At 38.0% G+C, this 140376-nt stretch overlaps 12 protein-coding genes across 18 annotated transcripts; 5 read left to right on the top strand and 7 right to left on the bottom strand.

Moving 5' to 3' along the window:
- Positions 1-3292: 3292 nt before the first annotated feature.
- LOC130745225 (vacuolar protein sorting-associated protein 36) lies at positions 3293-8882 on the top strand. Its single transcript, XM_057597389.1, has 8 exons — positions 3293-4039; positions 4896-5099; positions 6046-6139; positions 6239-6296; positions 6381-6450; positions 7983-8118; positions 8198-8282; positions 8464-8882. The coding sequence occupies exons 1-8, from the start codon at positions 3401-3403 to the stop codon at positions 8519-8521; spliced, it is 1344 nt and encodes a 447-aa protein (XP_057453372.1). The 5' UTR covers positions 3293-3400; the 3' UTR covers positions 8522-8882.
- A 92-nt stretch (positions 8883-8974) lies between these two features.
- LOC130745226 (NADH--cytochrome b5 reductase 1-like) lies at positions 8975-13671 on the bottom strand. The gene is made up of 9 exons (XM_057597390.1): positions 13449-13671; positions 12104-12245; positions 11885-11975; positions 11701-11778; positions 11345-11425; positions 11039-11128; positions 10134-10199; positions 9459-9545; positions 8975-9347 (listed from the first exon to the last, which is right to left on the bottom strand). The coding sequence occupies exons 1-9, from the start codon at positions 13609-13611 to the stop codon at positions 9255-9257; spliced, it is 891 nt and encodes a 296-aa protein (XP_057453373.1). The 5' UTR covers positions 13612-13671; the 3' UTR covers positions 8975-9254.
- A 25032-nt stretch (positions 13672-38703) lies between these two features.
- LOC130745224 (phospholipid-transporting ATPase 1-like) lies at positions 38704-44470 on the top strand. The gene is made up of 7 exons (XM_057597388.1): positions 38704-40626; positions 40743-41049; positions 41335-42043; positions 42132-42255; positions 42417-42636; positions 43015-43473; positions 43984-44470. The coding sequence occupies exons 1-7, from the start codon at positions 39114-39116 to the stop codon at positions 44186-44188; spliced, it is 3537 nt and encodes a 1178-aa protein (XP_057453371.1). The 5' UTR covers positions 38704-39113; the 3' UTR covers positions 44189-44470.
- Positions 44471-46186: 1716 nt separating this feature from the next.
- LOC130745222 (cyclic dof factor 2-like) lies at positions 46187-49013 on the top strand. Of its 3 annotated transcripts, XM_057597381.1 has the most exons (3): positions 46187-46351; positions 46428-46477; positions 47423-49013. In XM_057597381.1, exons 2-3 carry the CDS (start codon positions 46475-46477, stop codon positions 48635-48637), a joined length of 1218 nt encoding a protein of 405 aa, XP_057453364.1. In that variant the 5' UTR covers positions 46187-46351; positions 46428-46474; the 3' UTR covers positions 48638-49013. The 3 variants fall into 3 exon arrangements, with proteins under 3 accessions (XP_057453364.1, XP_057453363.1, XP_057453365.1); XM_057597380.1 differs by having other exon boundaries at positions 46187-46477; XM_057597382.1 differs by lacking the exons at positions 46187-46351; positions 46428-46477 and adding an exon at positions 46496-46690.
- Positions 49014-49984: 971 nt separating this feature from the next.
- Positions 49985-54987, bottom strand: LOC130745221 (probable inactive leucine-rich repeat receptor-like protein kinase At3g03770). The gene is made up of 7 exons (XM_057597379.1): positions 53256-54987; positions 52794-52924; positions 51931-52171; positions 51588-51790; positions 51443-51489; positions 50567-50678; positions 49985-50409 (listed from the first exon to the last, which is right to left on the bottom strand). The coding sequence occupies exons 1-7, from the start codon at positions 54784-54786 to the stop codon at positions 50113-50115; spliced, it is 2562 nt and encodes an 853-aa protein (XP_057453362.1). The 5' UTR covers positions 54787-54987; the 3' UTR covers positions 49985-50112.
- Positions 54988-57252: 2265 nt separating this feature from the next.
- LOC130745223 (chlorophyll(ide) b reductase NOL, chloroplastic) lies at positions 57253-65648 on the bottom strand. 4 transcript variants are annotated; one of them, XM_057597384.1, is made up of 14 exons: positions 65307-65648; positions 64572-64852; positions 63398-63466; positions 62625-62707; positions 61377-61463; positions 61107-61174; positions 60982-61030; positions 60818-60903; positions 60168-60225; positions 59787-59837; positions 58408-58458; positions 58290-58331; positions 57615-57725; positions 57253-57516 (listed from the first exon to the last, which is right to left on the bottom strand). In XM_057597384.1, the coding sequence occupies exons 2-14, from the start codon at positions 64810-64812 to the stop codon at positions 57469-57471; spliced, it is 1044 nt and encodes a 347-aa protein (XP_057453367.1). In that variant the 5' UTR covers positions 64813-64852; positions 65307-65648; the 3' UTR covers positions 57253-57468. The 4 variants fall into 4 exon arrangements, with proteins under 4 accessions (XP_057453367.1, XP_057453368.1, XP_057453369.1 ...); XM_057597385.1 differs by lacking the exon at positions 65307-65648 and having other exon boundaries at positions 57253-57316; positions 57435-57516; positions 64572-65099; XM_057597386.1 differs by lacking the exon at positions 65307-65648 and having other exon boundaries at positions 62646-62707; positions 64572-65091.
- Positions 65649-70791: 5143 nt separating this feature from the next.
- LOC130745220 (DExH-box ATP-dependent RNA helicase DExH3) lies at positions 70792-85854 on the bottom strand. Its single transcript, XM_057597378.1, has 19 exons — positions 85474-85854; positions 84655-84809; positions 84440-84527; positions 84110-84346; positions 83507-83602; positions 82501-82689; positions 82164-82323; positions 81936-82066; positions 80341-80511; positions 78686-78958; positions 77406-77600; positions 76909-77112; positions 75582-75651; positions 75320-75468; positions 73552-73860; positions 73386-73445; positions 72316-72468; positions 72104-72214; positions 70792-71700 (listed from the first exon to the last, which is right to left on the bottom strand). The coding sequence occupies exons 1-19, from the start codon at positions 85705-85707 to the stop codon at positions 71230-71232; spliced, it is 3456 nt and encodes a 1151-aa protein (XP_057453361.1). The 5' UTR covers positions 85708-85854; the 3' UTR covers positions 70792-71229.
- An 896-nt stretch (positions 85855-86750) lies between these two features.
- On the top strand, positions 86751-88338 carry LOC130749798 (uncharacterized). The gene is made up of 2 exons (XM_057603165.1): positions 86751-87686; positions 87771-88338. Exons 1-2 carry the CDS (start codon positions 86837-86839, stop codon positions 87812-87814), a joined length of 894 nt encoding a protein of 297 aa, XP_057459148.1. The 5' UTR covers positions 86751-86836; the 3' UTR covers positions 87815-88338.
- Positions 88339-89737: 1399 nt separating this feature from the next.
- LOC130744493 (uncharacterized) lies at positions 89738-90325 on the top strand. The gene is made up of 2 exons (XM_057596674.1): positions 89738-89910; positions 89999-90325. Exons 1-2 carry the CDS (start codon positions 89839-89841, stop codon positions 90323-90325), a joined length of 399 nt encoding a protein of 132 aa, XP_057452657.1. The 5' UTR covers positions 89738-89838.
- Positions 90326-90388: 63 nt separating this feature from the next.
- LOC130744492 (uncharacterized) lies at positions 90389-91432 on the bottom strand. Its single transcript, XM_057596673.1, has 3 exons — positions 90906-91432; positions 90702-90811; positions 90389-90443 (listed from the first exon to the last, which is right to left on the bottom strand). The coding sequence occupies exons 1-3, from the start codon at positions 91335-91337 to the stop codon at positions 90389-90391; spliced, it is 597 nt and encodes a 198-aa protein (XP_057452656.1). The 5' UTR covers positions 91338-91432.
- Positions 91433-106938: 15506 nt separating this feature from the next.
- On the bottom strand, positions 106939-117368 carry LOC130745219 (SART-1 family protein DOT2). Of its 2 annotated transcripts, XM_057597376.1 has the most exons (12): positions 116335-117366; positions 114946-115069; positions 114790-114841; positions 114052-114168; positions 113861-113957; positions 113684-113750; positions 113530-113589; positions 112557-113169; positions 111808-112184; positions 110395-110615; positions 108371-108455; positions 106939-107291 (listed from the first exon to the last, which is right to left on the bottom strand). In XM_057597376.1, exons 1-12 carry the CDS (start codon positions 117099-117101, stop codon positions 107217-107219), a joined length of 2655 nt encoding a protein of 884 aa, XP_057453359.1. In that variant the 5' UTR covers positions 117102-117366; the 3' UTR covers positions 106939-107216. The 2 variants fall into 2 exon arrangements, with proteins under 2 accessions (XP_057453359.1, XP_057453360.1); XM_057597377.1 differs by lacking the exons at positions 106939-107291; positions 108371-108455 and adding an exon at positions 108466-108798 and having other exon boundaries at positions 116335-117368.
- A 2606-nt stretch (positions 117369-119974) lies between these two features.
- On the bottom strand, positions 119975-121811 carry LOC130744491 (uncharacterized). Its single transcript, XM_057596672.1, has 4 exons — positions 121531-121811; positions 121405-121432; positions 120286-121305; positions 119975-120202 (listed from the first exon to the last, which is right to left on the bottom strand). The coding sequence occupies exons 1-4, from the start codon at positions 121809-121811 to the stop codon at positions 119975-119977; spliced, it is 1557 nt and encodes a 518-aa protein (XP_057452655.1).
- Positions 121812-140376: the final 18565 nt, after the last annotated feature.

Here is a 140376-nt window from a genome sequence, read left to right as displayed (position 1 = left end):
TAAACCAAGTATATGGAATTGGAAACAATAGGGCATAGCATCATGCAGAAAAATTTCAGCAAGCATCACATATGCAATACTCATGAAGAAACCTCCAAGATCAAAACTTTCTTTCAACCAATCATGGCAAAGGTTCCCTAACAACCTACCCAGTCCTAAGACCTGCCCTTACCTTGATTCCTTGATCTGAAAAGAATGGAAGAGTGAAGCTTGGATAATCTGTTCCTTGTTGTCCAAGTCCCTCTTCTACTCGAACCCTAGCATTTAGACAGCAGGAACAGTGTGCATTAAAACTGGTCTCCAGAATTCATTTCTCAGCCGAAATTGACATACTATACATTCCTGGAAAGCTATTTTGAAAATATACAACTTTCTAGTTTATCACTTTTTCATCTGAGACCCAGAATTAGGTGATATTAGGCTCTGAAGCTCGCTGTCCAGTACAGAAAACTGGCAGTGATACTTTTACCTTCAAATTAATTTCTAACCATTTGAGTCCAAGGTTTCTAGGCCATGTTCCGGCAAACATACAGCACATATTCCTCCTCTAAATTCCAGTAGCAACATCTCATCATAATCATTAAGAATTTAATCAATCTTAGGCATATGAATCATCATGAATCAGATCTAAGCAAAAATCATAGCAAGGATGACATCTATAATAGTGATTTGCAAAGAGGCATGGCATCCATCATCTCATCATCTTAAACAGTAGGCATCACGAGCATATGGCAGATAATCAAGCCCTAAACCCCTCATGCATTCTCATACATCATTCATCATCATAAAGATTCAACCCTTAATCATGCTTTCATGAAATTTTCATCAAGAAACCTAGACTCTACCCTTACCTTGTCTGATTGGAATGAGAGAGATGATGAAAAGGATGAATGAAAAGCTCTCTCCTTGCTGCTCCTCACAGTCCTTGCTTTCTCTCCTTCTTCCTCTCTTGATCTTCTCTTGGTTTCTCTCCTTCTTCTTCCTCCTTCTTCTTCTCAAATCCGACCTCTCTCTCTCTTTTTCTCACTTCTTTCTTGTCTCTTTTGCAAAGAAAATGCAGATTGATGAGGAGGTGTGATAGTAGGCTACTAATTCAGCTTATGGTCTATGGTAAGAGAATAAAATCTGCCCCCCCCCCCTTAACCCTAATAAGTTTGCGGCCCAACCCCTCCCTCAAGCATTCACACAAAACTTGAAATTCAAATGGAGACAAAGCCTTCAATGCTCATTATTAGCTCTTAATCCTCTCCATGAAATCTGATTTCTATTAATCAAGAGAGCATAACCCCCATTAGCCCCTTGATTCTTGCATTACTAGTCAACCAAATGTCTCCCTTCCTACATTCCTCATCAAACTCGGCCAAGGCACAAAGATTGGCCTCCAAACAACTCGGTGCCCTTCAATTTAAGGTCATAGCCCTTCAAAACTAATTATCTTCTATCAATCAAATATTATTATTTCAACAATAATAATATTATACACTTCAATATACCAAGAACATTCACAAATCACTAACAAGTCACACCTAATTATTTATTTGAAATAAATAATTTCATACATCAAAGTAGGGTCTTACAATACCACCCTCCTTAAAATAGTTTCGCCCTCGAAACTTAAGAGTTTACAAACAAATCGGGATGTGACTCCCGCATCTTATTCTCTAGTTCCCATGTAGCATCGCCTGTCGCTTGATTCCAAACGACCTTCACCAAAGACACCTCCTTGTTCCTTAAACGCTTCGTGCTCCTGTCGACGATCTTGATGGGTGGCATCACCATCGTTAGATCATCCTTTAGCTGAATGTCGTCAGGTTCAAGAACATGAGAATCATCAGCCATGTACTTCCGCAACTGTGACACATGAAGTACATCATGGATATTGGGTAGGAAAGGCGGCAACGCAATCCTATATGCCACTGGCCCAACTCGTTCCGTTATCTAGTACGGTCCAATGAACTTTGGAGTAATTTTCTTTAATTAACTAATATGCATTAAAGGTCGTTAATGTTAGAATCTCCATTACCTTGTATCCAATTAAAAACTAATCATAATTCTCATTGTTATACTTTTTGAAATAATAGTATGGGGATTAGTACTATGCTATCGTACTCTATATTAGTTTCCACCACCTTCCAGGGTTGAGCCCTGAGATTTGACAGCAAACTTAAAAAGCCCCTACAGACGCTTTATGTCCAATCATTTCAGATAACGCTTGCATCCTCTGTCTTACTGCGTTTGTGGCACAAGGTTAGCCGATGTTTATTCCCTGAATACTATCATTGTTTCTTCTCCTAAAAAAAGGAGTTTACAACCTGTAGACATTATCCAAACCCTATCCATTGTCATCTCAGTTTGAAGCCGGAATTCAGTCATCATTCGACTCCCGAGGTTTTTTAACCACCTTCGGGAACTCCTTACTAGTTAGCCAACTAGCCAAAAAAAAGGGAAAGTCTTTGTCTCAAGTTAGTCTAAGGTGTAACATTGAGAATAGGGAAAATGACTTATGATCAGATTTTTAACTAGGGAAGAAAGATGATTAAGTCCTCCAAAAAAACTCAAGAGTCATTGGTAGTTACTAGTTACTGAGACCCCTAGTTTTACCCTTAATATATACCTCTATGTTCCCAAGCAAAATGAGACATTTGAAACCCATATTTGTAAGATGATACATGCAGTTATTGAAAATGTAGCATAGAACAAAGGCTTGAGCCAGATAGAACCACTCATTACAAACCATGGAACATCAATAGAACATGATAAAGCTTTCAAGTTTAACCCACAGCTCCCTCAAAAAATGAGCTCGAGAACTTCCATACACGAAAGTAGTAAGAAAAAAAAAACGATCTTCCTTCACTAGTTTGATCATTGAAAAATATATATTCTATTCTTATATCCATGCGGAAACACTTTTAATACTCATTCACATACTCGTGTCTTTGCCTATTACTCGTAATTTAATTAATCAAAATAGAGTATTGTGCTTTTGAATCAAGAACCCATACACTTAAAGGATTAGAGAAATGCAATAAAAGTCATTTTAATGCTATTTTCTAACTCTAATAGGAGTTTAATAACCATGAACTCATTTTTTTTTACATCGGAAAGATAAATTGCACCCGTCAAGAATCGATCCATGGACCTCCCATACCCAATTCATATGTCCCGGCTCCTACGACTTAAGCTATCTTACGGGGACGCACTCGTACTCTCATGTGTTAACAAGTTTTACAACTTAAAAAAAAAAACAAGTTTTACATGTACTACATCTTATCAAAATTCGTTTTTTCAGTTTTTGTTACATCATAAATGAATTATGCAAAGAAGTGAAAGTGATTTTGATGAACGGTCAAAGGGTCACAGTTCAACTCCAATTTGAACTGAAACCTTGAAACTTTCTCCGATGGCCGGAAACTGCTTACCGGCGGTGAAGCTCACCGGAAGTGGCCGGCCGGTACTATTACCGAACGAGATCGAGTGCTTCTTCCTCTCCGGCGTCGACCTTCTCTGCGAAGACGAACCCAACTCCTGGTTCCCTCACCTCAAATCCGGCCTCCTCATCCTCACCACCCACCGCCTCCTCTGGCTCCCCGAACCCGCCGACGGCGGCACTTCCTCCGCTGTCCACCTCGCCGCGATCTCCCACATCTTCCCTCACAAGAAGTCCCTCAAGTCCGTCTTCGCCTCGCCTAGGGTCCGTTTCCAGGTTTCGCCGTCGCCGGAGGGCGGAGTTGCTGCATCGGGGTCGAGGTCTGTGGTGGCCACTATTGTGGTGAGGGGGAAGGGGGAATTCGACGCGTTTGTGGCTAAGTTTTGGGAGAATTGGCGCGCCAGGGCGTGGGAGGAGGCGGAGAGTGGTCAGAGTTCGGGGGCGAATGTGGCGGCGACGGCGGCAACGTCATCGTCGTCGGGTGGGATTTATGGGAGGGACGGGACGGTGAGGATGGTGGGAGTGTCGGGGATATTGAGGAAGGAGCAGGAAATGTGGGAGAGTACTGATAAGAGCTTGCAGGATGCTTTTCAGGATTTGAATGCTCTCATGGTAATGTGTCTATGTCTATATTGTTTTTGATAATTTTGATAATTTGCTGCTTGTTGGACCAAATTAGTGGTATGTATGAGGTTTTGGTAGAAGGAAGATAACTAGATGAATTGGATTGGATTGAATTTTGTTTCCCAAAGTCTATTTGGTTTCGATTTAATGGTCGAGGGAGCTTTAATTATGGCTTTGATTAATAGGATTCTGTTCAGTATTCACAAGTGCATCATTTTTGAAATCTTAATGTTTTATCATGGCTTGCTTGGGCCATGATAGTAATGACGGTGACGTTGGATCTATATAGCTGAACTCACTCAGTGGGAAATGCTAATATGCTTTGGTTCTTGTTGTTATATGCTTTTCTTGGGTCATTAGTTACAAGGAAATATTTGGTGGTGGTTGCTATGTTTGCGTATATATAAGCTGCATGTTTATATCATGCTGGCTAAGGCATTCTAAACAATATTATTCCTGCAAACTAATCATGTGGATTTATGAAATTTTATTTCCGTCTTGTCTTGAGGTTTAGGCGGTGTAAATTATGTATGTGGAGTAATTTGGGGACACTTAGTTAAGCAAAAGGGAAACATCACTCTATTTGATTTTGGTCCAGGGAAGTGAATGCTAATCCAATAAACAGAACCTCACTAGTTTTGTGTCAATTTTGTAGGTGTACTTTTGAGCTGAGTTTTAGCTTATGTTTTGCAAACAGACGTTAAACAGTTGATTCATCTGCTTGATTATGACAATTGTAGTTATCTCTAGAATTGCTACTATGCAGAAATTCTTTAACTATTTCATTTTTGGTTCATATTAAGCTTAAACTGCTTTATGTCTTGGGATGATGCTGAATTTGCAGAGCAAGGCTAAAGAAATGGTGATGCTAGCAGAGAAAATGAGGCAAAAACTTTTGTCTGGCTCAAATTCTCAAACCAATGCAACTAATGAGGAGGAGATGGGTACAAAGGAAGAGATGCAAGATTGGTTATTGAGCGTTGGTATAATATCCCCTGTTACCAAAGAGTCTGCGGGTGCTATGTATCATCAGCAGTTATCTCGTCAGGTACTATCATCCGTTCTTGTAATAATGAGTTATTTCCGTTGTTATCACAAGATCGTGCGAATTGATGTGCTTTTAAGAAAGATTGTTGTTATTACTTCCAGTATTTTCGCGTTAACATTCAAAACACTGATTTTATTTACACAATTCACAGTTGGGGATTTTTATCATGGAGCCTTTTATTCCTTTCATTTTTAATGGGGGATCTCTCATGATGTCCTGTTCACTGATTTAAAAATAATCATGTCCAAAGTCTCTGGACATTTCAAGTTTTGCTAGTGTACAGGAACAATGAAACATTCATGAAATTGAAATATGATTATAGTGTTGAACCATATGTTGATGAACATGTTGAATATGGATTTTTGTTTGCCTCATTGCCTTTGGTGATGGCAATGAAAGATTGACATGGGGGTACTATCAAGGGCAGATGGTGTTGGAGAGGAAAGTATACTCAAAACCAAGCCAAAAGGAATAACATGGGCTAAGTCAGAGGAATAGTAGAGTAGCATGGATCAAATAGATAATAGGAGATTTCTTGTACATAAAACAATAGTAGAAATCATGCTGCACACAAAGTATTGTAACTTGTAAGACAAGGGTTCTACTTCTTTGCTGTAAAAAATTGTGGCCTTTTGACTTAATTGTTGTGCAAGAGCCTAGGGAGAGATCTCTTATTCATCCTCTCTATTCTTTGGGAGGAAGCTATGAGCAGTTATTTTTGATAGTTTTCTTACTAACATGCTTTCAAGCTGCATCTTCATATTATTTAATATGTTTTCTCACTTGAATAGAAGTAATGGGAAAAATGTTTTCAAGGTTTTGGAGTTATTATTTTCTGATGTATAAAAGAAAAGGTTTTGGAGTTATTGATGCTTGCTTGGCTGGTTGCATTTTGGTGGTGTGCTGTTCGTTTAAAATATTCTAATTTGTCCTTACTAATACGTAGTTGGCAGATTTTGTTAAAGTTCCACTTGAGAGAGCTGGAGGAATTATCAATCTTATTGATATTTATTGTCTCTTCAATCGTGCTCGTGGCACAGGTTTCAGTACTCTGCCTTGTATGTTCCCTCAGACATGATTATCTTTCAAGTTGTACATTTGAATTAATACCTCCCTTGTTTTGGTTGTCTAATAAACAGAATTGATCTCACCTGATGATTTGTTGCAAGCATGCTCTTTGTGGGAAAAGTTTGATGTGTATGTATTATCTTCTATTTTAATTACATCTGTTACCATGTTCTTGTTTGTTGTACTTCCATACATTATGTTAAATTGTTTCAGCCCAGTCGTTCTACGGAAGTTTGATAGAGGAGTCATGGTAATACAGACTAAGTCCCACAGTGATGAGGAGGCAAGTTTATTTTATCTTTTCATCTGTGGTTATTTTTATATCTGTTGAAGGTTTTACGAATTATCACTGTTATTAACTTGGGAAAAGCATCCTTGTCTTTTGGTTGTCATCTTATGGATTTTGGGCTGCACTCTAATTGTGAGAGATCATGTTGGTGGGTTATTGTTGAATAGCATTAGCTTGAATTTATACTAGTTATGTTTTCCAATTAGCCCGGGGCTCTTTAGACTTTTGCTTAGGTTCTTCCCAGAAAATGTAATAGGTTGGGTGGATCCCACACGTGAGTGGGGATCCATGCCATGTCAACTATTTATGACTGTGGTAACTGGTAAAAGCATTGTTGTATAAACCACACCACCCTGGCTAGCCAGATCACAAAGTTAGTGATCTGACTTTTTGGTTGGTGAGTATGAATTTTTCTGACCGTTTTTGAAAATGAACTGGTTTAAATCGGGTTGAACTGATGTTGAACTTAAAAAGATGAGCCATTATGATGAGCTTTGCAAACTTAAGGAAGAAATATGAGCATGAAAAAGTGGAAGAAATCAAATCTCTGTTTTTGCAGAATGGAAGTATGTGGATTGTGGAAACTATAAACGAGGTTGAGTTTGGTTCTTCTGCTGGGACCTTCTTTTTGTGCTTCATTTTTGCATCAAGAAGTATTCCTAGTTTCTGATTTAGCTTTGTGCTTCCTTTTTTTTGCTTTTCTTGCTTTGTATACTTTCATTGACTTTGATTCTGATTAGTTTAGGGTTCTTTTATTATGCTTGCACGTTTAGGTTATGGTTAACTTCACTATGGAGGACAGAATTGTCAGTTCCTTGTTAGTCTGTTCAATGAGGTAGTTGGAGCTAGTTAGGATTAGTTGGGACTAAGATAGATGGAGAGGTAGGCTATGTTATATATAAATAATAGGAAGGGATGAGACTTGAGAGCGAGACTAGCTAGTCATTTTATGAGAGAGTTGGGGCCTTAGGTTAAAGAGATACTGACCCTCAAAGATCTGCAGCGCCGTATCTGTAATCATGGGAGATTTCCTCTATTCTTTCTAGTTTAGTACAAGGTTCCTAGCATTTCTCTTGCATAAATTTTGTTTACTGTTTGACTGTTTGTATTTCTTCTTGTTAGACCACTGGATTAGCGATTGAACTAGTGACCAGTTGATCTGACCTTTTGAATGCTGGATCTCCCATTCTTAATTTTGAGAAGATTTTTATATCTGTAACAGACTATGCAATATCTGCCAAATTTTGTTGATTTCCATTAACTGATCCTCCCCTTTGCTATATAAATCTCTTGGGGTGTGATCTTTCAATGGGTTGCTACACAGACTTGAAGTTATATCTTAGATTAATTAATTCATTCTTCTGTCCTGTGTTTTTATATTGGATAAGGTAAAAGAATGTGTTGTATATAACTTTTGTAAGGTTTTCAATTTTCATTTACGTTTTTGTTATTGAAATTAACTTCTACTAATGTTGAACTGGAAGATGGTCAAATTAGACTTCATTAACAAACTGCTATTGGTGTAGGTTTTCGCTAAAATCAAGGTGCTTGTTATGAAGCCTGATGCTCTCCGAGCTGGAATAAGTGCTAGTGACGCTGCAATGACACTGGCAGTTGCCCCAGCAATGGCAAAGGAACATCTCTTGTCTGCTGAGAGCAAGGGTACACTGCTGTACCACTACTTTCCACAATATGTTCAATTAAATACCTGTATTCTGATTTTTTGCCAAATCTTTCCCAGGTATACTGTGCAGAGATATAAGCCCTGATGGATTTCGCTTTTATATTAATTTGTTCCCTGAAATCGATCGAGATGATATGCATGTGTAAGTAAACTTTCTATATACGTTGTTTTGGCTTCCTTTTACATTAATTGCTATCCCTGTTCCTACATCTCATTGGTTTCTAGTTTAATAGTTCAATGATAGAAGATGATTTTGTTCATTGATTGATTTCATAATCATAAGTTGTTTTGTGATATTTGGTTGCACACTGCCATTTATACAGAGTGAAAGATCAAGGGATTTATGCCTCCTGGGTAAGTGCAAACCATGCTCATGGTTAGAGTTGCAAGCTTGTGCAATTCAATACAGGGTATTGACAAATTTTGAGTGTTAATAACTGGCCTGGCTTGAGCTAGTTCATGTGCCTGTTAGTCTGTTGCCCCTTTTAATAATTGTATATAAGGGAGGGGCATATTTGTTGAGTATAAGATAGGAGGAGTTAATTTTGATCATATAACCTTCCATGGATAGTCAAGTTGATTTTTATTTGATCAAATTTGCCAGATTTTGATTGTTAAGAACTGGCCCCTCTTGAGCTAGTTCACGTCTGTTTTGCTCCTTCTAATCATTATATACAAGGGGCATATTTGTTTTGATCATTTATTTATGTTTTATAGTTAAGGTCAATTCCTCTCATGAAAAGCTTCCACTCTTTCTCTATCTCACTCTCTCCACAGAGTTTTAATTTGCTTCAGCCAATGTTAGATTTACATTGTAGAGAACATTTAACCATGAGAAAGATGAAAGATCTGATGACATTTTATTCATTTGAATTCGGCTAGCACTGGCTGAATTTGCCTATTTGGCATATGGAAGCTTGCACTAAAGCTCAGTGTTGTGCCTTCCCTTGCTAGCATCGATCATTGCCCTTTTTGTTGGATTTCAATATGAAATGAATTTTGTTTTTCATCAGTCATTACGAAATGAATGAAGTAATTAAGTTTGCTTAGCACACATGTAGAATACAATCAAATAACAAGCATTTCAGGAATTTGAGGAGTAAAAGTTGAGCTGTTAGAACTCGAACTGCATGGTTGATGTGTACCCAAGTGTGTTAAGGTGATTAGCAATGGCTTTGTTCATGGGTGGTGGACCGCACCTAAGTATCTGCAATAAGGAACCATATTTAAAATTATATATAGGTGGTGAATATAATTTGATCTAGCAATACATAGTCAATGTGAAAAAGAATTTTGATTCCTTTCTTATTTGTTCAACCTGGATATCTGGGGACGGTGCTGGACAATGGGAGTCAATCATCTCCTTCGATATGAACCCAACCCCTCCATTCCATTCAGTAGGAGGCTGTCAAGTGTTGAAAATATCAAACATTTTACACTGAAGAGCTAATTACTGATAGCTATGAGCAAAATTTTATGCTACTCCACTAAAATTGGGTTAATAATAAGAATTTGGAGTAACTTAGTATCCATGGGGTCATATATTCATGTTTAGTTCTACCAATGTAAAAAAAAAACCAACAACTAATATTTATTGTTGACAATAAAGCCTTTTATCAATTACTAACCAGAAACCATATCATATGATATGATAAAATGAAATTTTGCAAAGAAATCCTTATTTCAAATTTCCTTTTTTTTTTTTTTTTGTCTTAGTTGGGTGTAAATCTGTTTGTGAAACTGCAACAGTTTTTCCCAACATGACTTTCGTGGGTCTTAAACTTGTGTTATCGCTCGTACTGGGTTAAATTTGTGTACCACTAAATTAACACATTGGCAATTTGATACCTCTGAATTTGCACTGGTATTTCATATAATATAATCTTTTTTTCAGAGATCGTATAATTAAGACGGATACTAGAAATAATGGACCATGCATGTTACTAGTTGTAAGAAAGGAACAAATTGTCATCTTTTGGATAGAGCAACCAACCTTGTTAAGAACATGGTAGAGTTGGAATCTGTAAGGGTATATGTTCGCAAAGTTGTCTAGTTCTTCCTGCAGCACCAAACATATCAATCACAATAGCATTTTTTGTTGACAAAAAAAAAGTTGTCTATATGACCCATGAGAAAGTTTGGGTTAAATAACATACCATTCAATCACATTGGAGATAAGTGAGTTGGAAAATAATTAATAAATAAAATATAGAAATTCCAACTCACTTATCTTCAATGTGATTGGATGATGAGTTATTTAACCAAAACTTTTTCATGGGTCATTTAGACAACCCAACAAAAAACAATAACATTTTTAAATTCGGATTATTCTTCAAACCTTTCCTTTTCTTTTTTTCGCTTTTACTTGTCGAGAGAGTTTTCTTTTAAATATTTTTACCATGTTAAAAATCGGGAGAAAGTAATTTTCAAAAGAAAAAATTAAGAGAGAAGAGCCAATCTTATTCTTATCCCAAAATCAATGAGTAATGAGTAATTTTGTGGAATAACATTTATCTCATTTTTTTCTAACCCAGCAAAAAGTATGTATGATGTAACTCTTTTTTGTCAAAAGTTCACTTTTCTAGGTAAGGGTATGCCAATAATAGTGGCTAATCCCTTGTTACATGTGCTCACACTAAACCATAAACGAATAGCCACAAAATGTGCTTCATTCCCATGACCGATGATCGAATTCACAATCTCATAATTAAAGGATGAGATTAGCTAACTAAATGACACATGTTAATCAACTTATTTTTAATCGAAAGAAAATGAGGCTAAGCAACCGAAGTGGGATTTGGTAACAACTAACAACGTTACCTTTTTCTCCCTTAATTGTTTTTTCTCTAAATCAGGAAGGAAACAAAGCTTAAGGGAAGTATTTGGTAACTAGGTTACCTTTAAAAGAATATCGTCCACAGTCACATTGGCGTAAATGAGGTACACCTTTGTTTTGTCCTTAGGATTTTCTAGTATGGCTCTTATTAGCTGCAACAAAATGACATGGACACAAAAAGTAAGGTCATTTTCTATCAACTTCCAATCAATTCTAGAATTAGAAAATAATAACAAACACCTTCAATAAATTGTTTTATTTGAACAAAGTCCACATGTGGGTTAGTAAAAATGTAAAATGGCTTGAGTATGCACAAATGACCAAATAAAAAGTGCTTTTGGAGTACCTAAAAGTAAAACTATATGTACCTGAAACATTGGGGTAATGCCTGAACCACCAGCAATCATTCCAAATGCTCTAACTTGCCCAGGTTTGTAGCCAAAACGCCCCTACATTACAAGCTCCGTGTGCATACCCATTATTACACTTACATTATTAGTCCTTTCGGATACCAACTTATTAAAGTTTTATCTACTATAAAAAAACACTAGATAAATTCAAATAAATATTCTTGATCTGCATCCAAACATGTTCAATTTCGTATATGTGCTTTTAGCCTTTTCAAGTACTAGTATATGATTTAGAGCTTCAATTTTATTTTATTTTTCAAATAGTTTAGTTTTTCAAATAATTTTCATTCTCCATATAAGAAGGAATTTAGTACCTTTGGACCCTTGACGGCCAAGCTGTCACCTTCTTTCATTTGTCTAAAATGGTGGGACATCTTTCCATTTGGGTACATCTGTTTTGTTTGCAAGTACATGGTGAGCATGATTATATTGTCACAAGGAACAACATTAACAATAAATACAAAAAGGTAACCAATGTGTCAAAATAAAAAATTGTACCTTGACAACCAAGTCAAAGTAGCCACGATCTGAATCCAACGTGATTGGGGTGTATGATCTCATAACTTCCTCTCCTTGGCTATCTCTTCCCCTGCTTAGTTAATTAACAGTTAATTATATAAAATGATGATACATAATTTGTTATGATTTTATTTAAAAAGATTCTTATTTTTATTATATTATTTGAACTTGGGAAGTGTGTGTTATATGTTTTCAAACCTGGCACGTATGTGTTTACCAACAGGAAGGCCCAATATAGAAGATGGAGTGGGAAGGGCAAATCTGAATCTTGCAGCGTTGGGGCTCAGCTGGGTCTTCTTCACAAGTTTGAATTCTTTGAAATTTTGGGGGTCCAAGCTACCTGAATCAAAATTTTGTGGTTTAGGGTGTGACCAATTTGCATTCTATATATGCATTCTTATTAAGAATGACAATTATTTTTTATGAGCAAAATATTTGTTTCTTTTGGTGTTTCTTTTGATGTTGAAATTTGCTCTCGTAAATTCGAGTGAAGTGAGCTAAAAGCAAGAAAATCTCCTAAAAGTGTGATTACAAGAGATCGAATTTTCAACATAGGAGTTCAACTTAAATGAGATGAAAGGATACTTAAGACAAAATCTTCATCTCATAAACTGTTCGGAGCATACCAAAGAAGGTCGCTTCTAAGCTCCAGCACATGATGAAGAATTTACAGCCTCGTTGATTTTTAAAATTTTACTTAATCTCTTTTTTATTTGCCATCAAGTTTTCACTGCTTGTAAAATAGTGCTTGCATGAAGGCGTAAACGACCTAACATGAAATTCTTGTTGACAAGGCTCTCTCTTAATCTGATAGTCAAAAAATGAGGTGAGCAACCACCACACCACTTCTTATAGTTACAATATTATTTATTTAAATGATTACTTTGAGCGCTTTTTTGTGCTTAACTTTTGATACTTAAAAAATGCATGCATTCATAACTTATTTTCCACTTTTTCTTCTGGGAAATGATTTTTGTTATGAAAGTTTCCCAACAAGAGACACACTCACACACGAATGACTCATCTCCAATTAAATTCATTATTTTATTGTTAGTAGGTTTGAAATTTTTTAGATACAATTTTATTATTTTATATGTAGTATATATTTCCTCCATCTCTCTATTCTTATTTTTGGTGGACACTTTCCTTTTGTGATCACCGACAACTCCTATTGCTTTATTGATTTCAACTATGTTAAACCATAATGTAAAGTTAATATCACCCATCTGTTGCGGCTATTAATGAATCCTTATGCATTAAGGTTGAGGCACCGAATTTATGAGATAAAGACATGCAATTTTAAATAAGGCTTTATCCTTCTTCGGATGCCACACAAAATTGAGACAAAAGGTGGGGATTTTTTTTAGATAGAAAAATGTCCACAACTAGAGAAATAGGTTGGATTTAGACAGGTAGAAGATTTATGTTTTTTTTTTTTGAAAGAACAGGTAGAAGATTTATGTTAGAACTGAAATGAGATGTGTTTTGGAAGAACTTCGAAAATGATTCAAATAAAATCTAGAAGTAGTGAGATTAATAGTACCTTTGGGATTCTTCATGCGATAGTAAATTAAAGCTGCAGTAAGGCCCACAGCAACAAGAGCAACTGCACCACCAAGCAGTTCAGACTCTAAGTTCTTACCAAAGGGCAATGACTTGAAGTCCAATGTGGGGAAGCGAAGTGACATTTTGAACGGTAGTTCCATTGTACGTTTTGCAAGAAGTTAAATTGCCAAATCAACAACTACTTTAGAGTTCAGACACCCACAATTCAAAGGATATATATATGTGCATTAATATCAAGCTTTTTCCTTTTAATTAACTAGTGATTCTTTTCTTTCTCTTACTCTACTAATTTGTTCTCATGAAATGAAGCAAAGAATAATCCCAAGCGTCTCACGAAGGACACAAATATTCTGCATTTTTTACATCTTCGAAATAAAATTGTGGATGCATTGGAGGATAAAGATGAGCATCTGCATATTTACAAATTTTACATATAGGATATAAGTAACTAGAGGTGGAACCCCACTATGGGCTCTTATGTAATTAGTAGTTTCAAAGAGGGAAAATAATGTTAGTAAATATGCAATGGTTGAAGACACTCAAAGTGAGAAAGGATGTTAGAGAGAGAAAGAAAATAGTCAAAATACTATAAGAAACCTTCAATATTTTAGAGTCAAAATTAACGTCAGTCTTAATCACTGACAGAGGCACTGGAGGGGTCTGTTGGGAGCCATGCCCCCGAGGTTTTGTGATCATTTTAAAATAGTAGCTACTACTTTAATATATGTAAAAAATAGTTTCCACACTAATCAATGTCCGCTGACCGACCATAATGTTGGTTCGACTACAATAGTCGTCGGCCAAAATAGTACTGAATTCGATCCGTTTAATAAGCTCATGTTTTATCATTGACCTGATGCCAATGCTAGTACTTGAAGAATACTAGACCATTTCATCTTTACAACCTCGCACTCTCTCACTCTTACGCTATGACCTAACTCAACTAATTAAGTCTCTGACTCTTACTCCTTGCCTCACCCTGCATCCACCTGCCTATCCGCTCTAAACTCGTCTTACACCCAACCACCACAAAGCCAGCCCTCACCCATCGCAAACCCATCCATGTAAGCCAAAACCAAGTCCTCAAGCCAACCACTGCGCAACCTCCACCCACCATCCAGACACAGGCACAAACCCCCATCATTATTTTCGTGCTCTATCCTCGTCGCAAATCAATCGCTCCATCTACTTTTTAACATCACAAACCACTAAGCTACAACATCGCAAACATTTGTTGTGTGTCGTAGTAGAGAGCGAGAGTAACAGGGCCACCCCCTTCCCCCTGAAGGTATGAAAAACGGTAGAAAGGGGGGTTTGAATAACGTTTTCAGTACAAAACTACCACCTTAAAGATTTTGACAAATCTTTCGAGAACTTAAGTGCTAAAGATAAGAGATAGAAAAGCACACAAGGATTTTATCCTGGTTCACTTGATAAATCACTCAAGCTACTCCAGTCCACCCGTTAAGGTGATTTCTTCCTTCTTAGAATGAAGGCAATCCACTAATCAGGTAAGAGTTACAACTGCACTTGAAACCTACAAGTGACTAACAATTACACTGACTTAGCTCACACTAAGATTCACTCTCTTAGTCTTCTCTAGGATCCGATCAACCTTGATCTCCTAAAGGAACTACCACTAAGATTCACTCTCTTAGTCTTCTTAAGGATACTGACCTACCCGGTCCCTTAAGGAAAATCAAACAACTGTTTGAGGTTGGTGTTTACAAAGGTTTGCTTCTAAATAAGCTGAGTGTAAACTAAATAAATTACAAGATGAAAGAAAGCTTAGAATATTTTTGAATATGTCTTGCGCGTGTGTATTGCTTCTTGCTAGTTTCTTCTAGCCGCTTCTTTCAATCTTCAGCCTCTATATATACTCCAAGGATTAGGGTTGAGCGTTGCATGGGAAATGCTACCGTTGGAGGGCAGTTCTGGAAAATCCAGCTTCTGCTGTGGCTGAGAACGTTAGGTAGGTCGTCAGGAAGGTACACTTGCTTTTGTACTTGGATAGTGACTTGACCTTTTAACCTAGGAGACTTCTGATCAGAGGAATACTTCATATTGGAACTTGTGAAGCCGGTTGATCAGAGTCAGAGGGAAAGCACAGATCCTCTGACCATTGTATCTTCTGATTCTGAACTCAGAGGGAAGAACATGGCCTTCAGAGTTTCTTGCTTCTGGACTTCAGAGTTTCCACTATTCAGCTTCTGGATCTTCAGAGTCTTCTACACCATCAGAGCATCTGAACCTTCAGTGTTTCTTGGTTATCAGAACTTCTGGATCTTCAGAGCTTCTAGCGACTGAGTCCACATCAGAGTTTGTATAGCTTCAGAACTTCTGAAGCTTTTCCACTGTTCATACTGAACATGGTGAATGCGAAAGCGTTGCTTGGGTTACCCTTTATACACAGTGCTTCTGATTTGTGTGAGATTGAGTTGAGGTCAGAGCCTGTAAATAGCACACTCAGAAAAACACGTTAGAGTACCACAATTGTTCATATCAAAAGGTTAACTTGTAATCATCAAAACATAGAGTTGTACTACTAGATCAAAACTTGATCTTACAATCTCCCCCTTTTTGATGATGACAAAACTAAGATTTTTGATGAACAGTTCTTAAACATTAAACTGAATTCACTCAGAGTTTAGAGATATAGAATAATACTTATCCTGATGTGAATAGTTTATCTTGCTCATTCTGAATTCAAGTCACTGCTTGATTCTGAGCTTAGCTCCCCCTGAATCTAATACTTGATGAAAACGTTAGTAAAGTCTAGATTCTGAGCTAAATGGTGTAAGAGTTCAGAGTGAAAAACTTATGACATAGATGAAAAACGAATAATCAGAGCGCATAAGTGATCAGAGTCATGGACAAGGTATCAGAGTCTTGGGTATCAGAGTCAACTTAGAATCACTTCAGAAGAAGTGAAATGTATTCCTTGTATTTGCCCAGTGACACATCTATGGTCATGAAGGTGGAACTCTTAAAATCTCCAAAAGAAAAATAAGTCACACTAACACATCTTACACATCAAAAACTGGGTTTACTCCCCCTTTTTGTCATAAGCAAAAAGCTTGGGGTGTGAAAAACTTAGCTTGAAGTACAAGGTACTCCCCCTTAGAGAAGGTCTAAGTTTAAAGAAAATGAAAACGATGTAAGAATCAGAGTTAGGCGAAAATAAATAGAAGAGTTAATGCAAGGGATGAACGTTTACCACCGGTCAAGTGAGTAAATAGAAGGGTCAGTTACCAAGAACTTAACCTCGAGAAACTGTAATAGCATTAACTTTCAGAGAGAAAGTGAAGCCTATAAAAAGCGTTGGAGAGAAAGGTAAGCTTCACACCTCGAATAATTTTCAGTAAGAAAAAATGGCATCATACAGAATGGCATTAGAAGAGCTCAGAAGGAAGGCTTTTGAGGAAGATATGTTCCTCAATATTAGGCATCCCGATGGTACAAAGACCATACAAGAGCTGATGAAGACACTGCTGGAAGAAGATCTTGGTCCAGAGATGGAGAAAGATCTGAAGGAGTTCCTCTGCTTCGTGGAGGAGATTCAGGAGCTTTGCCAGCGGGAGCTGAATCTGCTGAAAGAGAAGGAGACTGTGGAAAAGAGACTCAAGACGACAGAAGATAGTCTAGAGAGAGATGAGCTGAGCATCAAACTCGGCAACATAGAGTATACACTGGATCGTCTGGAGAAGGAAAGAGTGGAGCAGCGCCTAGAATGCAGAAGAATGAGGAAGGATCCTCCATTCTAGATGTAGGGAATAATGTATGATGGAAAGAATTATGATGTAAACATAGAACAATTATGAATAAAAACGAGTTGAGCAAACATATGTGGCATAAGTATATAGTTATGTATGCATATATAATCACAAACGAACAAAAGAGAATAAATAAATAAAAGGAAACAGAGTTTAACAAAGTTAACGAAAAAGAAGAAAAAGAAGAGATCCTAAAAACTAAGGTTTGTCAGTGCGTCTCAGAAGTTCCATCATCATTTGCTTCATCTCAAACAACATGGATTCATGAGTGTCAAGACGTTGTTCCATGATGTCGAGTCTGGAAGAGCTTGTCTGAGTAGAGCTGGAAGGAACATTCTGAGCAGCTTGAGGTTCTGGAATGGAAGCAGAAGCAGCAGGAGAAAACACAACTGGTGCAAGTCGCTCTGCCTTAGCCTCAGCTTCAAGACGCTCTGCCTCAAGTCTGGCTTGTTCAGCCTGAGCTGCTGCTTGACGTGCAGCTTCTTCTTCTTGTTCTTTCTTTCTCTTGGCTTCTTCAATAGCTTCAAGAAGCTTAGTTCTCTGTTCTAGTTCGTGAAGAGCCACCCTCCTAGCAAGCCTTTGCTTTGCAGCCTCAATGCTCTGACTGCCATCTGTATGCAGTAGCTGCATCATAATTGGAACTTGAGCCACTAGCCAAGTGCTCAGATTGGTCCACTCATCAGCCACATTGTCAGCATTCTCACTGAGATCAGTCTGACCGTGCACATTGCGGAGCCTCAAAGAGGCTTCATGATAGAAGATATTGATGCACTCAGAGAGAGATGTGGGTTGAAGGTGAGTATAGGGAATTATGGAGAGGTTGGGTTCAGGAGAGGCTGGGTGATTGCTGCTATGGGCTTCAGAGGCACCTTGTGGAGAACCAATGTGAAACATGGGAGCATTGGGTTCAGAGGTTCCAAGGTGTGGGTCTGAAGTTTCAACCAGAGGGTGAGGTGATCTAACCGAGGATTGGTTAGACACTGATTGTTCAGGTTCAGGGTCTGGTTGAATGGGCTCTTGTTGGTCAGGGACAGGATGAGCTTGTTGAACTAAGGGGTCTGCCTCTTGGATAGGATTGGCCAAGATAGGTTCATCTGGGTCAACTAGACGTTCAGGTCTAGGGCCAGGATATCTCCTAGGGCTTGGACAGGTAAGGTAATATTCTTCCAAGGCAGATACCTTCTCTTTCCTAACCTCCATGAATTTTCTAATTGATTCAGAGGTATTGGAGGGAGGAGAGTCAATGACATTGGTTGGGAAGGATACAGGTGTGAAGGCTGATGAAGAGTCTGTATCCGTGGTTCTGACAGCAGGACGTGCTGATGCTCTGGGAGCAGGGTGATCAGACGTTCTGGGTTGTGGTTCTGTTTGGTTGGGCTCGGGTTGGTCATGGATGATGGGTTCAGAAGATAATGGGTCGTATGGAATGGTAAGGAGAGAGGTTGGATCTTCTGACCCAGAGGTTTGGGTCTGAAGCAAATTCCAGAGAGGTGCTTCAGTAGGAGAAGGTTGAAAGAAGGAAGATCTTGGGGAATGTGGTGGAGTGGTGGTTTGTGCGGCTGGCTGGGATTCAGGAATAGGAGTGAGGGGATTTGAGGAGTGTTGAAGTAAGGCAGAAATAGGAAGTGCATCAAATAAATTCAAATCATCATCAGAAGCAAGTGCAGGCTTACTTGAATGTGCTGATGATCGAGTCACTCTGGCAGGAGCTTCAGTCCTTCTGACCACTGCAGCAGCTGGTTCCACCCGAGTAGGCTTCACCACAATTCTGACCTTCTTCTGCTTCTTCTTTGGAGGACCATCCTCACTATCATCACCATCATCATCATCAGGCTTGCTCTTCGGTTTCTTGACCAGAGGGACATCAGATTCCTCTGAGGATTCTTCCAGAACCATCTTCCTCTTGGTTTTCTTCTTGGGAGGAGAAGGAAACTCTGGTGCTGGTGGAAGTCTGCTGACAAAATCATCAAGGTCAATCTCGAATCCTTGAGCCCTGAGGTCTTCAACATAGCATCTGATGGCGTCAGGATGGTCTGCTTGAGTTCACAGAGGGTAGTCATTCAGAGGCATTCTTCTTCCTCTGATCTCAGAAGATGTGTCTTCATGAGCAGGAGCAATCTTCTTCTGGATTAAGCCCATTGATCAAATCTTGCACCAAGTTGCTTTCAATGAGAAAGTCTGAGAGCAGCCTCCCAAAAGGGATATATTTGATTGCAGACTTGATGGAGGCGGTGGTGCGAGACTTCCGGATGCATTCCTTTAAGTAGGAGAACAGGAAGTAGGGAAGGCAGATCTTCTCCTTGTTCTGAATGAAGAACAGCATCGCCTTCTGGTTGAAGTTGATGTAGTCTGGAGAACTGCCCTTCGGTCTCTGGTTTATGCAGTTGAGCAGGATCTTGTGCCAGATTCTGAGTTTGGGGTGAAGATCCATCACCTTGTAACTCGTCTTGCCCGGTTTGAAGGTGGTGTACAGAGCCTGGTTGACTATGTCCTTGGTGCTGGGTTTCAGCTTCGATTCCGTCAGTTGGAACCGATACCCATAAGCAGTTTCTGCTCCTAGCAGATTCACGAATGACTTCTCCGTGATGATGATCTTCCTGCCAAGAATGTGAGAGACCACCTGAGTGTCATCGCAGTCTGCGTGCTTCCAGAATTCCTTTACCAATTTCTCATACACCGGTCCTCGAAGTCGATTGAAATAGTTTCCCCAACCTTGAGCTTGGACTTCAGGACGAAGATCAAACCCATTTGCAGCCAAGTTATCGAGGTTGAATCTCCATTCTGCCAGGACTTGGAGTTCCTCAGGAGCAAATACGCAGTGAACGGCACAGCCCCGTTCTGCAATAGGAACAATCTGCTCTTGAACTTGAGCTTGTTCTTGTGCCGGGTTCTCAGAGCCCCTTTGACCCGTTGCCAAACCAACTTCCATGTGAGGGAACTGAGGTGCATCTGCAGTGGATCTTCTGGTTTGTCTCACCATTTTGAAGAGGTTGAAGGTTTGAGGTAGAAGATGAAGTTTGAAGGATGAAGAGAGATCGAGAGAGAAATCAAGAAAGAGGCGGTTTTGAAAAGCAGAGAGTGCGAGAGTGAAAACCGGAAGTGAACGAGAACGTGTGTGTATAGTGGGTTTTATCAAATAACCGTTGTTGATTCAAAAAGCACTTTAAGATCAACGGTTGAAAATTAAAGATTGATAGTAACAGTAAAATACACGATCACACACAGGAGATAAGCATATCTACACGCACTCATAACAGACTGTCACACGGGCACAAGGAACTATGCATCAGAAATTCTGACACACGTGTTGTTGTCTCAGCTTCAGAGTCAGCACCAGTGGGCACACACACTCTGATTGAGTTACCTTCTGGACTAGACATCTTCTGATCAAGAAGTATCATAGTCAGAGGTTCTGATCCATCTTCACTCTGGACAAAAGTCCATGTTTAGATTTTTCAGAATAAAATTAAATCTATCTTCAGCTAAGGGCTTTGTAAAGATATCTGCCCATTGATGGTCAGTATCAACAAACTTCAGAAGAAGTACGCCCTTCTGCACATAATCTCTAATGAAGTGATACTTTACCTCAATGTGCTTTGCCCTTGAATGCAAGATAGGATTCTTGCTCAACGAGATTGCAGCAGTGTTATCACAATAAATTGGGATATTGCTCTCAAGGATCTGATAATCCTCCAGCTGATGTTTCATCCAGAGCATCTGAGTGCTGCATATTGCTGCTGAGATATATTCTGCCTCTGCAGTTGATAGTGCAATGGTTGATTGCCTCTTGCTTGCCCATGAGACTAGATTGCTTCCCAGAAATTGACAATTTCCAGAAGTACTTTTTCTCTCTGTTCTATCTCCAGCATAATCAGCATCACAATAACCTGAAAGCTTATACTCTGATGTTTTCTTATACATCAAGCCAAGGTTAGTGGTGCCTTTCAAATACCTTAGGATCCTCTTAACAGCAGTTAAGTGGGTTTCCCTTGGATCTGATTGGAAACGAGCACATAAGTGAACACTAAATAATATGTCTGGCCTAGATGCAGTTAAGTATAGAAGTGAACCTATCATTCCACGATAGAGCTTCTGACATACTTTACCACTTTTATCTTCTTTCTCCAAAATGCATGTAGGATGCATTGGAGTCTTGGCCACTGTAGATTCCAGCATATTGAACTTCTTCAGAAGTTCTTTAGTGTACTTGCTCTGATGGATATATGTTCCTTCTGGTGTTTGATCAACTTGTATTCCCAGAAAGTACTTTAATTCTCCCATCATACTCATCTCAAATTCAGCCTGCATCATCTCAGAAAATTCTTTGCATAGAGATTGATTAGCAGAACCAAATATAATATCATCAACATAAATTTGCACAATTAAGATATCATCTTTATAAGTCTTGCAAAAAAGAGTTGTATCTACTTTACCCCTTACAAACTCATTCTCCAGAAGGAATGAGCTAAGTCTCTCATACCATGCTCTGGGAGCTTGCTTCAGACCGTAGAGTGATTTCTTCAATTTGAACACATGGTCTGGTTTCTTTTCATCTTCAAAACCTGGGGGTTGATGAACATAGACTTCCTCTGAGATATAACCATTTAGGAAGGCACTCTTTACGTCCATCTGATGTAGAACTATGTTGTGATTTACTGAGAAGGAGATCAACAGTCTAATTGCCTCCAGTCTTGCTACCGGAGCAAATGTTTCAGTGTAGTCTATTCCTTCCTGCTGGCTGTAGCCTTGAGCAACTAGCCTTGCCTTGTTTCTGACTACTTCTCCTTTCTCATTTAGCTTGTTTCTGAATACCCATTTCGTTCCAATAACATGGACACTCTCAGGCTTCTTCACTAAGCTCCAAACATCGTTCTTGGAGAATTGATTCAGTTCTTCTTCCATGGCCAGAATCCAATCCTTGTCCTGAAGAGCTTCATCTATGGACTTGGGTTCAATTAAGGACATCAATCCTTTCAGACTCAGCAAGGTCTCTTCAGAGGGTCTGAAGGCAGATCTGGTTCTGACTGGTTCATCTTTGTTGCCCAGAATCAATTCCTTAGGGTGAGCTGCAGTGATTCTGCTCTTCTTCAGAGTTTGTGAGTTAGAGGGACCAGCTTCTACCTCTGGTTCATCTTCCTCTGGCTCAACTTCCTCTGGAGCTTTGCCTTTGTCAGAAACATTAATGCTTAAATCTGCAAACTTTTCAACTAGCTTTGACTGGTCAGAGTCAAGCTTATCATCAAATCTAACATGAATAGATTCTTCAATAGTCTTAGCATCAGTATTATAAAATCTAAAACCTTTAGATCTATCAGAATAACCAAGTAATAGACACTTAGAAGACTTAGCATCAAATTTATGCAATCTATCCTTAGTATTGAGAACATAACAAACACAGCCAAAAGGATGAAAATAAGAAATGTTGGGTTTTATGTTCTTCCACAATTCATAAGGAGTCTTATTCAGAATTGGTCTCACAGAGATTCTGTTCTGAATGTAACATGCTGTATTTACTGCCTCTGCCCAAAAGTGCTTAGCCATGCCAGTTTCTTGGAGCATGGTTCTAGCCATCTCCTGAAGAGTTCTGTTCTTCCTCTCAACAACACCATTTTGTTGAGGAGTTCTGGGACAAGAGAAATCATGTGCAATTCCATAGGAATCAAACAGACTCTCAAACTTGTCATTCTCAAACTCTCCACCATGGTCACTTCTGACACGCACAATCCTACAAGCCTTCTCGTTTTGCACTTGAGCAATGAAGGTAGAGAACACAGCATGAGACTCATCCTTGCGGGTTAGAAACTTTACCCATGTCCAGCGGCTATAGTCATCAACGATAACCATCCCATATCTCTTGCCACCTATAGATTCAGTTTTCACTGGTCCAAAAAGGTCGATATGCAGAAGTTCCAACGGCCTTGAGGTTGAGACAACATTCTTTGCCTTGAATGGGACTTTTGTGAATTTGCCTTTCTGACATGCTTCACAAAGAGCGTCTGAAGCGAACTTCAGATTGGGTAAGCCCCTGACAAGGTTTAGCTTGCTCAGCTGAGAAATCTTTCTCATACTGGCATGCCCTAACCGTCTATGCCATACCCACTGCTCTTCATTAACAGACAGAAGGCACTTCACATTCTGAGCCTCCAACTCAGATAATCTGATCTTATAAATGTTGTTCTTCCTCTTGCTGTTAAAAAGAACAGAGCCATCGATCTGACTTACAGCCCGGCAGGACTTTTGATTGAATATAACATCATAACCCTTGTCAGCTAATTGACTTATAGACAATAAGTTATGTGTTAAACCGTCTACCAATAAAACATTATCAATGCATGGACTACTATCTACACAAATAGTACCAGTACCAACAATTTTACCCTTTTCATTTCCTCTGAAGCCAACTTCGCCTCCAGGCTTAAGTTTCAGCTCTCGGAACATACGCTTTTCTCCCGTCATGTGACGCGAGCATCCACTGTCCAGATACCATGATTGGTGTTTCAGTGGAGCTATCAAGGATATCTGCAACATAGATGATCTTGTACTTAGGTACCCACTTTCTGGGTCCTCTTTTGTTAGTTACCCCAGAGGTTCTGATCACCTTGGGTGTCTCAACATAATATTTTAAAGGAATATTTGCATGATATTTAGTCATAGAGAAAGATCCCTTTTTAAGAGGATGTTTAGCAACTTTAGCAGGTACAGGATCAGGCAATATGGTACCAGAGGGAACAAAGCATTCATACAAGGATTTAGCTTTAGACACAGAAGGCTCATTTCTAATTGGTTTAGAATAGCCAATGCCATGCATTCCATTTCTGCTTACGCCATAGATCATTGAAGCCATTAAGCTTCTATCTACGCTTTTAGCCAGGAATCTTTGAAAAGATTTTTCATACTTAGATTCATGCTTACTATCAGAGGCATCGCAGGCAATAACTTCTTCTAACTTAGCAATTTGATTCTTAAGCACAGAGTTAGAATTAACTAAAGCATGGTTATCATTTTTCAAATCAGATATGATTTTCTCATGTTCAGAAGGAGTTTTAGAAACAGCAGATAAGTTCCTTTTCAGCTTCTTATGCTTAGACAACAAGGAGTTATACTTATCCATGATATCAGACAAAGCATGTTTCAGTTCAGAGGTAGAGAAGGAAGCAAATACCTCATTTTCATCGTCAGAGTCTGGATCTCCTTCTGATTCAGAGTCAGAGTCAACAGCTTCCTTTGACTCTGCTCCTTTGTCTTTGACAATGGCCATGAGTCCTTGGACTTCACCATCAGAGTCAACATCCTCTGACTCTGATTCATCGAATGTCACCATCAGACTCTTCTTGGTCTTGAAGTGCTTCTTTGGCTTCTTGTCTTTCTTCAACTTTGGACAATCACTTTTGTAGTGCCCAGATTCTTTGCACTCAAAGCATGTGACTTCCCTGATTGAAGACTTCTTCTGGCCTGAGGACTTATACTTGCCTTTTGCCTTTCCAGAGCCTTTGAAATTGCTCTGCCTGTGCTTCCAGATGCGGTTGAGTCTCTTGGAGATCAGAGTCAGCTCATCTTCACCAGAATCTTCTGATGCTTCTTCAGATTCTTCTTCTTCAGCTTGAAGAGCCTTTGACTTCTCAACCTTAGCCTTTTCAGATTTGGATTTCAAGGCTATGGACTTTTTCCTCAGATCTTGCATCTCTGAGCGTTTCAGCTCATGGCATTTCAAAATGCTGATGAGTTCTTCTAAACTCATATTCTCAACGTCTCTCGTGAGCTCTATTGAAGTCACCAAAGGCATCCAGCTTTCAGGAAGACACCTGATGACCCTTATGACATGATCTTTTGTTGTGTAGCTCTTGTTGAGAGGACGTATGCCAGCTACAAGCAGTTGAAATCTGGAGAACATTTCTTCAATGGACTCATTTGGCTCCATGATGAAGGATTCATACTTTTGGATCAAAGACAATGCCTTTGATTCTTTGACTTTCTTGTTTCCTTCATGAGACATCTTCAGAGAATCAAAAATGCCTTTAGCAAACTCACGATCTGTAATCTTCTGGTACTCCTCATAGGAAATAGCACTTAGAAGAATTGCTCTTGCTTTGTGATGTTGTGAGTACAACTTCTTTTGATCTGCAGTCATCTCTGACCTTGGGATCTTCTTGCCATCTGCATCAACTGGACGCTCGTAGCCATCCACAATAATATCCCAGAGATCTGCATCGAAACCCAGAAAGAAACTTTCCAGTCTATCTTTCCAATATTCGAACCTTTGACCATCGAACATAGGAGGCTTTGCGTTGTAACCATCTCTTTGAGTTTCACTGGTGGTGGCAGCCATTGTTTTTCACACCGGCCCGGATCACTGAACACCGTTAGGTGTGGTAATCAGAACTTGCGCTCTGATACCAATTGAAGGTATGAAAAACGGTAGAAAGGGGGGTTTGAATAACGTTTTCAGTACAAAACTACCACCTTAAAGATTTTGACAAATCTTTCGAGAACTTAAGTGCTAAAGATAAGAGATAGAAAAGCACACAAGGATTTTATCCTAGTTCACTTGATAAATCACTCAAGCTACTCCAGTCCACCCGTTAAGGTGATTTCTTCCTTCTTAGAATGAAGGCAATCCACTAATCAGGTAAGAGTTACAACTGCACTTGAAACCTACAAGTGACTAACAATTACACTGACTTAGCTCACACTAAGATTCACTCTCTTAGTCTTCTCTAGGATCCGATCAACCTTGATCTCCTAAAGGAACTACCACTAAGATTCACTCTCTTAGTCTTCTTAAGGATACTGACCTACCCGGTCCCTTAAGGAAAATCAAACAACTGTTTGAGGTTGGTGTTTACAAAGGTTTGCTTCTAAATAAGCTGAGTGTAAACTAAATAAATTACAAGATGAAAGAAAGCTTAGAATATTTTTGAATATGTCTTGCGCGTGTGTATTGCTTCTTGCTAGTTTCTTCTAGCCGCTTCTTTCAATCTTCAGCCTCTATATATACTCCAAGGATTAGGGTTGAGCGTTGCATGGGAAATGCTACCGTTGGAGGGCAGTTCTGGAAAATCCAGCTTCTGCTGTGGCTGAGAACGTTAGGTAGGTCGTCAGGAAGGTACACTTGCTTTTGTACTTGGATAGTGACTTGACCTTTTAACCTAGGAGACTTCTGATCAGAGGAATACTTCATATTGGAACTTGTGAAGCCGGTTGATCAGAGTCAGAGGGAAAGCACAGATCCTCTGACCATTGTATCTTCTGATTCTGAACTCAGAGGGAAGAACATGGCCTTCAGAGTTTCTTGCTTCTGGACTTCAGAGTTTCCACTATTCAGCTTCTGGATCTTCAGAGTCTTCTACACCATCAGAACATCTGAACCTTCAGTGTTTCTTGGTTATCAGAACTTCTGGATCTTCAGAGCTTCTAGCGACTGAGTCCACATCAGAGTTTGTATAGCTTCAGAACTTCTGAAGCTTTTCCACTGTTCATACTGAACATGGTGAATGCGAAAGCGTTGCTTGGGTTACCCTTTATACACAGTGCTTCTGATTTGTGTGAGATTGAGTTGAGGTCAGAGCCTGTAAATAGCACACTCAGAAAAACACGTTAGAGTACCACAATTGTTCATATCAAAAGGTTAACTTGTAATCATCAAAACATAGAGTTGTACTACTAGATCAAAACTTGATCTTACACCCCCTAGGGGTTTCCCCCCAAGGGGTTCCCCTCCTCTAGAGAGACTTCTCCTTCAACTTGGTAGGTGCTCTTCCCTATAATATGTGTGTTATCTTCCACTTTAGGTGATTTTTAACCCAAATAAGTAAAAAATTCTCTCTTTTAGTGTGGAGTTTTCACCCTTCTTTCCCCCTACCCCCACTATCTTGGCCACCACCAAAATTCATTACCTCAACCCCCACTACTGTCTTCTTGCCACCCTTGTCGCAGCTGCCAAATCCTCCGTCCACTTGACATCGCGCTTCGCCACCTTTTCCAGTCAACTCCCTCAACCACTATTGCAGTTTCTTACGCGACCACCACTAGTCACCTTTGGGCTCTTTTTTGAAGGTTAGGATGCAAGCTAAGGCACAATCATAATAATGCATGTGTTTCCATCGGAGAGTAATAGTAGAGCTGCACGACGCTCTATTATCCTTAAGGTTAAATGAGCAAAATTAAAACATGCGAGTTGGAGTATTGGAGCATTCGGATCAATCTTTGTATTTTGATGTGTATAGCTTATGGTGGTCTTTGCGGATTTTTAGTTACTTTTATTTGGATTACATACCGTGGGTGTTGGGATCCTCTTAAGTGTAAAAAATTTTGAGAGTGTAAAGTTTTATCATCTCACCATTAACTTTTGTGTAGATAATAAATAAATAAATGAAATAAAATTAAATCAATAGTGAGATGATAAAACTTGACATTCTCAAGTTTTTTTACACTTGAGAGGATCCAAACCCGTACCGTGGTGTTATGGATGGTTTTAGAGTAGTTAGCTTTGCCTGTAAAGGCCAGCAGGAGGTCGAACTGAGGATCTACCATTAGGGGTGAACATGGGCCGGGTAGATCCAATGAACCCGTCCAACCCAATCCGATCCAATAGAAAAAATGCGGGTTGGATCGGGCAATCGGGTTAATCGGATGGATTTTACTACAACTCAACCAAGTTCGGATCGGATTTCGGATTCAATTCAAATCCATCCAACCCAACCCAGAATCCATACATGTAATAATAACTTTTTTATAATTTTACTCATACTTGGAGTGCTAGTGTCGGAGTGATGACTTTTGAGACTTAAGTATTTGTAGTTATTTGTCGAACTTAGAGTATTTGTTCGTAGTTATTTGTTACATGTTTATATATAGTTATTTGGCATGTTGGAGACATCTAAGTTCTAAGTGTCATGTCATGCCATTTAGTGCTGTTTTTCACTTTTTAGGTACTATTTATGTTAGATTGTTTCATGTCATTTGGTAATGAAGTTTTATGTTTTCATGATATTTGACTACATGTCATTTATGTGGTATTATTTTATGCTATTTGATATTACTTTTTGTGTCTTTTTCATACTATTTAGTATTATAACATATTTAGTATTTTTTATAACTTTTTCTGAATTTATAATAATTTTTGCAAGATTTTTTAATATTTCAGATATATTATTATTTTAATATAGCGATCCAATTAATCCATCCAACCCAATCCGAACTTCGTCGGGTTGGTTCGGATCGGGTCCGAAGAAGAAATTCGTGAAATCCAACCCAACCCAACTCAGACAATTTTGATCGGTTCGGATTTTATTTTGACCAAAATTCATCCCACCCAACCCATGTGCACCCCTATCTACCCTATGAAGACTTTATCATGCTTTACTATACCAACTCTTTATATTATTTTTAATATGCATTGAAGATGATGTTTGAGTTGAAGATTATGTTCTTTGCGTAAGCACTACGTGCTAGATTAATTTTCAGCCCAGTTTATAAATTTGTTGAGTTTTCCCCCCTCTATTTCTCTAATTAACAGCATAAAACGATTGTGATTAGTCAAGTTATATTTTAATAAATTTTATTAGCCTTGAAAAAGATGAATTTGGTTTGAGTGTAAAATAATCTAATTTTTCTTTGGTTACTGACGAGAAATAATATTATTAAAGTTGAAACGTGTGTATTATGATCGAACTAACTTTTTTAATATAAATTTTTTCTATTCATAAAACTCAAATCTAAAACTTACTTAATAAAAACCAATCATTTACGATTTGAACAGCCCATTAAATTTGCCTTATAAAATACGGTGAAGAGATTGATTTCATTCTTCAATTGCCTTTGAGACTTGACGTTTTAGCCAAAGGATCTCCCAAACATTAATGAGACGTGACATAAATCACCAAATACTGTAAGTACAAAATATTTATAAATTAACTTCAGCTATGAATGCAAAACTGCAAACGTCAGGGTAACCATACAACAAATGATCGGGATTATGATGCTACACTTCATATAGGATAATCTTTTGTTGAGGTACGAAGAAGTTGAGGAAGAGAGATAGTAAAAAAGAAGAGAAAATATAAAAAATGTGTTGCATGATTTAACTGATATAGAAGAGAGAAAAAATAAAAAAAATGAAATGAAAGTGTATATGAATTATAACTCATTGATATTACTTGAATTGCACAGATATTATCAATCCTTGATTTATATTATAAAATGACATATTTATATTTATTAATTAAATTTATAAAACTTTAATGGTGGCATTTAGAACTGCAGATCCAAGTCCTGGTGATAGAAGGCAAACAGCCGTGCAATGTCAACAACTAATCAAAATACATAAGACCATTTGCAATGATATGTTTAGAGGGATGTTGAAGTTTGTTGAGGGTTTGTAGTGGTTGTTGAGATTTTGTTGAAGATGGGATGGAGGAGAGAAGTGTTGAGAGGGTTAAACATTGTTGAGAGAGCAGGCTGGAGCCACGTGACAGCACGCGAGTGGTGTTGAAAGTGTGTAAATTAAACAAATAAATCATTGTACATGGTCTAAGGTTTTATCTGATAAGAAAATTGATTCATTTTTCCCCAAGGTATTGTATGCTAATAGTGGAAAGTCATCATACTGATCTCCTCAAGACTTAAAAAGAGTTCTCATGTAAATTAATTTTAGGACATAAATCACATATACTAGATATACCTTTCATAGCAAGTAGCCAAGTAGTATATGGTTTATGTTGGAGTAAATATAATTTTGACTAACAAATAAAGTAATTAACTTTTTTGCCTCGAAAAATAAACAACAATCTCTAAATAGAGGCCGTACCTTCCACAAAGAACGTTTGAACATCAGAAAGAGGAAAACTCCTAGTCTGAATTCTAACTTTCACCAAATTGTGTAATAATATTACAATTCCTAAGAGAATACCGAACCATAGATTGTTAGATGAGTTGTTTAACCATTATTTTAGTGGGCTCAAAATGTCGTATATGATTTAAACAACTCATAAGCAATTTAGGTGCCCACTAGGGTGGACAACCTTTTTTTTTAATCCACCAGTGCTCCAGCATTAATCACCATTAGATCTTAGCATCTAGGAATATTCTTTAATTGAATGGTCAGAATTTAAAGGATGACAAAAGGGTAAAAATGTAAACACGAAACTCATCTTCTTCCCCAACCGATCTTCCTCTGAAAGACTGAAACCTCTCATCTGCTACAAACACCAAAACGCTCTCACCGCTATCATCAAAGGAACTCACCGCCACCTTCGGCGCGATGCAGCCGAGAACCTCGCCGGCGGAGAGCGGCTTCGACTGCGGGACCAAAACCTTAAACCCTAATTTCTCCAATTCAGGCTTCGTAGAGGTGAACTATATCGTGCCGGCGAGGACAACGCTGGTTGTGTCTCCAAGGTTCATCGACTAAGTGGTTGAGGTTGATTTTGATGTCGACGAAGACGTAGAGGCAGGGGATGGTGGATTCGATGGGGACGAGGCAGTTGTGGTCGTAGGTGACGTCGCCGGGGACGAAGCAGTGGGAGAAGGGAGAATGGATATGGCGGGGTTGAGTAGAGGGTCGTTGAGGATTTGGGGTTTTGGATTCAGAGCCTGATTCGTGATCTGGGTTAGATCTGGGTTTGTCATAAACCTCTGCTTTGTCGCCATCCACGTTCGTCAGATCTGGGTTTTTCATGAGCCTCTTCTTGATGGTGTAGAACAAGATACATCTGGGGATTTTTCCATTTAGGATTTTCTGGGGTTTTAGTTTTGGGTTTTCTGGGTTCTTATTTCACTCCTCTTCTCACACTCCTGCTTAGTTTGTGGTTGTGCTCAAAATTTGTGGTTGTACATGTTTCTTGGTGTTTTGCTTGATTATTGTAGTGCCAATGAAGAAAAGTTGAAAACTTTGACATGTTTGGAGTTTTTTTTTACAAAGCCCGTTTGACTTACCATAAATTTTTTTTGGAACTGAGACATGTTTAGTTAATCTTAATGTCATATCAGAGTTAGAAACTCTGCAATGTTGCCATTCAGACTGCAACCAGATACAGATGCTAACATCATCATCATCTTACCATAGAATTTATCATAAATCTGGAATCTAGAGTTGAAATAATGAGCCAAAACATCCCAAAACATTAACCATCATAAGAAAACTCAGTATAGGGACAAATTTATGGCCTAAATGCTAAGAAGATTGTGATGAGAGCTTCAAGTAAACACTCTGGCACCTCCTAAGGCATATACAATCTCAGCTGCTCTTCCTCTAATTCATACACAGCGCCTGCTGGTTTTGGAGAGGCAGTGAGGGAGGCTACTCAGGATAGCGTGGAAGGGAGAAGGAAAGGGAAAAAGTCTAAAATATCCCCTGGTGCACCGGTGGACCAAAATGTTAGTTATCCACCCTAGTGGGCACCAACAACTTACACATTTTTCGCTCCAACCACAATTTCTTATTTTACTTTTAATTGAGTCTCACGATACCTTATATATTTACTTTTGGTTAGGTCCTGAATGAAAGAGAAAATATAATTTTTTAATCAAGAAGCAATCACAAAGAAAATAAGCAACCATTGCTTAAATTTAAGCAACAAGGAACAACATATCACTATGCTTCAATGATTCCCCCAAAATATGAAACGAACTTAAAAGCAAGAACCTCCCTAAGGACATGCATTAGAGAAGCTCTAAGGATTTGATGTAGCGACACTTCTCACAATAGGTGAAGCTGTATAATCTTAAAGATAGTGGCGGAGGCAGTATTTCAATCTAAAGGGGACCTAGAGACCAAGACCAAAGAGAGGACTCTTACCAAGGGAGCAAAGCCGTGCAAACATCCTTGAGTAATAGCACACCAAGTTGTTGTGCACTTTCCTTACGGTAATCTGAAGTTTAATAAATTGGTTAACACTCTTTTTTACTCCAACCATTTCAAAACGATTGTTGCTTTAGTTGTTGCTTTAGTTTTTGAAATATTTTTTTAAAGTGATTGTTGATTTAGAAATGCAAAACTAATTATCACATTTTCTTTCATCTATATTCTCATTTATGCTTTGTTTGATTGAAGGGAATGAAAGGGGGAAGGAAAGAAAACACGGAATTCGATGTGTGAATTTGGACAACACCTTAATCTAAATTCACACCTCGAATTCCGTGTTTTTTTTTCTTCCAACTTTTTTTCCCTCCAACTAAACAAAGCCTTAATATTACACTTTTTACATGTCACATCATATTGTCACCTATCACAATTATTACAAATTACTTAACCAATAACTACCATTCTCTGTTATCTCTTGATAATATAACTCAACTTTAAATAAGAGTGTTTTAGTCAAATTATATATCAATTTAATGAGCTTTTAAACTGTTTGCATAACCTTAAATACTAACTATTTTGGAATGAGAAAGATAGTTAGAGAAGAAAAAAAAACAATGATTTTATGAGAGTTTTATGACATAAAATATTTGTTTATTTTATGCATATACATATACATATTCTAATAAGATTTTATTTATGTGGTATTTGTGAAATTGAAAAGTACTGATACATAATTTTAGTAGTCTACTACTTTCAGTCCTATTTAATTTTCGAAGGGAGAATAAACACACATATTAAGGAGTGTAATTAATTTTGTTAATTTTCATAAAAATATTTTTTTTTTGCCATCTATAATGTGTTTTATCTTTCCTCATTTACTACTCCTATAAGGGCCCTATTAGGAAAAACATCATTTAATGCTCTATTAAAATGCTAAGTTAACAGATATACATGAACAATTTTTTTCTTCAAAGTGTACAGTTATACGGCCCCCTTCGACCTCAATATCTTCTCCTTGGCGGATGCTTTTGCGGGACCAGTGGTGGTTGGTTTTCGGTGTAGACGCTGTTGTTCGTTGGTTTTCATTCCGGCTTCGTGTCTTTTACTAGTTCTAGTTTATGTTTATGTTTTATTTTAGTTTTGGTTCCTCAACTCTATGGCGTTTTGGTGGGTTTTGATTGTTGGGTCTTTTATTTTGCCAGCTGGTCTAGGTGTCAGTTTCGCAGGTGTCGTGCGGTTGGTAAGATTTGTTCTTATCACGGTTGGTTTGGCTTTGAAGCATCTTGTGGGGTTTTTTTAGAGGTCTTTGGAAGGATTTTGGCAGTAGCGACTGAGTTTTTGACAACTTTTTGTTGGTTTTGGTTTCGGTATCCATGTTGAGAGATATTGTTTCTCAGCTTTATATATGGTGCTTGCTGTGATACCTTAATTTAAATGGGGGTATGGTACCTTAAATGATGTAAAACCTCTTTATATCCAATTTTTTTAACTTCTAAAAGCCTCTAGCACCATCATTCATGAGCATTTTAGTAGATTATCTCATTATCTTGTCGTTCGCCGGACACCAATTTTCATATCTCACCTTTATTGTGGTCAATAACTCTCTTGTTCTCACATCGCATACATTTTCACTTCCACCACTAGATTCTAACTTAAAAAGAGCTGCAACAACCGGCATGACGTCTAAGATTCCAAGCAAAGTTAAAAGGTCTAATCTTCTTTGTTTTTCTGTGTAACACCCCGATTTCGGTGGTGCCACTTTAGAGACTTTAAATCAATAGTGCGGAAAATGCGTAAATATTTTTTTCGTTTTCTTTTCAAAGAGAAGACTTAACATGATGAAGACTCAACCCAAAGATAATAAACATAAAGTATTTGGAGATAGTGCCCGCAGGCGAATAAGTACATCCCATGGTCAGAGCCATGAGTTTTATGAACACAGTTTTCAAGAAGATAAGTCAGCCCCAAACGGCCTTCGAAAGACTTCCTATGCCTGACAAACTCCATGTGATCCTCCTGGAAGAGAACCACACAAAAGCTAATAGTCGGGGACCTACCCTGCCCCAAAATGAGAAATGACAATCAGAGCTGTGAAAACAATCCCCCATATAATATACTCCTAACATCGACCCTCATCTGATCATGCATGAAGTCCGGGTCCATGTCGAAGGCTCAGTAGTAGTCATTGCGCTCAGGATCCTCCCCGAACGACGAACCATCTTGAATCAGCTGTTGGACGTCTGGCAGCAGGCCGACCGCCCAAACACAACCATACACACAAAGCCAAGGCGCTAGGGTCAACTCACAGAATATAATAGATAATACAAGCAACATGTGATGAATAGAGGGGTATATATATATATAGGTTGTATATATACATATAAGTTCTGTATCGTCTACCCTAAGGTATATACATAACATGTTATCAGATTTCTAATGACAATTCAATATTCAATATCTCAACAATTCAATAAGTTATATCTCGAAAACTCGATAAGCAATATATCAACGAATATAGTTAAGTGCATGGTATGCCAATGCAATGTCATGCTCAAAAGATGATCCGGATAAAATGTCACCCTCACGATGACCCGAAGCATCTCGCTCCGCTAAAGCATCTCGCTTTTATGAAACATCTCGCTCCTATAAAGCATCTCGCTTTTATGAAGCATCTCGCTCCAATGAAGCATCTCGCTCCGATGAAGTCCGATCTGAGATCGTCCTTCGGAAAGCAGCACACTTTCCAAGAAATGTATGCATGAATGCAGTATGGTTAGTCAAACAACGAATCGTCCTCACCAAGGCACGCGTGTCTAGCTAGAGTACATTGTCTCTACAATACCCTAAGGTAAACAAGGAAGTGCTAATCGCATTTGGTAACTTTCCTAGTCACTTTGGCTCACCGTCTCGATGGCCAACCAAACTGCTCCACGAGCAAAAGAATGCATCTCGCACTCAGTGACCTTTCAACTTACCATGGCTCACCATCTCGATGGCCAAACAAACTGCTCCACGAGCAAAAGAGTATCAACATACTCAGAACTGACTAGTTCCCCGGCTTATCCCTTGGATTGGCCAACCAATAAAACTTGCTCATCGAGCAAAGTGCCAACGCACAATGGTTTCCCCAGAAACCTGGATCCGACGACACTTCTCATTTTCAAAACTTAATGTTCAAGCCCTAAACTTTCGTCTGAGTCTTTTATCATTATATTAAGGGTTTTGAGGTTGTTTAATACATTATGGAGGTTCATTATGAAATTGTTTAAGTTTTGTCTCTAATCCTATTAGTTTCAAAGATCCCATAATTCCAATGATTCCCTGGAGAAGGTCTCAAAACAAAAGGTCCATCATCACCCAAGTAATGGCCCGAGAAGTTCCCAGGTAAGCTGGCCGGGCACAATGCCTCATTAAAAGCCCTTCTTGCCTTAGACAGAACAACCCAAGTTCTTACGTGAATTCAAATGGGGTTTTTCCAATATCATTTTCAAACTCAATTTTCCTTTGAGAAGGTCTCGATCCATAAAACAATAATAGGGTACGAACCTCGGTCCGTCCCATCAAACTTTATCTAAAAACTCGTCAGGAGTCTGGCATAACTACCCGTTATCCACTATCTTGACGTTCCTCACTCGTTCGCACAATTGCACGGTATATTCAATATAGTCAGCAATTCAAGTGCGTAATAGAAAGACACATTATAATCAATATAATCCAAATATCATGTGAACAAATAATCACATAGCCTATAGTTAACCATTTAACAATTAAGCATGCGAGTCAATTATCAACATATCAATGCGATAAATCCTAATCTCCCATGTCGGCCGAAGCCCAGAAAACGGAGACACACGTCTCAATCAGTTCACTCGGCCGAAGCCTTCAGAAAACATTTTCAATCCAGACAATTCATATGCATAAACAATAAATCAAGTCGAATTTATCGACGCCTACAAAGCATTAGCTAGCAAGTAAGTTGCCCTAACCTCAAACTCGTCCAGTGTGTTCAAGCAAGGCTCCTTCACAATCCTCTTTTCCTGCTCCAAGTGTTCCTCCAAACGAATCTTTGAGCAAACGAAGCGAAAGTCAATCAAAACAAGTCAATTCGGTCAAAACAATACTAACTAGCATTAGACAAAGCTTAAGAAGCTTCAGAGTACTATATTTAAGCATGGATAGACGACAGAACCTCGTTCGCTAAAACGAGCATAACTCGAGCTACAGAACTTGGAATGACACGAAACCAGCGCCAAAATTTCGACAATCGAAAGAGCTACGCAATGGCTCAGGTCATAGAGACCCAAAAATTATTTTTGGACACGTTACCCTAAGCAATAGGTTTCGGCCATTATGTAAAATAGGGTTTCCGAACTTTTTCTTCGATCTAAATCGATTCCTAGGTATTCTTAGGCGATATCTAGGCCAAGGAAACTCTCAGAAAAATTATCGAATCGAAAACTGCCGCAGGGGTATTTTGGTCATTATTTTCAGCTAAGAATTTCAAAATCAGAGTTTCGAAAAACAAATTAGATGGGGTTGATACTAACGACGATTATGACGACTAATCTTCCTAACGCTAAGCTCAGTCGAGGGTTTTAAGCCCAAAGGTTGGAACTTTAGCCAAAAATGGGTATTATGAGCAGAATTGAAACTCGGCAGCAATTCGGCGAGAATCAGCAAAATGTAATCCGCTAAACATGCTCAGGGGCACGCAGGGAATAAGTTTAGATAAAAAGATGAAGTTATCTAGATAGTTTTGCAAAAACCTCAAAACTAAGAGTACAGAAAAGTATAGAGAAAAGCGGCAGAATTTACTATCAGAAGTAAGGAAAAGCGTCAGTACCTTGAGGTCTATGCGTAGCAACGAACTATGGAACGATCAGGCAAGAATCGGCGAAAAACTCTTCTCCTCCTTCTCCTCTTGTGTCCGCGGGTTTGGGTGGGTGTGTTAGTGAGTTTTTTTGTTTCAAGCTTCAACATATATATAGGGAATGAAATGGAAGATATTTATCAAGGATCGGATAAGTATGAATAGATATTTATCAAAGATTGGATAAGGATGAATAGATATTTGAGAAGATATTTTGTGAAGATATTTTTGAAAAGATATTTTGTAAACCGGTACAGATTTGTTTAGATATCGGAGGATTTAGCTCATACAGTTAAGATAAAAATATGAGAGTGATTCCGATTCTTTCCTACTGATTCCATCGTATTTTAGACACGATATTCTCCCCGCCGAATCTTCTAATTCTTCAAAGAAATATCGGTATGATTTTTGGTTTTCGAGGCTTGTGTTTAATGCTATATATAGAGGTTGGAAAAACGCGGGAAAATGAAAGTTTCGCGATTCTGATTTTTCCGGCTTCATTCTCCGTGAATTCTAAGATACGTTTTGGCGAAAGAATTCCAAAACTAAAAAGAGGTTCCCTTGTATTTTAGGCGACTAATGCAAAGTCGGTGTAAAACTATTTTACCCGATAAGTTACTTTTTGCATCGAATGTCGGAATAGAAAACTTTCTTCTGAAGAAAGATTGAAATCATCAAGAGAAATAGGTGTACGCGAGTAGAATCTTCATTTGAAGCTCCGAATAGAAAAAGTCTTCATCGTCGGTTGATTTTAGGGTTTTTGAACTATCAGGGTTTTAGTTTCGGCAAACTTCCGAGGATTGGAATCGGACGTTCGTAGATCCTAGGGTTTCGCCTTGAAACGATTGTCGTACAAGGAATAAGAGAAGTTCTAACATTTCTCTGAAGATTTTTGGAATTAGCTTCCATCGTGCTTTTAAGTGAAAACTAGCTTTTTACTAGGGTTTCTGCCCTAGGTTTAAGCGTATATCGATCGTGTCATACCTTTTATCGATTTTGATACAATCCTTAGACTTTTCCTGAACTTTCTCCTTCATAAATTTATTTCATCCGATAAACTCTTGTTCAGGTTTTTCCTTCGCGATACATCAAGCCTAATCGTAAATGGAAGTCTCTTCCACTTATTCTAAGCTTAAAAACTTGGGTCTTACATTCTGCCCTTCAATTTCACAATTTCATCTAGTCGGGGTACTGTACCCAAAAGAATTTCAGGGTACCACAGAATTTCCCTTATATATTAACATATGTCTTTCATTTTCCAAAAAAGAATGAATGAAGTTAGTATGAGGTAAACCATATTTGTTTCAATTCAATGAGAATACTTAAATTTATTATGTTTTTCTAGTTTCATTTATATCTGTTTTCTTTTTGCACTATTTTTTCAATTTTCTCTCATTTTTTATTACATCATTTATGAATTAAAATATTAATTTTCTTATTTCTACTAAGAATAGCCCGACAGACCAACGAGTGATTAGTTGAAGCGATACATATGCTTGATTTTCCTTGAGCAAAAGTCTTGAGTCTTAAGTTCGAGTCTTGCGCAGATTAGTCGCAGAGCTTGGATACGGTTTCCCGATCGAAGATCCAAGGACCACAGATGGTATCTCCCCATGGCCTTTCACCTCGAATGAAAAAATCACATCGAGAAAATTAGCGCCACCCTGAAGTGATGTTACCGTCTCGAACATAATTTCGTAGAAAATAATTTTTTTCTAAAATGAATGACATGACTCAATAATAACGCATTTAATAAGGGTTACTTGTTTAATTAAATCCCACACAGAGAGAGACCAGTTGGCCACCCATGAATGACTCGTTCTTCTTTCCTTGTAACCAAATTGCCGTCCTTTCTCTCTCTTCACCTCTTTCTCTTTCTCTCTCTACAATGCCTTTGACCTTCTTCCAAACGCGCTTCTTCTTCTTCTCCAACCACAACCACCACTGCAACACCATCACTGCCATTTCTACCGTCGTGCTTCCCAGCTGAAACAAACTGCCACCACCGAGCTCATTCTCGTCATTTCACTTTCTGGGGTTGTTTTGCTCTTGGAATCTATGGTGGGTTCTCGTGTTTTCGGGGATCAATCATGGGTTCTCATTCTGAGTTTCACCACCTTCTGATCCCATCTTCGATTTGTTCTTTTTTCCCTTTCAAGATCTTGCTGATTCAGAGTTGAATTCTGTGGCACTTCTGCAATGGACACGACGAAAAACCCATCTGGGGATTCTTCGAATTTTGAATCTTTCATGCACAATTCTTCATCACGTAGAAGTGCCACTGCCATGTCAATTCAGTCCAGGAGTTCTGGCTGGAATTCTACCCGGGAAGTCACTTTTGCTCACTCAGGATCCAAGCCTGTGAGGTATGGGTCAAAGGGTGCTGATTCTGAAGCTTTGAGCATGTCCCAGAGGGAAATCAGTGATGAGGATGCTAGGTTGATTTACATTGATGATCCTGAGAGGACAAACCAGAGGTTTGAATTTGCAGGGAATTCGATTCGTACTGGAAAGTACTCTGTCTTCACCTTTCTGCCAAGGAATTTGTTTGAACAGTTTCATAGAGTTGCTTATGTATATTTCCTTATCATTGCTATTCTTAATCAGCTTCCTCAGCTTGCTGTTTTTGGGAGGGGTGTTTCCATTTTGCCTTTGGCATTTGTCCTGCTTGTTACTGCTGTGAAGGATGCATATGAGGATTGGAGGAGGCACAGGTCAGACAAAGTTGAGAACAATAGGTTAGCATTGGTTTTGGTTGATGGGAATTTCCAAGAGAAGAAGTGGAAGGAAATTAGAGTTGGTGAGATCATTAAAATCAGTGCAAATGAAGCCATTCCTTGTGACTTTGTGTTGCTCTCAACTAGTGACCCTACTGGGGTTGCTTATGTGCAGACTCTTAATCTAGATGGAGAGTCTAATTTGAAGACTAGGTATGCAAAACAAGAGACTCAATCTAAGTTTCATGACAGAGAGAGGGTTAGTGGGTTGATCAAGTGTGAGAAACCCAATAGGAATATATATGGGTTTCAGGCTAATATGGACATTGAGGGAAAGAGGTTGTCTCTTGGGTCCTCCAATATCATCCTTAGAGGCTGTGAACTCAAGAATACTAAGTGGGCACTTGGTGTTGCTGTGTATTGTGGTCGTGAGACCAAAGCTATGCTCAACAACTCAGGAGCTCCATCTAAGAGGAGCCGCCTCGAGACTCGCATGAACTCTGAGATCATCATGCTGTCTGTCTTTCTTGTAGCTTTGTGCACAGTCACCTCAGTTTGTGCTGCTGTTTGGTTAAAACGACACAAGAATGAGTTAAATCTCTTGCCTTATTATAGGAAACTGTATTTTCCGGAGGGAAAGGAGGACAACTATGAATATTATGGATGGGGATTGGAGATCCTTTTCACATTCCTTATGTCAGTTATAGTGTACCAGATCATGATCCCCATATCCTTATACATTTCTATGGAGCTTGTCCGGGTTGGTCAGGCCTACTTCATGATCAAAGACTCTAGAATGTATGATGAGGCCACAAATTCAAGATTTCAGTGCAGGGCCTTGAATATTAATGAAGATTTAGGGCAAATCAAATATGTCTTTTCTGATAAAACTGGTACACTGACTGAGAACAAGATGGAGTTTCAATGCGCTAGCATCTACGGGGTTGATTACAGTACAGCAGAAGCCAGTCTTGAGTATGAGCAAGCTGTTCAAGGTGCAATTCTTTCTTCATAATGTTCTGATAAACTTTTGGCATTAAGTATATTGCACTTGATGTTTTAAATAGTTAATAACATGGCATGTTTATTTTGTGTCATTATTTGCTCTTAGTTGATGGAAAAGTCTTGAAGCCAAAGATGAAGGTGAAAGTTAATCAAGATCTTTTGCAATTATCAAAAAGCAGATTTGCAAATGTAGAGGGGAAACAAATCTACGATTTCTTTCTAGCATTGGCAGCTTGCAATACTATTGTGCCTATTATCACTGAGACATCTGATCCGGCAGTCAAGCTCATAGATTATCAAGGGGAATCACCAGATGAACAAGCATTGGCATATGCTGCCGCTGCCTATGGTTTCATGCTTATAGAACGAACCTCAGGTCACATAGTCGTTGATATTCATGGAGAAAGACATAGGTACATCTATTTTCTCATAATTTTTATATTGCCAATCTAATAAATTGTGTTAATGGTTTAGAATCAATGTTATTTTAAACTGGTAGGAAGAGTATTTGCAAATATTATTATTTTTTGGAGTTTCCCGTGTATGTTATGTTCTTATCTATGTAGTTACATTTATTGAAGTCAGGTCTTGCGTATGTGCTCTGTGTCCCATCTTCTTTGGATATGTAGTGATATAGCGTGTGTAGTAAGCTTTACAAATCCTCTTTTTATTGAATTTTCCCATTATGATCCATGCAGGTTCAATGTCTTGGGTTTGCATGAATTTGATAGTGACCGGAAAAGGATGTCAGTTATATTGGGGTACAGTGATAATTCTGTGAAACTTTTTGTTAAAGGGGCAGATACATCCATGCTTAGTGTGATAGATAAATCATCGAACAAGGGGATAATACAAGCAACTGAAACCCATCTTCACTCTTATTCTTCCCTGGGTTTGAGGACGCTTGTTATTGGGATGCGGGACTTGAATGCTTCAGATTTTGAGCAATGGCACTTTGCCTTTGAGGCAGCAAGTACTGCTTTGATTGGTAGAGCTGCTTTGCTTCGCAAGGTTGCTACCAATGTTGAGAACAATCTCTGCATATTGGGTGCAACTGCTATTGAAGACAAGTTGCAGCAAGGTGTGCCAGAATCTATCGAGTCTCTGAGGAGTGCAGGTATTAAAGTATGGGTGTTGACTGGGGACAAACAGGAAACTGCCATATCAATCGGCTACTCCTCAAAGCTCCTAACTAACAGCATGACTCAAATTATAATTAAGAGCAACAATAGAGAGCATTGCAGAAGAAGTTTACATGACGCCCTTGTCATGTCCAGAAAAAACACTTCTGCATCCGGGGTCGCCAACTATCCTGAAGGAAGTTCTGATGCTATTACAATTCCGATAGCCTTAATTATTGATGGTACCAGCCTTGTATATATTCTTGACAATGAACTTGAGGAAGAGGTAAGTGTCGGTAAATCTCAGATTTTGTTTATAGCGTAGTTCATGCTCATCTTTATGTACTGACTTTACCCAATGCTGTTGATTCCAGCTCTTTCAACTAGCAAGTAGATGTTCTGTTGTTCTGTGTTGTCGAGTGGCTCCATTGCAAAAGGCTGGGATTGTTGCCCTTGTGAAGAACAGGACAGCGGACATGACTCTAGCCATTGGTGATGGTATGAAATCTTCTGTTTGCTTGTTTAGATTGTCATTACCCTTAAACGAAAATGAAAACAAAGTACGAGAACAAAGTAAATGAAAAAGAAAGACAATGGTCAAAAATAAAGATTAGTTTTGCTTGATATATAAAATAATCTTCACTATATGTGTGTTATAGGGGCAAATGATGTATCAATGATTCAAATGGCTGATGTTGGAGTCGGCATCAGTGGGCAGGAGGGTCGGCAAGCTGTAATGGCTTCGGATTTCGCAATGGGGCAGTTTAGGTTTTTAGTTCCTCTCTTATTGATACATGGGCACTGGAATTACCAAAGACTGGGCTACATGATACTATATAATTTTTACAGAAATGCTATCTTTGTTCTTATCCTATTCTGGTAAGTTATAAGTCTGCACTTTTATATTTGTAGGTCAGTAGATGCTTTCATCATGCAATTTTTAATTTGAATATGCCACAAACATTACCATAATAACGTTCTTGTCCTATATTGAAAAAAAAGGTTTCTTAGTTCTTGTAAGCTGACCACATCTGAACATGTAATTCATTGAACCTACCTACTTGGTTATTAAAATTGAATTTTGTTTTTATGTTCTATTTAGCTTAATCTGTTCAACACTCTACTGTAGTTCTGGGTTAAATACTCAAATGTATTTAAAGACTTTTCTTCTAAAAATGTGATTGTAGCTCTTTATGGCTGTTGAGGATAAGGTTTATGTCTCAAATTTTAACATCTCTATGTGTCTTTGATTTTCAGGTATGTGCTCTTCACTGCCTTCACTTTGACAACTGCTATAAATGAATGGAGCAGCATGTTGTATTCAATAATCTACACTGCAATTCCAACTATTGTTGTTGGTATTCTGGACAAGGATCTTAGTAAAAGGACTCTCCTAAAGTATCCTCAGCTTTATGGGGCTGGGCAGAGACAAGAGGCGTACAATAATAAATTATTTTTGTTCACGATGGCCGATACTTTATGGCAAAGCATTGTTGTCTTCTTTGTTCCTTTCATTGCATATTGGGGAAGCACTATAGATGTAGCAAGCATAGGTGACCTTTGGACTATTTCAGTAGTTATTTTGGTTAATTTGCACTTGGCCATGGATGTCATCAGGTGGAACTGGATCGCTCATGCAGCCATCTGGGGTTCTATCATTGCAACTTTCATATGTGTCATGGTTATTGATGTTATACCAGCATTATCCGGTTCCTGGTATGTGCTATCTTTTCCTATTCTCTCTCTTCAAATTTTTATACAAATAAATTTATTGCAGTAATATTCAGGGAAAGGATAGGCATATTTGCAACTCTCAGATGTTTTATGAAAATGATTTTGGTGTTGTACCCATTGTTAGGGCATGATTAGGTTAACAGCTTAATTGCTATACATGCTTATCGCAGAAGTGTTTGTTTATAAGTAAAATTGAAAAGCTTATTGAAATAAGCTCAAAGTAGAATATAGGTAAGTATATGTGTTATTCATAAGTTAATCCGAGCAGCTTATGAAAATAAACTCAAAAACAGTTTACAGGTAAATTATAAGCTATCTACATTAGTACTCCCAAGGACTTGCATAGCGTTTATAATATTAAAGAAACTTTTTTCGAAACAGAGCATAAGCGTAGAAAAACCCATTGTTGTCAATGCATCTCAAGATTCTGAAGCATTTACGATCCTATATCATATGTGTACATAAAATCTGACGTTTACGAAACTTTGGCAGGGCCATCTTTCATGCTGCAAGCAATGGATTGTTCTGGTTATGTTTGCTCGGAATTGTGATAGCAGCATTGCTTCCTCGTTTTGTTGTAAAATTTATTCATCAATATTATTTTCCTAGTGATATTCAGATTTCAAGAGAAGCTGACAAGTTTGGGAATCAAAGGGTCAATAGAGGTGGCCAGATAGAAATGCATCCCACAAGATGACACAAGTGATCTCGTCCCTTAATTCTATCATTTCTTTTGTAAAGTTACATATTCTTTAGGTTACGCCAGAGTTTTTCTGTTGGTTGCCAGATTTCATTGTTCTCTATCCAAAGGTTAGAGTTTTTTTTCAGGGCAGAGAGGTTTGCTTGTATTTTTATTCTTTTGTATCCACAATTAGCTGGTTGTAAATTGACATTGAAAATAGCAGAAAGAGAAAGAAAAAAAAAGAAGCTAATTTACATGTTACATATTAAATTTCAACATCAAGAGTTGAATTCATTCCCTCCTTGACCATAATTTTTCCCTTTAAGCCTGCCCAGTTCAGTTCTGGTTTGATGCCACTCTGGTAGCTCTTTTAGAATCCGGTTTAAGCTAGGAACATCCACATCCTAGCTATTTTAGCAAAGGTATTTTTTATACGCACGAGTCAAATCTAAGACATTGATTAAGAAGAATCACGTATGTACTACTTGAACCAACTACTTATTGGTTTGCCATTCTTGTTTCTATCAATTTTTATGTTTGTTTTACTTTATTTTATACATGAGTCAATGTTAGACTGTTTATGATATATCCAATGAATTCAGTCATACTCATATCATGTGTAATGTGACTTGTTTTTGTTTGTGCTGGCACAGTTACGTTGAAGAGAATATCCAAAACAACACTTTTTGACGATCACAACTTGTTTAGAAAGAAACAAAAATGATAGGTTGTAACAAGTGGCTTTGCAAACTTCATTTAGCACACCACAGAATATTGGGTATATTAGCTTAGGATTTGTTTGGAAAAGCGTTGACCTCCTATATTTTCAGTTTACATGATGAAATCAACGGAAAATCAGTTTTCAATTAAAAAATAACCTGAAAAGAAACAGCTGAATACTATTAGAAAGTAAGTAATTTCACTTTCATTTTAATTTGAAAACGGATACATGCTTATATAAGTAGGTTTCTTATTTAAAGAATGATGAACCATAAAGCGTAGAACCTTTGATTAATTAATTTCCGGTGTGTTTGGTTTTATGTTGAGAAATCTTAGAATCAACTTTTATGGGATAACATAGTTTTTACATGGTATGTAGATGTTTGAAAATCAATTTTGCAAAAGACAATAACTTCTGCAATGGACATAATTAAGTGTGATATTTCAAAATATTATTTTATAAAAATAAATTTTCTCAAACATAAATCACTTTACTTTCTTCTCAGAATCAAAATTATCTAAAAGGAATGGTATCGAACATCTAAACATAGATCATAGATGTACCATTTGCACCAGGTGAGCTCATGGTGTAGTGGTTGGTGTGCTTTTTTCACTTTATGCCTCTTGAGCCTCATGTTTTAATCGAGTGAGGAGCCCACGGTGGCAAATTAGATAAAAAAGAAAACACTACCTTAATAACAGTGTATATTTTCATTATCAAAAAAAAAAACAGTGTATATTTTCGGGATTTAAAATTAAGAATATTTATTTAGGGACTAAAACTATGCTATATATTTTTAGGGCTAAAAACATATTTAAGCAAAAAATGCACTCTTTATGAGGATATAATTTATTTAAGTAGAAGTGAGTCTCACAAAATACAACTTTATAAGATACAAATATTCATATAATTTTTTTCACCAACTATGAAACATATCTTAGTGAAATTTCTTCCATTAGATACTTAGACAAACAAGTTTCACCCAACCTCTCATTTTTCTTTTGGTAGAGGAATAGTTTGAGTGAGTTTGACGCCGGTCGGCTATTACATATCATATCATGTCTTCAAAACAATATGTTACTTAAAAGCACTTACATATATGTCTTCGAGACTATATGTTACTTAAAGTATTTAAGTATCACCAATAAACACCATCTCACCACGTCGATGAAAATCGAACACACAAGTTTCTAAAAAGAAGTTACATGTCATAGCGAAATGGGCCATGTGTTGCCTCACCCCAGGGTTTCCTGATTAGCTACCCTACCTCCCTCCTAGAAATAGTACTTTAATGAAATGTAAAAGGGAGATTTGAAAGTGTATGTTTATTCTTTTTTAGGCAAGTAAACAGTTTGTTTCCCATGGTTTTGGGTTTTGTTGTTGCACCATCTAGCATCACTTTTCGGCTCCTGTCTATCCCATGTAACTGTCCAGGTTCCAGTTGAGGCATGTTCCAGGTTACAGATCCCTCTATCAAGCTTTTTGGAAGCGATATTCACATCCAAACTCCTATTAACTCAGCACATATTGCAGATTCAAATTCTCCCACTCAGATTCAGCCTCTGCCTCAACCCATCACCATGGTCATGTCATTCAAACTTTCCATTTTATTCTTTCATTCTCCTTCTCATTGGGGTGCTCATTTTCTTTTCTTGTTCAAGTTTTCAGCAAAGTTTGCATTTTTATGGAAATTTATTTGCCTATCTGAAATGGGTACTCATCATCATCCTGAGTGGAACTCCTGTGTGTGTGGAAGCCCTGTGTGAAAATTAAACTCCTTTCTTTTTGTGTAAATGGTAGGAAAACAATTTTAATTTTTTGGCGATATTTGGTATGCATATTGCAAGCTTATTCTTTTGTAATGAATATTTGGATGTGGTTTGATAATTTGTTCTGAAGGTGAGACATGAGTATTTTTTGGGTGGATTTGTGTGAGGTGCTAGAGAAAATAAGTGGTGGGATTTAATTTGAATCAATGGGTTGGAATCTGGTTTTTACTAGGACTGAATTTATAAACAGTAGTGGACACCATGGAATTTGAAATGAGACCAAATTATGTGATGCCCTTTGTGGTGGGTACTGTGTTCTATCAACTATAGCAAACTAGCAATGGAATATGGATAGAGGTTTGGGTAAAATAAGGTTTCTTGTTCTTTTTCTCTGTTATGTTAGGAGTTAAAGGTCAACGGCTTTTTCAACTTGATTCTTGATGCCTCATTTTGTTTTTTTTTCATCTACTGTTCATCATTTGCTAGGGCATAACCATAAGATATTGAGATGCATATTTATTGACAGCCTTTGCATTCTGTCATAGGGTTATAACTTTTAGTCCTAAGGCAAGTTGTCGATTCATAGCATGTTTGGAACTTTGGATCAGGTTATTTTTTCTTAGAATCAATTATGATTTAAAAGAAACCCTTAGAAGCTCATTCCCATAATTGATTCTGGCTTTAAAATCAGTTGTTGAAGGATATCCAAACATGTTATCAATGTATGCCTAGCTGAAACTGTTTGATTCTCCATTGCAGAACGGAATTGAAAAATCAACTAGTGCTGAAGAGAATATTCCAATGGACGAAGCATGTACCAAAGTAGTTCATAGGACTAATGAACACAGAACTGATACAAGAGATTTTGATCAAGAAAAAGTTCTCAAGAAGCCAGACAAGGTCCTGCCATGTCCTCGCTGCAATAGTTTGGAAACGAAGTTTTGCTACTTCAACAATTACAATGTCAACCAACCTCGGCATTTCTGCAAAAACTGCCAGAGATATTGGACAGCTGGGGGAACAATTCGAAACGTTCCTGTAGGAGCCGGTAAGCGCAAAAACAAGCACTCACATTTGCATTATTATCAGGTTGCTGTGACTCCTGATGATGCAGTACATGGCATGCACACAGATCCAAACCCTGCTAGTAGTGATATGCATCTCTTGCCTGTTACTTCAAGACCTTTTAAAGAAGCTCCTCTTAGTGAATCCCTTGAAACTATGTTAAATCTCAAGGGCCACACAAAAATTGAAGTGGATTCTTCTACTGTCAAAGATGATTGTGAGGTCCCTTCTAGCTCTTCTGTGAGATCTGTTGAATCCATGGAGAAAGAATGCTCAGAAAATGGGATCGAGCAAGTTGGTTTAATTCCTTTACATCCACTTCATTATTATCCTGTTCCTCCATGGGCTTATCAATGGAATCCCTGTTGGAATGCAATGGCTTTTAGGCCTAGTAGCATAGCTTCCAGTTACATGAGTTCAGCAACCATGATAGCAATTCCTGGCTTCTCCACACCAACAGTAGAATTACCAGTATCTCCTTCTTCATACTGGGGTTGCATGCCAAGCTGGGCTGAACAAAAGGACGAGTCTTCATTGGTTGGATCTACATTCAGTGGCATTCCATCACCTTCATCTTCAGTTAGCAACAGTACTTGTTCTGGCAATAGGTCCCCAACCTTGGGAAAACATTCTAGAGATGGAAGTACTGCAGCAGAAGACACAGTGAATCAGAATCTTTGGGTACCTAAGACTGTGAGAATTCATGATCCAGAAGAGGCTGCAAAGAGTTCTATATGGACAACTTTGGCAACAAAGTCTAAACTGAACAAACCAATTATGAAAGGAAGTGTTTTCAAATCATTTGAACCTATGTCAAATGGAAGTTCTCATGTTTTAGAGGATAATCAGATTCTAAGGGCAAACCCTGCTGCTTTCTCCCGTTCTGAATCTTTTCAGGAAAGCTTGTAAAGTTCTGTGTTTATTCCAGCTTTAGGTTGAGTTCAGCTCAACCATGTCATAAAAGAGGATTTCTGCTAGTCCTTTTCTGTCATGGCTAATTCTGTATTAAGTCTTTAGAAGATAGCCATGAGAAGAACCTTGAAGTGTTTTTAAGCTATTATGTTCTCTGGTTAGTAAGAATCCCAATCTTGTGGCAATAAGACTTGTGCCTTTGCACTTCAAGTTCGTTACCATAAAGAAAGGGAGCCATGGCAGTTCATGAAATTCTGACTGAGGTAGTTGTACTAAAGACTTGTGCCTTTATTCTTTTTGTTCATTAGTTGACTAATTTCTTGTTTTTCTTCATTATATGTTTCCTTTGATCAATATCTATAGTTTACCTTCATCATATGATTGTACATCTAAATTTACAGTTCATTTGCTTAAACATTATAGGTGTAACTTCCAAATAACTTCAACTTTTTCTATTACATCACCCCAAAGGTGAGTAAAGTCTATTAATTAAGTGTTCTCTATCAGCAATCAAACTTCAGCATAAAGTTTTCTACAATGATCTAGTTATTACTATTCTTGTAATAGGCAAAGCCAAAGGTAAATTTCTGAATTTTGTACTTAACTCTGTTGTTTTGGAGGGTGGAAAATTAGGGAATAGTGATGCTAAGATTATGATCAAATATATTTACTTTAAACCCATGCGACGATACACTGTTAGTTTAAGCCACTACATGGTTCATTGGCTTTTTTATTGATACATTCGTGGTATTGCCTTTTTTTTTGTCGAGGATGAACATCCCAAAGCATAAAACAAGCCCAAAGACACTACAATGCAACAGGGCCAGCAAAAATTGTCTCGTGGTATTGCCTCATCCATGCAAGCTTGTGAGGCTATACCTTTAATTTTTGGGGGTAAAAGGCTACACCTTGTTGTTTAACAAAATCATTCTTGTTATTAAGTGTTATTATTGTTTAACTTTCTTTCTGAGTTTGTTTGCTTGAGTAGACCCTCCCCAAGAAAATGAAGTGTAGAATTTGAGTATAAAGTCTTTCGGCCTAAATGAGCCGATTATTATTGGGTTGAGGTCCTACTTAGACACATTGAAGTACAAGACCATGCAAGTTAGTTATGCCACCAAGCTGAAGCGAGTTAGGCTCTTTAAGCAATGGTTAGGAGGTAGGTCATGCTACATGGGCAAGTCAGACCCTTTAATCATGCCCATCGGGCTCCACTGTGCTTATCCACTACACCACCACAACAACACCCCGCACCTTGCCGGTCACCACCAGGCTTGCTCTGGAAGATCAGATTCAAATCTATTTTCCATCAAAATTAAAGTTGAAGTACTAACCGGATGAGTGTTAAATAAAACAGGGAAAATTTTGGGCACACTTATTGAATTCTAATGTTGCTCATGCGATCTGTATAAAACTAAATTTTTTACATGGTAGAATACACACTATTAGTTCCTGGAAATTTCATACAAATCTTATATCTCCCTGGAGGATGGTACAGGCGAGTCTCTGTGATCTATCTCCGTGGACGATGGTACAGGTGAGTATCTGTGATCATTTGAGTCTCTTTTCCATGTATTTTGAACTTGTGCTGCAAACTGCAAATTCCAGAGAACATCTTCCACAGAAGGCCTAACAGTTGGTTCACTAGAGAGACATCTTACACATATCTCCATCATTGTCATTAATGATTCATCAGAACATTCCTTATGAACTGCTGGGTCAACAATACTTCTCCTAGCTATATCATCAGTTTTGATGCTTACCTGTAACTGTTTAAGAACCACACATGCACATTGTTAGCATTTGGGTTCTGTAAATTGGGTCATTATTGAGAAAAATTGCTACAAGTAGCTCAAAGTCAGATTGGGAAATTTATTCACAACATTGTGTAAAAAGTTTGAGTCAGAAATTTTAGGTAATACTCACAAGATCTTTTAGTGTTCCAACTTCATTATGGAACATTATTGGTCGTCCCAGAATGATTTCTAGTAAAATTGCCCCAATATCATAGACATCATTCTTGTCTGCATCTTTTAGCCTGCAGAAATAACGCAATCACATTAACTAATGCCAATTGAAAAGAACTCATTATTATAGGCAATCAGCAAGGTATCCTTTGGAAAAGGTTCTGTAACTTCTCTAAATGATTGTAGACATTGAAATGTGAAACCGCTCAGAACCAGGGTAAACAGGTTTGGCTGTTGAAGGTAGTTGAAGAAGTCAGGTGTTTCACCCACAACTCTTCATATTAGAGATACCAAAAGAGCAGTTAGCATTAGAAGCAGATATATATGGATGAGGATTGAAATTTAACTGAGGTTCATGAAATTTAAGGTAGAACTAATAAAATTCTTACCTAATTCAATAAGTTATACATTTTTTCCAACACTCAAAAGAAAGCATAAGCTAAAATGCATGCCACATGGAACTGAAGTCAAATGAGCTATCGTTTAACAAAAAAACAATACTGACAAACAAAAGCCTTTTCCCCCACTAGGTGAGTTTGGGTATATGGATGAAATGATACTGTAATGTTATGTCATAGGTTATGTTTAGTGATAGACCATTTAAATCTTATTCCTTCTTATTCACATGACCTATAGTTTTCCTTCTTTTCTCTCTACATTGATAGTGAACCTCTTTGTAAAAACATTTAATTATGTGTTGTGCTCAATTTGCTATATAATCCAAAGAGTAGTTCCAACTTAGCAACACTTTTTGAGAGTTTAGGAAATGAAAATTCATACTTACTCAGTTTCTAATTCTATTGCAATATCAGGGATATATAAATTTTATTTTTACCTTGCTTGGAGATTTCCTTTTAATCCAGGGGAAGTTCCATTGCTGACCTGAAAGTTTGGAAGTAAACAAATTATAAAAATTTACCAATTACCAGTGAAGTTATAGTACTAGCAAGAGCATATATAAACACATTTTATCCATTTACCATTTTCTTATTTTCAACAGAGAGTGGCAGATTGTAGCTGCTTATTTTAACGTTATGATTGCTATCTAGAAGAATATCTGTTATCTTCAGATTATTTGAATATAGTCCAGGCACTATCCCAGTGTGCAAAAATAGAATGCCTTTCACCACTCCAATAGCAGCTGCTATTCTTTGTGTCCAAGAAAGCTTTTCCCCAGAAGATCCTATTGAAAGTAAATTTTAGAGAAAAAAAAATTACTTCTTATGCAAAAATAAGAAAATTTTAGGAAAGACTTAAGGTCATTGATTTTTTTTTATAACAAAAACATTAGAAGGAAGGCTATGATGGGAAAAGTTTCCTTACCAGAGACGAAGCTTCTTAAAGTTCTATTTGGAATAAACTCAAATATGAGAAATATAGTGTTGACGCTTGAATCATCCTGGTTGCACTCAAAAGAATGTCCAAGAGCACTGACCAAGTGTAAATGTCTGAGTTTCGAAATCAATTCAACATGGTGCATATAGGTCTGAGGGCTGTGTCTCTTTCTTATTTTCATGCTTCTAACAGCAATGTGCATTCCATCAGAGAGCTCTCCTTTATATATCTGAGATTATAGTTCAAGTAGATTAAATTTTGCAAGTCATAGATAGTAGAGAACAGCTATTTTAAACAGTCAGACGATCAAAGAGTTATATGTATAAACACAGAGTAAACTACAGAACCTAAACAACTGAAAACTATAGTATATAACAAATATAACAAATTACAGAAGAGGGAAAGTATCATGTAAAAAGTAAAAGCAAGTATGAAAGCACTACACAATGTGTGGGTTGATGCTTAATGCTTATTGCAGAACTGAAGTTTTGCATCTGGATTCCTGTAATGTATCATGTTCCATATAGATGGCTAGTGACTCAAATATTTTTTTCCAACAGACAATCATGCCAGAAAATCAAATGTGACACATCAAAAGACCATGCATAGACATAGACCATGTGATTAGCAAGCTCTCTCAACTATTCTTGTTTGCATAAGGATTTATGAAGCTCCATTTTTTACAGAAAGTTTCTTATGTGATGTGCGTATTATTGACATATATGATTATAGTTTGGACTTTCTTGAGTTAAGTGGAGAGTTACCACAAAAGTATAGTCCTGCAGGTTTGGGAGCCAAACAATTGCTAGATAAATATGATTCTATCACCCTTAATAACTTCACATTCATACCTGACCATATGGCCCTTCACTTATGAAACATGATGCATCAAAATTATTTGTAGCTTCCTTAAGTTCGTCCAAGGCGAAGGTCCGGTAAGCAGGAAGGCTGGCTCCCATCTTCATTGTTTGTGATATATACCCTGCAAATAAAAAAAATTAAATTTAGTGACAATACTTAATAAAAATGTTTTGAATAACATTTTCTAATTTTGTGGCTTCTATGTCTGCATAATAAATTGTGCACTTATGTAAATTGATCCAATCTAGTGTTAAAATGAAACCAGAATTTCTTCAACTCTAAATTCAATTTCTTTTTTCTTTTTCTGTTATCCATTGATTCATCAACAGCCAGACAAAAAAACTATCTTACCATAAACTTCTATGTCCCTAAAACAAAAACCAAAGCCAAATAATCCCAATTTTGCAGAATTAAACTCTTGTACCAACTAGGCAAAGGATTTATGGACTTACTTGCATCTGTGAGTAGTTTTGCGGTGTTAACTGATGGTACATGCTCTATTATAGACCTTGTAGATGTCCTCACATTACGTTTGTTAATCACACGGCTCTTGACATGCTCCTTTATGGATCTTGCAAGTGCTTTCACTGCTTGTTTGTCAGGAACTCTTCTAATGATATGCTCCATTATGGACCTTTTAGGAGTTTTCACTTCATCTTCATTGTGTACCTGACTGATAACATGCTCCAATGCTAACCCTGAAGCTGTTTTCACAACATGTTTTCTGTGAACCTGGCTTATGACCAAAATCACCACTGCAACAATCAGCACTCCCAAAACACCTCCCATACTTGACACAAACACTGTTTTGGCTTTACCAGTTGTTCTACTCTCATGCTCCTGTTGATGGGGTGTGATGTTAACTGCAATAGCCTCATTCCTGCAGAAGTTAGAAGGGTGCTGGCCTTGGTTCTCACTTGATAAACAATTTCCAGCATATAAAACAACCCTGGTCTTTGGTCTTAAACAAGAGGGAAGTTCCCCTTTCAAAAGATTTGAAGATAAATCAACAAAGTGCAGATCATCATTGCATGAAAAATTCTTGAAAAGCATCCCTGTGAGTTTATTGGAAGAAACATCAAGGTAATTGATGGAAGGAAGTGACAACAATGATGGGGGAAATACCCCCACAAAACCATTCAATGAAAGATCCAATTTTTGGAGCTGATAAAATGAACTTATATTAGGAGGCACACCAAGCCTGAGGCTGTTGTTTCTAAGCACAAGGGAAACTAGCTTGTTAGGCAGAGAAGGAAAATGAGGTCCAAGTGTGTTGTTTTCCAAGTGAAGAACCTGAAGGTTTGCCAAATTGTGAAGATTAGGTAGCTCCCCAGATAGCTGATTATTTGACAGATCTAAAACTCTAAGAGTAACAAGGGAATTCACTGAACTTGGAATGCTCCCACTAAACCAATTTTTCTTCATGCTAAGCACAGCCAAACCTTGAAAAGATCCAAACCATTGGGGAATTTCATCATTCAGGTTGTTGTCATCAAGCACCAAAGATTGCAGATTCTTCAGTTTTGAAAGCTGGAATGGGATGGCTCCACTGAAGTGATTTGAGCTGATGTTAAGTATTTCCAGTGAAGACAATTGAGAAATGCTTTCAGGTAGAGGCCCCCAGAGCCCTAGAGAAACCAAAGAGAGGACTTTTAAGCTTGAGAGGGTTCCCAATGTGGAAAAGAGTGAGTCTGAAGAGAAACTTTGAGGTAATGGGGTGAACTCATTGTTTCCAACAACATGCAGCTGAGTCAAGTTGTCCTCATAGCACACTAGTGTCAAATATGGAGTTGGTTCAATGTTGCAATAGTCTGTGTTGGGGGTGGTGCTAGTGAAGGTGTTTAGTGCTGAGGGGTAGCCAAGAAGTTGCTGGAGTTTGAGAAGTGTCTGAGACTGAGAATATTGTAATTGCTCTGAAAGATGGATTATGGAAAGAAACAAGATTACAAGGAGAAGATGGGAATGGGGAGCTGGTTTTGCCATCTTCTCTTCCAATTCAAGGAAGAGAGAAAGAGAGAGATGGAGACTTGGATTGAAGAAATAAAACACAACAAGAGGAGGATTCTAGGACCAAGGTGCAAACTCCTCTGTCATTCATTCAATGCACATTAGCTTTTTCCCATTCTTGTTCTATCTCATCTCATGCATACAATTTGTAAGAATTGATAATATAAGGACTAGACACTGCAGAAGTTGAACCTTTTTACAGTGGACCACCATCCATTTTTGCAATCTACTCTCTTTAGCATAAGTTTGTCTTTCACACTCCAACTTCACCTACACCAGTAGAGAAATAAAGAAATTAGAGAAATTAAAAATATGATAAGTGATGTGATTTATAATTAAAAGATATAAAAATAAAAAATGAAGGAAATAAGATGAAAGGAATAGAAAAACGTGAACGATTATTTATAAATGCTTTTCTCTATCTCTCATCTCTTTCACCAATTAGAGTTTAAAGCATGAATTTTTTTAATCGTTGGATTTAAAATCAATGGCTTAGATGTTGGATTGACAGAGATTTGGATAGATTTGGATTAGAGAATCTAAATTTTTTCATATCACATTACATTATAATCGCATTCATTATGCTTTTCTCTCTTTAATTTCTTTTTTTTTTCTCAAGTATTCACACAAGTAACAACCATGGGACTAATCTTTCGAGACTCAAAAATTACATTAAGTAAGTAAGTCTTAACTAACAAATCATTATTCAAATGCACCGCTTAGAGGTTGATCCTCCAACTAGATACTCTCTATCATTTCTCATTAGTTATTTACTGGAACTAGATATGTATCAAACATTTTCCATTTTATTTACATACTATAAAAATGAGCACCTTTTTGTGGTGTTTCTCACTGAAATTTGGGTTGCGCTGGTTTGGCATCCGTTGCTCTCTTGTGTCCTCTTAAGTTACCTAATAGGCTAATACAGTGGTCCCTCTTTAGTCTTTCACATTATTTTTTTACTTATTTAATAATTGTATTACATTGGAGCACTAGGGTACACACATAGGCATAAAAGGCAGTTTGTCATTGACATAAGGAGTTGCACATGTGGTGCCAAAATTGTCATTTAGTTTGGGCCATAGACATAGACTATTTGTTTTGTTTTGTTTTACACTTTACATAAATTTCTTGAAAATTGCAATTATGCAAAAAAGGTTCTTTTCAACTACCGACCATGTCGATCAATTGATTGGGGTTATAATTCAATTTAGCATTTTTCATTTAAGTTATTTTTTAGGAAAATCTTTGGTAAACCACAAAGTATTTAAGTAACAGACAGAATATAATATATTGTTAAGCTCGTGACAAATTTGTCAATTGTGTCTCTGACTCCTTGTAATCTTTGATGCGTGAAAGGGACAAATGCACCAAACCTCACGGGTCTGCTTCTCTGTTCTCTTCTCGTGAAAAGCGTTACATACATACATATATATAACTTTTTTTCATAAAGTATATGATGAAAAGGAGTAAGTAAGATTATCAAAAAAAAAAAAGGAGTAAGTAAGCCTATGAGTATGACAATCATAAATGATAATAAAAAACAATACTAACAATGACGTTTCTAACTCTTAACTTTTTCTTGTTTAACTTAGAATGATAATGTCTGCATTTTGTAGAAACGTATAATTCTCATTAAATGCACATAAGAATTGCACACATTATCTATAACTATATGATACTTCACATTAAAATCCAGTACAAAATATGATTTACATATTTTAAGTCCTTAATGTAAAATAACATTCATAAAAAAATGGAAAAAAAGTGTGAAACATTGCACTGTGCTAGTATGGTTATAAAAATGTATATATTTTTTGCATATTCATTTTCTTTGCATTAATGTTTGATGTTGATGATCAAACAAACGAGCCTCACATCTCAATAATTGAGGAATTATGGATTTTTCTAGTTCGTTGTCACTGAGAATTTCATCCGTGACTTCTTTTTGGAGCTTTCTCACCAGGCCAGCACGACTGAATTAGATCCTTAAATTATTTAATTTCACTTATTATTAGTCCTTAGTGATGAGATATGACAAAAGGGGAAATTTCAATAATCTGGTTCACATGGAAGATGGCATGAGCTGATAGTGGTTGACCCCAAGACAAAACAAGTCCTGCTGAAGCCTTGGTTTGATAAAAATGAATAGTAAAACGATTTCACAGAACATCCATCATCTATAGTCTTTTAAATTCACTTAAAAATTGAGATTTCTTATTCTACTTATGCGCTGTGAGATTTCATTCTCAACATAGTGCATGTTTGGAAATCCTTCTAGAATTGGTTCTGAAATCAAAATCACTTTTTGCGGAAAAACTTATGTGAGCAGCTTCTAGTGTCGGATGATAGAGAAGGTGATCCAAACATGCTGGTAGTAGTATGAACGATTTTTAAATAATATTTCTCTTTCTTCCTGCATTAGTTGATTTAATTAGTTGATTCAGTTCAAGTCAGTTCATTTAAGGAGTCTTGTCAGTTCTCACCACCAAGAGCAAATATTGTCCTGAATCAATAATATATATGCAGTGATTTTAGCTTCACCAAAAGCAGAACAAAAAGCTAGAAAGCAAAATGGAGGTGGGTAAGGAGGGATGGAGACGAAAAATGAAGGAAAAAAGGACCTAAAATTGCACAAGGCACCAATTTTAATGGCGTTCAATCTTCGAGAATGTAGCGGTTTCTTCTTGCCCCAAATGCGAATCTCTGTATGGTATAGGAAAAAGAAGCAATGAGTGCTGAACAAGATATTGTGTAATGCATGCATGAGAAGTTGACGACTTTAGATAAGGCTTTTTCTTAACTGAAAATATCTGGGAATAGGCTTTCAAACCAGTGAGGAATCGAATGTATGTTGGCCTCATTGGTCCGTTGGAGGGGATAGATCTAATGTTTGGAACCAAGTATTCTGCAACCTGCAACCACCATAGCATTTCATGAAAATAAAATAGGCACATGAAATATACCAGAAAAAAAAGGAAAGCAAAACGTCATCCACATCCTTGACACGCAAATTATCAATCACATATATGATATACCCATGTATATATTATGAGCATATTGAAAATATACAGCTAATTGATTTCTCTTTCACCTATTTTTCTTTAAATGAATGAATTTCTAGAGAAATAAATGCACCAGTGATGAATGCAATTGAGGAAATCCGGTTCAGCTGTCTAAGTACAACCAACACTTGAAATTCTTATTTGATTCCATTTTATTAGATCATTATCATGTAATTCATATCATATCAGTTTAGGTAGTCTGTATTTAAATTCCTTAGCAGCTCCTAATTTCCTCCCCATAGCTTACTAGTTATCTTTTACTATATTTTGCATATTAACAAAAGCTAGAAATTCATGAAATATGATTGAACAAATCACTTCTCATGATTTTCAAGTGATCATAATGTTTTGATGACACACCATAGAGTATAGGGCTAGCATATCTATCAACATTCCTTGCCATAAAAATCTTACCACTTCAGCCGGTTCAGCCAAGACATTAATGAAAAACTTTGCCTGCATAGAAAAATAAGTCTGTCAGTTCAAAGCACCAAGCGGAAATTATAAAATAACTTGGTTGCATGTAATCTACCTGCTTTGTATTAGCACCTGACATTAGAAGATCTGTTGTGACCATTCCTGGCTGCCACACAAAAAAGGGGTAAAAAAGATAAACAGCCATAACTATCCTCATGGAATAACATCTTCAACCATAATTTTTTTGCAGGAAGTCCAACATTAAGTGGTTTCTTAAGTCATCTTGAAGGTGTAACTGGGACAAATAGAAGAAAATATCAAAGCATGCTAAATAGTGACATGTTAATAAGAAAAAGCATGCAAGTAAAATGTGTCCAAGAAATCAAGATTTTTTTCTAGCTAGAAGAAGCACAAGCTTTAACTGAGCTTAGATATCACAATTCTCTTTAATCTGGACAGCATAGTTTTTTCTTTAGGCCTCCTCTAAAATATGTCTACTCAGCTCATTCACAATCTTTGATATTGCGGAAAACTGAAAATGGTCAAAATACAATTGCAAAGAACTCTAAATTTTGATATTGCAATGTGTTGCAACCCGTAATTTAAAACATTGTTTCTCAAGTATAATCTGCTCTTCTATAATTTGTAAAAGACTGAAAACCATTGTATTTCTCAAGGGATGATAGATCTCTAATAGGATTGGCAGCAACATTATAATTTATAACACTATAGTTTTTTAATAAGTCTAATTTGATGAAGTTTCTAATAGATCAGAACATATTACCACTTTGCTTATGTAATCAACAGATACTTGGTACTGGTTGAGTCATTAAACAATCCAAATATTTAAGTGAGTCACTAGAATATTAAGGTACTATAATTTTGTTTGACAGGTGAAAGAGTAGGTAACTGGAATGATTTTGGTGACTAAAGTTAACATTAATATATAATCTAGTGTCCCCTGAGGGTTAGCTCAAGTGGTAAGAGCTAGGGGACATAAAGGTTGGGTGGGATGAAAGGTAAAGGGTCAAGGGTTCGAACCCTGAGGAAGGACTAATTTACTAACATTACTAACAACTAACATTTGCCTATCACAAAAAATATATCTATAATCTAGCGGGATAGATGGTAGTTATCATTATTGTAAGGATAACATAATTTTACTTCATGTTCCTTCACTATTAGTTTATTCAGTATTTACATGGTAATAAAAATGCATAGGTTAATTTTAAATTAGGCATAAATAAGCCAGCAACTCAGAAAACGAGGCTGTAAAAGTGAAGGGGTTCCTTCAGTTTTAGCAATACAATGAGACTCGAATGACTCCACACATGAAAAAGCATGTCAAATTTCTAATTCTTTTCTGACAGTTTCGTTAAATTTATTATATGAATAGATAACTAAAACAATACTGAGTTGGAGAAAAATGCTAGGTTTTATATTCATGGGAAATTCACATTATCCATTATCAAAATATACATAAAGAAATCATACCGAAAGATTATGCACCATGACATTTTTGACATCTTGCATCTGCAACTCTGCCTGTGAAATATGAAGATTCCAGAAGACAGTTTTAGATATACACGTATTTCCATACTCCATAGTCATAACAACAAAACTTATTCAAGCTCCTTTATTGGGATGAGAAAGAGAGGAAGACAGTGAAAAAGTCTAAATGTCATTTTCTACGCCATTGAGCTCGATAAAAAACCAGATTATGAGGGAATCAATTAGATTGAAATAAGCTGTAAAAACTTTTATGTCTATATTAGTAAGTTAGTACCCCAAACATGCATGGACAGCAGTGGCTAGAAATCATGACAGTCAAAGTGCACGTATAGAAATATTATTTTTTACAGACAAAACATCAACCTGTAATGACTTTGTTAAATGCACCACGCTTCTCTTTGTTGCTCCATAAGCAGCAAACCTAAGAAAAAAAATAGCAGAAATCAAGAATTTTACCAAGGCATGCAAAAGACTAGTAGTCATGGAGATTATAATATAAAGTAAAATTAGAGAGCATTTTTGGATTTGATCCAAAAACTATCTTTTAATTGAAACACACCATAATATGCTACCTTCTTGCAAGTATCTGTAATGATCATAAGAAACTATTAAAGTGAAGAAAGAACTCATGATTTATTCCTTTAACCAAATGGGAGCTAAATCAATGTTACCACAAGAGACTACACAGCATGGATAACCAAATGGTCAACAAAAAATAACTTAGTATGCCATTACCCATTAGTGCCCGGTTAATTAGTCCTTGAAATAGTTTTTGTGATGTTGCTAACTACATCATACTGAAAGCAACAACTTTCAGCCCAAGAGACTACTATAGAAGTGAACATTTCTAGATTTGTAGAGCACATGAATGAAGCGGTGTTTGGGTATTAGCAACCATGCCTAATTTAGCTGTCACAGAAGACATCAATAAATAAACAGCAACGTTCTTAAAGTATATCCAGAAAATTGCACCCAACAAACTAATGAAGTACTCCAATGAAGTAAAAACGCACCTCGGTGTTGGTCTTCCATCTGAACCAGCTCCATCAATATTGAAAATATGACCTCCGCGAGGCTGGCTGGCCATCATCTTAATTGCCTAAATAGAAACTATTATCTATGCATAACAGATCACCTACTTCATTCACATTGCCGCTTAAATGAGAATATATTTTACCTCTCGACAACATATCATCAAGCCAAGTGTATTTGTTGTAACCACCTCACTGCATGCAAAGAACATATTTCAGAAGTTGGAAAAAATAGTATGACATTTAAGGTGAAGGTTGTTTGGTAGCTCACATAAGATCTTCATCTGATGCCTCCGCGAGTGGCTTATAGCTATATGCATTTGAGCCAGCATTATTAATCTGCACCATACTCAACACAGGGTAAGAAAGAATAAAATTAGTATACTTCAAACACATTCAATGGAAGGCTGGAGTTGAAACTGATTTTAAATTATCATAGCTGTAAGACAATGTCAAATTATAAAAAGTGGAAGAATAGAGGATGAAGGGAATGTGGGAGGGAGGGAAATCAAAAAATCACAAGCGGAAAGCAAAATAATACCCATAGATCAATGTATTTCAGTTTTTCTTGAGCAAATGAAACTAAATTCTTTACATCCTCTCCACTTCTCACATCACACTTGGTTCCCTGCAGGTAACAGAAGTGAACATGAGAACACACAAGAGAGCTATATATTTATGGCTTAAATAAGTTTTTGGTCCCTAACCTTTACCAAATGCTTGGTTTTCGTCCCTCGCCGGAGCAAAGGTGGGTTTTAGTCCCTAACCTTTGTCAAAAGGTTTGGTTTTAGTCCCTCCGGAGCTCTGGGTCAACGCCGGAGCTCCGGTGGCCCATGTGGCCTTGCCACGTGGGATTAATGAGGCCAGGTGGATTTTTTTTTTCATTTTTCATATAAATTATAAAATAGATATTAACTATATCTTAAATTATAAAACAGATATTAACTAATCATCCAACGGTTTTTTTATTCGTTATCTTAATATTCTAAAGCTTCATCACCGTTCAGTATGAAACCACCAACATCTTCTTCTCCCCATGAAACTCTGAAACCACCAACCAAATTTTCTGAAGCTTCGTTTTCACTCAATCATTTCAATACCCTTGGATGATTAATCCCTCTACAATTAAGCCACCACCCATAAACCAACCCTCATCCCAACAAACCCAAAAATCCCCACCCAAATCCTTTGAAGTAACTCACCACAACATAAGAAAAAGAGAAGATATCTGTTTCTGGGTAGGCAAACACAACAAAAATTTGGAGATTTTCTGGGTAAATTCGAACAAGCTTCTTGTTGCTTGTTCAGTTCAATGTTTCTTCTTCAATCTGTGTTCAATTCAGATGTTAATAATTAGGTGAGTGAATTTGTGTAGGTATGTGAAAGGAAAGATGAAGAAAAGAAGGAAGAGATGGATGAAGAACAAAATCTGGGGTTTTGATGAAAGATTTGGAGATGAAGAGATTTATAATTAATAATTAGGTGAGGGATTAAATTAGTAAATTAGGTTTTAATTACATAGGTTAATTTTCTTTTTTTATAATTTATATGAAAAATGAAAAAAAAATCCACCTGGCCTCATAAATCCCACGTGGCAATGCCACATGGGCCATCGGAGCTCCGGCGTTGACCCAGAGCTCCGGAGGGACTAAAACCAAACCTTTTGACAAAGGTTAGGGACTAAAACCCACCTTTGCTCCGGCGAGGGACGAAAACCAAGCATTTGGTAAAGGTTAGGGACCAAAAACTTATTTAAGCCTATATTTATCATAGATGGGTTTCAACTAACAAAGAAGTTAAGAGGAGGTACCCACACATGCTGCTCTCCAAATTCTGCTCTGAAGTTCTGAACAGTAGTCTCTACCCTTTCATCTATTATATGAAAATCAAGATATATAGGAAGACAAAGGTAAAGAAGTCAGATAAATACGACAGTAATATCTCAGCAATATTCAGCCATCAATTGTAACATACTAACATAACTTCAAGAGGAAAAATAAAGGGGTCTGGGACTAACAATAATTGATAGGATAAACATCCATAAATAATTATTTGGCATAAAATATATATATCAAAACTGAATGCAATGGAATAACTTATTCACTCTCCTGCACTAAAGCCAAGAACCAAAAAGAGAAACTAAAATCGTTATATTTTTCTCTGGAAACAACTTTTCAACATCAAAATAATATCAAGCCATATAGAAATTAATAAGTAGCACGCTAAGTTTCTACAAATTGTTGTCAAGAATATCATGGATTTCAAAGAAAATGTCACTATTCAAAAAGTTGTTTGAAATTTGTTTCCTGCATCAACAGATTCCAAGAAGAGCACAGATAACCTAAAAGAGTTCTAATTCAATTTTTACTAGTGGAATTGTAAAGCATTAAGGAAAAATAAGTTTGACAGAAAAGGTGATCATTGATGAATTGATTGTGTAGATTCGACATAAAATAGCGGTGATATACACTCGGAAAGATATCAAATAAAAAAAATCATGAAATAAACAAATTGCACAGTTGAAACTTGAAACATATTTAAACACCAAGAGCTGATCCGCACATGATCTTGAGCAAATTAAGACATTGTCACCAGCTTTTAGAAACTCTTTTGCCAAAGCATACCCTATTCCTGAATCATATGGAAAATATAACATACCAATTAGTACAAGTTAGAAAAAATAGGATAAATATTTATTCAATTCATTTGACTGTCATAGGTAATAGGTTCAAATGGTGCAGCCTAATTTGAAACTCAAAATAAATATTCATTTCACAAGTTGATGAATAGAAGTCATTTTTATTGAGACATTTGCAAAAGAAGCTTCCCATCCTATTGAAGCCACAAAACTAGATAGTGCAAGGATCTTCTTATAGATTAAACATTTCATATGCTTCCTCTCCATTTAGTATACCATTATACCTGATTAACAATAAACAAGAAACCGTAGAGTTCTCAAATATAGAGTTCATCATACTTTATAGTTTATATTATTTCTTTATGCTATAAATATCATGTTCATTACTTTCATTTCACCATGTATTCATTGCACCAGCATATGCATGCACTGAAAATCTCCCCCATCTTGTTTTAAAATATATTACATGGAATAACTCCCTTCACCTTTATAAAGTACTCGAAAGTAAGCAGAGGGTCTGAATTGTTTACCAAATTCTCAGCAGACCAATTATGTATACATAACATGATTACAATCTCCAATTATAGGAAACTAGGGAATAAGCCATAAAATATGCAATACAGCTCGTAAGTAGGAGACAATTTCCTTATATAGGAGATACTTTCAGGCATCCCTCTCAAATTGGGGCATAAAAATCATATGCATTAGACTTGTTACAAATTAACACACTATAAATTTCTACATGCATGCTAATCTCACAGCAGACCCAATTTGAGGAAGTATGTAAAGCTGCTCAATCATCACAATATAACTTCAAACAGTCAAAACTATAAGATGTTTCAATTTTAGAAAGAAAAAATCAGTAGGCCTTCAATTCAATAACCATTAACACATTGCAGAACAAACCATATTTAAGAAGAAAAAAAATCTCCAACAAATGATAAATTGAAAAAGGAAAAAGCAACAAAATTATATTTTTAAGAACCCCATTTAGAAACAACAAGGATTCCATCTAAAACACACTCACATCATCTAAATTGCAAGAGGGTTAATTAAATTTTCATGAAATCAACAAATTTAAAAAAATAAAAATCTTACCTTTGGTAGAGCCAGTAATCAAAACGTTGTAAGGGGGAAGCATGGGTTCTGATTTGAGAGAGAGTGTGGTGGTGTTGGGCATGCGGCGGGTATTTTGGCGGGAAGGAGCGGTTGTGGTACCCTTGCTGCGGGAGAAGGGAGTGAGGGGAAATTGAGAAATGGAAGAAGAAGATGATGAAGACGAAGGAGAGAGCAATGGACATGGAAAGTGGAAGGAGGTTGCGACAGTGGAGGAAGCCATTGATGTGGGAATGGAAAGCTCTGAGCACAACTGATTGAAGCTGGAACCAGAAACAAAGGACTGATAGTGCTTCACCACACGCGCTTAGTCACGCGCGTTAAACTTGCTCGTAACTAGCTAGCTTTCATTTCAACATTGATTTCCTTAGATAAAAAATGCTTGACTTAATTACAATCCACCGCCTTGAGGTTTCTCTATATATTACACTAAACTCAAAATTTACTTAAATCCATTTTCCTGAAGTAGATAACAAATTTGTTTGTTAACAATATTTCAAAATGGGGTGAAGTGTAATATTTAAGTAAGTTTAGTGTCATATAAAAAAAAACTCAAGGTAATTGAGTGTAATTTACTCAAAATGCTTTTATTGTCTTTTCAACTCTCAAACATTTATTTATCAAAGTTATGTGGAATTTCCTAAGAATATAAGTCTCACTTTATATTTAATAAAATTTATAAGAATTTCAACTAACAAATGATAGATTGATACCGACATTGGTTGGACAGGTGGGAATGGACAGAGAGAGTTGCAGTTGGTGATTCGGGACCATATGGGTGATTGTCTGTATGCAGCAATTCTGGCTTCTATCCCTACCGTGGTGATCCTTCTGTAGCGGAGGTAATGGCGTTGCGATGGGCATTTGTGACTGTTCAATAGTTAGGGTTGGATTCTATGATTGTGAAACAAACTCACTAGACCTGGTCGCTTGCTTCAATAACCAGAAAATAATCCTACAGCTAGAGGCCTTGATCTGATCAAGGATTATAGGTTGTTGGTTGGGGTTGTTCCATTTTTTTCGGTTGGCTCATGTTACCCCAACATATGTTGGTGGGAGAACTTTCCTCACCATGTTCGCTCAGCTTTATTAGCAGATGTATTTTCTATGACGAGTTATTGAATTAAGTACTCTCCTACAAAAAAAAAGGAGTGTTGCTAGTAGGGGTATTTATAATCGATCTAATCCAATAAACAGAAAATTCAATAAAAAAACTGAAATCTAATGAAATTGAAAATCGAACAAAACGATTTTATTATTAGATTGGGTCAGATTTTAGAATTAATTTCAAAACCTAACCAATCTAATATAAACCGAATATTTCTAAATATAATTTTATTCACACATATATCATTTTATGCATACTTACATATTTATATCCTTACGTTTATATATTTACTATATGACACGTTCTTATTTATAAAATTATAATCGAGTTAATAGAGTTTAAATATGCATCACAATGAACACTTATAATCATAATTTTAAAAATATATTGGCTACCTTATAATTTATGAATGCTAATACTGATGCTATTATTTATTTATCTTTGTATTGATTATATATTATATCCTTTTAAGATTTATATACTACAATCTCAAATATATCTCTGTTATGGATCAACTGAGGTGGGAGTCCTATGTCGAGAAAAGGAGTAGAAACCCATCCACTATAGAAGGCCTAGCAGTGCTGTTTGGCCGGAAAGCAATGAGGAAAAATCGATGGATATGGAAGCCCTTTCGCCTCCTCCTCCGGCCACCAAGCACTAGAATGTGTCGTTATCCTTGTATGAGAACAAGGATCTTGTAACGCCCCAATTTCTCAACTGAGGAGTCAAATTAGTAACCTAACAAATGTCTAAGGACTATTTCATAATCCTAAGAAAACTCGATATATTTTTTTCCTTTTCAAAACAACTAAACACAATTTATACATATCATGATCTTAATTAAACAACCCGTTCCCGACATAATAATAATAGTGTCTTACATCATCATAAGCAAGTTTCCAAAATAAGTACGCACACTTAAACAGTGGCGAAAACAGGGTTTTAGTAACAGAGTTTTCAGGTAGCGAAGAAGACTCAAAGCATAAACCACTAAGAGGAAACTATATAGCTTCTTCCATCCTTGCTCCGCCAGTTACTATCCCTCCTCCATCTCAGCATGGCTAAGCATCGCCAGAAGGCTCTTCATCGCCTAATAGCGTTAAGCGCCCAAACAACAAGTAGCAAATAGAAAGGGTTAACTCCATGCAATTACCATGTATGAAAGAGAAAATCATGCTATTCAAATTTAATTACCTATCATGGTAAATAAACCAGCAACATAACTATACTCATATATCAACAACTTAACATATAACATCAAATCAGACATCAAAATCCTCAACAATATAACCTCAATTCGGATATCAATAATCCTCAACAATATAACGACAAATCAGATATCAATAATCCTCAACAATATAACAACAAATAAGATATCAAAAACTTCATCAATATAACGTCAAATCAGATATCGACAATCCTCAACAATATAGATTAACTCAGCTATCAACCACTTAACATATCAGATGACAATAAAACCAACAATATGAGTCAATCAATAACGTCTCAAAAGACGGGACGATGATAGGACCACACCTCCTCATCGCCACTTATAACGTCTCACAAGACGGGACAATCATAGGACCACACCTCCTGATCGCCACTTATAACGTCTCACAAGACGGGACAATCATAGGACCACACCTCCTGATCGCCACTTAGCGTCTCATAAGACGAGACAATGATAGGACCACACCTCCTCATCGCCACTTAGCGTCTCACAAGACGGGACAATGATAGGACCACACATCCTCATCGCCACTTAGCGTCTCACAAGACGGGACAATGATAGGACCACACCTCCTCATCGCCACTTAACGTCTCACAAGACGGGACAATGATAGGACCACACCTCCTCATCGCCACTTAGCGTCTCACAAGACGGGACAATGATAGGACCACACCTCCTCATCGCCACTTATAACGCCACGAAGGCCACACAGTACAATCCAACAACGCATATGCACAAATATATATCAACAATTTCAAATCCAATAATCAAGACAGAATAACCCTATGTTACTCTTAATATCAACAAGCATACGTCAACTCAACTCAATGACAGAAACCAGTAAACGGCCGAAGCCTCTCAGAAAACGGAGACACACGTCTCAATAAGTTTACTCGGCCGGAGCCTTCAGAAAACATTTGGCACAAGCCTCAGAAACAGTCAACATAAGCAAGCATACAACATTGCAAGCATAATAATCATAATCCAATGCCAATCAATATAAACATCTTCATCTCAAATGCATGCAGTGCGATAAAAGCAGGCAAGACTCAAGGACACGCTAAAACTGAGTTACCCTTACCTTCGTGAGTAGAAGTTGGGCATGGAAGTTGTGAACCTAGAACAAGGAAACACAATCATCAACACAAGCTTCACTAGAAACAACACTATCTAATAACACTAATCGAAATCGTAAAGAAAGCTTTTAAAGCTTCAGAGTTCCTACTTAAGCACAAATTGACAACGGAGACTTCGTTCGCTAAAACGAGCATAACTCGAGCTACAGAACTCGGAATGACACGAAACCGGAGCCAAAATTTCGACAACGGAAAGAGCTACACAATGGCTCAGGTCATAGAGACCCAAAAATTATTTTTCGACACGGTACCCTAACAAATAGGTTTCGGCCACTCTCATAAATAGGGTTTCCGAACTTTTTCTTCGATCTAAATCAATTCCTAGGTGTTCTTAGGCGATATCTAGTCCAGGGAAACTCTCAGAAAAATTATCGGGTCGAAAACTATCGCAGGGGTATTTTGGTCAATATTTTTAGCTCGGAAACTCAAAATCAGAATGTCGAAAAACAAATTAGATGGGTCGACACCAACGACGATTATGACGACTAATCCTACTAACGCTAAGCTAAGTCGAGAGTTTTTGATTCAAAAAACGGAACCTTTGTCAGAAATGGGTATTTTGAGCAGAATTGAAGTTCGGCGGCGATTCGACGAGATTCGGCGAAATGTAATCCGCTAAACATGCTCAGGGGCACGTAGGGAATAAGTTTAGACACTAAAATCAAGTTATTTGGACAGTTTTACAAAAAGCTCAAAACTTTGAGCACAGAAAGACATAGAGAAAAGCGACAGAATTTACGATCAGAGGTAAGGAAAAGAATCAGTACCTCGAGGCCTACGCGTAGCAACGAACTGTGGGACGATCAGGCAAGAATCGGCAAAAATCACTTCTCCTCCTCTCCTCCTCCTTGCTCACGGCCGTGTGTGTGTGTTTTGTGATGTTTTTGATTATTTTTTTCATTTTTCAAGCTATTTATAAGTTTTGGAAAATGCGGAAAAATGAAAATTTCGCGATTCCGATTTCTCCTGTGCCATCCTCTGTGAATTCTAAGATAGGTTCTGGCGACAGAATTCCAAAACTCAAAAGAGGTTTCTTGGAATTAAAGCAAACGATCCAAAGTCGGTGTAAATCTATTTTACCCGAAAAACTACTTTTTGCAGCGAATGTCAGATGCAGAAACTTCCTTCTGAAGAAAGATTGGAAACATCGAAAGAAATAGGTGCACGCGTGTGGAATCTTCGTTTGAAGCTCCGAATAGAAAAAGTCTTCATCGACCGTTTATTTTAAGTTTCTTGAGCTATCAAAGATTCAGTTTCGGCAAACTTCCGATAATAAGAATCAGACGTTCGTACATTCCAGGATTTCGTATCGAAACGCTTATCATGGAAGGATTAAGAGAAGTTCTAACATTTCTTTGAAGATTTTTTTGGAATTAGTTTCCATCGTGTCTTTAAGTGCAAATTAGTCGTTTACTAACGTTTTCGCCCTAAGGCGGAAGTGAATGAACTCGTGCTATAGCCTATAGCGACTATATAACTATTCTTAACCATATCCTGAACTTTCTTCTTCATAATATTAATCCAACCATCAAACGAAAGTCAAGTTCCTCTCACGTTTACACATAATCCTGTGCGTGAGTTGGAAATTATTTATTTATTTAATTCTAAAACCCTGGGTCTTACAGATCTCATACAAGGATAACGACACATTTACAATTGTGGAAGGAAGTAAAAAAGAGTTTATGGGTTAGGTCAGGAGGCATATGAGATTTTTAAATGATATTCAATGTCAGCCACATAATTTAATCTAAAGGTCTAAAATTAATCCTCCCACTCCCACATAAAAAACCTCCATCTCACTTGATGTACTCACATATATATAGGCTCACGTTAATTTGTTCAAAGTTATTGCCTTAGCGTCGATATTTCTGACCGACGCTAAATTACCATCACATAAGTCAATGCTAATTCAAGTTGCACGCTTGACAAGGGACTTAATCCGAGTTACACACTTTGATAAGGGACCGACGCTATTGTCCTTTCTTTTAATGTTGATTGTTGCGGACGACGCTATTTATGAACTTTACCATCGACCTACTAGTCCAACACAAACCCGTGCCACATACGAGAAAAACGTTAAAAATTAACGGAAGGACTAAGAATGTTGACAGAGATAACGTGTTGGACTAAGAATACTGTTTTAAAATTTAAGGACTACATTTGCATAATAGATATTTGTAGGAGATCAAAAGTGTTTTTAAGCCAATAAAATTAGCATTGTACACCACTGATGCTAATGTTGTTTTACAATGCAAATCAAAAGAGTTTGTCTGCTACTTGAGAGTCTTTGAGTGGTTAGATATCATGCTGACATGTTGCCATGAAGTTTCAAATGGAACATGTTCAAATCTGTCCCAAATGTACTCAACGACTCTAGAGCAGAACTCATCATCAATTTTTTCATTGTCAAATATGATAATATTGGTTTAATTAAGTTATGACATAATACTAATGCCTCCAATTGTGATTTAATTTAAATATAAAGGATTTAACTTCGCATTAGACAAGTGTGGACAAAACAAGTTTTGAATTCGATTAAAAAAACTTAATTGCAGTTTTGATCCCTGTAGTCTCGACAATGAGTGATTTTAGTTCCCAAATAACTTTTTAGCACATTTAGTCCCTCGACTTTTTTAATCATTAAAATCAAGTCCCTCAGTTCCCATAGATACTGCATACAACTTTTATTACCAGAAAGAACATACCAGACAACATACACTACCAATAGAGAATAAAGCAAAAGTAAATACATTAACTTCATTTATTGTTGCTACAAAAAATTACAAGCCATGTCAGTCCTCATAAATTACTGGCACAACTTTATGCATACAAAAAAAAAGATTAGCTTGATAGGGACGGCTAAAATATTCATTCGACTTCAAGAGCAAACTGCTGCCTAAACTGAACACCTTGAATGGACTATAATATCCTGAACCATTTTCAACCCCTCCAAAATGGGGGAAAATGAAGACAAACCAAAGGGATCCCTAATCTCACAAAAAGATAAATTCGATCCCACAAAAAAATTCTTCGCAGGAACTAATATCGAATATACTAAACGGCTTTCTTTCACCATCATGCATTAACTGACACTGCTAGGCTACTAATCCAAGAAGATAAAGAAGAATGGGATAGACTCACCTAAAACCATCCAGGAACAACGCGTCAACCAGAACGCCGCTTTGATTTATTCCGCTTCCCTAGAAGTTTTAGCATGTTGTCAGTGACATCAGGAGGAGATTTATCATCTTCGTGCTGAGCGTTTTCGGAGGTATGAGTCAACCAAGCCAATGCCTCGACAGCAGCATCCCTTTCTGCAAGCTGCTTATTTCTTTTCGGTTTGCCAACAAATTGCATTCCTTTAAACTCCACCAGTGCCCTAAACTCATTTGTCTTGAGATGTTTTGTTTTGTAATTTGGTGGAGAGTGCCCTGCTCTCATCAACAGTGTCTGCAGCAAGCTCTTGGGGTTTGTCCCATCTTTTGTGAATTTATTCTCATCGTTAGAGGCTCTAGGCTTCCGACTCGCACGGCCAAACACAAATCTTCCTTCACATTGGTCTCCTGAAACCAGTTCCTGAACAGCAAGCATCAAGTACTTCCCTTCCTTGTGAATGTCAGTGTTAGGATCTTCTAGCTGCATAATTACAAATCCATTACAATTCTAACTCCAACTAACACAGCACATCAACGTTATATTTAATTCAATAAAACAAATCAAAGCATAGTTTAGCAAGTATGGAAGTACTTTGCATTTTTCATGTTATTGATGATTTTGAAGGAGATGAACACTTGCACTTTGTCATCTATTGATTAATTATACGATATATGCCATATATTTTTCATTTATAAATTATTTTTGTGTGTATGTGTATCGTACGATACATAAGACGAGTCAAAAAATAGGTCTTCCGATTCACGATACGATTCACGATTCAACTACCATGTTAGACATAGCTAAGGCTTAAATCGTGCAGAATCGTCTCATATTGACAAGTAAACAAGGAAATATTATTACAAGGAAACAAGTATCTGCTAACCTTCTTTTGGATTAGCTTATCAAGCTCTTCCTTAAGCTTCAAATAGCAGTCGGCTAAATTAGGATCCATAAAGAACTCAATAAACCCGTCTAACATTTTCAGATGTCCAGCCTAAACCCATCACAGGGGGGAAAGATAATGTCAATGTATTGAAATTCATAGGGACTTATCTTTGTACTGGAAGATACAAAAAGCATCAACTAACAAATTACCTGTATCCCATTACTTAGAGCACCACCAAAAAGGATAAGTATTGAATCAGATACACCAGTGGAATCACGGATGAAAACAGCATTGACTTTTACTTTCTCACCAAACACCAACCATGGGTAAGGAATGGTCTGATAACGTGCATTCACCGAATTCTGGTCAAAATCATAGAAACCAATAAATAGGAAGAAAAACAATGGTATAGGAGCAAGGGGGAACTTATAACATGTATACTCTCTCTCTGCTGACATTAAGATAACAGTCAAGCGGTTTGGCTGCTTTGGCACTCAGACAAATGCACACACAATAACAGGGCAGGAACAAAATGCATATGTTGAACTAAAGATATCCTCCCAAATGTAAAAACCCGAAGCACAGAACTACAGAAAACACAAGAATGCAATGAGGCTGCTCAGACACTGCATATCTGAAATAGTAACTCCTTCGAAAAAACCATGGGCAGAAAACAATCATCATCATGATCAACATCTAAACCTTTTCACATTAGGTGGAGTCAGCTACATGAATCAGTTTACACCATAATACTCCTATATATTGAATTTGGAAACATTTTCATTTCATGTTATCATTTTTAATTACAAAAACAGCACCTCATTTTTACTCTCTTTCCTTTTTCAAAAAATACTTTACAGGAAAAAATGAAAACAATAACTTGAAAAGAGAGGGATAAATGTCTGAATTTTAAACAGAGAATGTGAAATACTCTGTGATGATTAACTCCCGCCTTACACTAGGGTAATACAATAACAACAAAGAATCCACAAAATGAAGAACGAATGGGAAGAATCATATTTCAATTTTTCATTAATGTGAGAAGGACAACAATTGAAATCAGGTTCATGTCGCAAAACTGAGACATGATAAACTCTCACATAAATAGATATCTTACATGTTAATATAATCCATATTTCATATGAAAAATTAGATCCTCAACAATAATTTGGATTGCAAAAAGGATATTCATTCAAATATGAACCATATTAAAACACAAGATAGCAGATAAATTCATTCATTTATGGTGATAGAAAAGAAGAATCAGTTCGCCACTTACTGCATATAATAAAACTTGGCCATCATCCATTGTTTTAAATGACATGGATGTCTCTCTGTGCTGTACACACGAAGAAAAGAATAAATTATTGTTCGATAAAAAGCTCAACTTGGAAGCTTATCATGGAAGTTATTGAAATAAAATTTTCAAGTAACCAATAGCTCACCACCACCGATGCCATGCCAGGAAAGAGTCCGGAACAAATGACTCCACGTACAAGAGCCTGATTGTGACTCAATTTGTTGATAGCACTTGCATCTGCATCTAATAGGCCACCTTCTTTCAAGATGAAGCTAAACTGCTTCCGAAGTGAATGAATAGCCTGAAGAGTTTGGGCAGAAAGAAAATTTCTCCAGCAGTACTCATACGCTGATCCTTCTCTTTCTGCATCTTTCCATCCTTCATATGCTCGAACAAGAGCCATGTGGTCGCTGTAATCTTTAGCAGAAAACCTAGATTTGGCTGTCCCTGCTAACTGAACACAAAAGCAAAAGCTACAGTTAGTTTTTATCTAACAGTGTGAACATAATTTTATATCAATGCTTGGTCCAAGCAATAATTTGTGACATTAGGAAAAGTAATATGGCATATAATACAAAAAATGACAAGATTCAAAGACAAGATAGTGTCCAATGTCCGACCATTATATCAGATAATTACCATTATAGAACACAGGAAGCACAATATCAGATAAGATAAAGGGGAAATTATATATAAGAGTAGAGTTCATACCTGAACCAAATTGGCATATGCACACACAATTAAAGAAAAAAATGAACCAGTTCTAAACTCAAAATCCACATTTAGTTCAACACCAGTAACAAGCACACTTTATAATACATCGCACATTAACACCCAGTATGTATGGGGACTCATGTGAACAATGAGAGGAATGTGATTGGTAATTAATTTGGGGGTTTACATTTTAACCATCTTCATACAGGGCAGGGAGCACATTCCATTATAAAGAATGGAATAAAATGGGATGAGGGAGAATAAATGAAGGTTGGAGTCAAAATTGTAAGGGAGAAAACAGACCATTTGAAGTGCCTAAAGATTCTATGTCACTTGCCTACTCCGCAGCAAGCATTTCTTTGTAATATTTTGGACAAACTTTATCAGATAACAATATTAAACTAATTTTAAGTCAATGATCCATCCCGTCAAAAAAAAAGTCAATGATCCATGCCATGGAGATAGATTAGAAGGTGATGTCAATTACAGTATCCAAACAGGGTGAATAAAATGGAGGGATAGTTGGGGTATAATCTGCGACAGAAAAGTACTGCTCAAGCTTGAAACGAAAATTTTGCCGCATAGCTAAAAAACTTGCCATGCTGTAAGACTGAATGTCGATCTATAAAGAGCCAACAAGAGAGTAAGCTCAATGTTACACAGATAACAATGTTAGCATGGATGAGTGGTTTCACATGACAAGATACAATTAGGAATGAAATTATTATATAGAAAATTGGGTAGCTCAAAAGATGATTCTTGTCTTGGGTGATTTGGGCATGCATGCATCCAAAAGACCCATGGAAGCACCGGTAAGAAAGGTTGACCATATGAAGGGATAGTCCAATAATTAGAGATAGAGGGAGAGACCAAGGTAAATTATAGATCAAACAATTATAAGAGATTTACAGTTAAATGGTCTAACTTTTAACTTAATTCATAACAGGGGATTATTGCATGTGTCGTTGGTTCCATGTCATTAACCCCACCTAGTGCACAAAGGTTGAATTGTTGTTGTTGCTGTTGTTTTTGTTGATATTATACTAATATCATTGGCAAAAATTGGACTTCAAAAAGTACTTTTTTCATTCAAACTGTATTCTTGTACCAGTTTGAATTCATTGCCTTGCTATACAGCCCAATTCATATATACAAATATTAGAATCAACTGTGAACTAAAAGGTGATGAGCTGACTTACATCCTTCTTATCTTGGGGCAAAAGGAAAGGATCCCTGACACTAAGGCCAGCAACTATTGTAAGAACAGGATCAAAGCAACGAAATATAGCTCCCATTATTAACATTTTCCCCAGCTTCGGATCTACCGGAAGCATTGAAAGAAACTTCCCTGAATGAAAGAAAACGGAAATAAATAAAGGTATTACTTATAACCAAGAAAATGGTCATTCACATTTACACACATATGAAACCAACCAAATAGTAAAGAAAGAACAGACTCACCAAGATTGGTAAGATTTTCTTTTTCATCTAATGCTCCAATCATCTTGAGAAAATCAATTGCATTTTGGACCTGCTCCATTAAATTGTGAAAACTTGGTAATTACAGAAAGCCTAATATGTATATATATAATGCATTCTCTGGACCATATTGACAAAAGCAGTAACAAAATATAAGCACACATTCTGATTTTTATTACTAATAGAACCACAGCTCAACATATCGGATGAAAACATTCTTAATACCTTAATCATCTTTCAGAATTATATCAATGAAGCACCAAGCTCCAAGCCAATCATTAATCAAAACAGGAAAATTAAAGGTCATACAGGCAAAGCCTATGCTTTTCAGTTTTCACAAATAGTGAAGTTCCCATATTATTTGAGATTATAGGTGGTACAAGTAGCTACACTCAAATAAATTGATTATTTCATAATATTGAAAATGCAGTGACTGTATTGTGATTTGTGACAAAAAATTGTTAAAAGTGATTGATATGAGAAGATTAGGCCAAAACAGCAACATTCGAAGCCAAAATCATGTCGGTAGTAGTGACAGAATGAACAAAACTCAGTTTATTGATAGATTGAAAAGAACACAATATCCTACGCTCAGGTTGAGAGACTTGGGCTTTCCCTCTCAATGTCCACTCCAAAATCTTGGGTTCCATTCTATTTTTTCCATCCTATAATTTATACCTTCTCATCTCTCCCTCATATTATTACTAGTAACAACGCAATGCTTACTGGACCACTACCATTTCCAAACGGAAGTTATTACTAGTAATAATGTCAAGAATAGAAATCCTTAATTTGAAACCAAAGTGATCTCAAATTGAGATAAAAGCCTAAATTTAACCACATTCCTATTTCATTAGAAATTACAAATCAAGCTACTAAGGAATTCACAACTGATGAAAATCCAATCCTCACAAATATGAAACAATATTTTTATAATCTCAAGACCCTAGAACTACTATTGGTTTTATAAGTCCTAAGAAGGAAGTTCTCAGGTCAAATGAGATCATAAGCATCTGTGGTGGGTTACTATATCTAAATTCCAAACTTGTACGTCTGTGCCATGCTCTTACGGAAGGGTAACTGATATTATTCCAAACATATTATTTTACAATCTAGATTCTAGAGTAAACAGTTCCTTGACTAGAAAATACCTTACCCAAGAAATCTTTTGTTTTTGTATTTTCCAAAAATAAATGGTTGTTCTTGATGGCTGTTGATAATTTGATATATCTATATCTTGTCATCAGATTAAACTTTTGATAAACTTCTAACGAATACAAATATACAATTAAAGGGCAATGGTACTTACAGTCCGTGGTTCTGGTGCCTGCAAAGCTGCTGATAAGAACTCCCCTATGCTCTCAACCTGCAAACTTTTTATTTGCAAGCAAAGAGAGTTCAAGGGCGTTCTCAGTAGTTCAGGAAGTTGATATTCAGAAAAAGCTTCATAAACACATTTTGGGTACAAGTGGTAGCATTCACCTGGCTGCACACGACCAGCCCTACCCTTTCTCTGCAAACATTGAGCCAACATGTACGTGACAATTATTCGCATGTTTGTATGCATAGCAAAATCAATAATGCCATACAATCATGAAGCATACAAATAGCAATTTGAAGATGAAACCAAAGGCTTTTTTTCAACTTCAACACATCTATATTTATCGGAACAAAAGAAAGATATGAGATATTGTAATGGCACCAAAAAATTATATTTAATAGGGGATTGAGCATCAGTATCCATGTACTACTACAAATGTTAATAGAAGATATAGTAAAGGCAGCTTAAAAGGCATGGATACTTGCCTGCCGTGCGGATGCTTGTGATATCCAAGAAGGTAGTAGGCATGGCGTGTTATTCAAAGCATCATAAGTGGTCTCTTTTGCTTTTCCGCAGTCAATCACAAAAACTACATCATTGATTGTAATACTTGCCTCGGCCATATTTGTAGCAAGTATTACTTTTCTGACATTTGGAGGCGGTTTTTCAAATATGAGTTTCTACAATAAGAAAGCAAGTAACATGAATAAGAGAATCAATTATCAGCAATGTGCTCCTAGAAATCAATTATGAAAATAATGTTCTACAATCATTATAGAACCCCATATTAGTAAGAAAAAAATTAAAATTTGGTGTTTCTACTGTCAAATAATATTAATAATAAATTATGAAAAGAGAGCAAGTTTTGTTTTAGATCCCAAAAACTTTCAAATATTCTGATGTCTATTATATGTCAAGATACAAAATAGTGAGTTATATTTTTATTCATTGTCAATGTAAAACTCTTGCACTGACATCCATGCTCAGGACCAGTAACATGCTTTTTCATTTTAATTAAATTAAAATTAAAATTTTAGACGTGGCTAAAAAATATTGGATGTCAGTGAAAATAAAATTTACACTAACAATGTATTTATATTAAACCCAATAAATAACTGAATACATATTCATTTATCTTTGTTGTTTCCTCTTCATCTTATCCTCCCCCTATAGGCACTTCATCTTTTCTCCCTAATAAAGTATATCTTTTATCCAAAAAAAATATGACAATGGGATACCACCAAAGTCCAGCTGCATCCCATTATCTGTCAAATAAAACTTATGAAATTTAAGTAGTATCTAAGAAACATAAGAAGATAGGTCAGAAAAACTTGCATCAAGACTTCGAGTTCTTTCATTTTATACGACCCGTCTACTATATATTTTTAAATTAATGGCACCTTGGGTTCTCCACAGAGATCATCAAGAAAAGGAGGTGCAACAATGATAGACTTATTACCATCAATAAAAGGAAAAAAAGGTTATACATAATATCTCTCAAACTACAGCATTTGTAATGCATACAAAAAAGTATGGTAAAGCAACAATAATTGATCAATATTTTATATAATACAATTTTAACAACAAAAGCATAAAATAATCTAATTTTATCACATGACGTATTTCAAGTTGGTTGCCAACAAAAAGACATGATAGGTTTATCAGATTCAGAAATAAAATCACATAAAGTAGAAACAATAAGGGTTTCGGAGTACATTAGAATGCAAACTCAGACCCAAAAGAATGAACAAGGGAAATAACCAACCTGTTCAGAAGTTGCCATCGAACCATGACATGTTAGAAGCAGAATCCTATTGGGATCCCCTAAAAGAGGATGTGCTTTAAGCTGATCCCTTAAACAGCTTATATCCTCCCACCCAGTCATAAATACTAAGACAGCACCTGGTCGTTCCTTCCGACATATATGACACAGAACAGCCTCAATGAGATTAAATCCTATACAGTCAGGTGCCCAAGAAGATAATGAATCGCGTGTCCTTGAACTATAGTTCTCGAAGCTAGATTTAGAAAGAGCATCCTGTTCCATGTTATGAAAGTAACAAATTCATCTTATCAGCAAATGCACTTCAACAGAATTCAATTTTAGTTTCTAAGGCAAACATAGAATATCTTCACACTTCATCAGATTTTAGAGATAAACAGGGATTGCAGAACAGGGGATTGCAGACAAGGCACACAATTTACAACCAAGTGTAAAATATATATATATATATATATAGATCCCAACTTTCAAACAGTTAAGATTTAAAAATAAGCATGCAGAAAGGCAAAACATCAAGGTTTCAGCATGCATTAGAAAGCTGACCTCAGGCCAAACAAGAGAGTTTAAATTCTTCTGAGCAACACCACAAGTAAAACTTACAGCTAATCAAACATGAATGCTTTACAGCCGTTACTGTTGTGAGGAAAAATATTAGTGGCCCAAAGTGGAGAAGAAATAATTTGTTTCGGAACCAAAATACCTAGTTGATACTTGATACAAGGACATGAGCACAGACATCAAGCAAAAATACTTAAGGAATGAGAGGAAAGGAATAAAGTATTGATGTGATCTACAAGAGAAACTTCTTGCTTTCTTCATCCATCTCTCTATTTTCTTCATCTCCTTCCGTGCTTTTGGCCCAACACTCCAAAATATAGATGAACAAACCCCAGCACAATGAAGAGAATAATGTGCTTTGGGTATCACTGTCATCAGTAAGATGTAAAAGTGAATATCCGCGTACAGGATAGGGGATTTTTAATCAAGGGTGTGTGTGTGTGTGTGTGTGTGTGTATCATGACCAAATTGCATATCATAATAACATAGAAGGAAATGTAAGTTTGGTGACTTCTCCACTGTTAGTGCAGTGTTGGCCAGGTAGGAGTAAGACAATGTGTTAGTGCAGACTGATGAGGCGAGAAGGGTAGTAGGGTTTTTGACATACGAGATGCAGGTAGGAGTTTTGCTCTTGTATACATAAAAGGAATAAAAACACTATAAAATAAATGTAATTTGTTAATGTACCCAAGCAAGCACTATTCAAATTTATTTATTTTTGAAAAATTATCTCAATATGCACCCACACATGTACCCAATGTGCATCAGAATGAAGTACCCATGCTTCAGAGTTCCCTCTCATCTTGATATCACTTTGATATTAGTTCAGTGAGGACATCCCTATATTTTCTATCCTGTGTATGATTCATGACCAATTTTATTAAAGCATCTTTGGAGTGCAGCACTTTCAATATTAAATAGTTCATTTTCATTACACTTTTAGACTAAGCATACATATATAACTTCTAAAACACCATAATAGACAAACACACTAACAATCATGAAGAAAGAGATGTTCTTAAACATTATTTTAACTTTCACATAAATATCAAGGACCAATTTGTCAAGTAGCTACATACCTCAACAAGAGCAGTGATCTGGTTTTTCCTCTTCCGTGGGGCTAGCTGCTTTTGTGTTTTCCACAATTTCTCTTGACCATAATCATCAATTTGGTTGAAGGAAGTCAACTTATATCCAGTCGTTTCCAAAACATCCTCTAGAAAGTGGGCTCTCACAGGATAGGTGAAACCCTAGGCAATAAAAAAATGCATTCAAAACACCTCTTTCATGAATTTACATTGCAAACACAGTTAAAGCAGTTTACATAAACATATTTAGATACGGTGTTGTATTAGAAAGTTATAGAAACGAGTATCATGTCTCCTAAATTTTAAAATGGACAAAGGTATTGAAGTGTTATGTATCACACAATTTGATATCATTCAGAAAGCCAATAACTACTATCCTATGATGAATCATAGATCACTTCATATCGCGCGATACATTACATTCATGAATTGGTACATTCCTTATCACCGATCCAAATCACAAGATTCACACATTTTTTTCCTTTTCTTTTACCAATTATAATCAGAGAAATTAAGAATCTAGACTCCTTTTGCATTCAATAAACTTTTGCTCTAGAAAAAAAAAATGAACTGAAGGAGAGCTTCAAAATGCATCCATTTGATTATTATATTTCAGTTTTCATTCTTTTGAAGCAGGGTTTCATGCAATCACTCACCATGCACCCTATTTAGTTGTTCAATTGATTTGTTTTCATTCTCTAAAGTAGAGGCTTCACATATCACCTGCTCACTCTGTATGCACCTTACTTGGCTATATCATTGCTATGTTCTCTTATTAAATATTGGTTTCATTTAGTCACCTTATAGGGCTACGATTACTAAGAATGGTAAGAGAACACTGTACTGTTCATCACAATTTATAAAATGTCAAATTTAATTGACGTCAATGTCCACAAACAAAGGCACTGCATTTAGGATGAACAGCCCACTTAGAAGCATGTAAAAACGATGAGCTTTGGGCTTTTGGCTTATCATGGCATGATGGTATTACTAGAGTTTATTCTTTCCTTAGTGATATGAGAAATGTAAGCTCTATGACAGATCATTAGGGTGTTGTTTAGTCCATGTAAGTTCTATGATAGAACATTAATGTCATTATATATTTGAAATTCTAAGCCAGATTTTGAGTATTTGCTTCATATTTTAAGCAGTCGGGTAGTATTTTATTTATGTGTCCCTGAGTCGTACCATATGTTACTATTCATGGTTCATATTTCAAAAATTGAACAAACGAATCCCAATATAAATCACAATCAGACAAATATTGCTAACTATTTTGGGGCTAAAGGAAGCTAAGCTAGACAAACACTAAGCAATGGAATTAATAAGACTATATCACAGGTTCAAAAAAATGTATATGCATTAAACAAGGAGCATAGATGTAGATATAAAATTTCACATACACACTCATCCACCCAATCACACTACCCAACCTTCTGGCCCACCAACTTATACCTACATACACACACCATCGTTTAAGTTGGCACACCCAAAACTATAAATTTTAATACTAATGTTGCACTTACGCATCTAATAATTAGAATAATTGAAATTCATTTTCAATGAAAACTAGAGAAAGACCTTACCGGAATATGAAATGTTGGCACACCTCCAAAATAATTCGAAAAAAGCTCAGCATTCAAGGTGGCACTCATTAAAATCAATCTTAAATCCCGACGACGCGGAAGCAGATCCTTCAACACAATCAGTAAGAAATCTGGGAAGAACAAAAGCCAACAATGGAAAGCATAAGACTACTAGGTTCCTTCTCTACCATTCTATAAACTATTAACCGATGTTAGTAGAGAATCTACCTTCATTCATGCCTCGCTCATGAATTTCATCCACAAAAACATGGGTTATACCATTCAGGTTTCGATCACTCAGCAACCTTCGAAGTAATATACCACTGGTACAGAAAAGCAGATGGGTGTTTTTCCCTTTCATTCCTTCTAATCGAACTTTGAAACCTACCTATCAAAAAACCTCTGTTGTGGTATAGCAGCAAAAGCAAAGATATTCCCAATTTTAAAATCTCATTGAAAAGCAAAAAGAAATAAAAGGTTTATGAATCTTTTATTTTTTTCACGGATAATAATATTTGTGTTGCTTTTTCCCTACAACCATGCATCACAGAAAAACAGAGCTTACAGATTCACCGAGAGGCTCTCCTCTCTCTGCTGACACTCTCTCAGACACTGCCATAGCAGATATTCTTCGAGGCTGTGTGCAAATAATGCTGCAAAATGCTCCACGACCAGACTCTATCTCTGACTCTAATACATATTGAGGAATTTGAGTAGTTTTACCACATCCAGTCTCTCCAGATATCACTATCACCTAGACGATTGTTCATAAAGATACAGTATCATTACAAATATATGACCTCAATTAAAGTTCATGAAATTCAGTTCATTCCAATCAGAAAGCCACACGCACATAGATAGCATTATTGGCCCTAAGATCACAAGCGAGGTTTGAATTAGGGGAGTTGGAATTTCATTAAATGAAAGTAGAATTCAATAAAATGACATGATTATAAGAAGGGTATTTAACTGTTAAACCAACCTGATGTTCACACAAGGCTCCTTATTACGGTGAAAAATCAACATTAAGTACATAGAAACTATGAATTCAAAGGCAAATGAATACTAAATTAACCATTCAAGGAGAAAATGAAAAATAGAAGGAATTATGAATCAATTTTTTTAAGAAATAAAATAAAAAATTGATGCATAACTTAGCAAGACCAATAAAAAAGCTCAAAAGGAAAACAAAAACTGAAAATGTGGTCTAACTTGGATGAGGCTTTTCATCACAATTTTTCACAGGGCAAGGTGATTTGAGGACCTATTAGTTTAAGTGCTGGCTCAGTCCAATTTAGCTTTATTTTACCTCTTTCTGAGTTGTAGTAGGTGCTCCTTCCTTGTCATTCCAAGAATTGTAGTTGATTATAGATTTTACATCATTTCTATCTAAGAAAGTTCCATTTAATTATTCCACTCTTAGAACCTTAGTCTTTATATCAAAGTTCTTAAACCTCGAGGGGTTGGAGATCGAGATCATAGTGTTTGGTTTTCAATGTCCAATGTACTAAAGTTACTTGTAGCTAATCTGGCAGACATCTAATCTAACGAAATACAGTTAGCAAGCTTGCCTGATTACGTGCTATAGCTTGAAGTAAACCTTCCTTCTCCCTGAATGATGGAAGAGACTTCCGGAATTCCAGCATCTTCTTGCCTTCAGGTGATTCCTGTGTATAAAAGGTACACAATATATACATATAGAAAAAATGCAAATTAGTTCAAGAACTTTCTATTTAATGAAATAGAATAAGGAAGCTCCTCGATAAATAGTTGGTATTGTGACAAGAGAAAAAGGAATGTTGCTGCTTTTCCATATACAAACAAAACTAAGACCCCAAAAGAACGACAGGCTATAAAAGGGGCTGGGCAATGGCAAACATAAATGTGGATGTTGGCCAACCCAAAAAAATTTGGAACCAAGGCCACCACACAGACAGAGAGGGAGGGAGAGATAAACTTTAAATGTGGGAAAAATAGTTTTTCATTTTAACTTAGAGTAACTAGTATAACTAATAACTTGGATCTATAATTGGAATTGAAAAGAAAAGTAACAGTTACATGAATAAATGCAGCAGTCACACTCTCCTGGTCGATAGTTACTTAATAATTCAAGTACATAATGCCAAATGCAACATCCAACCGCAAAAATCAATAAACATAAAGAAAGAAAAAACCTGCCAAGCTCTTTGCATATTACGCATCCTCAAACTCCTCTTCTGAAGAACCTTTTCCATAACAGATTCATCCACATAAGAATCAGCATTTTCATCTATGTATATATCTTTGACCTGCTTGGTGGACTTTACATCATCCGGATGGTCAGTTGTTTTGTCAGACTTTAATTGAAGTCTATCGAGGTATTCCTGCAACAAACTTTCAACCCTCCTTTGCAAGCTCAGTGGAATCACCACCTATGACAATGAAACATAGAAGGATTATTTTTCTAGGATGACATCAATCTTAGTTGAAGTTCCCTACCCCACTTGCACAAACCAAGTTATTACCTCCCTTTGTGGACGTTTGTCATCCAAATCTGGCCGGTAGTTAGGAAGAGGCACCTTGCTCGCAACAATCACTTTTCCAAACATCTCACTGTTGTATGATAAATGATAATACCAATCAATGATTGATAGCAAATTAGCAATAGACAAATATCCGTTTGGAAGTTTGAAGTAGTCATTAAAATCCATAGTGCATATGTAAATATGTATCCATTTACCTGTAAAGTCCCATTCTTTTGGCAAGGTTAGCTATCTGTTCATAGTCTCTTCTATCTCTTTTATCTCGAGATACAATCTCCTGATCCTTTTCGTTGCGTAACAGCATACTGAGTTTCCATTTCCATTCATCCACATTGGCCACTGTAGACGATGCCTGGAATAACCATTGCATATACTGATAAATATGAAATTACAAATAGTAGCTTTAAGATAGAGCTGAATCTGATCATGGTTTTAAGAAGCTACTGTACTGACTACAAAACAAATAGGTTGATAGAAGAACAAATCTAACTCCATAATTGATTCATAACTGCCTCAAAAGTATACTCTCATGATCACCTATAATTTCAAAACAGGAAATAGTTCTTTTTTACAGAATAGCAGTTGTAGAATACATACCCCTACTTAGGTTGCAAAGAAAATATGAGCTATCTCTTGTGATCTTTTCGCTTAAAATTCAGTTTAATTCAAGCATAAGAAAGCACAGGGGAAAAATCACAAACCCCACTTCAAATACCTAACCATAAGTCATTAAAAAAACAGCAAAACACACAAAAAACAAATATATTCAAGAAATACCAATAATAATAAAAAACAACACTTTAGTCCTGTCTCTTCCACAAGGATGCCAGAAAAGTTTCAGTCATCAACTGAGTTCTAGCCACTTACATTTCAGTTTAATCCAAGCAATCTAAAAATTTAAAAAAATTGACAACCCCACTTAAAATACCTAACCAAAACCCATTTCCACAGAAGCCCAATAACCAAATCATTCAAAAGAAATAAACTTTAAATGAAAATAGAAGAAAAGGGTAAACCTGGTGATTCTCGAAATCACAGTCATATTCATCATCGGAGAACTGCTCGAGGCCGTAGTAGCCAGAGAAGAGGCGCGTGGCGATGAAGGATTTGGCGTTGAGTGAAGAAAGCCATGGCTGAAGCTTGAAGAGTGACCATGATGTTGAAGGGACGCGGTGGTGGTGGAGATGGTGGAGTTGGAGGGACTTGGCACGTGCTATGAGGAAAGATGCTGCAGATTTTGGATTATGCATTGTTGTTGTTGTTGTTGTTGTAAGGAGTGAGGTTGAGGCATCGCGGTGCTGCTATGGCTTCCTTTGCTTTGCTTTCGACAATGGAAGAAACGAAGACAGAACCATGAGTGCCGCAATGAGAACGGGAGTTGGGCTCCCCGCCCCACTTAAAGTGGGGAAATTACTGGAAAGCCCCTCTTTAATAGAATACGGAAGACACATTTCCGTATTGAATACGGAAGTCTCATATCCATATTATATTAGTATGTAAACCGGCAAGGGTTTATTCAAACCCATTTTCAAACCCATTTCCGTATTTTGCCCTTGCTCTTCTCCCCTCTTCAACCTTCGATCTCTGTCGCTCCCCTTGCTTGAACCGTGTACTTGAAAGGTTCCATCATCTCCATCAAAGCTCTTCACAACCCCATTCTCAGAATTGAAACCTAGAGGTAAGGATTTTTGGATTTTCCCCATTTAACTTGAAATTATGTTAATCATTCAACCCTAGGGTAGTCGATTGTTGCTTGTGTAGAGGTTTTGTTGGCTGAAATGTCTTGAATGTGGTTTGGGTTTAGGGCTGATTCATCATTGTCGTTAATGGCGTTTCTGGGTAAATACGGATCACTGGTTTCCGTATTGAATATGGAAAATGGTCTTCCGTATTTAGTATGGAACCTGGTTTTCCGTATTCACCGTATTGAATACGGAAAACCGTTTTCCGTATTCATCTCAGAACCAAACCCAACCCTTATAATTGATTATGGGTTCAGAATCAATTATAGAAGGTTTCCAAAGCATTTGTGAGTAGTTTCTAGATGCCATAATTGATTATTAGGAAAATAAAAGTTGATCCAAGCATGCATAATCCACAGAAGATCCGATTATCATCTATGTACTTAAAAAATTCTAGGAATTTTCCATTTGCTTGCATCATGTTTCTGTCTATGGCTGAAATGGTATATATAGTGAATGTTTGCTCTGAATATATAGTGAGAATGAAGAACAGAAAGAGGTCTCATGCTTCTAGTGAGGATTCGGGGCTACTGAGGATATACATCGGCGGTTACATGCTTCTAGCCGGCGCGGCGATCATGCTGCAACCTCTCAGGCGGTGGAGGCTTCAGCTCCAGTTGTTTCTCCGCCGTCTCCCATGATTGAGGTTCCTCTGGTTGATTATCCGCCGTCTCCCACGGTTGAGATACCTACAGTTGATTCTCCGCCGTCTCCCACGGTTGAGTTACCTCGCGAGGAGTCATCAGGCGAGGAGTCCTCAGGCGAGGAGTCCTCAGGCGAGGAGTCTTCTGGCGAGGAGTCATCCGGCGAGGCCTCATCCGGCATGGGAGGATCTAACGAGGATAGTATTCCTCCGCCTACTGTTGATGCTGATGTCCTAACGCCAGAGCAGGGGGAGCAGGGGGCACAGGGTGGCGAGGAGGACCTGATCCAGAGGTTGCCGCCGTTTCCGGGGGGGCCTATTGAGCTGTCGCTCCTCACCCATTATGCTGATCACAAGGCTCCCTGGGCGTGGCATGCACTCCTACGCACAGACGAGCGGTATGTGGACCGTCGACAGTTGAAGGTGGCCACAGCTGGGGGGAAGGTTTGGAACCTTGCTTGTGATGGTGATTCAGACAGTCACAGGCGGGTTCGAGAGTTGATTGAGCAGACGGGTCTTCATCAGCTACCCTATTGCAGCTACCCGGTGACAGATGCAGGCCTTATTTTGGCCCTTGTGGAGCGATGGCATGAGGAGACTAGTAGCTTCCACATGCCGTTCGGGGAGATGACTATCACCTTGGACGACGTGTCGGCTCTTCTCCATCTCCCCATGGGGTCGAGGTTCTATACGCCTGGGAGGGGGGAGAGGGACGAGTGTGCAGCGCTCTGTGCTCAGTTGATGGGAGGATCTGTTGGTATTTATGAGGCTGAGTTTGATACGAATAAGTCCCAGACTATTCGCTTTGGGGTCTTGCAGACCCTGTATGAGGCTGCGTTGGCGGGTATGTCTTAATTATTACTTGATTAAATTGCATCTATTATTATTGTATTGTTATAAACTATTAACTTAATTCATTTCATTGTAGAGCACCGAGATGAGGACGCTGCGCGGATTTGGCTGGTGAACTAGCTAGGCGCCACGCTCTTTGCTAGCAAGAGCGGAGGCTACCATATGACCGTCTACTGGATAGGGATGTTGGAGGATCTTGGTCGAGTGTGCGAGTACGCGTGGGGCGCGATTGCGCTCGCTACGCTATACGACCAGCTTAGTCGAGCGTCCAGGAGGGGGACGACCCAGATGGGAGGTTTTAGCTCGCTCCTGCTAGGATGGGTCTACGAGTACCTTTCTGACCGCGTCATTATCCGTAGGGCGGATCCGGAGTACTCGCAGGACCAGCCTAGGGCGCGGCGGTGAGCTATGTCCCGGGTCGGGCATGCAGGCCTTGATGAGAGGCGAGTCATGCTCGATGAGCTGACGGTGGATGACATTATATGGACCCCATTTGAGGACCATCGGGCTCATCGACCACGGGATCCGAGGGCCATGTATTCTGGCTACATCCGGTCGCCATTTGGCCGTGTTGTTCGACGGCATCTACCAGAGAGGGTTCTGCGCCAGTTTGGCTACATACAGGATGTCCCTGTTAAGTTCAAACGGGTTACAACGTGTTTCAACCTTATTTTGATCCTAACAATTTTTATAAATACTTTTCTCTACTAAAATCTAATTCCAGATGTTAATGACATTTTTCAGGAAATATATATTATAAGGTCGCATGCTTCAACGAATATGTCTAAGCCTTATAAGGAAAAAGAAGTTTACACAAGATATGACCGCATCGTCCAGTAAACAAGGAAGACACTTATTCTGTATCGTTCTATGCCATGTCATACCTCAGAATTTCAGAAGATGCCTTTGAGCGGGAAAGTCAAAATTGTATCTCAACTATTTGCTCCATGCTTTAGTCAGAAGGAAACTAATCTGGTCACGTGCAAACTGATTTACTTCTGAAGAGAGAAGTCTCGATGACCAATGAAGAGGAAAAAGGACAACACGTCAACATCACTTTTCCAAAATGTCTCTCTTCTGCAAAGTAGCCCAAAGCTATCACCACCTACTAGCTGACAAAGTACACCTTTTTAGCTAAAGGATAGCTTTGAACAGCAGCATGCATTTAATGAAGCTACCAACCGGAGATTTGAATCAATGGTTAGATGACACTCACAACGGCTACGAACAACGGCCAGATTTTGTGTCTCAACGGCTACACAACTAGCAAGATCATATATAAAGGACATATCTGAAGATTGAAGAATAGAAGAGAAAAATTTATTGCAAGTAAAGAAAGAACTCAGAGCAGTTAATCAAAACATTCTTCAAAGCATTAAAAGCTCACAGCAGATTTCCTAAGAGTCAAATCCGATCTCATACCTCTGCTAAATCAAGAGAGAATACCAAACCTTAAAAGAGTCAAACTTCTTCCCTTACTTCTCTCTTAGATTCTGAACTCCTGTGTGTTCCAACGTCTTTTCAGAACCCAAAACACTTGAGAGTTCCAGTGCCATAAATTGTCTACACCAACTCTTTTGAGAAGAGATTTCCTGTAGAGCCAAACAATCTTGTTGATTGTAGGAGGAGTCCTGTACAATACTTGGAGAAGTCTGTGATAATACTAGGAGGAGTCTTGTACAATACTTGGAGAAGTCCGTGATAATACTTGGAGAAGTTCTGTCTAATACTTGTATTGGAGAAGTCCTTGATACTTGCTAGTGAAAATCTTGGTGGTGGCCAAGTACTGGACGTAGCCCAATCGTTTAGGGTGAACCAGTATAAATTCCTGTGTGCTGATCGTTCTGCTTTATTTACTTACTTCCGCTGCACTAAACAGTTTTTGAAAAGTCACCAGAACAATTTTCTTAAGAACTTATCTTCTTTTCATAAACTAAAGTTTTAACAAGTAATTTTTAAGAACACAATTCAAACCCCCCTTTCTTGTGTTACTTATTTACATATCAGTCCCTCGACACCCCTCTGAGATCCAGACGACTGGGTCCCTTGCTGAGACCGCAGATGCTGCCTTTGCTGAGTTTGCGCCGCACCTCCGCCCTCAGGGGATCCCTGCTACATATCCGGGAGAGGCTGTGGAGGATTACATGAGGTGGTACAGCGCTGTGTCCCATCGGTTCATCATCCCTGATGATAGGAGGGAGGAGTTCAGTGCGGTGGTAAGTTTGAATTTTATTTTCCATTCAATTGTGATTTTTTGTTCATGATATTTTATTTGTATCTAATGTATCTACATTATTTTTGCAGACTGTCATGCGTCGGGCCGTGGACTTGTTGGAGCAGTCACTCGAGGTGTCAGATGCTCCTGCAGAGGGCACGCATTCCCGATCCCTCACTGAGAGGGCGCTGGATCTTATTAGATCCAATGCCTTCATTGGTACCCAGGGGGTAGCCTTTGCTGTTGTCCGAGGAGCTAGAGCTGCGGGAGGCAGAGGTCGTGGAGACAGAGCGCGTGGAGGCAGAGGCCGTGGAGGCAGAGGCCGTGGAGAGGGTGCTCCTGCAGAGGGTGCGCGTGGAGGCAGAGCTAGTGGACCTAGAGGTCGTAGGGGGGCCGGTAGGGGTCGATGCGAGTGATTGACTGTATATTTGTATATTTTTTGTGTATTTTTATATTATGACATTATGACTCTCTTTATATTAATCATGCTTTCTATTTCCAGTCATTATATGCCGACTCTTATATTGAAAAAACCTGTATAACTACACCGTAAATAATCAAAGGCAGGACTAATGACAGGCCCATCAATATAACAATGACCATCAAATTAATATTATTAAAAGCAACAAATGAACATCATAAGGGCAAGGCCCATCAGATTAATATTACAGAGCGTTTACAAATGAATATCACACAAAAGTGTGGTGTCAATCTGAGGTGATGTCTACATAGCTTTGGTGACTAAGAGGAACACCAAAAGTAACAAGCAAAGCTTCGAATTCTGATGTGAACCTGCGTAAACGTGTATCATATGGGACGCACCAGCTTACTGATGTAGGATCAACATACCGTTCCCACTGGAGAGCAATTGGCGGCATAGAATGTCCAAGAGTTAGATGGAGCTACATTATAGAGAATAACAATAAAATTAGATAACTTGCAAATACAACAAATCAATTCACCAATTGGATATTAGTGTACTCAATCAAAAAATACCTGTACAAAGTGATTTATCACATGACCAACAGCTATAACATGATGTACATCCGGTGGACCTTCTCCTCTTAGTGGAAGGTATGACCAACAACCCGTAGAGGAGATGGATATGAAAACCACTTGGAACCTGGTTGCTACAAGGTATCCCATCTCTGGCAGTTGCATCCATTTATCCTCGGTAGCCGGATCACCAGGAGGAAGAGTGAGTCGGGAATGTAAGACATTAACCACATGTCTGGACCACATTTCATCATACAACCCTCTGTGTCGTTCAAGTTCTTCTATCAACGCTGCCCTAACCCATGACCAACTTTCCTCACCTGATGGTAGTCCGAGTAATGCAGCAACGGCTCTATAGCCACAGTTACCATCATCCTCAACATTCTGAACTGTTTGTATATATGGGTGGAAAAAGGATGGAAAATGACCCATGAAATAGCTTGTATCAGACTTCTTCACACGCTTCTTCTTCTTTGGTGGTTGTGAAACCTTCTTTGCCTCTTTGATCTCCCTATCAACATGTTCAAAACCTGAAAGATCACGAGTCAAGGATCCTATTGCTTTATTCTTGGGTGATATTTTCTCATTCGCCTTAAGAGTGCGCTTGGACCTTATCTTAACCGCAGGAGTACAAAGTGAACTGCTTTCAGGACAATAGATCGCTTGACGCTTCCTCCTTACCATACTCTGCCCTCCTGTATCCAAAGAACTGAAATAATGTGTCAATGCCTCAACTTCTGGTTGCATATCTCCATGGTTCATGCCGCAAATATGGTTGCTGGTAGTATCTGCAACAGGTTCAGGTACATGCTCCCAACTCAGTCTCTTCCAGAATGGATGAATTGACTCATATGGAATTCTTTCATAACCTGCAAGTTCACAAAAGTGTCACTTTCAATAACAAATAGAATTAATTGACAAGAGAGTGGTAAACCGGTGACCTGCAAGTTCACAATCGCAAGGTAGTCCATGAGTCTCTCTCAACAAGCAATCGCATCCGCCGTAGGACTTCATTCTTATATGTTCAGCGTCGATGAGCTGCAGACATTTGTTTGACACAAATCCTCTAATATTTGTGTAAAATGGGAACATGAAAATGTGATCAATTCTGTGAATACTGCGCTCAAACGATGCTAATATTTCAGTATGTCGATTACATGTCAAACTATGCGACGCATCCCATGAAGTGGCCAGGTCACCCTTGCAATCCCGTAACATCTTCTTCAAACTGGCATGTGCACCCTCAGCCCTGCAAACAACAAATAGATATCTTATTAACAACAATCTATCAAATGAACAAACAACGCATAAATTAAGCTCATGTAATTTTTTTACCTGTTACTTGTTGTTGTTCCAAAGTGCATCACATGATTTGTCCATGCCTTGGCGAATTTCTCCTTGTGGACCAACCATGTAGTAGAACAATAGGAGGTAAAGTTGATGTATTTTGCCTTGCACATATTAAACAATTGCATCCATTTCACTTCAAATTCTTCAACTGTTGCAGCATCCACCACCTCTGCCCACTTCATCATAACCAATTCAGCAAAATCATCTGTGCCAACATAGAGTTTGCACTTTGCCAAAACACACTTGTTGATGTGCCACAAGCATAATAAATGTGTAGTGTTAGGAAGGCTTTGCTTAGCAGCACTCAATAAGGCAAGATCCCTGTCAGTAACAATCACCTTAGGCAACATGGCTTGATCAGCTAATAGAGACTTCATACACTCCAGTGCCCAAACGTAGTCATCTGTGCCCTCATTAACAATGTAGCAAAAGGCTATGGAGTATGTCTTATCTGTGGAAGTCAGTCCAACAATCTCAAGCAAGGGAATTGCATATTTGTTTGTCTTGTATGTGCAATCCATAATCACTACATACGGGAATGTGTTGAACAATTTGATAGCATTTGGATGAGCCCAAAATACATCTCTAATGACTTCCGATCCAGGCTCATGTCTTTCAAAGTGGACATACTTGTCACCGTCCAACTTCTTCAACAAGTGTTGCATTTCTGTCAATTCCCCGCGGAGGGATTTTCTTAACCTCTTGCAAACACCATAAATCTGAGATATGGTAGTCAAGTTTGAAGGATTGTTTTCCTTCAAAGTCAACAACATCTTTCTCGGTGGAACCCAACTCCTTGTCATTTTTCCCACTTGCTCCTTCTCTCCGGGTTTTAGACGACCAACAAAATTGTGCCCAAGTAGTGACCTAGCTGGTTCATGGTTGTGTATACCTTCCATCACCTTTAGCCGCCAATCTCTATCTATGCCATTTTTCCTAGGTCGTCCTTTTAGTCTAAAAGGACAACCTGTCTTTTGTGATCTCGTCCCTTCAACAAGGTCAGGGTCTCTGTAGGGAACATATTTACCATGCTTCTCGCACCCCAACATGACATAAGCTTTTCTGCTTCCATTCCCACCATAATCTGACTTTGTGATCAACGTAACATATCCATTTTCAATCGCAATTCCATGAACCCAATTGATAAGATCATCACGGGTAGGGAAAATCTGTTATAATAATAAGAATTGATTACAAGGGTGATCAAGACATAATAAGAATTGATATATTACACTCTCAAAACAATGCAAAAATATGTTCAAAGAATACCTGATCAGTTGCAAATAAATGCGAGACATCTATACTTATACATGGGGGCACAAATGCTGGTGGTGGCACCTCTGTAGTGGCCTCTTCAGGTTGACCATTGTGAAATCCAGCTTCAATCAATTGTGACTCACGAAAGAAAAATGAATCTGTCATCCCTGTACATATTAAATATGGAACTTTAGAATCCGTAGTGAATACGGAATTTCAAAATCCGTATTGAATACGGAATTGGAAAATCCGTATTTAATACGGACTATACATGTCCGTATTAAATACGGAGATGTGTATTCCGTATTTTATCACGCTCAGAATTCAAAAACTCATCCTTCTAACTACTCAAACTACTTAATCTAACTACTTAAACTAACCACTTCCACTACTTCAACATAACAACAAAGAACAAACAACACTTACCTCAAATGCATCCAATGGTGAGGTAGGAGAGAGTGATAGAGAGGGTGGTGGTGGTGGTGGTAGGAAGAATGAAAGTGAGGTAGGAGAGGGTGAGAGAGAGGGTGGTCTGGAGGCATTGAGGGGGTTAAGGGGGCTGGTGAGAGGTTGGTGACAGAGGAGTAATGGTGGAGGGGTTGGTGGAGGGAGGAGTAATAGTGGAAAAGGTGATGTCTGTCAGAGATAGAATACGGAAGTTAAACTTCCGTATTCTATTTTAGTGAATACGGAAGTGTTATTTCCGTAGGGCATTTTTGGGTTAAAAAAAATGAGGTGGGGCGCGGAGCCCCATAGGGGGGCCCCAAACCCAACTCCCAATGAGAACCAAGGTTATGTTGGATTGGTGTTACTCTTGTAAATCTTGGTTCTTGTTTTAACCGAATTTCATAAATGAGTTAATGTTTCTTCATAGTCCAAATCAAAGTAAAATACCAAACTCAAATATAAAAATGAATAAGTGAGTGATTAGAAGAAAAAGATTAGTGCGATCACAACTTTTTTAATAAGGTAAAGAATCTAGGCACTATTCTACACATTTCTTGCCTAATTGCAATTTGAAAATAGAATTTATTTTTTTTTAGAAAAATTTTGGGTGGGTTTGGCTCTGTTCACCACTACGAGTCAGAGGATGTCTTTGAGATCAGATATCGTTTACAGAGGTTCTTAAGATCACCACCAACAAAGTCCGCTTGTCGGCAGCGGGATTCCAAACAAAAAATTATTATTTTGGTAACATTATTTGCGGCTATGTATATTATTAAGTTGCACTATAAGTGTTCATCCATAAATAACATTAGTGGCATGCGAATCAACTAGCAGATCAGTTATTGCCATGAGGTATTCATCTTTTGGTATGGCTAAGTTGAGGTAGCGTAGTGGATAGATACTCAAATAGACCCATTTTTCTTGATAACTGCACTATTTTAGACACCACTTAAAAATACTAAACTACCATTTTCCTTTTCTTATAGAATTAGATCATTGCACCGCCATCATTTTGGCAAATAGTTGCCGCTATACCTCTTCCTCCCCCTCCATTATCTCACTCTCATCGTCTCATGGGAGAAAAAAATACAGCTTTCGCAGTTTCGCGCAATGGTTGGTAGTTGAAACAAACCCTTTTTTCATAAGAACTGTAAGACCCGGTTTAGGATCTTGATATTTAAATAATTAAGTAAAATTTCTATGAATTGTGTAAGACCCGGTTTATAAAATAATATTAAGTATTATCTACTGTGAATTATTTGGGATATATGTATTAAATAATGCCTTTGAGATGACAAGTATTTGATGGAGGCAATATTAGGCCTTAATAATATCTGAATGTCGATGTACGCGGTATTACTAGCATTTTGACTGTAATATTGATAGGATAATATTACAACGACTTTTTAGGTCATAAATACCCCCGACAACGACGATGAGTTGGCGATTCCCGACGACAGGGCAGATTTCGTGGGCCACACCATATAGGGGGTGTTGGGCGTGATTTAGAGAATATTCCAGGTGAGAGGATTTTGTTTAAATAAAATGGGTTTTATTTAAATATTTAAATGTATTTAATTATTTTTAACCTATAGTTTATTAAATAAATAATTTTGAAAATATTTTGGGGCTTTTATGATGGAGTAGTTGACCAAGATGGAGGGAAAATGGATGAAGGAGTTTTGAATTTGAAATCACAAAAGTCGGTGTGCTTTAAGGTGGAAAACACGGAAGTTAATGCAATTAAGTTCACGTTCCTTGACTTTCTTTATGAAGGAGACTTGGGTTTGAATGCAAATATTTTGTGAGGACCTTTTTGAAAATAAAATCCCCCTCATTTAAGTCGTGAAGGACTTGTTTTTGAATCTCTAAAAGTGAAGGTTTTAATTGGATTTTAATAAAGGATTAAAGTATGGAATAAATTGAATTTTGGGCAAGAAATAGAAGAAGAAAAAAATTGCAAAAGGGCCCTTGGTTGACTTGGTTTGGCCGTGGGATTCATGGGGAGTTTTGGAGGGAAAATCTCATTTAAGTCTCACTTCAATGCTTTGTCTCCAAACCTCTTCTATAAATAGAGAGTTTGGCATGAGCATTTTACACACTTGAGCCTCACTTCACTACTTCAATGTTTTTATTCAAAGTGTTATTAAGGTGTTCTTCTATATTCAAAGTAAAAATGATTTAGAAAAGAGGTTTCATCTTGTGAAAAAGAAAGTTTTGAGTTTTCAAGGTTTTGGGGATAGGGTTCTCAAAAATCACAATGGACTAGGGTACATTATCGTTTTAATTGACAAAAATTAGTAATGTTACTTTGTCTGTGTGATTAGGGAATTCTGAGTGTATGACTTCCCGTCGAATCCAAAGTTCGAAACCTGTTCCAGCTACTAATCAAGGTAAGGGCACTTCGGCTTCAGTCTATAAATCTTAATTGTGTATGTTATGGATCTATAGACGAACATGCTTGTAAGGGTACTTCGGCTACGACCTAGATGATGATGATGATGATATGTGATCATTAGACGAATAAATGATATCTTGTCGTTATTATGAACTTGCCCTAATTGTTTAGGTTGCCAACCGTTATTTATGATATGCATGCAAGTTATATTGTTGTAATTGTTACAACGCTTGAGTTGCTGACGTGTGAGGTTAGTGGCCTAGTGATGAAGACTAACTTGCATGACATAGTCTTTTATCAAGTCAAATGGACGTGATGGCCAAGGTAGGGTCGTTGGTGGACAAGCCTGTGGTAGAAAGTGACAAAACGTGAAGCGGCAGTGTGTTAGCAAATGGCTAACCCCGAATGTAGAGCTAAGAAGCAACAGTGCGTTAGCGTAGACTAACCCCAATCGTGGAGTCGTCGGAAGGACGGTAATGCGTTAGCAGTTGGCTAACCCCAATTGTGGAGCTGTGGCGCAGAGGTGTGTTAGCAGTTGGCTAACCCCCATAGTGGAGTCGTGTTTTCTCCCGCCTATCCTTAATGGATATGGCGTTATAGATATCCTAAGAGTATGCATGCAAGGCATTGACTAACAAAGAGAAATGGACAAGTGCCCCTGTTATATGTGACTATTAGGTTAAGGGATTACTTGTTATTGCTAGGGTAGATGTCCTTTATTGTGATGCTTGTTTTCTAAAAGTTGACACTTCCTTGTTTGTTTGTTGTTTGGGGCGCTTAACGCCTAGATGAGTAGCCCGTGTGCGATCTGTCGAGATGCGACCAGGTACCTGCTTGATATGGATGACGACGCGGCTTGGGATATTGATCACGCTCAAGTGGTTATATTTACACCAATAATGTAGAGTTGATCCATTATTCTCACCTGTTATAACGGAACTCTAAGGATGTCATATCTGACACCTCGTTTCTCACTACCAGTTGTAGCTGATGTTGATAGGATCTCCGAGGAGGTTTACAGCCAGGATTCGTCCTCCTCACTAGGAGACTATCTGATACATGCCACGGAGGAGGCCCTTGCTACTCGAGACCGCAAGGAGTGCACATCGAGTCGGGGTTTTGGGTGTGATAATTGAGTTTGTTCATAGGGGTGAGCCGAATTTGCTTGTAGTGTTCGAACCTAACCAAGAGACCTTCTTGTTGTGTTGGCTCAGGGGCGGTCGAACGTTAGTTTACTTTATGCTTTAAATTTTTTAAAAGAAACCATTGTATTCCCAAGTTTTTGAAAATTAAATAAATGAGATTATTCAGTTATTTCTGTTAGTTTTAAGTTTATGTTTAATAAAGTTTTAACTATTTTCAAAAATTCACCCGTGTTTTCTAAAATGTTATTAGAATGACACTTGAGAAATCGGGGCGTTAGAACAACCACCAACATGGTGGTTCTGAATCTATCATTTTCGAAGATCCACTGCTTTGATTTAGGTTGTGTGAATGTCGAACAACATTTTTCCTTCTTTTAACCCGCCATGAAATCCATCACAAGAAGACCTCTTCGTAGAAACACTACCACCATAGAGGCGTTGTAATTCTCCTCCCCCGCCTCCACCCACCCCTACCATCGGTCATCCCCCATAACCATTTCCACAAATTGGGCGCAATACCCTACACCCCAAACCTTTCATTATCGTTGCCTTCTCGAAGCCCGAAGAGATAACACCCTCACCTTCTTCCTCTTTTGCTGCTAGAGATCTCTTGTCGTCGGCATCACGTTTGTAGTTGTTATCGCACAAAAACTCGATAGAGAGAAGAAAAACAAGACAAGATTTGGGGTACCCAATGGAACAAAGGATTTGAAGGACAGAAACGCATAAATTTTGGGCTGAAAATCATTCAAAGGAGTGAGAGAAGAAGAAATTGGAATTTTTTCAAATTAGGTTTTTGAAAACAAGAGATACTTAAATCTTCAAGTGTTGATGTAATGGTGGCCGCAAGCGACACTGGTGTGAATGATGGCCAAAGACAATGGTCTTCAAGTCTTAGGTGGTGCTAGTGTAAATGACAGAATGATGGGCTTAGGGGGGAGATATGTGTGACATCCCGATTTCTGGGTGTCACTTAGTAACTCAAAATTAAAATAAAGTGGAAAAGCAGATATTTTTTTGTTTTTCTTTTTAAAACAAAATGTTTTCCGAGATAAAAGACACAACCCTAATGCGATAAACATAAACTAATGTACAATATATTTACCCCTCGTTGTAATCAAAGTAACGTCACGCGTAACCTCCAGTGACGGAAAGTTACGGAAAGTAAGCCCGCAGGCAAATATGTACAGAACCAAAGTCAGAGTGATAAGTTTATATATACAGTCCTCCAAGTGAGTAAGTCATCCCAAAATGGCTTCATCGAGACCTCCTACGTCCGACAAACTCCTTGTGATCCTCATGGAAGAGAACCACACAAAAAGCTAATAGTCGGGGACCTACCCTGCCCCAAAATAACAAAATGACAATCAGAGCTACAACACGACACCTACTCTAACCACCAGAGGAAGCGAGTCTCTCAACACTCCTCCTCCTCCTCACTAGCATAGTTGTCATCAGTGTCAGAATCCAGGACGATCACCTCTCTGTCCACATCTAAAACCTCTCTCCTCACTGTCTGTATCACTGACCTAGAAAACCCAGTCTTCACATCCACCACATCGGTGAGGACATCCTCCTCCATCACGTGGACCAAAGGTTCCACGCGATAACCACAGAAGGAAGTAGATGCCCCGAAGCGGGTGGTAGAAGCGGTGACAGACTCCTCCTTCGGCTCCACAGGCCTAGAAGAAGACGCGGCGTCTGAATGGTCAACGACGGCAGGAGAACTCGGTCGAGATGATGCTCCATCAGCAGGCTCATCTTCATAAGGATCCTCATCGTTAGACGATGACGGTGGTGGTGGTGCACCAGTACCAGGTCCACAGTGCACGGTAGGCGGCATGTTAAAGCTCACTGAGTAGCGTCGCAGCACTCCTTTAGTCAATTTCTCATGCTCATCTATCCTATCCTCCATAACTCTCCCCATATAGATCGCCCGGTGACTGGAGGGGTCAGTCAACCATGCGGCGAGGCTCGTCCTATCCAGCATCTCATACCCGGTCCCCCCGAAGGGTGAACCATCGTAAACCAGTCGGTCATCGACATCTGGCAGCATGCCAACCGCCCTAACACAAACATACACACAAAGTCAAGGCGCGAGGATACACTCACAGAATAGTATATATATATTACAAATGGTAGGTAAAGTATACGGGAATAGATACTTAGGTTCAATAGGGTAATCATAGCATGTAAGAATCATATCCTCAAATTGCAATAACAATAGACATTTATTGACAATTCAAAAAGTTATCAAATAATATAACAATGTTTACTAACGTCAAATCATCAAGCCATCAATGCATGTATGATATGCAATGTTATGCTGCAAGAAATGCTCCGGACAGGCTGGGCACCATCGAGTCAGTCCTAACACTGGCCTAGTGTTTAACCATTTCTGCTCGGGCGTCTCTTACAACCAAAAAAATGTAGTCAAATCAGTCGTAACCCGCGGGTCTGCCATTTCCGTCTGCTACTAAGAAACACACTCGATGTTCTTATGTGAATACCCGATCTTATGATCATTTCTGGATTCACGGAGGTCCGATATCCCATCGCATTTAACCTCTGTTGGTCAATCTACAAGTGTACAGATACCTCCGGTTTTTAAAATATCGAACCACATGGATTGTGAGTGAGAATTGTGGATTTGAGCCTAAAGCTTGTAAGTTTCGAAAGCAATAAAATTCTGAAATTGAGTTCGGTTGTTGGTGACAATGAAATTGCAAAAGAGCAATAGTGAAAGTGTTGGAAATTAACAATTGATGAAAATGCCTTGGGTTGTCGATCATCTAATCCACACAAGTCTACCTATCCTATGCATGTGAAACCTTGATTCTTTCCTTGTTGCTTTAGCCTATATAACTACTTATTGATTCCCCACATAAGCAATTCTCTCAAACTAAAAGTTAAGCTCAATTCGTTGGGTACTTAATCATTCATTTGAGGTTTATAGAAAACAAATTCAGGCCAACAAAACTCAACCCTTCCTCTATTCCTAGTAGCAAGCATAAAAGGATCTATTTCAATCCATGTCCCTAAACTACAACAAACTTCCGTTATGATTATAGTCTAGCATATAACAAGCGTTCACTCAAGCTAAGCATGCATATTGGAATTGAAATACAAGGTAAAATCAAGAACTCATGCATAGAGATAGGATTTAACAACTCGAGTTTCATAGAATCACTTAAACCCAAAGCAAAAAGAAAACTAGCCACTCATGGCTAGTGAATCCATACAATAAAGAACCTGAGAAAGGAAACAAGGTGGAAGCCTCTCACAAGCCCCAAGGTTCTCCTCAGCTTCTAAACTTGATCCAAAATGTGTAAAATGTCTAAGTGTTTCAATGAAAATGACGAAAGCCTTATTTATAGGCAAAACACACGAGTCTGGGTGCTCAAGCATGAACAAAGCATGCTTGAGCGCCAATTAAAAACAACAAAACAATAGCTTTTTAAGACAATTGGCGCCTATGCGCCAATTAAGCACGCCTGGGCGCCAATTCCATTTTCTGAAACAGTAGCTTTGGCTCCAATTGGCGCTCAGGCGCCAATGGAGCATGCTTGGGCGCCAATTACACGCTGGAAAGCCTCTTGATCTTCTTCTTAACTCCTCTTTAAGCACCCCTTCAATTCTCCAAGCCTTTTGACCTTCTTCCTTCATCAGTTTTCAGACTTAGCTGCTTGGGAACAAAGCAAGGAAAATATCTAGGAGCTCCAAGAGTTTATTAGCATAATGGACCCTCAAATCAAGTGGAAAATATATGCAAGTCCTAAACTTATATAAAATGCAAGAAAGGTCCCTATAAAACAACAAAATTACCAAAACAAAGTAAGAACACACAGAAAGATAAAAATGCATGAAACACTACATGAGACTCAACAAAAACTCAAAACAAACAAAGAAATGGCCCTAAAAACACTACTAAACTAGGGTCATCAACCTCAATATGTATCCATGATGCAATATGGTTAGCCAAACAACGTATCGACCTCACCCAACAATGTGTTCTAGCTAATATGATGTCTCTAAAAATACCCTAAGGTAAACGTCGATTCTACGAAAAAAATGTATTCAAACAACAAAAGAGTGCAAACACCCTTGATGAATACTCGAGTCATCCGACTCATCCATCGGATGGTCAAAACTGCTCAGCGAGCAAAAGAGTACCATACTTAGAAACTTATTAGTTTCCCTGCTTATCCTTTAGATAGTCAAACAACAAACTGCTCATCGAGCAAAGAGTACCAACGTACTAAGAAACTTATTAGTTTCCCCGGCTTATCCTTTAGATAGCCAAACAACAAACTGCTCATCGAGCAAAGTGCCAAAGCACACAGGGTTTCCCCAAAACTTGGATTGTCTGCACTTCTCTTTTTCCAAAACTTATTTCCAAGCGGTAAGCTTCCTTCAGAGATTGTTATCATTATTTAAAGTGTTCGGATGTTGTTTAGTGCATTATGAATTTCTTTTGTAAAATAGTTTCCATTTCTTTTTGTCTCTAACTCTATAAGTTTAAAAGATCTCAACATCCCAAGTAACTCCCTGAGAAGGTCTCGATTCACTAAAACCGATAAGGACCCGAACCTCGGTTCGTCCCATCAAACATTCTCTCAAAATCTCGTCACTAGCATGGCATAACTTCCTGTTTCCCCACACTCCAACGTTCAACAGATATATGTATAATTGCATAATATAGTTAGTACAATTCAACAAAACATGAGCACATATATCAACACATCCTATGATTAACCACTTAGCACGTATAACATGTGAATCAATCATCAACAACCATAACAATAATCAAGCAACAACACCAATGTCGGCCGAAGCCCCAGGAAACGGAGACACACGTCTATATTGATTAACAACGGTCGAAGCCTCATAAAACATTTTCCAGATCAGCTTAATCAATCTAAAGTATAAAAAAATAGTAAGATGAAGTTATCGACGCCTAAGTCATTATCTAGTAAGTAAGTTGCCCTCACCTCCGGGTCGTCCAGTTTGACACGGCATGGTTCCTTCACTCACTTCTCCTACAACTCCAAGGTTTCCACGGTCGAACCTTTTGAGCAAACATAGCATAATTCAATCAAAACAAGTCATTACTAACCGAACAATATTTACTAATGTCAGACGAAGCATTATAAGCTTCAGAGTACGATAACCTAACACGAGAAGACGAGATTCCGCGAAAAGAGAAAATTTTCCTCCCCTTAATGGTGCTCTCGGCCGTGACACTAAATTTAGTGTTCCGGAGCTTTTTCTTCGATCAAACTTGATTCATAGGTTATCATGAGTCAAATCTAGGGTGAATGAAAGCTCGGAAAAATTATTGGGTCGAAAACTGAAATAGGGATAATTTGGTCAAGGTTTTAAGCTCAAAAATTCAAAGTTGGAATTTTGAAAAATAAAATTGATGAGGTAGTTAACAACGACGTTTATAACAACTAATCCTACTAACGCTAAGCTAAGTCGAGTGTTTTTTATTCAAAAAGCAAACCCTCAGTGAAAAAATGGGTTTTTTGGACAGTTTTCAATCTCTACGACGATCCGGCGAGAATCGGCGGAGTAATTATGACGTATGAATGGTAGGGATGAAGTTTTCAAAGAGAAATCGAGTTATTTGGACAGTTTTACAAAAAGCTCAAAACTTTGAGCACAGAAAGAGATGTAGAAACATGACAGAAATGACGATCAAAGGTAAGAAGTAAGGTAAGTACCTTGATGTCAACCCGTAGCAACTGACAGCACGATGATCGGTTAAGAATCGGTGAAAATCTTCCTCTCCTTCATTTTTCCTCAAGCTCGTGGGTTGATGTTGATGGTGATGAAGATATTTTTTGATTTTTTGCTATTTATAGGAGAGAGAAAACACGGGAACATGAATATTTCACGATTCCTATTTTTCCTGTACATTTCTCTGTGAATTCTAAGTGAGTTTCTGGTGACATATTTCCAGAACTCAAAACATGTTTCTTGGATTTGAAGTAAACGATCCAAAAACTGTATGAATCGGTTAAACAAGAAAAACTACTTTTTGCAGCTAACGTCGGATGAAGAAACTTCCTTCTGAAGAAAGGTTTCAATCGTTGAAGGAAATAAGATAGTGCAAATGGAAATTTCGTTAGAAGCTCCGAATAGAAAAAGTCTTCATCCAGGGTTCATTTTAAAGTCTTTAAGAAGATATAATTTAGTTTCGTCGGACTTTTGAGAAGTAAAGCCTATCGAGTGTATAGTCCAGAGTTGCGTATCGAAACACTAGTCATGGAAACGATAAAGAGAAATTCTTATATTTCTCTGAAGATTTTGAATTTCGCTTATACAGTTCTTTAAGAGCATAATAGCTTTTTACTAACGCTCTCTCCCTAATAGATTATAAAGACTATAGTACTATCCTCAGTCATTTCCTGAACTTTCTCCTTCATTAAGTCATCCAATTCAGCGAACACTTGTTCAGGTTTCCTTCACGATACATCGAAACCTAAGCGTGAATAGGAAATGAATTATTTAATTCTATAACTAAAAACTAGGGTCTTACAATATGCATGGTAGTGTGTTCATTTTCTTTTTAAAACTGATTCATTGTGAACCATTCATTATTTAATTATATATCTAATGATCCTAAAAAATTAAAACGACTTCTTAATGGTGGTCAATATGAGTTATACACGCATACTAGACTTCACCACTTAAAATAATATAATTTAATATATTAATATTCCTTATTAAGTCCTAACGTGGTTTACCGCTAGACCAACTTTATTGGGTCAAAAGTAGATTTTGATCAATTAATAAAAAAATTAGAATGGTCAAGCATAAGGATTTATATAATATAAAAAATACATTAAAATGACTTCTTAACGGTGGTCAATATGAGTTATCCAGTCATGCTAGACTTCACCACTTAAAATAATATAATTTAATATATTAATATTACATATTAGGTCATAATGTAGTGGTCCACCGCTAGACCAACTTTATCGGGTCAAAAACAATCATATATTCCTATTATCTTCTATATAAATACGCACAATCACATGCATTTGTATTGATAAGAATAAGCGTTATTATTTCATAAACAAACAATGAATATGAGAATTCTTATTTCATAAAAAACAATGAATAGGAGGAGAATCAAGGGTTCTTATCCGTGCATCTTATGTAAGCGCCAAAGAAAAACATGCCATGGTGATTGCGAATTTGGTCAATTCTTTCCTTCTAACAGGTATGGAGAATTTGACAATGCTTGCAGCCACTTCGGCTTAAGCAATATACTTCATAACCTGAAAGCTGTCCAACCACATGAAAGACTAGCTACTGCAGGATCCATACTTATCGAGGGTACAATTAGGAGAAATGATCCAGTTCGTGGTGGTCTTGGTGTTGTGTTGGATCTCTAGTCCCAAATATCCTCTTCGTTGAGTGAACTAGAAGTTGTAAACAAACTTCTCAAGTTTTACAAAGATCAAGCAAGCCAATCAAACTTTAATATATTGGAGGTATTGAAGAGGAAGATAGTGACACTGGTTCGGATCTCTGTTTTTTTGTGACCTTGTTGCGGATTTATAGGATCCCTTTCTGGTTTAACTTGTCGCCACATTTCGTTGCTGAGTGGAGACTTTTTTTTCCAGTGGTTGGCTGATGCTTGTTTTTGGTTTTATGATTCTAGATGTTGTTTGTTTGGCTTGAAGCATGTGTACATTTTAGTTTTATCAATTTGATTTTATGATTTTTTCGTAGGAGAAATAATTAGTTTGGATTCGTAAGTGGAGTAAAAATTTGTATTTTTGTTTAATTTTAAAATTAAGCTTTTATTTTTATTTGTTGTATTTTGATTAAGAGTTTTGGACCTAAACACAGTCCTCACATCGACAGCGGAATCCTGAACAAAACATTATTTTCGTATCATTTTTTTGGCTATGTATATTATTAGGTTGCACTACAAGTGTTCATCCATACATAACATTAGTGGCATGCGAATCAACTAACATATCAACTATTGAGATGAGGTATTCATCTTTTGGTATGGCTAAGTTGAGGGGGTGTATTGGATAGATACTCAAACATACCAACCTTTTTTTTTTATAACTGACACTATTTTAGACATCACTTAGTATACCTAACTTTTGTAATGAATACATCAAAACCTGATCTAGCTTGAACTTTTTTTAGTTGAGGCTCATACTCATTAGCGACCTACAAAAACATGCTGTAACAATTATGGGATGCTTCTAGTTCTAGGTTCTTGTGGATAGCCAAAGATCTCTCCATTGTCAGCGGGGAATTTGAGTGTGAGCCTTTTAGTGCAAATACAAGTATCCAGCTCATTTAAGAAGAACTGACCTAGTATCGCTTTATAGCTAGTGGGGGGAGTTAGCTATCAAGAGCTTGCAATTTACAGTTTTTTATTTGGTTTAAAAGCATTTCATGCCCCTGATGTATCATGTTTGTGCAAGTGTCGACCCTACCCTTTTTTCATATATGTTTGTACCCTCCATGTTTCTCAAAAGTGCAACTAATGCCCCTCCGTCACTCTCCATGCTTGTACTTATTGCTGAGTATGGACTTTCCCAAATCCTATAAAATCTCGTACAAAGGGGATCAGATCTTAGTCTGCGAGTTCCATTTTATTGAAGCAAGGGTGAAAGAATACGAGCTACCTTGGTCAATGAAAACTCTGTAGAGCTCCATAGACCATATTTGTCATATGTAACGTTGCCTCAATGGTGATCAAATCATCATGACTCAATTGGTGCATCTGAAGTCTTTGTTTCAGAATGCTAAGTACTCGGCCAATGTTCCACCCTATGTTCAACCCAATGTTCAACTTTTTTCTTTTGATCAATTATATGCTTAACTACAAATTGTGCAAAAGCTTTGCGAAGCACCAAGCGGTGAATTTCTTGACTGTAGATTTTGTTACTTTTTTTTTATAGGCAAATGCTAATTATTAATAAATTAGTATAAATTCTTGACCCTCAGGGTTTGAACCCTGACCCTTCACCTACAATTACCATTAGGTCAACCATGTGAGTTACTCATCCCACGCTGTTGGTTTTGTTACTTATATAGGCTTACCGATCAATGACTGTTTTCAGTTGCTCGTTATGATGGCAGGTTATTATTATTTTAGAAATATAAAGCTTGATTACTCAATCCGAACCAGTCTAATTATTACTCGAACAATAACCTATTTGGACATTTATTTCACTTCTGAGCCGTGCATATATCCTTATATTTACTAACTTACTAATCCTGTTAGTCAAGATAAATTGCATATAGAAGTCAATGCGCTAGACATGTATTCATTTCTTTAATTTTCATAATGAAGTGAAACCATGAAATACTCGTTCAACTGAATTGAATACTGATCAGTGATCAACGCACTATCGAAGTTCTGGGACTAGCAAAATCAATGAAGCTCCCAAGAGAAAACCAAATTTCCTAGTGTATTGAAGATTAACTCATTTGTACAAAGGGAGTCCTGAGTCTAGACTACATGAAATCGGTACAAAAATACAACCATTGCAGGGTTGGGCTAGAATTCGTTGAAATTTTAAGCTACCAACATGCATCTTCCATGAAAATCAAATTTCACCAGTGAAATATGAACAATATAAATTCTGCTGCAAACTATCTGCGGTCAGCAACAGAACAAATGAACCCTGTAAGGGTCAAACTTAAAGCTTACAATTAGAAGACCAAGAATCAAGATTTAGCCTTTTTTGGGGTATTAGCGCTCGATGGTTCAGCTTTCCTCTTAATTCCCAGAAAGTGCTCAACCTGAAACAAAAAAGATTTCTTTTTCAGTAACAGACATATGCAAGAGCTCCAATTGAATGTCATAAAACAAAATTTGCATTAAGCATCAAATACATAGAGACATGCTATAAATGTATAGATGCCTGGTAAGTATTCTATTCAACATCAGTTTATAGAAGGTTCTCATTTACAATGTTCAAATTTAAAATAAAACGAAATTTAATGTTTAGAATGTCAGCGTTCAGTAATATGATGATGACCCACTTCACTAAAAATGAATAATGTTAAACACACTTGAGAAGAAAACAGAGGGTAGGAGGGGGGAATCAAACCTTAGACTAGACACAATCAAAGAAATTTAGTCTAATTAATTTCTTGGGCTCTAAACAAATCTAAACCCTAAATTTAAAATTTGAAGTACCAGAAAACAGACGCAGCCCAAAATTGAAGTCTAGATATCTACCTATTGTTCTCCACTTGGTTATTTTACAGTCAAATAAAGTGAGCCTACTTATTTTTCAAGAACTAGTGCAGTCTAAAGCTTGAGATTCAGGCTTTAAGATCCTTAAACAGGAATGTTCGAATGTCATTTACAGTAATACCATGAAGGACCTTAAGGGGTATATTGACTAGAAGAAAATTACAAATACAAGAAAGACAAAATTACAATGAAGATTAAGAAAAACATATGAACTCCATACTCAAGAAACCACAGATATGAGCCTGTTCGTGAAATAGTGAAAACAGGAATTTTAACCACTATGCGCCTTCCGCTAATTGCCTGCGAGGCTGCGACGCTATCTGCTATATCAAATAGCGGATTTTTGACTTTCTGCTATGTTCCGCGATCAGCGACTAACAAACACTGGTCACACCAATAAACTGTATCCTAATTTAATTTTTCCCTTTTCTGTCTAATCACATAAAATAAAACATGAGGAAATAGAAGAATATAGACATAGTCTTTCAAGTATTAAAGGTCATTTTGTTTGTGCTGGTTAGAGAAATACCTTTGAGTGAAGAATATGTTAAATGAAAATATGATAATTATATAGGCTAGATTGTGTAGCTTCAGAAAAGAAAAAAAAAAAAAGAATTACCTTTCGATCACCAAGCATGGGTGTCAAGCCTCCAGGAAGATCCTTCTCAACAGTAGCAAAACCACTTTTTGGGTCACTAGTTTGTCTGCCAATAAAAAAAACAAACGCACACATTATCATATAAACTAAGAATTAAGAAAAAAAATGAGAGCATAGAAGAAGCTGCTCAAGATAGGGAAATGCTTGCTATGTTTATTCAGTTTTTTCAGATTCGGTAAAACTTGCACAGCACGATACAAAAGCTTTTATATATATATATTGGCATAATATTCTAGAGGTAGAAAAATAAGGACATGTTGCATAATGCTTAAACAGAATTCCTAAGACAAATTGATGTTTGGTACTACTTCCCTAGTAGTTAATCCTGGATAGTAGTCCAAACTCCAAAGTGACCAATCCCAAAAGCACCATGGAGGCTAACGAAGCAACTGCTACCACAAAGATAGCAGATAAAATGGAAATATTTTCTACAAACGTGAAATAAAAGCTGAAAACTCAAATTACATGAAGTCAAGAATATTCATCATTAACAATCAGAATTTGCAGCCTTAAGGTACAATAATCTTTAACCAAAGACAAGGGATAACTAATAATACGAATCAATAACAGAAAAAAGCATAAAAAATATGAAGTAGAGCACCTAAACCTAAATAAGTTTCAGCACCTATTATGCTACAACAAACTATTATCATAAAAATGTCTCGTGTGTCACATTTATGTTGTAGCAGTTAAGAAAAATGTTATTAAAATTAAGCACATTGAGGGACCAACTCAAGGTGATTGACAAGTTCTCATTAATTCACCCACCTTGAGTCTGCAGGGGCATGTTAGAAGTCATGTTGTGTTCAGATGTGTAGTTTGCTTTAGTTGTTACATTTATGTTAAGCCTCAGTCATAGCTTTAGTTATGTTTCTGTTAGATTTGTTATGTGACAGCTCTAACTGCTAGATTGTATATAAACTTTTGCTGTTGATTCAGCATAACAATGAAAATAGAATTTCGTTTCTCACAAACTCTCTCTCTCTCTCTCTCTCTCTCTCTCTCTCTCTCTCTCTCTCTCTCTCTCACACACACAATTTCTCTCTTCTATTTCTTCAAACACAAACAGACCCTAAAAATAGGATCGTTTCAGGCCAAAATAAATTTCATTGTATAGTGGGATTCAAACACATTGCTTCTGTAGGATTTCATTTTCGGAGATGTGAACCGATTTTACTATCAATACTCAGATAAAAACCACTTCCCTGTCAGCATTTTTTATAAACCAACCAAAAACAAACTTCTGGGAAACATATACGGTAGGCAGGGGAATGATATGATGGTATGAGTGAAATGATAAGAAATGAACCAGAAATACTATCATGACACAATGGTAGAAACAAATTGTCAGTACAATTAAAGCATCATGTTATATATATTATCTAGCCGCTAATAATTTAAGATAATAAACTGAGATGTTAAGATAATATGACACAAGGGTCATATTGTTTAGTATTAAGAATCAAGAGTCTTTAGTGTTAGAATATAATATAAAACCATTCATGTGGCCCTTACCCAACAGCTTAAGCTTTTGGGATAAGTGGTTACTTGACATGGTATCAGAGCCTCTATGACCGAGAGGTCTAGAGTTCAATTGCTCCCCTCACTTTCTAATAAATAAGTGGAATTTAATTAAGCACATGGTAGGTGGGCCAGTGCATTTATACACGCTTCAAGCCCAAAGGGCTCTTGCGTGAGGGGGCGTGTTATTCATGTGGCCCTTACCCAACAGCTTAAGCTTTTGGGATAAGTGGTTACTTGACATTTAGTAAAGATGTAGACATGCATGGAGGGATACTACAATGTTTTAACAGCAGACAATGGAATCAGATTGAATTTAAGAAGCATGTCCCTCATTGCAACTCTAACTTCTATCAGCAAATCACAAAATGATGTATGCTACTATTTTCTCATTTAATTAAATATGAACATTTTATTACTGCAAACAAAACTTGAGGAATTATTAGTTGAAGGTAAGAACATACCCTGGTTTGACATTACCACTAAGAACAATATAGGGTGTCTTCGAACGAACTTGAGCTTCCCTCATTCTCTCCACAGACAGTGATGGTGTATCTGAACTCTTCATCTGCTTCATCCTCAATTCTTCATGATATTGCTTCATACGCTTTTCCTGCTTCATTTTGCCAGGTCCTTTACCATGGAACTTGTGTGAAATCAACCGAAAGGCTTCCTTAGGAGTCAACTGAAAAATAAACAAAAAACAAATCAATCAAGGGCAAGTGATATTAGACTACAATTTGAAAACTGAAAATGATTGATAAGAACTTTGGTTAAAAATGGATTTGAGACCATTGCCAATTTCAAGGTTCAGTGCCATTAAAGTTATAATAGTTGAGCATGGAAACCCACACAGTTTATGCACAGGCATGCAAAACAAATATTCAGACCTAATGATATGGTATTCCTATAGTTCAAAGCATAGTAGAAATCAACTTTCCTTTTGGCTATTTGAAGAAAACATGCTATATATACACACAGACACAGCATATGTAACAAAACCCTTAAATTATGATAACTTTTTTGCAAGTGAGTTATTTCATTTTACCAGGAAGCACTTCATGCATGCACTAAATAATTCGCCCTTAACAATTTGGACTTGTAACTCAGTCTCGGGTAAATTGATTTGGAACAGATAAGTCATGAAACAGGGATCTCAAAAAGGTACCCGTGGACCCAAAAGGTTGAACTCAGTAACCCATATATATGTAAGCTTGTTACTTGTTATCAGCTCACTCAGTGCTTAACTATGAAGAAATGAAACTAAATCAACCAGGAAAAAAAGAGAGGAAAAAACAATATAAATATGTGATTGGGGGAACTGGTGACAGATGAGGAAAATGGTTGCACAACAATTTCATGCTCAATATATCTAGCCTCATTAGAAGAACATTCGAAACCACAACAGGTAATCACCAATAAATTTTAGTGAGTGAAGAGTAAGGGTCAATTAACCTTTAATTCCCCATTATCACACTCGCTACCTCCTCTCTTGTGCATGGTTGGTAAGTAATTTATCAAAGAAAAAAACAGTAGACTAAGCCAAAAAGCAATTAACCCATTTAATTGCGAGCTTAGGTGCTCATAACAAATATAATCCTTAAAAATGTTGAACCAAAGCCCATAAACCTTTCTTCCCAACTTGATAATATATTGATGCTAAAGAAGGAAAGCGTTTTCAAGAGGCCAACCTCAGACACTTTAAGGAGATTGAATGCCATATAAAAAACCCCATTTCTCTCCTTTATTTGCATTTTAAACCCAGTTTATGTCACCAGGTGTTCTTTCTTGGAGCAAAAATGTAATGCAGTGATCATAAGCAATAAAGTTGTGCTATATAAAAAACCAAATAAGAGGTAAAGACATGGAGGACATACAATTCTACCAAACTCATCTGTCCTCTCAATGCGAATCTCCTTTTTATTCTGTGCATCCTTGCCTTCATCATCTACGATACCAACCAATTTGCTTTTCTTCTTATCCATGTTCCTCCCACCCCATTCAATGCTTTCTTTAAGGCTTCCTCGATCTTTTAGAAGTTTCAATGCACCTGACAATCCTTTTCCTACAGAAACTTCATGGATAGTTTCATCTGGAACTATCTCCTCCTTATCTTCCGACTTGGTTTGTTCATCTTCACTAGCTTCTTTAACTTCTGTCCATCCACCAGCCTCGTCACTCTTTTGTTCATCACGAACTTCTGCCACTTCATCATCATGCATGAAAACATCTTCACCTTCTGGCTTACGTGCTTCTGCAAAAAAGAAAGCAACAACCTTTAGTTATACCCATCAATCAGCTTCCCCATCAAAAAGTCGAAAAAGCTAACAAAATTTTCATTTATGTCAGAACATCTAGTATATTCAACTAACGTAACAAAAAAAGATTGCAACACATTCAATTTGCCCATTAACACAGACGCCATTAAGAAGAAAACAACATAATTATAACAATCAAATGACTGTATAGTATCAGCCAATCCTTATTTCTTATACCTGTTGACTAACAAGAAAAATGTTATTAAAATTACGCACTTTTACATTTAATGCAAGCAGCCACACTTCATAACACTGAGTAGTTTGTATTTCATATACTCAAATAAACAAATAACTTCACAAGAATTTACCTTCATCAATGTGGAGACCCCAGACAAATTCTTCCATCTCTGTGAAGACCACCTTGTTTTCTCGTGAATCTGCTCCAGCTTGATCATCCACAACCTCATTATTGTGGTTTGAGGTGGCAAGTAAAGCAACAGCTTGAGGGCCAGATGCCACTTCTTTCTCCTGCTTTTTCAGAGCTAATCTCCTTGCTTTCTCTAAGGATTTACGAAGATCCTCATCATCATCTGCAAAAACTGGAGTTTCATCTTCCTCTGCTTTAACATTGATAGTTTGTTCTAGAAGCAGTAATTTGGAGGCCTCGTCAGCTTTGGCATAAGCAGACTGGTACGCATTATTTCTCATCTCAGCATCCAATCTTTCTTGTTCATCTTTTATGGCTTGCCTACTAGCATCTTTCCGAGAACCAAGGTCACCAACACCCAATCCTGAAGAGATAGCTTCAGCTTCGAGGGCATTAATGTCCAGCTTATCTTTCTTCCGCAAGGACTTTTTCTTCTTGGGCTTCTTAAATTTTAGCATTTCTTCTTGAGTATAGTAATCTGATGATACCTTTCCAGATGAAGTTAGATCTTCAAGGTTATTCGTGGAGGAATCACCTGTTAATCTTCTTCTCAGCTGGTCATAGGGAAAAAGATACTCTCAGTCAAATAACGAAAAAACAAAAACACTTGAACTTATGGCATATTCATGTGACTAACTCAATTCTAAGGAACAAATTACAAGATGAAAAAGTAGTAGGAAAAGAATAATATATAGGAAGAAACATGAACAATAATATGGTACACTATTAGGGTCACAGAAATCACATAAAAGAACAACAAAAGTTTATTCTCACAAGGTGGGGTTGGTTACATGGATCATGTCATCTTGTTTTGTGAATCACGGAAACCTCATAATCCTAGAAAATATAAGTTCAATCTTTACTTGCTTTGCTTGAAAAATATTCCAAAAAAATATAATAAAAACATATCCAACCTCTTCAAGTTTCTTCTCAGCTTCACCAGTGAATCGTCCTCTTTCATCCAAAGTTAAACCCTAAACAACAAAATCATATGAGTACAAGCATTCATAGAAACTGTCTTACTAAACATACGTAGCTTTGAAATGTAAGAAAGGAAGAGAAGCAAACCTCATCCGCAGTTGGATCATCATATTGTGGAAGCATTTTCTTCTCCACAGAGGGGTCATCATTGAACCTGAGATTGAGAGTACAGGCTTCATAAGATTAAAGATTTCTATCTACCACATTTTAGTTTCTATTTCTATTGTTTCAATAATGCATGGATTATAGTCATGATCATCTTACTTATCCTCGTATATGCCAGGTTTCTTTTTTGAAGCTTTATAAGCCTCATCCCGTCGTTTTTGTTCTCCAATTTCCACGTTCTCAAGCATATCGACATCTGTCATGTGAGAACAAAAAACTCAGTTTCACAAAGATGAATGTCACTCAGACTTCAGGCTGAAATAACATAAAAGTGCACCAACCAGCCGTACCTTCATTAATATCACCATCAGCAAGTATGGGCTGATCTTTGATAGTCAGAACTACTGTCCCCCCTTCCACAACTTTATCAAGGCCATGAAGAACTTTCACACCCGCCAGGTGGTTATCTGTCAGATATTCAACATACAAGTATATTTTACAAATCAGATTACCATCGATCAAATGTAGATTCATAAGCCCCAAAGAAATAACTAAAATGCCAAGGCTGTTGGATAAAGTATAGGTTTTTAACATCAGTTTTTTTTATGTGGCATTGCCAACAAATATCAACAGATTTTATGTTAATCATGCTAGTAAATCTTGGAAAAAGTGGTAAACTCTATAGCTCTTCTGTAGCACTATAAAAGATAGCTGGATGGCCATTATAACAAAACCAATGGATAAAATGAAAATAATTCCTCTTACATGTCTAAATTGATCATCATACTATTTATTTTTCCTTTCTTCTCATTTTCTTTTAATAAGAAAACATCTTATATTAAAATACGTCATGAGGCTTAAATTGCTTATTTTTAGATAATAACATGATTACCTACTATCTAATTATATGAGTATACTTCTATCTATTAAATAATTTGTCATATCATTTTGCTTACTTCATGGTTGTAAAGGTGGTAAACTTATCTTGTCCTAATAGTTCTCCTAGAAACCTCTATTAACAAATTAGGTATTCATTTTCTTTTGCGGCAGGTAGAAAGGACAATAAAGAAATAAATGAAGAAGTTTACCAGTGTGATTGGTTGTATCCTCATCATCACTTCCCTCTACTGCAATGTTGTCCTATAAAATTTTGATCACTCAGTATTAATTATACATATAAACTGGAAAAACAAAATCTTACCCAAGATGTTAAAAAGGAGAGATTACAAAAAGGGGGAAAATACCTGCTCCTCAAAAACCTTTGAGAGCTGCAATGCTCTTTCCTTTTGAATCTTACGGCTTTTACTAACCCATGATGAGATTTCGGAAGCAGCTTCAGAATGTTTCTTTGCCCTTGTTTCTTTCATCCTATCCAAAATAAAAAAAAAAAGGAATATTGTCACAATGAAAAGGATTTCATACTATCAACCATAGAAAGAATGTTCGTAACTCAAATGATCTAAATAAATCAATGGGTTGACAGCAAAAGTTCTAGCATAAAGGGCATTAATATCTTATTGCGTGTTTGGAGGGGAGTTAAGGAGGGGGAGATAACTCAAATTGCTTGATTCTTGGTTTGGCGGTACCTAAGGGGCCCTGGCTAAGTGAAAACCAAGTTTTCCTTTCTTTCTTCATAATTATCAATCAACCAGGCCTCATTTCTTTGGAAGACATAATTAAAAATTCATCCAAGTATTATCCTAATTAATTGTTCCTTGCTTGAATTGATCTTGAAACCCATCAGACACAAAAACCTATTTTAGCAAGAACTGTTCACAGCCCCCACTCAACCATTATAGAATTGAACCATATAAGTATCCTAAGGCTTAAAGACACTTCTCACCTACCACACATACATACAGTAAGCCTTTAGATGCAACACTAACCCATCCAACAAAATCTTCAACCCACATTAAATAATAACCCCCTTCATGCCAGACATAAATCTAAAATTCACAAAATGCTGACAGAAAGGACACAAAATTCAATGCTACAATTATTAAAAATTCTAAGCCCCTTACACCCTAAATATATCTAAAGTTCACAATATGCTGACAGAAAGAGTACAAATAATTCAACTTATACAAATAAGAAAAATGAGAAAAATAAAAGATGCAGTAATGAATAAACATTTACATGCTGTGACAAAGTGCATACAGATGGTTTCATGACAAAAATAAAGGTGAAAGCTAAAAGGCTTACTAGATACATATGAGTATAGTGAGCATTTGGCAGATGCAGACAAACTAATGCATCATGTCACGGATATTACTGCATAATTATCCAAAGTCATTACCATGATACAAACAACAAAGTAGTTATTTCATAAAAGAGGGTCAACTATCAAGTATGCAATGATAAGATGTTACAACTCTCCGCATTTTTTCTAATTCAAATTCAAATGATATATACAAAATCATTCAAAACTGGAATCAAATGAAGTGAAGTAAAACCTAGACTGAATTCTACACAAGAACCAGCAGGAGCCCAATGATTAGTAACTACGACTAAAATTATAAATTTCAAAATTACATGGCAAAGTCTGCCAGTAATACACATTGCAATGCAATGGCAAAGAAGTAAAAGAAATATAAAGCAATTATATGAAGTGAAGTAAGGATAAACAAACTTACTTCAAGATACGTTCTTCAAGTTCAGCTGATGACAAGTGCGCTGATGTTTCGCCATCATGATCATCTTTACCCAGCTTTGAAGCCTTCGCTTGCTTGCCAACGTCCTCATCTCTCTTTTCACGGTAGTCTACTTTATCATCAACATTACTCAAGTCATGATCTTCCTCGTGAGTCGTCTTTCTGCTCACTCTATCTCTCGACCTTTCTTTATCTCGATCCATCTCCCTCTCCTTCTCTCTAATTTTATCTTTCCCCTTGTCCTTCTCCCTGTCCCCATCTCTATAGCTTTCCCTCTCCTTTTCTCTATCTCTATGCTTCTCTCGCTCCCTCTCCTTCCCCTTATCCCTATCCCTAGTCTTCTCCTTTTCCCTTTCTTTATCCCGCCCTCTCTCCCCATCTTTTTCTATCTCCCTTTCCTTCTCACGATTGCTCCGGTCCTTCTTATCTCGATCCCTCTCGCGCTCTTTCTCCCGGTATTTCTCTCTATCATAATCTTTCTCCCTCATCTTCCCATCTTTCCCTCTGTCCTTATCACGTTCATCCCTATCCTCCTTCTTCCGTTCCCTTCCACCCACTCTATCCTTCTCTACATCCCTCGCCTCTTTGGTCGGTTCCCGGTCTTTACTCCGGTCGCTCTTCTTCCTATCCTTGGCTCTATGCTTACTTGATTTCTCCACCCCATCATCATCATATGGCTCCCTCACAGGGGATGATTCGTCTTTACCATTCCTACCCTCGTACCGCGATTCAGACCACTCCATATCCATCAAAACACCTATAGGGTTTTGTGAATTCAAAAGGGGGTTTCGCACTTTCGATAGGGTTTTGTGTTGAGAATGCGGTAAACGATTGAAGACAAGAGAGAGAGATTGAAGGAGTGATGTATCGCAATTCAGTACCTTTGGAACACGACCGAGACGAACACGGGAACTTTGCTTCACTGCAGATTTGGGTGCGACAGAATCTCTCAACGGAGGGTTTCGTCGACAAGACGAGTGGAACGACGCAGGAAAATAATGGGATTAACCATTTAATTTTAACCGAGTAGTACTATTGTTAAGGCCCACGGTATCTTATTTTCATGGGTTAAATATGTTTTCCGTCCCCGAACTTTCAGAGAGTGCTAAAGGGTCCTTGAACACCATGAAAATAGCTGGCTTCCATCCCTGCCGGAGTGAGGGCTCCGACCACCGTAGCCACATGTGCCGGTAAGCTGACGTGGCTGCTCCACGTCAATTAATGAGGCCTAGTCACTTTTTGTTTTTTTTTCGTTAAAAAATAAGTAATTTTCTAAACTCTAAATTAATACCTAACAATCCTCTAATTATCCTAACCTAACCTAACCCATCTAATCCCAAATCTCATTAACTTAAAATCCCAAATTAGAATCTTATCCTCTTACGTTCTTCCTCTCCTCCTTCGACACTGAAGAAATTGGGCAAAACCTTGAGCTTCAAATTAGGGTTTTCAATTTCACTGCAAATCACCCTTCTTCACGCTCGATTCCATATCTAATGAACTTCGTCTTCTTCTCTGCACCCTAAAACTCAATTGCGCGACCATGACTAGGGCTTCGTCTTCTGGGTCTCGTTCTTCTTCGAAATTGGAGGTGCGTCGAGAAATGGTGCAATGTGGAGTGTGTGAATGTGGAGAAAGTCTTCTCACTGACATCAACCCATAAAGGAATTTCTGGAGGTGCAGAAATTGGAAGGTAATTGAATTTGAAATCCTTCATAATTTTTTGTGCGTTATTTGTGAGTATATTCATGTAAGTGTTCCCTTCTTTTTCAGTTACCTAACAATTGTGGATTCTTCTTGTGGGATGATGAGGCTGGTTTGGATGGTGCACAAAGGTACTATGTAGTTCAACTGATGAAAACCTTATAGGAGTTGGAGGAAAGAAAAAAGAAACTGGAAGATAGCAAGAGGAGACTTGAGGATATGAAAAAGAAAAATGCCAATCTCTATAGGCAGTTGGAGAGTGAAATGAAAAAGAAGAACTTGGCCTTTGTTGTTGTTATTCTGCTGATGATAATCTTAGTTTTTGTTGTATCATTTGGACAGTAGGGACTTGGGGTGTACAAGGGACGGGTTGGGACGGGTTTTAGTTAACCCTAACCCGGCCCTAAATATTGATCGGGCCAATTCTTAGACCCTAACCCGTCCCTAGACCCGAAGAAACCCGACAATATGCGGGTCCAATTTAGGACGGGTCTATGTAGGACGGGACCGGGTTGACACGAGGGACAATAAATCTAAGACTATTTAATACTAATTATAAAATTTAAAGACAATAACATACTAAAAGGGTTACAAGTGAGAACTATTTTTTAGAAGAAAGAGCTTGAAATGATCCAATTCTTGCATAATCTATGTCATAATCTATTGCACTTGAGAGGTTTACATTTTATTTGATCTATACGCACGTGTCACTCATTTTGTTTGATCTCTCTTCACTTGTCTCACATGTGCATTACATGATTTTCTCTTGTTAAAGCATGAAAGTGTTCATCTTTTAACCAACGTTTATTTAATTAGTAAGATAGATGTTAAACATTTTCATATCATCCACATGGTAAGATAAACTTGAGCATCATCTATCATATTTTGACCATTATAACAAATTAAAATTTTATAAAATATATATGTGGGATGGGCCGGGTGGCTCGAATGTCAACCCGAACCCGACCCGACCCGAAGCCAGATAACTCAATGATCAACCCTAACCCGACATCTTTTAATGATCGGGCCGGGTTCCGGCCCGAAAGGCTTGGGCCGGGACGGGTTGGCGGGTAGGGCCGGGTCTTGTACACCCCAGGTAGGGACCCTGTAAAGTATTAGTTTGAAGTGTACTAAAGTTATGTGTACCAAACTTATGGGTTCTCAATTAATGACAATTTATGATTGTGGTTGAAACATTTGATGTGTGCTGTCATCTTATTCCAAAACATAAACTAATTTGTCATTTCTTTCTAATGTGTGCTTTTTTATCCTTAATGTAGTAACAGTAGAAGGCTCTTCTCAGTAACAGTTTTCTAATTTGTTTCTCATATTGGAGTCTTTTCTTGGTGTGCCTAGAAAAGTAGATAAGAGTTGTTTGTAAACATTTATGTAGCTTCTCAGTGCCACGAATTTTCAAGTTTAGATGATACTAACCAACATTCTGTCCTAGCCATGAACATGATAATTGGTAAAGGAACAGATGGTGGTGCTTTTGCGACAAGCCATAGACTTTTATCATGAACATCACAATTGATACAAACTAAAGGGAACTACATAAAGTGATGATCTGAAGAAAAATTAAACAACATAATGCCATGAAATGTGAAACTCAAGACTTAAGGTAATGAAAGTGGTCCATCCACTCAAAATACATGACAATATAATAAGCAGTGAGAGTGGTCCATACACTCAAAATACATTAAGCCAGCACATTATGTCTTAGTGGTCCATTCACTCAAAATAAAATAAGACAACACATTACTTAGTGGTCCATCCACTCAAAATACAACACAATATAATAACCAGGTTTGGCCTTAGTGGTCCAACTTAAACAACAAAATATTACATCAACTAGGCACCCATGTGCATGTCTGCAATATGCATAAAACCAACCAAAAAGCATATTCCCTTACAGCCACTAACATAACCGACCCACCCACCCCCCCTCAATAAGTTCTCTTCCCTCATCAATTGCTGAGATCTGAGATACTCCTCCCTGAAGATCAACAGTAGTTGCAGCAACTGGATCCATATCTGCAGCATGAACTCCAACTTGTGGCACTTCATCTGGATTCACTAGAGGTACTCTTCCAATGATTTCATTCCACCTCTCTCTCAACTGAGGTAGTATATCTTCAGCTCGAACCTGAATTGTATATGAAATGTAAGCATAATCTTGTAGATAGACTTTATATGCATATTGACAAAGTTGTGATATGAACTACTTACAATTTGAGTAGTTTGTGGATCTGGGTTGATTACTTGACTAAGTTGTGGATTTGGGTTGATTGGTTGAGTTTGCTGGCTAGGCAGTGGATCTGTGTTCATAATTGGGTTCCTGCAGCTTCTTAAGTTGTGACCAAATTGGCCACATCTGTTGCATCTATGTATGGCCACACCTCTGTTCAACCTTTGCTCAGTGTCCTCATGAGGGTCTCTTCTTCTTAGCTTTTTAGGCCTGCCTGGACCCCTCTTATACAAGGGTGGAAGAATTGTTGGGTCTTCAGTTGGTTCCCAGAGTTTCTGTCCGTTGATTAGACTAATCCCATGTGCATAAGTTGCTATATACGCATCCCTTTTGTAGTACATGTGGACAAAGTCTTCAGGGTTGTGTCTACTATATGACATCCCAGCACATGCATGTCTGCAGGGTATTCCCACCAGCTCCCAGAAATTACAAATGCAGTAGTGTCTATTTAGATCAACAGTAAACCCTTCTCCAGAAATTGCATGTTTAACCTCATACTTCCCTTCACCACATTGTGTTGGCAGCCATGAAGCACTCTTGTTCACCTCCCAGGATAACCTCTTTAAAGGTTTTGGCAATACCTCTCCACTATACTTTGCAAACTTCTCATTGAAAGTAGAAAATCTTCCCATGATGTATGTTTTGATCCAGTCCATCATAGTGAGAAATGGCTTGTCCTGAGCTAGAATAATTGTGGCATTGAAACTCTCAAACAAGTTGTTCATAAGGACATCACACTTGGGGTAGTGAGTGAAGGCATGTTTGCACCAAGTCCAGGTTGGAATAGCCATCAACCAAGTGTATGCTGCCTCATTTGCACTTCTCAACTCCATCATCTTTTCATTCCATAACTGCCTATAAGTAGCTTTAGCTGCAGCCATCATGAGATTCCTTATAATCACTCCACCCCCAAACATCTTCTTGAAGTTTGCGTACATGTGTCTTAGACAGAACCTGTGCTCAACTCCAGGAAAGAGCTCATCAAATACAGATAGAAGTCCCTAAAAAACAAACAAAGACCAAGAATTTGACTGTGGTTATATTATGGGATTATGACAACATGAAAATTAAAATACATTTAGAAAAGATGGATGGGTTACCTTTTGCTGATCAGAAATGAATATCCATCTATTGTTGGGACCAATATCACCTAATAGGAGATCAAGGAACTATCTCCAGCTTTCCTTGCACTCAGATTCAACAACTTCAAAGCCAAATGAAAGTACTGATCGTTCGGGTCTCTAGCAACTGCACACAAAAGAATTCCACCAAATTGAGTTTTCAAATGGTAGCCATCTAGGCCAATGAAAGGCCTACAACCAGCAATGAAACCTCTCTTGCACCCCTCCAGACACATGTAAAATCTTTTAAACCTAGGCATCAAACCCATAACTGGAGTATCCAAATTTATCTTGCAGGTATTCCCAAGTGATGCCCTCCTCAGTTCAACACTGCACCTATATAGCAGGCTATATTGTCTCCTGGCATCCCCCTCAACAATCTCCATTGCCAATTATCTGGCCCTCCTTGCTCTCCACCTTGTGATACCACAGCTAAATCCCACTTTCACTTCATCAACTATTTCATTAACCCTCACCTTTCTTGCAATCCGAACCTTGTCAATGAGCTTGGATGCAATCCATTTGGAAGTTGCAGAATTTTTGTTGAAGACCCTACCACATAAATGGTCAGCTTTCAGAGTCTTGATGTTGAAGGTGTGCTTCCCTCCAACCTTGCTGCAAAGCACCACAAATCCACACTTCTTCTTGCAAACTCCTCTTACTCTAACAGAGTCATTCTTAGGGATTGTAACTTCTCTTCCATTGAGAAGCGAATGGTCTCTTACTGCTTTTTTAAACTGCTCCAATGAGGTGAATTGCATGTCTACCTTGAATTTGAAATTTTCCCTCATGTCTTCCTCATGAAACTCTTCATATCTCTTCCTCTTCCTCTGATTAGCACCCTCATATCCATCCTCACTAGAACTGATTAGCTCTTCAGTATCATAACCTAAATCAATTTCATGATCTTGTTCAATCACATCCACACCATCACCTGCATGTGGGACATGAGGATCCAGTTGTACATCATGTACCTGCATTATACCAGTAGCCATGGATTTCAATTGCTTCTTTAAGAGTGCTTCAGCGACACCAACAGTTGGGATTTCAAACCCATCATCATCAGCACGTGCATCCCTCTCCTCTTCACTGTCAGAGAAGTAGATTCCATAAACTGAATCTTCACTGTCAGAGCTGGGTACATAAGTGTCATCATCCTCACCTTCATTCCAAACAGGATCAATAGTAACCTGTTTCAGCTTCTGGTTCTTACTCAGAGATACATCACTCTTCTTCATGGGCACCTTTTTCTGTGCTGCACCATAGGCTCTTTCTACTTATGGTGCACCTCTTTCTAATGCACCATAGGCTCTTTCTGCTTATGGTTAACCTATTTCTGCTGCACCATAGGTTTCTGCTGCACCATAGGCTCTTTCTGCTTATGGTTAACCTGTTTCTACTGCACATCCATTTGGAAGAGCTGTGCTTCATCACCTTCCTTATCACTAGACAAAACAACAGTTACAGGGGGGCCTTTGTTCTTCTTAGATGTACCTCCATAGAACATTATCATGTTTGATCTCCTAACAGGCTGGGTGGAAAGCTTTTTTGTTGGGGTAGCCTTCTTGGTTGGAGCCTGGACAGCTTGAGCTTGTGTAGCCACCTTAGCAGGATGAGCTTGTGTAGCCACCTTAGCATGATGCTTGAAAGGCTTATTTGGAGCAGGCCTTTTTGGGTCATCTTTTGGAGCATTTTCCTGACTTGGGTTTTCTTCCCCTTCATGCTCAACAAATAGATGAACATCCACCCTATCGTTGACTGCATAAGTCCCTAGTAGCATTGCATCATCATTAGACAATATAGGTCTAAAGATATGAGCATGAATGTCCTCTCGTGTCCTCCACCCCATTTTGAAGTTACCACTTGCATACCCCAAGTCCTTCACAACATCAACACATTCAAAGTAGCTCCAAGTATCAAGATCAATTCCACGCTTCTTGACAATGCAGCCTCGTTTGTAGTTCAGGTAGTTCGTGTAAGGCTCTCTAAAAAAACCCCTTATAATGAACAACCAAATTGAATGACATCCTGCATTCAAACTTGTTCAGTTAAATTCCCAAAATCCCCTAAAATACAGGAGTGAAATCGAAACCAAAAATAGCCAAACACACATACAATATTGAAATCAAAGCCAAATAACCCATTAGAAATAGAAACAAGTAAAATCCTCAAAACCCACACCACATCCGAATACTCAAATAATCCTAACCTGTGTTCAAACAAAAACCCACACCACATCTGAATACTCAAATAACCCTAACCTGTGTTCAAACCAAAACCCACATCACATTCGATTACTCAAAAAACCTTAACCTGTGTTCAAACCAAAACCCACACCACATCCAAATACTCAAATAAGCCTCAACAACAAACATAATCAAGGAAAAATAGAAGACACTAATCTACCCAAAACATAGTCGCGATGAAAGAAAATGAAGTTAGGGTTCAAACCACTAACCTGTGTTCTTGCAAAGCAAGTGACGAGACCAAGTGCAAAGGAGTTCTAGAGAGTGATTAGAGCAACTTCCAAAGCGTGATGAGAGCGATTGCGAAGAGTGGTGTGAAAGATGTTGAGTTTCGATGCTTGGACGGTAGGAACGATGGTGAGCGGTAGGAACGATGGTGAGCGATGTTGAGGTTCGATATATATGTGAGTTGTGGATTGCAGATTCTAATTTGGGATTTTAAGTTAGTGGGATTTGGGATTAGATGGGTTAGGTTAGGCTAGGATAATTAGAGGATTGCTAGGGACTAATTTAGAGTTTAGAAAATTACTTATTTTTAAACAAAAAAGAAAAAAAAGCGACTCAGCCTCATTAATTGACGTGGAGCAGCCACGTCAGCTTACCGACACATGTGGCTACGGTGGTCGAAGCCCTCACTCCGGTAGGGATGGAAGCCAGCTATTTTCATGGTGTTCAAGGACCCTTTTCAGCTTTTACTCCGGGGAGGGATGGAAACCAGCACTCGCTGAAAGTTCGGGGACGGAAAACATATTTAACCCTATTTTCATTTTTTAAATTTTTTAAAAAGAGTTTTTATGTGTAATCCAATCCTAATCTAATATTTAATCTAACATTCGAGTAAGACTAGCTACAATGGGGATGTTGAATCCCCCATTCAACCAACATCCCCCATTCAACTGTTGAATCCATTGGAGTTGGGTGTTGAATAGCTTGTTGAATATTTTCAACTAGTTGAATGTATAGTAAGTGGGGTCACTTAATACACTTGGCAAAATTTCATTAGTTGTTGTGATTTCCAGATTTTTATCTCATTTTAATTATTTGGGGTCAATTATTTCGTAGTAAATTAATTTTATTTTTTATTTTCTTCCACCAAAATTCATCATTTTTTTTTTGTCTATAAATAGAGACTTGGTTCATTTGATTTGGACACAGAAAAAAATTACATTTTTCTCTCTAGTTTTTCTATTTAGTCTCCAATAAACTATTGTTTGTAGCTCTAAACATCTTTTTAGCCTCCAAAAAATTAACTAAGAATATAAAATTAAAAAATAAATTATTAAATTAGAAAGAAAAAAATTAACTCTTAATTATTTTAATTTAATTTAAATTGATAATCGTTATTAATATATAATCACAAAAACATAAACATAAATGAAAATAAAAATATGAAATAAAAGGGGTGGGGTAAGGTGTTGAATTTTATTAAACAAAATCATTGTAGTGAGTAAAAGTTGAATGTGTGTTGAATTATTAGGTGGAAGAGAGAGAAGATGATGTGGAGTGTAAAAAGTGAAAAAGGAGGGTGTTGAATCTTAAAACCGTCGTACATAGTCTAATGGGTTAAATAAGGTTTGGGTCCAGATATTTGATTTCGGTGCCCACTTCAAACTTGTCCACCGGTGGATCATCATCATATGTCGTTGGATCTAACTTGGAATATTCTTTTATTGGATGGTTAAGATTAAGTGACGATAAAAAGAATAAAAATGTAAATTTATAAATCCTCTTCATCATCCCCAATCCAGCGTTCTTCGTCCACCTGACCAGCGGCGGCCATGTCACCGGCGAAGCTCCGGCAATTCCCAGTTTCAGAACCTCTCCCCTGTAAGATCAAGTTTTGATCGAGTAGTACAACTCTATGTTTTGATGATTACAAGTTAACATTTGAGTATGAACAATTATGGTACTCTAACGTGTTTTTCTGAGTGTGCTATTTACAGGCTCTGACCTCAATTCAATCTCACACAAATCAGAAGCATTGTGCATAAAGAGTGACCCAAGCAACGCTTTCGCAACATCTATGTTCACTATGAATAGTAGAAATGCTTCAGAAGATCTGAAGTTATACAAGCTCTGATATGGACTCAGTCACTAGAAACTCTGAAGATCCAGAAGTTCTGACAACCAAGAAACTCTGAAGGTTCAAATGTTCTGATGGTGTGGAAGACTCTGAAGATCCAGAAGCTGAATAGTGGAAACTCTGATGTCCAGAAGCAAGAAACTCTGAAGACCATGTACTTCCCTCTGAGTTCAGAATCAGAAGATACAACGGTCAGAGGATCTGTGCTTTCCCTCTGACTCTGATCAACCGGCTTCACAAGTTCCAACATGAAGCATTCCCCTGATCAGAAGTCTCCTAGGTTTAAAGGTCAAGTCACTATCCAAGTACAAAAGCAAATGTACTTTCCTGACGACCTACCTAACGTTCTCAGCCACAACAGAAGCTGGAATTTCCAGAACTGCCCTCCAACTGTAGCATTTCCATGCAGCGTTCAAACCCTAATCCTTGGAGTATAAATAGAGGCTGAAGTTTGAAAGATGCGGTTGGAAGAATTACACACGCGCAAGCTATATTCAAAAACCTTCTAAGCATTCTTTCATCTGAATTCATTGTGTTTACTATTCGCTTTTCAAAAGCAAATCTCTTGTAAACCTTCTTTCTTAAACAGTTTGTTTAGTTACATTTAGGAGATCAAGGTTGATCGGATCCTAGAGAAGACTAAGAGAGTGAATCTTAGTGTGAGCTAAGTCAGTGTAATTGTTAGTCACTTGTTGGTTTCAAGTGCAGTTGTAACACTTTACCTGATTAGTGGATTGCCTTCATTCTAAGAAGGAAGAAATCACCTTAACGGGTGGACTCGATTAGCTTGAGGGATTTATCAAGTGAACCAGGATAAAAATCCTTGTGTGCTTTTCTATCTCTTATCTTTAGCACTTAGTTCTCGAAAAGATTTGTCAAAATCTTTAAGGTGGAAGTATTATATTGAAAACGTTATTCAAACCCCCCATTTCTACCGTTTTTCATACCTTCAATTGGTATCAGAGCGCAAGTTCTGATTACCACACCTAACAGTGTTCAGTGATCCGGGCCGGTGTGAAAAACAATGGCTACCACCAGTGAAACTCAAAGAGATGGTTACAATGCAAAGCCTCCTATGTTCGACGGTCAAAGGTTCGAATATTGGAAAGATAGACTTGAAAGTTTCTTTCTGGGTTTCGATGCAGATCTCTGGGATATTATTGTGGATGGCTATGAGCGTCCAACTGATGAAGAAGGCAAGAAGATCCCAAGGTCAGAGATGACTGCAGATCAAAAGAAGCTTTACTCACAACATCACAAAGCTAGAGCAATTCTTCTAAGTGCTATTTCGTATGAAGAGTACCAGAAGATTACAGATCGTGAGTATGCAAAAGGCATTTTTGAATCCCTGAAGATGTCTCATGAAGGAAACAAGAAAGTCAAAGAATCAAAGGCATTGTCTTTGATCCAAAAGTATGAATCCTTCGTCATGGAGCCAAACGAGTCCATTGAAGAAATGTTTTCCAGATTTCAGTTGCTTGTAGCTGGAATACGACCTCTCAACAAGAGCTACACAACTAAAGATCATGTCATAAGGGTCATCAGATGTCTCCCTGAAAGCTGGATGCCCTTGGTGACTTCAATAGAGCTTACGAGAGATGTTGAGCATATGAGTTTAGAAGAACTCATCAGCATACTGAAGTGTCATGAGCTGAAGCGCTCAGAGATGCAAGATCTGAGGAAGAAGTCAATAGCCTTAAAATCCAAATCTGAGAAGGCTAAAGCAGAGAAGTCAAAAGCTCTTCAAGCTGAAGAAGAAGAATCTGAAGAAGCATCAGAAGATTCTGATGAAGATGAGCTGACTCTGATCTCTAAAAGACTCAACCGAATCTGGAAGCACAGGCAGAGCAAGTACAAAGGCTCTGGAAAGGCCAAAGGAAAGTCTGAATCCTCAGGTCAGAAGAAGTCCTCACTTAAGGAAGTCACATGCTTTGAGTGCAAAGAATCAGGACACTACAAAAGTGACTGTCCAAAATTGAAGAAGGACAAGAAGCCAAAGAAGCACTTCAAGACCAAGAAAAGTCTGATGGTGACTTTTGATGAATCAGAGTCAGAGGATGTTGACTCTGATGGTGAAGTCCAAGGACTCATGGCCATTGTCAAAGACAAAGGAGCAGAGTCAAAGGAAGCTGTTGACTCTGACTCAGAATCAGAAGGAGATCCTAATTCAGACGATGAAAATGAGTGGATGCTCGCGTCACATGACGGGAGAAAGGCGTATGTTCCAAGAGCTAAAACTCAAGCCTGGAGGTGAAGTTGGCTTTGGTGGCAACGAAAAGGGTAAAATTGTTGGTACTTGTACTATTTGTGTAGATAGTAGTCCATGCATTGATAATGTGTTATTGGTAGACGGCTTAACTCAAAAATTATTGTCTATAAGTCAATTAGCTGACAAGGGTTATGATGTTATCTTTAATCAAAAGTCCTGCCGGGTTGTAAGTCAGATCGATGACTCTGTTCTTTTTAACAGCAAGAGGAAGAACAACATTTATAAGATCAGATTATCTGAGTTGGAGGCTCAGAATGTGAAGTGCCTTCTGTCTGTTAATGAAGAGCAATGGGTATGGCATAGACGGTTAGGGCATGCCAGTATGAGAAAGATTTCTCAGCTGAGCAAGCTAAACCTTGTCAGGGACTTGCCCACTCTGAAGTTCGCTTCAGACGCTCTTTGTGAAGCATGTCAGAAAGGCAAATTCACAAAAGTCCCTTTCAAGGAAAAGAATGTTGTCTCAACCTCAAGGCCGTTGGAACTTCTGCATATCGACCTTTTTGGACCAGTGAAAACTGAGTCTATAGGTGGCAAGAGATATGGGATGGTCATTGTTGACGACTATAGTCGCTGGACATGGGTAAAGTTTCTAACCCGCAAGGATGAGTCTCATGCTGTGTTCTCTACCTTCATAGCCCAAGTGCAAAACGAGAAGGCTTGTAGGATTGTGCGTGTCAGAAGTGACCATGGTGGAGAGTTTGAGAATGACAAGTTTGAGAGTCTGTTTGATTCCTATGAAATTGCACATGATTTCTCTTGTCCTAGAACTCCTCAACAAAATGGTGTTGTTGAGAGGAAGAACAGAACTCTTCAGGAGATGGCTAGAACCATGCTCCAAGAAACTGGCATGGCTAAGCACTTTTGGGCAGAGGTAGTAAACACAGCGTGTTACATTCAGAACAGAATCTCTGTGAGACCAATTCTGAATAAGACTCCCTATGAATTGTGGAAGAACATAAAACCCAACATTTCTTATTTTCATCCTTTTGGTTGTGTTTGTTATGTTCTTAATACTAAGGATAGATTGCATAAATTTGATGCTAAGTCTTCTAAATGTCTATTACTTGGTTACTCTGATAGATCTAAAGGTTTTAGATTTTACAATACTGATGCAAAGACTATTGAAGAGTCTATTCATGTTAGATTTGACGATAAGCTTGACTCTGACCAGTCAAAGCTAGTTGAGAAATTTGCAGATTTAAGTATAAATGTTTCTGACAAAGGCAAGGCTCCAGAGGAAGCTGAGCTAGAGGAAGATGAACCAGAAGAAGAAGCTGGTCCCTCTGATTCACAAACTCTGAAGAAGAGCAGAATCACTGCAGCTCACCCTAAGGAATTGATTCTGGGCAACAAAGATGAACCATTTGCTCCAGTAGCAAGACGAGAAGCAATCAGACTGTTGATCTCTTTCTCAGTGAATCACAACATAATTCTACATCAGATGGATGTTAAGAGTGCCTTCCTAAATGGATACATATCAGAGGAAGTCTACGTTCATCAACCCCCAGGTTTTGAGGATGAGAAGAACCCAGACCATGTGTTCAAGTTGAAGAAATCACTCTATGGTCTGAAGCAAGCTCCCAGAGCATGGTATGAGAGACTCAGCTCATTCCTTCTGGAGAATAAGTTTGTAAGGGGTAAAGTAGATACAACTCTCTTTTGCAAAACTTACAAAGATGATATCTTAATTGTGCAAATTTATGTTGATGATATTATATTTGGTTATGCTAATCAATCTCTATGCAAAGAATTTTTTGAGATGATGCAGGCTGAATTTGAGATGAGTATGATGGGAGAACTCAAGTACTTTCTGGGAATACAAGTTGATCAAACACCAGAAGGAACATATATCAATCAGAGCAAGTACACTAAAGAACTTCTGAAGAAGTTCAATATGCTGGATTCTACAGTGGCCAAGACTCCAATGCATCCTACATGCATTCTGGAGAAAGAAGATGCAAGTGGTAAAGTTTGTCAGAAGCTCTATCGTGGTATGATAGGTTCACTTCTATACTTAACTGCATCTAGGCCAGATATATTGTTTAGTGTTCATTTATGTGCTCGTTTCCAATCAGATCCAAGGGAAACCCACTTAACTGCGGTTAAGAGGAGCATAAGGTATCTGAAAGGTACCACTAACCTTGGCTTGATGTATAAGAAAACATCAGAGTATAAGCTTTCAGGTTATTGTGATGCTGATTATGCTGGAGATAGAACAGAGAGAAAAAGCACTTCTGGAAATTGTCAATTTCTGGGAAGCAACTTAGTCTCATGGGCGAGCAAGAGGCAATCAACCATTGCACTATCAACTGCAGAGGCAGAATATATCTCAGCAGCAATATGCAGCACTCAGATGCTCTGGATGAAACATCAGCTGGAGGATTATCAAATCCTTGAGAGCAATATCCCAATCTATTGTGATAACACTGCTGCAATTTCATTGAGTAAGAATCCTATCTTACATTCTAGGGCAAAGCACATTGAGGTAAAGTATCACTTTATTAGAGATTATGTACAGAAGGGCGTACTTCTTCTGAAGTTTGTTGATACTGATCATTAATGGGCAGATATCTTTACAAAGCCCTTAGCAGAGGATAGATTTAATTTCATTCTGAAAAATCTGAATATGGACTTTTGTCCAGCATGAAGATGGATCAGAACCTCTGACTATGATGCTTCTTCATCAGAAGATGTCTAGTCCAGAAGGTAACTCTATCAGAGTTTATGTACCCATTGGTGCTGACTCTGAAGCTGAGACAGTAAACGTGTGTCAGTATCTCTGATACATAGTTCCTTGTGCCCGTGCTGACAAGTCTGTTGTAATGAGTGTTGATGTGCTTCTCTCCTGCGTGTGATAGGTGTATTTACTGTTACTATCATGTCTTTAATTTTTAACCGTTGATTTTAAATTGCTTTTTGAATCAACAACGGTTATTTGTCAAAACCCACTATACACACACGATCTCCTACACTTACGGTTTTACACTCTCTCTCTTCAGTTTTTCAAAACTTCTTACCCACGATCTCTCTCTCGCTCTCTATTCATCTTTCAACTTCATCTTCAACCCAAAACCTTCAACTGACTCCAAAAATGGTGAGACAAACCAGAACTGAAGCTGCCGAGGCAACCAGGTTCCCTCACATGGTAGTGGGTCAAGCTACAGGCCAAATGGGTCCTGAGAATCCTAATCAAGGTCAAGCGTCGGAGAAGATGATCCCAATCGCAGAACGGGGCTGTGCCGTTCACTGCGTGTATGCTCCTGAAGAACTTCAAGTACTTGCAGAATGGAGATTCGACCTAGACAACCTTGCTGCAAATGGGTTTGACTTGCGTCCTGAAGTTCAAGTTCAGGGTTGGGAAGAGTACTTCAACAGGCTCAGAGGACCAATCTATGACAAATTGGTCAAGGAATTCTGGAAGCATGCCGACTGCGATGACACTCAAGTGGTCTCCTACATTGCTGGAAGGAGAATCATCATCACTGAGAAGTCAATTGTAAATCTGATGGGTGCAGACACTGCAACTGGGTATCGATTTCAACTAACTGAATCGAAGCTGAAACCCAGAACCAAGGATGAAACCAACAAGGCTCTGTACACCACATACAAACCGGGAAAGACTGACTACAAGGTGGTGGATCTTCATCCCAAACTCAGAATCTGGCACAAGATTCTGCTACACTGCATCAATCAGAGGCCAAAGGGCAGTTCCCCAGACTACATCAACTTCTGCCAGAAGGCGATGTTATTTTTCATTCAAGATAAGAAGAAGATCTGCCTCCCCTTCTTCTTGTTCTCTTATCTGAAGGAATGTATCAGGAAGTCAAGGACTACTGCCTCCATCAAGTCTGCCATCAAGTACATTCCATTTGGGAGACTGCTATCAGATCTCTTCATTGAGAGCAACTTCGTACAAGATCTGATCAATGCTGGCTGCACTGAAGATTTGTCTACAATCGTCAGTGATGTCTTCACTGCCAATTCCCTGAAGAAGATGGGCTTGGTCAAGACGAAAATAGCCCCTGCTCATGAAGATACGTCTGCTGAAATCAGACAAAGAAGGGTGCCTCTGAATGACTTCCCTCTGTGGACCCAAGCAGACAACCCTGAAGCAATTCTGTGTTATATTGCTGATCTGAAGGAACAAGGATTTGAGATTGATGTAGATGAATTCTTCAGAAGATTGCCCCCAGCTCAAGAGTTTGACTCTCCTCCCAAGAGGAAAGTTCAGAGGAAGATGGTCTTAGAAGAATCCTCTGAAGAATTTGATGTCCCTCTGAAGAGGAAGAAGAAGGCTGACCAGCCTAAGAGGAAACATGATGAAACCACCAAGTCAGATGATGGTGATGATGGTGATAATGAGGATGGTCCTTCTCCTCCCAAGAAGAAGAAGAAACAAGTCAGAATCGTGGTGAAGCCTACACGTGTGGAACCTGCTGCTGCAGTCATCAGGACGGAGACTTCTGCCAGAGTGACTCGCTCTGCCGTGCGTACAAGTAAGTCTGCTATCATTGAATCTGATGATGATTTAAATTCTATTGATGCACTTCCCATTTCTACCCTCCTCAAACGCACCTCCACCCAACTCACTACAATCCCAGAGTCTCAACCTGCTGTCCAAGCCACATCTCCACCAAATTCCCCAAGGTCTTCCTTTTTCCAACCTTCCCAACAAGAAGCCCCTTTGTGGAATATGCTTCAAACCCCACGTCCAGATGAACCAACCTCACCCATCACAATTCAACAAGAACCAATTATTCTTGAACCCTCTGGACCTGAAATCACAATTCCTGTCCAACCAGAACCTGAACCCAGAACGTCACATCACTCTGTCCCCAGAGCATCAGAACGTCCGGTTGCCAGAACCACTGATACAGATTCTTCAACTGCCTATACTCCTGTATCGTTCCCAACCAACGTTGCTGACTCCTCACCTTCCAATAACTCTGAGTCACTTCGTAAATTCATGGAGGTCAGAAAAGAAAAAGAGCCAGTTCAACCAGAACCAGAACACTCTGTGTCTAACCACTCTTCGGTTAGATCACCCCATCCTCTGGTTGAAACCTCTGAACCTCACCTTAGAGCCTCTGAACCACATGTCCAAACCTTTAACATTGGCTCTCCTCAAGGTGTTTCTGAAGCTAACAGTAGCAATCACCCAACCTCTCCTGAAACCAACATCTCCATAGTTCCCTACGCTTACCTCAGACCCACCTCTCTCTCTGAGTGCATTAATGTCTTTAATCATGAAGCTTCATTGATGCTACGCAACGTGCAAGGTCACACTGACCTGAGTGAGAATGCTGAATCTGTTGCTGAAGAGTGGAATAGTCTGAGTACTTGGCTAGTAGCTCAGGTTCCTATTATGATGAGGCATCTGACTGCAGAAAGGGATCAGAGGATCGAGGATGCAAAGCAGAGGTTTGCAAGAAGGGTGGCTCTTCATGAACAACAACAAAGAAATAAATTACTTGAAGCTGTTGAAGAGGCCAGAAGAAAGAAAGAGCAAGCAGAGGAAGCTGCACGTCAAGCAGTAGCTCAAGCTGAACAAGCCAGATTAGAAGCTGAGAGACTTGAAGCTGAAGCTGAAGCCCTTAGATGCCAAGCACTTGCACCGGTGGTCTTTACTCCTGCTGCTTCTGCTTCCATTCCAGCTCATCACTCTGCTCAGAATGTTCCTTCTAGCTCCACACAGTCAAGCTCGTCCAGACTCGACATCATGGAACAACGTCTTGATACTCATGAGTCTCTGCTGCTGGACATGAAGCAAATTCTTACGGAACTTCTGCGTCGCTCTGACAAGCCCTAGTCTTAGGATCTCTTCGTTTTCTCTCTTAACTTTTGTTTTATTTTAACTTCTTTTTATTTTCTTTAAGTTACTTTAGTTATTATGCTTTGATTAGTTTGTGATTATCTTTGCACATACATATATATATATATTTGTCACACTGTGTTTGCAAATTTTTTTTTTCTTTATTCATAATCATTATGTTTTTACATCATACATTTTCTTTCCTAAACTCTAGAATGGAGGATCCCTCCTCATTCTTCTGCACTGTTGGCGCTGCTCTGACCTCTCTCTCTCCAGACGATCCAGTGAATACTGGATGTTGTTGAGATTGACGTTTAGCTCATTCCTCTCCAGAATCTCTTCTGTCGTCTTGAGCTTCTTCTCTATGGTTTCCTTTTCCTCCAGTAGCCTCAGCTCAAGCTGGCTGACTTCTTGAACTTCCTCCACGAAAGCAAGGAATTCCTTCAAGTCGTTCTTCAGCTCTGGACGAAGGTCCTCCTCAAGCAGTGTCCTTGTCAGCTCGAGTATGGTCCTTGTACCATCTGGATGCCTTATATTAAGGAACAAGTCCTCCTCGAAGGCCTTCCTTCTGAGCTCTTCCAGTGCTACCGTGTATGATGCCATTATTTTTTTTTCTTTTTATGGAATTGATCGAGTTGTGAAGCTTACCCTTTTCTAAATCGCTTTATATAAGCTTCATTCTCTCCTTGGAAGTTATTGCTCCTACAGTTTCTCGAGGTTAAGTCCTTGGTAACTGAAGTTCTCTTTACTCCCGTGGCCGGTGGTAAACGTTCTTCTCCTGCATTAACTCCATTCTTTACTTCGCGTAACTCTCATTCTTACCGCGTTTATTTCTCCATCTTTTCACTCAGACCTTCTCTGAGGGGGAGTACCCTGTACTTCAAGCTGAGTTTTTCACACCCCATACTTTTTGCTTATGACAAAAAGGGGGAGTACACCTAGTTTTTGATGTGTAGTGTGATTTATTTTGGAGAATTTAAGAGTTCCACTTTTATGACCATAGATGTGTCAATGGGCAAATACAAGGAATACATTTCACTTCTTCTCAAGTGATTATATTTGACTCTGATACCACTTAACGTTGACTCTGAATACTTATGCGCTCTGATTATTCTATTTTCATCTATGTCATGCGCCTTCACTCTGAACTCTTACATTATTTAGCTCAGAATCTAGACATTTCTAACGTTTTCATCAAGTCTTAGATTCAGGGGGAGCTATGCTCAGAATCAAGCTGTGACTTGGATTCAGAATGAGCAAGATAAACTATTCACATCAGGATAAGTCTTATTCTATATCTCTAAACTCTGAGTGAATTCAGTTTATTGTTTAAGAATTGTTCATCAAAATACTTAGTTTTGTCATCATCAAAAAGGGGGAGATTGTAAGATCAAGTTTTGATCGAGTAGTACAACTCTATGTTTTGATGATTACAAGTTAACATTTGAGTATGAACAATTATGGTACTCTAACGTGTTTTTCTGAGTGTGCTATTTACAGGCTCTGACCTCAATTCAATCTCACACAAATCAGAAGCACTGTGCATAAAGAGTGACCCAAGCAACGCTTTCGCAACATCTATGTTCACTATGAATAGAAGAAATGCTTCAGAAGATCTGAAGTTATACAAGCTCTGATATGGACTCAGTCACTAGAAACTCTAAAGATCCAGAAGTTCTGACAACCAAGAAACTCTGAAGGTTCAAATGTTCTGATGGTGTGGAAGACTCTGAAGATCCAGAAGCTGAATAGTGGAAACTCTGATGTCCAGAAGCAAGAAACTCTGAAGACTATGTACTTCCCTCTGAGTTCAGAATCAGAAGATACAACGGTCAGAGGATCTGTGCTTTCCCTCTGACTCTGATCAACCGGCTTCACAAGTTCCAACATGAAGCATTCCCCTGATCAGAAGTCTCCTAGGTTTAAAGGTCAAGTCACTATCCAAGTACAAAAGCAAATGTACTTTCTTGACGACCTACCTAACGTTCTCAGCCACAACAGAAGCTGGAATTTCCAGAACTGCCCTCCAACGGTAGCATTTCCATGCAGCGTTCAAACCATAATCCTTGGAGTACAAATAGAGGCTGAAGTTTGAAAGATGCGGTTGGAAGAATTACACACGCGCAAGCTATATTCAAAAACCTTCTAAGCATTCTTTCATCTGAATTCATTGTGTTTACTATTAGCTTTTCAGAAGCAAATCTCTTGTAAACCTTCTTTCTTAAACAGTTTGTTTAGTTACCTTTAGGAGATCAATGTTGATCGGATCCTAGAGAAGACTAAGAGAGTGAATCTTAGTGTGAGCTAAGTCAGTGTAATTGTTAGTCACTTGTAGGTTTCAAGTGCAGTTGTAACACTTTACCTGATTAGTGGATTGCCTTCATTCTAAGAAGGAAGAAATCACCTTAACGGGTGGATTGGATTAGCTTGAGGGATTTATCAAGTGAACCAGGATAAAAATCCTTGTGTGCTTTTCTATCTCTTATCTTTAGCACTTAGTTCTCGAAAAGATTTGTCAAAATCTATAAGGTGGAAGTATTATATTGAAAACGTTATTCAAACCCCCCCTTTCTACCGTTTTTCATACCTTCATCCCCCACCTCATCAAAACCAAGATCGGAGATGCAACAAATATCCAGAGAGGTGAAGCTCTGCACCTCTCTATTTCCTCACCCATCCTCCATATCCAAAGCTCAAAATTTAATCTTTCGGTGAAGCTTTGCGGTGCTTTGCATCTTCATCCCCACTTTCTCTCATTCTCAACCTCTGAGTGTGTCAGCAATGCATGCTAGTTGAGAAGCATGGGTTGAAACTTGAGAGGCTCCATGGAAGAAGACATGAAGAACAGAACACGAAAAGGAGACAAAGGAAGGGATGATAACCATTCGACCAGAGCCATGAACCCTTCGATCTTCGACCTGACCCTAAAAATTCTTTGATCTGAACCAGAAATTGGGCGGCGTTCGCAGAGGTGAGGAGATAGTGTGGTGGCCCGATGGCGGATCTGTGATGGGGCTTCAGTAGGTAGTAGCAATTTTGGCTGGGTTTCTCAACAGAGTGTGTTAAGTTCAAACACATCATAACGTTTTTAAAATCTTATTTTGATCATAACAATTTTTATAGAAGTATTTCTATTGAAAACTAAACTTATTATAACACTTGAATTTAAGGAGAAACTCTATTCGTGTTATATGCTTCAACGTTCAATCATCACAAAAAGTGAAGCTTCATATATCACAAGACTGTTTGGCAAGTAAACTCATTCAAGTCAAGACGCATCTACTCTGACTGTCCAATGCCACGTCATCAGTCATAAATCTTAAAGACAAATTTTGAGTGCCAAAGACAAAGTCAGATTGCAACCAATTGCCCTACATTCAAATCAAAAGGCAACCAATTGACTTAGATTCAAATCAGATCACGTGAAGACTATGATACTTTAGCTAAAGGCACGCAGACCAACAAGGGAAAAGGACAAGCCATCAACATCATATTTCCCAATTGTCCCATGTCTAAAAAGTAGCCCAAGTCTACTTTCACCTACTAGCTGACAAACATCACCTTTCCAGCTAAAGGATAGACTTGCTTCTGATCTTGCATTTAATGAAGCTACCAACCGAAGCCTTTTGAATCAACGGTTTGATCTTATTACACAACGGCTAGAGCAACGGTCGGATTTAGTCTCACAACGGCTACAACACTAGCAAGCGAGTATATAAGGCACTCTTGAAGATTGAAGACTAAGAGAATTAATTTCTGAAAGACAAGAACTCAAGCATTCATTTCAATCTCCTTCAAAGCATTCAAAGCGCAAGCAGAAACTTCTTAAGTGTCAAACCTAAGCCTTTATTTCTGCAAGTGAAAGAGAGAACCTCATACCTTAAAAGAGTCATATCTTTTTATTCATTTCTCTCTTAGATTCATAACTCTTAAGTGAACCAAAGTCAAATCTGAACCCAAACACTTAGAGTTCCAGTGCCATAAATTCTCTACCTTTACTCTTGAACGAAGAGAAATCCTATAGAGTGAACTAATCTTGTAAAGATTGTGGGAGAAGTCCTGAACAATACTTGTAGGAGGAGTCCTGTAGAATACTTGGAGAAGTCCGTGATAATACTTGTAGGAGAAGTCCTTGAGAATACTTGTATTGGAGAAGTCATTGATACTTGCTAGAGAAAATCTTGGTGTGGCCAAGTACTGGACGTAGCCCAATCGTTTAGGGTGAACCAGTATAAATCTATGTGTTCCATCATGAACATTGAGATGAGGTATAGTACCTAGGGTGTAAGGAACGTGATGTGAGATTCCTAGAGAGAATGAGAGCGTAACCACTTTGGAGAGAGAATAACTAAATTTCAATCTTGTTATTTCATAAATGAGCTAAGAGTCCTTTACAATTAGTACCCCTCCCCTATTTATAGTTGGGGGAGTTGGGCTTAGCGCCTCTAAATCATCCTAATGGGCCAGTTGTGCCTCCGGGATGAAGACCCAAGTCCCTGGTCCGCTCCTCGCCTTAGGCCAGCGCTTCTAGGCGAGGGACCCTAGGGTCTTGCCCAGTCCACAAGTCCATAAGACACCGAGCTCGAAGCATGAGAGCTAAGTGTGTCTTTAAACAAAAGAGACAAGACAATGGACGTAAGAAACTAACTAATGCTAAACATAAGGTACGGACATAAAGAGCAATTGCCAACATGGCTTGGTAATTTAAAGCTTAAAAATTTAAAATTTTGAACGCCTCGTCACGCTCCCTTGGCGGCTTGAGTCCACAAGCAAGCTTGTGGCGATGATGCTTGATTTTCTCGCCCCGTCGCGGCCACGCACGTGTCCTGAATCTTGAGATCTTGATGCGCTCAGGGCCTACGACACGTGGCAGCCTAGGTCTGCAAAATCTCAACTGCTCCCCCGAAACGTCCCCTCGAATCCTCAAAAGGCCTGTCATTTTTGGGTACTGGGCCAATTATCTTTAACCGTTTGCAATTTCCACTTACTGAATAATTTTCACTTCCCGAAATCCCGCAACTGCAATCATTTCCCCCGTTGTTATGGGGCACGATCTTCCACCTTTCCTCCACATTTTCCAACAACTGCCCTCAACGTCCCTTCACACGTTTCCCTTAATCATTACCTTTTGCTTATAAAGACGTTGTTCCCCTTACCCCTTACTCTTTTCATGAAGAATCTCCCTCTGCAAACCACTGTCTTTACTTTCATAGCTTCCCACGCGCCGCCCTTCCTTCCGGCGGACGTCCACAACGTTAAAGTAACCCTTACTACTTATACCCTTTTTCTTAATGACACCGAAGCGCCGTACCAGAAACTCCAAACGCGATGTCACCGTCGCCACCCCCTTACGGTGCGTTCCTCCTGTTGATCTGCCCCCCCCAGGGGATGCTCCGCTTGAAGAAAATGACATTGTTGCCTTCCAAACGAGGACCTGAGAATCCTTGCCGGCCCCCACCGTTAGGGCTCTGCCCGTCGGGACGATGCCCAACCAACCATCTAGCTTGGATCAGTGGTCATCCATCTATGAAATTTCTTCGGAATCCGGTGGGTTTTGCCATGAGAAACCTCTTAACAATCTTATGTATTACGGCGTGTGCATAGCCGCTGAGCGTCCTTGGCTCCGTCCTCAAGACAACCACGTGGGTGTTCCCCACTTCTTCTATGCGTATGGATACATGTTCACCAGTTTGGGAATTAGGTTTCCCTTTTCTCCCTTCATCTGCTCCGTGCTTCATAGCATCAATGTCGCTCCCAGCCAACTTCACCCAACAGTTGGGCTTTCCTGCGATGCTTTGAAATCCATTGCGACGCGATTCAGCAAGAGCCTGAACCCTCCCACTTCTTCTATTTCTATCGCGTGTTCGCCCAGCTGTCGCCGCAACATAACTGGGTTTCCCTGGAAGCTAGATCCGGACGTCAGCGCTTCAACCCTTTTTGGTCCAACATTACCGTCGATTTGGTTCGGAAGTTCTTCAGGGTCGTGGTGTCCTATGAGTATCCCGAGGTTTTTACCCATAGGAACGGCACCGCCCGATTTCCCTTCTATTGGACCCAAGAGGTGCTCCAAGTAATTGACCCACCTGAGGATTCCCTAACCCCTGAGGACAAAGCTGTCATCAGCTTCCTGGCTAGACTCCCGGTTTTAGACTGCACTCGTGTAATTGGTAAATCCTTTCTCCTTATTTACTCCGTCCTCCCCGCTTTCTGCTAGCTTACCATCGCCGCTCTTTGCTTCAGGAAAAATATGCCAAGTCAGTGAGGGCCTTCTGACCGCCTTTGAGAAGAAAGGGAACGTCTCGTTCCCCCCGAATTAACTTGAAGGGCGACAAAACGTCCTTGTCAAAAGTAAGTGGGAAAAGGCCTCTCGGCGAGGAGGCCCCTCGCCCTTCCCCAAAGAGACCGCACTCCACGGCTGCTGCATCGTCCTCTAGCGGGGAAAGAACTCCTGTTATCTCCGCAGCTTTTTATGAGTCTGAGGAGACTCCCAAGTCGAGCCAGCCCGGTGGACCTTCAAAGGTGGCTCCAGTTTCTTCGCCTC

This window comes from Lotus japonicus, chromosome 3, assembly GCF_012489685.1.
Source record: "Lotus japonicus ecotype B-129 chromosome 3, LjGifu_v1.2".
Lineage (NCBI taxonomy): Eukaryota > Viridiplantae > Streptophyta > Magnoliopsida > Fabales > Fabaceae > Lotus > Lotus japonicus.
The sequence above is the reverse complement of the archived record's forward strand: the minus strand, read 5'-3'. Positions and strand labels throughout refer to the sequence as shown.

Bases quoted from the DNA above. Each gene is read 5' to 3' on its own strand.
- LOC130744492 (XM_057596673.1), bottom strand. From the start codon at position 91,337: ATGGGTCATTTTCCATCCTTTTTCCACCCATATATACAAACAGTTCAG. The intron at 90,812-90,905 runs GTATTTTTTGAT...TCTATAATGTAG, and splicing joins TGATAAATCACTTTGTACAG to CTCCATCTAACTCTTGGACA. The intron at 90,444-90,701 runs GTTCACATCAGA...GTAGTTATACAG, and splicing joins TATGATACACGTTTACGCAG to GTTTTTTCAATATAAGAGTC.
- LOC130744491 (XM_057596672.1), bottom strand. From the start codon at position 121,811: ATGGAGATTGTTGAGGGGGATGCCAGGAGACAATATAGCCTGCTATAT. The intron at 121,433-121,530 runs GTACTTTCATTT...TCCCAACAATAG, and splicing joins GCTAGAGACCCGAACGATCA to ATGGATATTCATTTCTGATC. The intron at 120,203-120,285 runs GTAAGTAGTTCA...TATACAATTCAG, and splicing joins ATCCACAAACTACTCAAATT to GTTCGAGCTGAAGATATACT.
- LOC130745225 (XM_057597389.1), top strand. From the start codon at position 3,401: ATGGCCGGAAACTGCTTACCGGCGGTGAAGCTCACCGGAAGTGGCCGG. The intron at 4,040-4,895 runs GTAATGTGTCTA...CTGAATTTGCAG, and splicing joins AGGATTTGAATGCTCTCATG to AGCAAGGCTAAAGAAATGGT. The intron at 6,140-6,238 runs GTTTCAGTACTC...TCTAATAAACAG, and splicing joins CAATCGTGCTCGTGGCACAG to AATTGATCTCACCTGATGAT.
- LOC130744493 (XM_057596674.1), top strand. From the start codon at position 89,839: ATGAGGTGGTACAGCGCTGTGTCCCATCGGTTCATCATCCCTGATGAT. The intron at 89,911-89,998 runs GTAAGTTTGAAT...TTATTTTTGCAG, and splicing joins GGGAGGAGTTCAGTGCGGTG to ACTGTCATGCGTCGGGCCGT.
- LOC130745222 (XM_057597380.1), top strand. From the start codon at position 46,343: ATGTTCCAGGTTACAGATCCCTCTATCAAGCTTTTTGGAAGCGATATT. The intron at 46,478-47,422 runs GTCATGTCATTC...TCTCCATTGCAG, and splicing joins TGCCTCAACCCATCACCATG to AACGGAATTGAAAAATCAAC.
- LOC130745223 (XM_057597384.1), bottom strand. From the start codon at position 64,812: ATGGCTTCCTCCACTGTCGCAACCTCCTTCCACTTTCCATGTCCATTG. The intron at 60,226-60,817 runs GTGCGTTTTTAC...TTTTTTTCTTAG, and splicing joins GATGGAAGACCAACACCGAG to GTTTGCTGCTTATGGAGCAA. The intron at 58,332-58,407 runs GTAGATTACATG...TTTTCTATGCAG, and splicing joins CAGGTGCTAATACAAAGCAG to GCAAAGTTTTTCATTAATGT.
- LOC130745220 (XM_057597378.1), bottom strand. From the start codon at position 85,707: ATGCATAATCCAAAATCTGCAGCATCTTTCCTCATAGCACGTGCCAAG. The intron at 82,324-82,500 runs GTAAGCTCTGTT...GTTTTTTGATAG, and splicing joins GAGAGCCTCTCGGTGAATCT to GTAGGTTTCAAAGTTCGATT. The intron at 82,067-82,163 runs GTAGATTCTCTA...TGTTCTTCCCAG, and splicing joins TGAGCGAGGCATGAATGAAG to ATTTCTTACTGATTGTGTTG.
- LOC130749798 (XM_057603165.1), top strand. From the start codon at position 86,837: ATGATTGAGGTTCCTCTGGTTGATTATCCGCCGTCTCCCACGGTTGAG. The intron at 87,687-87,770 runs GTATGTCTTAAT...ATTTCATTGTAG, and splicing joins GTATGAGGCTGCGTTGGCGG to AGCACCGAGATGAGGACGCT.
- LOC130745219 (XM_057597376.1), bottom strand. From the start codon at position 117,101: ATGGATATGGAGTGGTCTGAATCGCGGTACGAGGGTAGGAATGGTAAA. The intron at 113,751-113,860 runs GTAAGATGATCA...TCTCAATCTCAG, and splicing joins CCTGGCATATACGAGGATAA to GTTCAATGATGACCCCTCTG. The intron at 107,292-108,370 runs GTAATTCTTTTT...TTTTTGTTTCAG, and splicing joins CCATGCTTGGTGATCGAAAG to GTTGAGCACTTTCTGGGAAT.
- LOC130745224 (XM_057597388.1), top strand. From the start codon at position 39,114: ATGGACACGACGAAAAACCCATCTGGGGATTCTTCGAATTTTGAATCT. The intron at 40,627-40,742 runs GTGCAATTCTTT...ATTTGCTCTTAG, and splicing joins GTATGAGCAAGCTGTTCAAG to TTGATGGAAAAGTCTTGAAG. The intron at 42,044-42,131 runs GTAAGTGTCGGT...TGTTGATTCCAG, and splicing joins ACAATGAACTTGAGGAAGAG to CTCTTTCAACTAGCAAGTAG.
- LOC130745221 (XM_057597379.1), bottom strand. From the start codon at position 54,786: ATGGCAAAACCAGCTCCCCATTCCCATCTTCTCCTTGTAATCTTGTTT. The intron at 51,490-51,587 runs GTAAATGGATAA...CCAAACTTTCAG, and splicing joins CTGTTGAAAATAAGAAAATG to GTCAGCAATGGAACTTCCCC. The intron at 50,410-50,566 runs GTGAGTATTACC...GTTCTTAAACAG, and splicing joins TTGGAACACTAAAAGATCTT to TTACAGGTAAGCATCAAAAC.
- LOC130745226 (XM_057597390.1), bottom strand. From the start codon at position 13,611: ATGGAACTACCGTTCAAAATGTCACTTCGCTTCCCCACATTGGACTTC. The intron at 11,779-11,884 runs GTACAATTTTTT...CAAACAAAACAG, and splicing joins ACTTTGACTTGGTTGTCAAG to ATGTACCCAAATGGAAAGAT. The intron at 11,426-11,700 runs GTACTAAATTCC...CTTGTAATGTAG, and splicing joins TGGCCGTCAAGGGTCCAAAG to GGGCGTTTTGGCTACAAACC.